Source organism: Hippopotamus amphibius, chromosome 13 (genome assembly GCF_030028045.1).
Source record: "Hippopotamus amphibius kiboko isolate mHipAmp2 chromosome 13, mHipAmp2.hap2, whole genome shotgun sequence".
Classification (NCBI taxonomy): Eukaryota; Metazoa; Chordata; class Mammalia; order Artiodactyla; family Hippopotamidae; genus Hippopotamus; species Hippopotamus amphibius.
In genome coordinates this window covers 13,728,745-13,872,923 of record NC_080198.1, presented here as the reverse complement: position 1 = coordinate 13,872,923, position 144,179 = coordinate 13,728,745, and positions in this window count along the sequence as shown.

Genomic DNA, 144,179 nt, shown 5'->3' with positions numbered 1-144,179 from the left:
AAAGCCATTTGCTATTAAGCAGTTTCAAATTTTCTTTTATTTCTGTTTTCCTTTTTAAAAAAAAAAAACACAGCTTTTTTTTTCAGTCACTATTCTCTATGGTTTGCTTGTACCTAGTTTATTATAAGGGAGGCTTTTGATCTTAAAGTTTTATTTTTCTACATTTATTCCAACATTGTTTTTGTTTTATGCCATGTAGGCAAAGCATTTCTGCTGCTGTGTTCCTAAGAGTGGTTTTAAGTGTGAAGCTCTCAATAATGCTTGTTTAACTGTTCAGTCTTCATTTAGACTCTGGATAGCAGCGTTACTGAAGGCCTGGTATAGAGCGATAGGGAATCATGCATCTGATTTAAAATTTTTAATAAAAAGTGAAAGTTAAAAGTAATTTGCCAACAAGGGAGAGTAGCAAAGGAAAGAACAACACAGTGAAATTCCTATGTTAGGGTGAATCCAGAGTTATGTGAATGAAAAGGCGTGAAGGGAGCAGGATATCTGACATCACACTCATTCCACTAGTCATGGACACCCATCAGACGAATAAGAGAATACAGTGCCTTAGATCTTCACAACAGACCCTAGGGTTGTAATGGGAAAAGCTTTTCAACACTTTGTTAAATGGAAACAGCCAACTAGGCAATTAAAGTTCAGCGTATTTTACAAATAGTTATTTAGTTTGGATTTTGGTCAGTGGGTATTTATTAAACATCATCTGTCTGAAAAAGGCTTTTTTTCCCTTCCACATACTTTTTCTCAGAGAATTCTAACCATAATAATAGGGCATATAGAGTATTACCATTTCATGTAAGAGGAACTGAAGTTCAGATATTTTAACGAATTCACAAAAATTACCCAGCTAGTAATTGTTTCAGTTGGAATTTTATTTCCAGATGGTCTGATTCTAAAACCAATGTTTTTTTCCATTTTATGCAACTTTCCCTGTTGGACCTACAGTGGCCAAAGTAAATGAAAATAGCTGGATGTCCATTGTGTGCTTCATAGAAATACTCTTGTAGATAAGAATCAGGATAAGCAGTGCTCATGAAACAAGATAAGGAAATCAACAAAGTATTTTCTTATTTCAGAAAGGAAAAGTGTATCTCAAAACAGAATTTATAAATGCCATATATATTTCTTATCTAACAAGCCCTGTTTGGTTGTCCTTGATTTAAACTTTTTGCTTATCTTCCTGGTCTCAGGTAAGAAAACAACTAGAGTCAACAGTAAATGAGAGTAAGCTCTTTTTATTTTAATAAGATTCTTTATAACACATATGGTATATACCATATACATATATACAAATACATATAGGCACACATGAAAAGCATAAATCATATATATTTTTCTGAATATAAATATGTACACAGATTTTTAAAAGAATTTTGCTGTTCAAACTCTTTCAAATATTTCATCCAAAGCAAAAGTGGGAATATACCAGAAAACAATAGGCTAGAAAGGTGCCTGTCTCTTACCATTCTAATTGTCAGTTACATTATTATTACTTCTATTAAGTATGTGAATAGAATAGATTGATCAGTGTATAATAAATATAAATCATTGAAATATGTACTTAAAATATTTATATGAAGTCCTTTGAGTTAATATTTTTAAACTTTTAATATTTTTAAACTTTAATACATCCGCATTTAGATCAAGCCAGTGTAATGAAGTGTAAATATTTTCTTTACTAAAAACAGCAATTTGGTTTCATGTTTATTCTACAGTCTCCTTAACTTTCATTCTTTTTCTTCCTCCCTCTCACATTTTCATATTTTTGAAAGGGCCATTGTGAGACAAAGATAGAAATAAACTTTTTTTTGCCCTGTTTTACTTTTCATGCATTTTGTGGACTGTATCATTATCATTGCCTCATCAATAGGAGGCAAGGCCTCCTCTTTTGCTGTCAAAATTTCACACATCCAAAATGCATTTAATCGAAAACTTTTCCCTTCTAATGTAGTTTACTCCCCCATTCAATGTCCTTACCAAATAGTTTTCTATCTATGTTCACTAAATCAAGTGTATACTGAAAAATGCATCCCTGAATCTCATCCTTGCTCTCATAGCATCTCTCTTTTGTGCAGTTACTAATGTTCTCAATGATTATCTGCACAACAGTTGAAATTTGTGATAGATTATGAGTACCTATGGACGTATGTTCTTTGTTATATTTGAGGATGGTAACCATCATTGAAATTACAAGTAGGATATGAACTATCTAGAAAGATAATATGAGTGAATAAGAACACAAATCCCGAAGTCGGGCTATTTGGGTCTGATCGTGGTTCCATCACTTAGCAGCTCTGGGGAAAATCAGCAAAGCTCTCTGTGCCTTGATTTCATCACTGTGAAATGGGCATGTGATTTATACCTATCCTTTCTGTCAATTTAGAGATCAAATGAGCAAATCTGAGTACGTGTAAATTACAACAAGGAGTACCTGACGTAAAAGTGCTCAATAATATCATTTATTATTATTTTTTGGTTTGTAAATTGATGATTTTCCTTGAATTTATGCAGTCCCAAATATTATGCTGAATTTTACCAAGTTGATGGATTTTGGAGGTGGCTTGCTAGAGTTAAAAATATAATCTGTTGCCTCCTGGGATCTTATCATAAGAGGGTGGCCTTGATCTCATTAATAAAATAAGCTAGGTTTAAGTCAGCTGGTGACCATCCTTATTAGAGTAATTATTCTGTATGATTCTGAGCTTATCTTTGGTCTAAGAGGATAAAACATTGGTGTTTAACACCAACACAGTATCATGCTACAGCTCAAATTTAAAAGATATCAATTTATTATAATTATTCTTTGAAACTTAATATATTTAGTTTCTTTTACACCACTCGTGTTATTAATCAGGCAAAATTTGACACCCTTTGTGTAAGTGGGAAAAACAACTCCATTTTTATGAATGGACAAATGAAAGAATTAATCTCAGAGGCAGACTCCTTCGCTCTTCAAACAATATGAGCAATTATTTGTTTCCTCTGTGTGTTGTTAACTGGACACCTTTTTGTTAGTGTTTTTAGTAATTGGGAGTAAAGGATGTGCTAATTCACTGTACGTTATTGAAGAAAGTCCCCTGCATATCCAACTGTGAACTGTTGATAAGTCATGATACTGGCACAAAGGAGGTATGACTGCACACGTATAATTTATACATCTATTTCTCTGTTTTCTCCTGCCATCGGTACAGTAGCAGGGAAGCTGAACCACATGCCTCAATTTATTTAACGACCATATTTAACTCCCACACTGTTCCCAGGATGCAATAAAAGTATATTAATGATTACAAGGAAAATATTAATAAGGAAACAAATCAGAAAGCTCATGGGTTCAGCTAAAATGAACTTCCTTGTCCATGCCTGCCCATGTGAATACAGATCTGATTCAGGCTAAATTTTCATTACCTTATTTCTCCATTTGCAAGGCTGCATGAATACTAATGAAAGAAAGAGGTGTCAAGATAGGTAAACATGCAGAATCTAATACTGAGAGGGTTTCAGTGGTTCCACATGGAATCATAATATTTCCAGTCAGCATAGTGGTTGGATATTAATAATAAGTATGTGAATGATTTACTCTTGAAAATAGCTATTATTCAAAGGTGAGGAGCATTTATTTAATTATTTTTGCTGAGTGAGTGGTTTGGAGAAATGCTGATTTCAGTGTTTATGTGCTCCTTGGGAATGAGGCAGGCTGGTTAAAATAAAAACAAAACAAATAACCAAACAGCACAACTGTGTGGGTTATTGAAAGTTGTTTGTTTGGTTGCATGCTGATTTACATGCCTGAGCAAAATGGAAAAAGCTGAGAGTTCAGACCCATTAGAACAGAGCCTTCCTTTTGCAGATAGGCCATGATTATAATATATAGTGATGTGGTGTTGGATATAGATTCTCTGAAATGAAATTAAGTCTCTTCGGGCTCATTTTCACTACTGAATTTTATGGAAGGAAGTGAATTCTCTAGTTGGACTGTTAAGGCCTGTATTCTAAGGAAGTAAATGAATATTTAATGAGTTTCAACCATGTGTGAGGCCTCGTGTTAGGTACTCTAGAAAATAGAAAGTAAAAGACATGGTGCTGATGCTTGGGGTACTGAAACAATTAGAGATATAAACCTGTAACATGACGTCTTAAAAACAGTGGGGTCTTTGAAGTTGGGCTTGTATTTGAATCCTGGATCCCTTAACATCTCAGTGAATTAAGCAATTTATTGAAACACTTTTGAGTTTAACTTTCCTGTCTACATAATAGGAATAATGCAACCTAACTTGCAGGATTAATATGAGTATAAACGATTATTTGCATGATGCCATAAGCCAAAAAATGTACTTGCATTTTGCACACCACCTGTAAATTTCTCCACATCTATAGGTTCATTATGTTATAGGTGAGCTTTTGAAAATTTAAGTAAACGCTAAACTGCTGTGATCAAAAGACCTAAAAATGCAGCAGCTCCAATAGGATAAAAGTTTATTTCTCTAAAGTGGTGCATTGTATCTGGCAGGTAAGCAGACTCTGCCCCAGAAAGCCATCTAAGGACAAGTGCGTCTGCTCTATTTCTCATTGCACCTAATTTCAGCCACTTTGAATGAGAAGGATGAATAAGTTCAGGGCAAGTATTATTATAAAAAAAACATAGAATTTGGCTCCATCAATTCTGTAACATTCTGTTGGTGAGGATATACTCACATGGCTATATTTAGATGTAAGAGGGTCTTTAAAGTGTAATCACTAGCTGCATGACCATATGCCCAGGAAAAGGGAAAAAATAGATTTGGAAGAGCATTAGTTTGCCATATTTGTCCACTGTTTCACAGTAATAATAGAGTTGAATTTTGAAGTTTTATTTCTGCTTGTGGTTAACTCCCAAACTTCTCTCTCTAGGCTAAAACTCTCTTCTGAGCTCCATACTGATAGTTCCCTCTGCCTTACTTAAAATCTCCTCTTATAGGTTTTAAAGACATATTTAACAAGCACATATCTTATCTCCTGATCTTCTTCATAATAAACCTGATTGTTTTTGTTGGTTCCCTACAGCAGTGGAATAGTCAGTTAGGCAAACCAGACACAAGGGCATTGCCTTGATCAATCTCCACTACCTCATCTCCCATAGCCAACTGAACTCCAAGCTCTGGAGTTTTTACCTTCTAAATATGACATAAATCTGCCCACATCCCTCTCTTACCACTGTTTCCACTCACAGGATCATCATCTCTTACCAGATTTAAGGTACTAGTTTTCTAAATAGTTTACTCAGGTCCATCTTTGCACCCTATTAGTCTATCCTCTACACCCCAGCCAGCGATGATGTGAGTTTTGTTTCGATGTATTTTACATTGAAAATATACCACTAGACCTGTACTTAAACTTCCTCAATGACTTCCTAATGCCCTTAGTCTAAGACCAAAACAGGAATCTTCAAGTGTTCTCCACAAAGTATTCCAGGTACTGGCTTCTGCCGGCATGTACAGACTCATTTCATATCTTACTTCCCTTTTTCTTTTACTTCTCCTGTACCAACCTCTTGTCTATTCCCCTTAAGTCCCATGCTATTTTTCATTACAGTGTCTTTTCATATGTGATTTTCTATTCAGTTGTTCTTTCCTCCCATTTTCAACCAATTCACTTCTCTTTATCAAGTAGATTTCAGCTCAATACTTAATTCCTAAAGGAGGCTTTCACTGGCCTTTTTGATACTGTCAAATTTCCTTCTTATGTAGACTCAAGGTACCAAGAACATGCCATCCTATTAACACGATTGAAAAACTATATTTATCTGGTTATTGTTTAATTGTCTTTTACCTGTACGTTGTACATGTGCACTAACATTTCCCCCCTCACTCTAGAATTCTAAGATCCAGTATAAGTATATGGTCCATAATTATCATTCTATAGGTATTTTAAAATTATTATTAAAATATGAGTTTTCTTTCAAAATCAAAACACCTTATTTGTTTCAAATGAGTAGTAAAAATATTAAACATCATCAAAATTCAGAGGATTTAGAAACAATATCAAATGGAAAGGACAAAGATTGGCTTCACCAAAAATGAAGTTTTTAAGCTATGTAGTAAATGACAGAAAAAGTCATTTTTAGGAAAAAGGAGAGAAAAACTTATAGAGATTTCAGATAACAAGAAGGGCAAGAATAAGTGTGTAATGTTAGTAAATTATTGGTGTTCAAGGTGATGGTGTCTGGACCAGAAGATCAGAGGGGAGAACTTTTATAGGAAAATTTTGAATGCGAAAATTTGGATCAGAATCCAAAAGATCATTTAAGTCAAGCTAATAAGTTGCAAAGCTTAATTCACTTGAGGACGTAGTGAAGAACTTATTGGGAAGTAAAGATGGAGGAGAAAGAATAGGGATGAGGAGACCTTTGGGCTGTTTTCTGTGGCATTTGTTACGAGTGGAAACAGAAGAGACAGCTGAGAAGGACTCGTTAAAAAGATTTCATTCTCAGAACGGGATCAAATTGAAGGTGTCTATGATACAACTAAAATGTAGAAGTAGAGCCCAAAACAGTGGTCATATATCATGAGTCATCTTTGTGGAGGGCTCAAACCCAAGAAATTTAAGACACCTCCAAAGAAGAAGATAGAGAATGAGAGAAGTAGAAGACAGACTGAACAGTTGCAAAGACCTGTATCAAGGATGTCAGAGAAAGCATAAGATATAACAAACTTATGTAAGAGGTATATTTTGGAATTGTGGTTCTCAAATCCTCCTTAAAGGGAGGTGCCCAGTTGTGGGGATGTAGTCAGCAGACATCTACCAAATGGGTGTCAGCTTCTTCAAGATCTGCCTCAGCATCAGAAAGCTGGTACACCCAAAGTCTTGCCATTCCAAATACAGCCCAAACACAGTGACTGAGCAAGGCAGGCATATGAATGTCTACCACCTTGACCAGACGGGGGGGCAATTCCAACAGATAATATTCATTCCAGAGCTCCCTGCACCCACACCTGATGGGCCAAGGCTATGTCAGTCAGGCCTGCATTGCAATTCAATTTCTTCTGCTCAATCCTTCTTCCTCTCCTTCCCTTCACAGCTTGTGGTTTAAAAAAATAAAATAATAGTAATAAATAAAATCATATACCCAAAACTCCATCTCAACATGTGCTTCCTAAGAACCCAATCCGTAATGAGAGTAGAAAGAGGATGTGTGGCTTCAAGAAGGTATTTCAGGGACTTCCTAGGTGGCGCAGTGGGTAAGAATCCGCCTGCCAATGCAGGGGACATGGGTTCGACCCCTGCTCCAGAAGATCCTACACGCCACGGAGCAACTAAGCCCGTGCGCCACAACTATTGAGCCTGCGCTCTAGAGCCCGTGAGCCACAACTGTTGAGCCCATGTGCCGCAACTACTGAAGCCCACGTGCCTAGAGCCCATGCCCTACAACAAGAGAGGCCACCGCAATGAGAAGCCCATGCACCACAATGAAGAGTAGCCCCCGCTCACCGCAACTAGAGAAAGCCCATGTGCAGCAACAAAGACCCAACACAGCCAATAAAATAAATAAAAAAATTTAAAAAACAAAACAAAAAAACAAACAAAAAAAGATCATCAGGTAAATGATCTCTAAGGTCTCTTGTAAAAGGTAAAAATTCTATGAATCCTGACTCCTCCTACAAAAGTTTTTGCTCAACCAAAATACGTAAAAGAACAAGTGGTGATAGTTAGCTCCCAGTAGATGTAACAACAAGGTCTTTTAGTGTCGAGGGTGTCCTAGACAAGTTCAGGAGAACTTGATTATTTCTAAATAAGTTCCTTGGCCATCTCCAAACATCTAAGCAGTAAATTTCATAATGTTTACTGGTAAGCTTTAAAGAATCAGCCCAAAGTAAAACAAGGTAATTAAAGAATGTTATACAATTGAAAAAAAGGCATTGAAAAAATTTTTTCTCAAATTGGAGGTCATTTATAATCACAGTTTCTCTGTGGCTCTGTTTGTATATATATGTGTGTATATATATATATTTTGTATATATATATATTTTGTATATATATATTTATGAGAGAGTTTAGGAGAAGATGGCATTTTTACTGCAGCAGAGAGATCTATTTTACTATTTAAATTTTTTCTACTGTAAATAATGACAGCAACAAAGAAGTACAAACTCAGATTACCTTAAAAAAATAAGGAAAGTTATCTTATATAACAGGAAATTTAAAAGTTGGGAAAGCCTCAGTGGCTAATGATACTTTCTTTGTGAATAATTTGCCGTGTTTACTCTTAGCTTCATCTTGAGACTAGTGTCTTTTGGGTTTTGAGATGCTCCCATAGCTACTGGGGCAATACGCTTCCTTGTTTGTATCCAGTGGGAGACAGATACACCCTACCAATAATCTGAGTCAACGCTTTCTTAGTTTTCCCAAAGATGATGTAGCTAATCTTATTTATATGAATAAGAGATAGTAATTTATTACATATCATTGGTGTCTTTGGTGGTTTGAATTTCTATTGCCCAACCTGGCTGAGAAGGGCTATCTGGAAGTGAAGTTAGTTGAACCTAATAGTGCTGTGTTAGGAAAGAGGGTAAAGTGTATATACTGGATAGTCAGTCAGTAGTAGCCAGTAGATACAGCTTTTGTAATTGTGCTTCTCAAAATTCCACCCTTTTTAATTTTTTTTTTTTTTTTTTTTTTTTTTTACATCTGGAAACATAGATCTTGGTTTGTCACTAGTTCATTTAAAGATTGGTCATTTATATCATTCATCTTAATTCACCCTGCTAGTCTCAGTAACCACCCTTGAACTTATTTATCTTAGTTTAATTCACATTTGCTCAGCTGTTGCCTTCTGACATGGCTCTTCCTCATTCACTTCTCATTTATTAAGCAGCAGATGTATGACATTGTTTGGTTTAGTTCTTTCCAATTCAATTCAACAGTGTTTGCCTCAGATCATCCTTCTTCATTGAGACATTTTTGTCCTATAGTATTCTCTTCCTCTCACTTGTGTACTTTAGCAATGATCATTTAATGGGATTCAATTTCTCTTATCTCCCATGCATTCAGAAGTCATCTGACATCATTTGCTTCCGTCCTCTTTGGGTCCATTCCGAGATTATTTATCTTTATTTCTTTTCTCTCATTGAGAAATTACAGAATTAATGCCACATGCTAGTCTTTTCTGTAGAACACTGTTTCTCATCAAGAAGGTGGATATTTCTTGATGAACACCATTGAGACTTCTCAGCTTCAATTGAGGCAGAGATGCATTTTCATCACATCAGATTCTACAAAAAATACTTTAATGTTAAAAAATGGAGATGAAATGAAGTGATCAAGGACATCCTTTGAGTAGATTACTTAAACTATATTTTTAAAATATGTTTTCTGGATAATTCTCTGTATGTGATTGCAGCAACATTTGTACAATCTGCTTCTTAATTCTCTACCTCCAAAAAGAAAACAAAGTTGAATGTTTTATGTGGTTCTACAAATTGTTTATATCTCAGTGATGGCTTTTGCCTTCAGTTTAAAATGTTCACAAGTACAAGGTGTAGATTTGCCCTCCACACAAGCACTGAAACTTGCCTGCCCACAAGATACACTACAAGATATTCTTTCCAATTTCAGGTGAAGTTTAATGTTGAAAGATGCATAGGCAGAGTGAGTGATAGCTTTATTACTACAAGATGGAAAACTTACATTCATTTAGCAGTGAATGTACATAGTCCTTTGTCAATTTTTACCAAAACCAGTCGCGCATCTAGTTCATCACTGTATTCAGAGACTAATGTTTCAGAGTCTGTTTGATACCATTTCAAAGGCTTTATGTACTTCTGACGAAAGAAACCATTTGCTCAAATCTTTTTCTCTACTGAAGTTTCACTTAAAATTGAGTTAGGTATTAAAATAATTTGTATATAAATGTTATCCATTAGTAATTTCCATTCGAACTTACAATGTTTCAGGAGACTCTGCCAAGCAACCTAGGTTTTCTGAAATAGATATATTCACACGTATCAACTCTAAGATTAGGTTTTCAGATTAAGTAAACTATTTGGTTTTAGATGTAAGAATTTTGGCAATTCTATTTCAGAGATTTTGATGCCATGAAACTCCTCTCCCTTAGTAATATAATGATATGATGCTTACCCAGCTAGATATGCAAATAGTGGTCATACTGATACCAGATAATTTCTTCTAGCCCTCATCAAAGTCTTTAGATAACTGGCATAGCACAGAGGTGATAAAACCTTTCCTGGTTTTAGAGAATTTCCTGATGTCATGACACATGAGAGCGCATCCTAAGCACAGAATATATCCCTCCCATAGACTGACACAAAGCATATAAATGTAGGAGTACTTGAATATTGCAGTTGCAAAATATCTTGGACAATCTGCTCCCAGTTGTATTTCTCTTATTTCTCCATTACAACATTTGTCCCATTATGTCCTTTAACAAAAAAAGGGGTTAGTGGGGAAGACAATAGCAATATTTCTGGTAGTTTTAGGGCAAAGTATCATTTTTTTTTAACAATCCATAGTCTTCTACACTGCCAATTAGGTGATATTGTCTAGATTCCAGAGTGTCCTATATTTCAAGGGGACAAAGCAAGTTGTCCAGATTCAAAATTATCATTCACACTGTATTCTTCATGCCCCCCGAGGGTGGGGGTTGTGTTGCCATAAATACGATATGAAGGTGACTCCTAGAGTTGTTTCCTTTAGTGGTGCTGATTTTAAGGTCCAGATGCATTCTCATATGCGAAAACCAGCTCGGCGACTTGAGGTGAGTGACGGGTGCCGCAAGCTTGAAGAAAACACAGACACAGACTGAAGAGAAAAGTGGGACCGGGGGGCTCAAGACCTCTCCGATCAAGAGCTCTCGGATCAAGAGCCCTCGGATCAAGAGCCCTGCTGATTCATCCCAGGTTGCTTTTATTGAGTTCTTCCACTAACATTCTCAGGTTACACCCATAAACAATCAAAGGCCTCACATGACTGAGGCAATTATCTTTGTTTGCCTCCTGGGTCCTAGTTGAGCAGGTGTGGATTTGAGCTGGGCCTGGAGAGCAAAACAGCCCTGGGGGCAGGAGACCTCTCTCAGATATTAGGGGTCTGTGCCCCACCCCTGTTGGCCCCTCTGCAACTGTGCCTGTCTTAGGTTGTTCCTCCTCTGAGGAATCTTACCCGTCTTTGGCTAACCAGCCATCCTTCAGGGCCAAACAGGGTGATATTAGTTTCCACGCCCCGCACCCTCAGCTCCTCCACTGCTCAAGCAGGACATTCTGAATCCCATCGCTCGGCCCACATACTTTAACATTTTCAAGGTTTCAGAAAGGCTCCTGAATGTCTTCCCACACTCATATTGTCTGATATTGTCTGACATTAATAAATATCTGGGTGATTGCGTGTCATAAATAAGGGAGCAACAAGCCTGGTCCTCATCAAGATGGAAACTAAAATGTGAAATATGGGAGAAAGAACTCTTAAGTAGTAGAATCTCTAAATCCAGATGCAGTGGAATCAGAGACTGGTGGCAAAAAGAAAAAGCAGGACACTTTAGTGAAAGTTTATCCATAGCACAAAATTTGTTGAATTTAAAGATGTGCCTTTAATTTTCATATTATGTCTTTACTTGACTTTTTTTTTTTTTTTTTACATGCAATAGACCCTGTCTCTGTCAGTTCAGCCTGCTGTAACAGAATACCATAGACTAGGTAGCTTATGAACAATACACATTTATTTCTCACAGTCTTGTGATCTGGGAAGTCCAAGATCAAGTTCAAAGTAAATTTAACTATTGATTAAGACCTGCTTCCTCATTCATAGAGGTCCATTCTCTTGCTGTGTCTTCACAAGGAGGAAGGGGCAAGGGTGTTCTCTGGGCTTTCATTTATAAGGGCATTACTCTCATTCATGAAGGCTCCATCTCCCAAAGGCCCCACCTCCAAATATTATCACATGGGTATTAGGTTTCAACATATGAAAACATTCAGTCTACAGAAGGCCCATTTTAAAATATTTTGTTACCTTATGAAATACAGTTTTGGAAACTGCTGTAATAAGACATTAAGATTTTAAAAAATTATCATTCCTCATGTAGATACCAGCCCACTCAATTTCGTATTTATTCCTGTTTTGACCATGGAGAAGAAGTGGCGAGAGATTTCACAAAGACTAGTGGTCATTCTAGTTCATTACAATTCTCTTTTCCTATTAGACCCTCACATGGTTGCTACTAGACTTTTAATGACAGATAGTAACGATGGTCATTAGTGATGATGATTTAATGTATTTTACTCAAATATCTTAAAGAACATTATAGCCGTAGAATCTACTGCAGATATGAACGTCTCTTTTAAAGGCTTCATAAAATAGTGTTTTGTGGAGGTAAATGCCCATTATTCTAATTCTGAAATTCATGATTATAATTTATCCTTGTTTTTTACTGAGTGATGTATGAAGTGAACCAAAAATATAATCATAATATTATTTTCAGTGTTACGTTAATAATGCTCAATTATATGTCTTATTGTTTTATATGTGTACATCTAGACTTCTAAGCAAGATTTTGAGTTCCTCAAAGGTGGAATTTTTTTTTTCTTTTGTGTCAACTAAAGAATCCATTTCAGGACTGGTGGCATAAATGGGGCTCAGGAAACACTTTTTGTCTTCTGTTTAATAATAAGGTTAACTTTGAGAGCTACTTATATTTTCAAAAGATGGGTCAGCTTTACCCTATATACAGGCAAATAAAAATAAAGTTTTGATAAGTGTGCATTTCTATCCCAGGGACTGAAATAGAGTGGAAGAAGGTCATAAATAGAGAAATCAGTTTTAGGAGTATAACTTTATAATTGTCTGTGGTGTGTTGAACATATATAAATTACAGTTTTACTTCTAAATTTTAAATTAATAAACTGTACTATTCTTATTAATGCATTTCAATGATGTTATATATATTATAATTTTATAGTTTAATAAATAAAAGCAAGCCCTGCTTTCACTGTATGTAATAACTAGCACAGTATCTAAAAACTGAAGTTTGTAGTATTTCCAACTGTATTAAAACTAAGAAAATGTATTTTTCACTGTCTTAATTTCTTTTTCAAATTCTTTCCTACAAGTCAGCCTATCCTCAGAATGTTTAATTTTTTTTTTCATATTATGAGGCTTTTATTCTTTTAACTACTACAGAATTTTCTCTTCAACCATCTGGAAACATTAAAATCCAAGCTTTGGAAAGAACTCAATGATAGTGATGAGATTTTTCTATAAATTTATTTCTTAAATGTGTTTCTTTCTTTGCTCTCTCCTTTAACTTACTTTAAGAACTTTTTTAAAGGATTCCTTACTTTAAATTTTATGTCTGATTTTGAAAAGACAACATGTATTTCCATAAGCATATTGATCCTATTCCTCTAAATGACTTCCTCACATATGGGAATAATTACTAAAATAATCCCAATGGCTGTTTTATATAGTCTGTGGGCTTGTATAGTTATGTGGTATATGTTTTATCCATTTTATTTATATAGGTACAAAATGTGTTGTTAATCAACACACAAAAGTCTGCTTATTCTATGCTCAGTAAATTTAAAGCCCTATGGAAAATAGCCATATGGTGAGTCTATAAGTATCATGAAAGTTATTATCTTTTCTGTCTGTTTATAAGTTTTCTAAAGTCATCTTCTCTGAGAACAGAAAACCAGTTATCTCAACCAATTTTTGTCTTCAATATTTATGAGTTTTTCCCCCTTCTTTGAAGTTCTCCCAAATTTGCCAATGACCTGGGTCTGCCAGAAACTCCTACTTAATGCCTCAGAGTTTCCTAGGGGCCCTTTAAGCATTCTTTCCACCCATGAAGTACAGCTCAAGTTTCTTAATGATGAGCTTGTCATACCAGTTTAGCTGAGTTTTATATTAAAATGTGACATTTCTAGCTATGTTCACAGTTACAAATTCAGTTTGTCCAATTATATCCTGGTAAGAAAATGTGTATTATTGAAACTTAAAAATAACTACATTGCCATAAAAAGTAAAGGGACCAAATGAAGGCACCTTGCATAAATCTAGCCAACATATTGAGGAATCTTATGGACAGAATCAATTAATATCTGCCATTTTATGCAAATAAGCACTTTTAATGCTTATTTACTTTTTATCAGAAAAGAAACTGTACTTTCAAAAAAGTAGAAGTTATAGAAACTTCTTTAATTTACATCTCTAGCACCTTTATCACTCCTACATCAGCATTTTTCATTCTATGATTTATTAAATCCTAAAAAACATATAACCTTTTACTAATGAAACACGTTTTTCCGTCGATTTTAATGTGTTATTTTTCCTTTTTGTTGTGAATTCTATTTTGTAAAACATTACTGTCGTCTTTACTTATAAATTTTGGTTCACTGATAATCTGAACTATTTCTTAATGTGACAAACATAAATTTACTTCTTAAAGCATAAATATTATATCTGTTTCTTCTTATGAATTTAGAATGTGCTAGTCACTTTTAGCTAGCTATTAAGCCTGCTGTCTAAGTAGGTTTGTTTCCCTGGATGGTAAGTCATTCATCTTACTACTTTATATTTTTTTTAACACTTCCAGTTTGAGCAAGTGTGCAAAATTATTGTTGTACTCTACATTAAGGAAATCCATTGGGGAAGACTTGAATGTATAAAATAAGAAAATCCATTAGAGAAAACTGGAAATAAGCTATGATTTTATTAGTAGGAAAAATGAATTTCTCTATAAATATAACAATACATAATGGAAATTCTTGGTTGATTTATTATTTCCAAGTCATAAATTCAATTGAAGAGGTATCAGGCAATAGAGAAACTGCAAGCTAGAATGACAGATCCTATGTCAGCTGAAATTTAATCAAAAATAAATATAAAACACCTCAAAAGTTATAATATATAAAAATAAATGATCAATTAAATTTTAGAAATTATTTATAGTATTTTAAAGAAAATTACCATGTTTAGGAAGCTATCCTTTGTAATTCTGTAAAATAAGTGAAATTGTAGTGACCCCAAATAATTATTTTTCCTTTGAAAAGTTATTTGTTTAGTTTTGAGAAATAATTTTAGTGTTTAGTTTTATTTTTTAAATAGTGTTTATTAAATTTGTGGGGCAGCCTTAACTTAGAACTAGACCTGCTTTTTAAAGAGTCTCATGAATTGTTCTCTCAGATCAGTGTGGTCGGACTTATTTTAACTTTTGTAGGAGGAGTCAGGATTCATAGAATTTTTACTTTTTACAAGAGACCTTAGAGATCATTTACCTGATGATCTTTTTTTGTTTGTTTTTTTGTTTTGTTTTTTTAAATTTATTTATTTTATTGGCTGTGTTGGGTCTTTGTTGCTGCACATGGGCTTTCTCTAGTTGCGGTGAGAACTTTCTCTTCATTGTGGTGTGCAGGCTTCTCATTGCGGTGGCCTCTCTTGTTGTAGGGCACAGGCTCTAGGCACGTGGGCTTCAGTAGTTGCGGCACATGGGCTCAATAGTTGTGGCTCACGGGCTCTAGAGCGCAGGCTCAATAGTTGTGGCACATGGGCTTAGTTGCTTTGTGGCGTGTAGGATCTTCCTGGAGCAGGGGTCTAACCCATGTCCCCTGCATTGGCAGGCGGATTCTTACCCACTGCACCACCTAGGAAGTCCCTGATGATCTTTTTACAGTTGCAGTCACTGTGGACCACGCAGTTTAAATGCCTTCAGTCACACAATCAATAGCAATAGTCCAGCTTTCTCATTCTTTCTAAGCACTGATTTGTTACCAAAATGTTTGCCAAAGGGTATCCTTTTAAAATTATATATTATATATAGCAATATATAAAAATTAAAGTTAATGATAGTAGGAAATTAAGGAGAAGGACAAGGGGTTTGTATAAATATACAAATATCTAATTGAGCCAAGTTTCTTATATATGTATTTAGGTTCATTTGTGTTTATGTGTGCATCAAGAATAGATCCCATACATTATTATTTAAGTTATTTCCAAACTCCTCTTCCATCCATTATAGGTACCACCTACCATCCTCTTAGTAATATAGTAGCTGTGCTACATGACTTTTACTTACCCTCATGATTCCAATTCTCAATTTATATCTTATTAACCAATATTTGGTCATAATTGGGTTGGACCAGTGGCTCATTAATCTTTTCAAAAATAGTTTATCAGTAGCCTATCACTATATAGCATACACTGTATAAAGATACACTGATGAATAAGGTACATTGGATTCCTTCCCTCACAGAGCTTATTAGGCCAACGATGCTCCATGAACTGATGGCAGTCCTTGAACTACCTAAATGCTTAACTGATTATCCCCAAAATGTAGCAGCCAAAATGTAGCAGCCTAAAACAAATATTTATTATCTCTCAGTTTCTGTAGGTTTGGGAATCTAGACATAGATTATCTGGGTCTTCTGTCTCAGAGTCTCTCATCAGGCTGCAATCAAAATGTCAGTTAGGGCAGTAGTGTCATCTGAAGGCTCAACTAGGGAAGATCTGCATCTGCTCTCATCCACATGGTTTTAAACAAGATTCAGTTCCTTGTGGGTTGTTAGACTAAGGACCTCAGCTCATTACTGGCTGTGAGATAGAGGCTACCATCAGTTCCTTGACATGTGGACCTTTCCATAGGGAATATCATAGCATAGAATCTGGCTTCAGTCATAGTGGCAAGCAAGAGAAAAAGAAGAAAAAGAAGAAGAAAGTCAAAATGGAAGCCAGAGTCTATTTGTAACCTAATCTCGAAAGTCACAGCCTATCCTTTTTGCCATATTCTGGTCATCAGAAGAAAGTTACAGCATGTAGCCCACCCTTTTAGGAGGATTACACAAGGACATTGAAAGCACAAGTTAGGTATCATTGGGAGTTATCTTAGAAGCTGCTTACCACAGGATTGTATTTTATAAATATATCAGTGTGTGACCAAATGGAAATTTTAAAATAGAAACCCATAATGTATCAAAAATTGTCATTTTACTCTGTGCTGTTTGCCATTTAATAAGTTAGCCTTCCGCAATTTCATAGATCTGGTTGGAAGACAAGAGACTCTGGGCTCAGAGACTAAGGACAGTTTATCACTTGAAGTAATGAGTATCCAAGCATCAGCTTTTTAAAATATTGTTTCATCAACCGAATTATTGCCAAAGGGTACAACCAGTGTCAGATTAGTCTTGCACATGCAGTGGATTGCATTATAAGTAAGGAACCCTGAATTTAGCAAACCTAAGTATTTTATAATGAACAGTAAGCATACCTGCTCTTTGCTCCAAAGGCAGATGATATTTCTATATTCCAGGTTGTGAGCAAACTTGTACTTTTCTCCAGAGGAAAACTCTGGCTTTATCCTCCAAAGTTGTTCACAATACAAACATCCTTGAAGATTGTGGGGAGTAAATGTCAGTGGGTATCTCTTTCACTCATAAGACATGCACACCTATGAAGATCTCATAGAGAGTTGTTTCTCAACATACTGGTTCTTTCACCACAGGTAGTTTAAGAAGCAAGATGTAGATATTTGCTCACAAAAGTTATAATCTAGAGGTTTTCGAACTCTGTTCTATATGGTTCCAGTGGCCTATGGTAGTACCTCTGAAATCATTTTAGGGATAGGCAATTTTTAAAGAAAAGAAACCTTTGCTTTGGGTATGTCTCATTCTTTTTTAAATATTGGAGTTTGAGGTAAGAATGAGATCCTGCTGAAATGTAAAAAAGAACTAGAGTAACCTAAGTTGAATGGGGTAAAGATAAGCCCTGCTTATGAGAATTAACCACAATTTCTTGAGAATTTCTTCAAGAGAAATACAGATTAGAAAAGAATGAAAGCCCCTGAAAGCATGCTCAGGAAGATTTGCAACATGGTATATGTTTACACCTTGAAAGAACCAAAAAAAATTCACCTCTTAATTTTATAGTTCATTTCATAGCTATAAACTTCTGCAGTGCTAAGTGTGAAATACTGATTAGAAAGGTAAGAAATGGAAAAAGCTGCTGTATAAGAAGATGAAAAGACATTGTGGCTAACTTCTAGAAATAAGAGAAATAAGAGAGATTGTCAGTAATTTCCAGAGAAAATATATACGCCAAAAGAAACTTATGGAGAAGTGAAAAATACAATAAGAAAACAAGTGAAGCTGTGGAATAGTTGGCATCTTTTATAATCACAAAAGTGAGAAAGACCAAGAATATAGTAGAAATCTGTCTAAGTTGAGTTAAATCTAAGTTAAGGCAGACTCTAACTCATAATAATGGAAATATATTGAGGAAAATGTCATGCAAATGAAATAAACAGTAATTAGAAGCACCGCTGCATATAGTCTGCTTAGCTCCACCTTGAGTGAAAGTCTTGAGAGGAGTTTGAAAGGGAGTTATACTCCAGAGAAACAATGATATCTCAAAGGAGAAGAATTTGAATTAGAGACTCAGGGGTGAATGTATGTCTATGCACTCAAGAGAGATTTTGGCAATTCTGTACCTGTTGCTTTCCCCCTTGACCCTGTCAAATCAGAGTAGGTAATAAAGAAGGGAGCTGAACCTTAACATTGTTTCTCCTCTTCTTTCCAATGCTGTAGGAGGCCCCATATACAAAGAAATGCTTTAAATCTTGAGTTTAGTGCTCTACATGAAGTGGACTGGGACCTGTACAGGAGTCCAGGCAGCTTGCTACTTAGAATGCTCTCCTTGTTTGTGACATCTCCAAGAGTGTTGAATGTTGATCCTTTTCGTGTGTGTGTGTGTGTGTGTGTGTAAAATATATGTAGAAATTTTAAATAATGTAGATAAAGCAATAACCCCTTGACCACCACATCCCCATTCCAATATCATTTCTGTCCCCAGATATACATACTATCAGTTTGGAATTTTTCCAGACCTATACATAGACATTTATGTCATCATATATGTATGTACAGAAATGGGATCATATGGAGCTGGGATAAGAAAACTGTCTCCTGGTGGTCAAATCTTGTCAGCCACGTGTTTGCTTATTGCCTGTGAGCTAAGGTTGGTTTTTATATTTTTTTAACTGTTACTTTTTAAATGATTATACAAGAACCCTTGTGACAACCTCAGTTTTCTCTCTTGGTCTGAAAAGCCTTAAATATTTGCTATCTGACTCTTTAAGAAGTGGTTTGTCAATCCTGAATGTAGAATAAACAGTTTTCCAGAATATCTTAATGTGTATGTAAAAACATGTCTTGAAGATCTTTCTGTGTATCTGTCTTACTCTTTTTAGCTGAAAGATTATTTTACATAGTATGGATTATTGCTGTGTAAACCATATATGTCTTGATAGATATTAATATACTGTCGCATTTTTAGTGTCACAAATAATGCTGAAATGCCCACACTTTTTGTGCACATGGCCAAGCATTTGCACATAAGTGTTTTCCGGTTGATTTTAAAAATAATTTGCTGATAATATCTTTAAAGATTTGGGGGTCATTTACCACTTGTAAGATTTTTAACAAACTTGGTTTATTACTTTATGAGAATTTTTAAATTTAAAATATAACTATCAGATAGACCACAGTCTTATGTCAGTAGGCATAATACATTTTTCCCATAAGTAACACTGTAAAGTATGACCAATTATAATCACAAAAGTATTTGGTGAACACAAAAATAATACAAGGGGCAGCAGTTATATGAATTTAGTGCTTAAAAGCTTAAACTAATTCAGCTTAATGTAACTATATCTAAAATAAGGATAGTCTTATTAATAGACCATCAGACTATAGGCTACTCCTTTTCAACAGACTCTATGGTTGTTGTTTTCAATACATAGTTTTGCCTTTGTATACTAGCACATGACAGGAACACACATAATCATTGCTGAATGCTTTAATGAATATACTGACATACCTTTGTTTTTGAGATTATTTGGTGATGCATGTTTATAGGAACACAGATTATAGAAGCATAAGTGAAATTTAATTAATTCAAATAATCGGTTTATTATGGGAAGATAATAAAGTTGTATTACCATGAATTCTTAGAAACACTTGTTTTGACCAAATTTAGAATGCTATAGGTAATATGTAGGGAGTGCAGAGTTAATCAGAGAGAGGAATATGCAAACAAATAATATACTTAAAAAGATAAACTTTGGTTTTGAAACAATATGTGTAAAATGTAGTTTTTTGACTAGCTTACAAAAGTTTTATCCACAAAATGTCAAAGAACATAAAAATTGAACATTTCTGTGTTGCTCTAAAGCAGTTGTTCTTAAATTTCAACTTGTATCAGAATCACCTAGCGGTCTTCTTAAAACTGCTAGGCCCCAGTCCCAGAGTTTCAGAATCAGTACATGTGTTTTGGTGTGTCACTTTGTCTGTGCTAAATTACACCCCCCAGAATGCCTTCCTTATGAGTTGCTGGATAGGCGGGCTACATGAGATAGTCTTGTGAAAGCTGGAGGAAGGAAGGGAAGAAGTAGCCATTTTGTACCATAAGTAACACCTTTTCCTAGTGGTTCAAACACTAACCTAGGTGCTGCTGTGAAGGCCTTTTGAAGATGTAACTAAAATCCTAATAAATTGACTTTGAATTAGGGAGATTATTTTGGATAGACCTCACAGAATCCATTGGAAGGCTTTAAAAGATTACTTAGAGAGAGAGAATATGCAAGAGATGTTTCCACCATGTATAATAGCTTCAGCCCATGTCCATGGGATTCCAGCCTCTTCATAATCTTTTCTTCCTAATTGCCTGTATATATACAATATATATATTGTATATATACACATACACATGCACACACACACACATATATATACACATATATATCTATCTGCTGGTTCTCTGCTTCAGGAACATATGTATATACATATGTGTGTGTATGTATATGCACACAAATTATATCAGAGATGCTATTAGAGAAATTATTTTATTAGGAGTGATTTGGATTAGATAACGTGGAAAAGCTTTTCAATTCTGGCACTATGATACAGAAGAAAGAGCTGACTTGACTAATGCTTTCATGTTATTCTTTCTTCTATTCTCAGAATGTACTCCTTTGACTATTTGCCTTTGTAAGCAGTCTTAGTTCTATAAACACGATTACTTAGTCCCTTGGTGGCTTGAATAAATGTTAACATTTTAATTTTTTTAATAACACGTTATGATTGTTCCTATCACGGGACAACTCAAGTGGAGAGATGATATAATCAAATAATTTAGATCTCAGTTTTATTTTTGTATTAAAATATGTGTTTTTGTAAAAACTGCCAAAAATGCATAGTTTTGCCTAAAAGTCTTTAGTATATGATAACGTTTGCAAACTTAACAAGGAGAGAGAAGAGAAAGGATTTCTAGAACCTAAAATGTTTTTAGTGAATGATATCATCCTTATCATTAATCATCATCTGTTCTGTCATGTTTGCGCTCCATCTGGTTGGGTATCAGGTGTGATGTCGAAGAGTTTCAGTATATTAATTCCCAACTAGCAACTACTGGTGGCGGGCAGATTAGGTTACTCTGTGACTATTTATTAACTCTCTTAATTGCTTGACAAATTATTATTGACTACCATTCACGCAATGACAGATGGCCAATAAGATGTTAAATAGCATTTGCTGTACTTTTTTAAATTCTTGATAGATCATACATTTGAAAATTTTTAAATTAAGAAACATTCTTTCTTTAAGGGGATGAATGAGTTATGTTGTAAAATCAAGATACAAATAATTTTATTATGGAAATGAAGTCTCATTTAAAATAGAGTAATGAAGACCAAATTAACCTTAAATGCTCACACTATTAAGGGTTGTTTTCAGAATCTTTCATGCTTCTCTGATAATGAGTGTATTAGAAGAGGGTTCTAGTAATCAGTATTATAACAGTAGGAGAGCAAACCTGGGAAAGAATCCAAAGTTAGTGGAATCGTCCATGGTACAAATACTTTCTGAATGGAATAATGACAAGGAGACAAATGTGAATTTGTGTTTTTTTTCAATGCTTTTATGCGTATGAAATTTCAGTAGGGCCTGAGCAAAAAAAAGTAATGAAACACGTTTCATTATTTTCACCTTTAAAACTTGAAAAAAGGGGATTAAACTTCAAAAATTTGCTGATTTGTAACATTTTTTAAAAAAATTTAGAAAATACAATGTGAAATACCCTGAATACTGGAAACTAATCCTAAGAAACGAAGGTGAATATTGTGTAAGAATTCGGCAACAAAACTTATTTCTGACCTTTCCTTCACCTCAGCTTTTATCTGTCTTATTCATTGGTGCTTTCCTATATTAATTAGAGTAATGCAAGCTAATGTGACAAATAAACCTCAAAATTGTATTACCACAACTGAAGCTAATTTCTTGCTTGGGTAACAGTTCTGATGCAGGTGTTCCTAGTCAGAATGTGGATCTACTCAACCTGAAGATTTAGGAATTTGGATTTTCCCACCTTGGAACTGCCTCTCTTATTCTCTAGCATGCTAGAGTCGAGGGTGCTCAGGTAGAATAAAAGGAAAAATGAAGGTGGAGAAAGCATTCACACTTATTAATCTTTTCACAACAGAAGTGACATATGCCATTTTTATATTTCATTGGCAAGAAATAGTCTTATGACTTCACTTAAATGCAAGGGAGGCTGAGAAATGTACTTTCTGCCTGGGCATCCAGTTCTCAGCCGCTACCTTTTTTCTGTGGAGGACCAGCATAAATTTTGGTGAATGGTTAAGTGTTTGACGCAACCGTCTCATAGAAAGTGTTACATTTATATTTATGAAATAAATGAATGAGATTGGCATTTGTTTGGACTGCTTTCTGGGATAGAAAATGATCATCAAGGTAAAAGGTCATCCATGACAATCATAAAGTTTTCTCTCCTCTGTAAATTGTAACAGGTAGAAGCAAGGTGCCAGCTGCCTTCAGGCTTCATCACACTGTAGGATCCCTCTTATGGTGTCTGCTTCCTTGGTCTGACAAATTCTTTCTGAAATCTGGCAGCAGGACTACAGAGTTCATATGGCATGCAACTGTGTGGAATACTTTCTATTTCAAAACCCCCAAATTCTCATCCATTCCTTTACGTTTTCTTAAACTGAAACCATTACTCTTCTAATGTTACCTTATATTTTCTTAAATATCTCATTCAAAATGCCATCTTAATTTCTCGTTGATGTATAATTAGCAGTGTCTCTGTCTGAATTACACTTACAATTTTTATTTCTGTTTTAATTCCTTCCCCACCTCACTCTGTTCATCAAATATATTTATAAGCATATTAACAAATATGTACACTTTGCAGAGAAATGGCTTCTTAAAGAGATCTTTCAGTGGATTAAGCCCATGTTTGAAAGATTGGCTATGTTAAAATATATCAAATGTTTATTGGTCCAAATAATAATACTGGGATCAACAGATGGGGATTGGAGAGAGGTAGATTTTAGTGCAATATAAGCAGACGCTTTTAGAGAGGCAATGGAGTGTAGTAGAAAGTACACTGTTCTTGGAATCCAAAACACCTTGGTTTCGAGCATACAATACCACTTAATGGCTTTGTGATTTCAGACAGATCACTTACCTTCTCTAAATCTTAATTTCCTGATGCACAAAATGAGAATTATTAATAACAACTTTGTCCTCCATATAATTTATATGACTAGGAGAAATAATATCAATGAAACTCTCTTCTTAATTTCAGTGTTCTACTCAAATGCATTATTATCACTTATTAGAACTGTCTCTTCATGGAACAAGGCATCTCTTACCAAGTAACAGGATCTGTTTAACTTGAGCTATGATGCTTATGCACAGTGAGTCTTCTATATTAGCTGCAGGTTTGGTTGAGTGCCTGCAAGGGTCTCCTCAAACTGTGAGATAATTTGGTTTTATTCAACTGAACCTCCTCATTTTGCAGATGAGGAAAGGAGAGAGGTGAAGTCACTTACACAAGTGTAATTGCACGACCACAGCACACTTACCCTATTGGCCATGTACTCTGGAATCACGTGTGCTTTGGCCTTTGCTCTGTCTGGGCTTCCTTTAGCCCTTTCAGTCAACTTATTTTGGTGGTTGTTTTCTTGCATGCTGTTGCCAGAAAATGCTCCTGACTTCATATAAGATAAAAGAGGTTTAAGTAATTCATCTGTGAATATCCTGATAACAACGGATTTTTAAAGAGGGAGAAATCATTCAAATGACTGTTTTACTTGGTACCCAGTTTCAATATGTTTTCTAGTTTTAAATTGAACCTGGTATGGTCATCAAAGAATTGAATTATCTTTGTTTCAGTACGACTTAATACATAAACTAGCTCTACAAAAAAGTAGAATATTAGAGGATGATTTTATAATAATTCAGAATGTCTGACTATATAATTTGAAATCAAGAAAAACATATCCTTACCATGTGGCATCTACAACATTAATATATTTAGAAATCTAAAGACTGATATTTCCTAGTGTCTAAGGAAATACTTTCCAATTTAAAAAGCTTCCAGCAGATATTTTTATTCTTTGATTGGTATATACTGTATAAAATAATTCAAGATGAGATGGGTTTCTTGCTCAAGTTAAGCAGTCTAATATTGTGGTGATAGAGTGAATCGGAGATTCATCCGATTATTGATGACTTGGTCTTTCATTTGTCTCTGTTGATATGTACCTTAGCATGGGTCAAGTTAATTTGTTTAAAAAAATCTTCTTTGGAGACATGGAATTACATGCTTTTCTCTGGTATTTTTTGGTTATCTTCACTGAGGTTACCGAGTCTGTTAAATGGTAAATATTCCCTTTTCTCTATATTCTCACCATTAAAATATTCTGGTCATAAAAGCCCTGATTTGGATAAATTAATTGTGTCATGTTATTCTAAATATAGAGAGGAGAATGTTACATAATTTTAATAGAACAAAAACATCATGGTGAAAATATACAGTGGAATTATAATGTATTGATCTGTTTTACCAACAAACCATAGTTGCTAGTATTGAAAAATAATATAGTTAGAATGTGCTGTAACTTGCATATTGGAAAAAATACTTCATTTCCTGTAGGCTTTTTAGCATTGTTTCTATTCCATTGAAAACTTCTTCTAAGCCTTGGAAAATGCAGGAAAGACTGTTGATAGAACCTCATGATGAGATTTATATATATATATACACACACACCAGGCAGTATTTAACTGGTTTTTTACATCTTTTACATATTTGATTAACAGGTTTATAAAAGATAGTGTTGTCTAAAATTTTATAACTGGAAATGTTTTCTTAAGGTTGCAGTTTGAATATATAATCACATGCTTGCAAATAGCTTCATGAAATCTGAGCACTTTCTGCATCCACTAAAAGTGTTCAGCATAAGCCCTAGTGTATAGCATGGCCCTAAGATGTTAGTTGTTGTTATTTTTATCTGTGAACTAGAGGGACTAGATCTGCATAACGTGTCCCAATAGGCTGTTTATTCTTTTTTTCTGAAGTCTTTGCTTAATGTATTTCAAGCTATGTATCTGATTCTAGATAAGACATGTGATGTTCTCACAGGGAAATATCAATTTTTCAAAGATTCTCTTTTTTAAAAATTCTTGAAAATGCAAACGATTGCGCCCCCCCCCAAAAAAATACAGTTTATCACTTTTCCTCAGAAAAGGTGTTTTTGTGCATGTGCATAGCTGTGAGATTAGTGACCAGCACTTTTGAGTTTTGCTCATTGGAGCTCTCTCATGCCCATAGCAGCTAAGTGCTCAGATTCTTTCAACCAATATGTAGGAAATTCCAGTCCCACTACAGAACATCAAAACCAGAATTTTAATCTCACTTTGAATTGAATTAAATTCAATTTTGCTTCCCATGAAATATATTTTAAAATTATTTTTTGAAATTTATATTTGCAGTAGGATGCTAGGCTTTGAGATACAAACAAAACGCCATCCTTAATTTTAAGGCAACAAAAGTTGGGAAGAGATACAGACTCATAATATTTATTTATATTATTTAGTAGTATCATATTATATTATTTCATAATTTGGTAATTCCTATGGGTACTGTACATGGTGATACTGATGTAGGGCATCATATCGTAAAATTGGTGAATAGGAAATTAGTTGCGACTTTATGGGTTTAAATTTAAAGAATGAGGTTAAATTTGAAGATGGAGAAAATAGAAAGAAAGTGAAAAAGATGAGATGAGGTGGAAAGGACATCTTAATCTATGTAGATAGGAGCAAAGGCAGGAAAATAAGAATTAGAAAGGATTTGTGGGACACTGGCTAGCAAACTAAAGCAGGTCAGTATAGCAGGAGTGAATTATGGACCGTCTGGAAAATATCTTATTGGTTTTAGACATATGTAGCCAAAGCTTGTAATCTACTTGAAAGCATTTGAACATCTCACAACCTAATCTACAGGGGCATTCTCCTTTTCTGAACTTTGGCAGTCACTACTACATATTTAGTTAATTTGTCAGTTATACATGAACTTCCCTGATACATTTCTAAAGTTATTTTGATTTTCTTAAACTACAAATTCTTATTGCTTTACTTTTTACATATATAAACTCTTTAAAGGGAAAGTTTAAATAAAATATGTCTGCCCTACATTGCATACATGCCTCACATTCAGTTGATATTTGGTACTATTTTTTCGTTAACCTATATATTTTGTGCTAATATTTATTTTGATTTATTTTTCGCAAGTCATCACCTCTGTTATAGGTTAACTTGTGTCCCTCCAATGAAGATATGTTGGAGTCTTAGCCCCTAGTGCTTCTGAATGTGATCTTATTTGGAGATAAGGTTTTAAAAAAGTAATCACATTAAAATAAGGTCATTAGAATGGGTCCTAATTCAACATCACTGGTGTCCTTATAAAAGGAGGGAATTTGGAAACACAGAGAAAAACACAAAGAGGGAGACAATGTAAGGACACACAATGAGGAGGTGGCCATCTACACACTAAGGAGAGAATCACAAAAGAAACTTCCTTATAGACATCAGAAGGAACCAACCCTGGCAACACCTTGATTTCAGGATGTCTAGCCTTCAGAACTGTAAGAATACATTTCTGTTCTTTAAGGCATCCAGTTTGTGGTACTTTGTTACAGCAGCCCTAGTAAACTAATGCAATCTCTAAAATGACTTTATAGTCCTGCTGAAATGTTTTCACTGCACAAAACAAAATTAAGTCTTGTAAGGCTTAAAGTTTGTTGAATGCCCTCTGAGCACACAGAAAGTTACTCAACCTCTGTTTGAATCGGTATTGGAAGACCTGGACCATGGGTGTAATGGTTGATTTATGTTTCAACTTTAATGGCCACAGAATGCCCAGATTAAACATTATTTCTGGGTGTGTCTGTGAGGGTGTTCCCACATGAGATTAACATTTGAATCAGTGGACTCTGTAAAGTAGATTTTCCTCCCCACTGTGGGCGGTCATCATTTAACCTGTTGAAGGACTGAATAGAACAAGAGGCAGAAGAAAATTATCCATTTATTCTATCCTGTTGGTTCTGTCTCTCTGGAGAACCCTGACTAATATAATGAGTGATAAACAGGGAAAGTGTCATGATGTACTTTACCATTTCAAATATATCTTATGCTCATAAGAGAAGTTTTATAAATACCTGCAAAGATTATTTGTCAGTTAATTACCAGTTGTCAATCATCTCTCAATTACCCATGTATGAATTATTCAGAGCTGGTTAATCTCAGCTGATTTCTCTTTGCCTCCCAGCACACCTCTGATATCATTCTCTGTTCCATCAATTGATTTGTGCTTAGGAAATGCAAGCTAATTTAAATATTAGCCTGAACTAACACTTAAAAGGCTAAATCCTGTTTTCTAAAAGAAGTTAATGCACTCCCAAAGACAAATATGTATCATATCTGTATTAACAGATATTTTGGATTATTTAATAAAATGACTCATTTCCTTCATAATCAAGAATACAATAATCTCTATGGTTAACACTGTTATAACTTCAGGCTGTAAAGTCTTAATCAAAAGTCAGATGTCTTTCATTTCAGTTTTCTGTAGTGTTTAGGACAGCATTACAGTGCCAGCTAAACAGGTTGGCACAAAAGGAAGAATTCCATCCGGCAGTCTTTTTTTAAAATAAATTTATTTATTTATTTACTTATTTATTAATTTATTGGCTGCATTGGGTCTTCATTGCTGCACACGGGCTTTCTCTAGTTGTGGCGAGCAGGGGCTACTCTTTGTTGCAGTGTGAAGGCTTCTCACTGAGGTGGCTTCTCTTGTTGTGCAGCAGGGGCTCTAGGTGCGTGGGCTTCAGTAGTTGTGGCATGTGGGGTCAATATTTGTGGCTTGTGGGCTCTAGAGCACAGGCTCAGTAGTTGTGGCGCACCAGCTTATTTGCTCCACAACATTTAGGATCTTCCCGGCTCAGGGCTCGAACCTGTGTCCACTGCATTGGCAGGCGGATTCTTAATCACTGCCACCAGGGAAGCACCTATTTGGCAATCTTAACTGCTGAGATTAGGAGACCTTATTTGTTCCACTCTAAGCTCTTAACAACACCTGCCTCTTTGGTGATCTTTCATACGTGAGGCACAAGTGGAATCCAAGCTGCCATTGCATACATTATATCTTCCATCTTCCAAGCCCTGGTCCTTGCTGGTCACATAGACAGTTGATTCAAATTAGATACGACTATAACCTCTTTGCTAAGAATCTGAAATGTAGACTCAGTGAAGGAATCCACCTTTGTAGGTGCTTCAGTCTTATTATGCAACTTCAGAATCTGTGAGTCACCAGGTTTTCTGGCTTACATGACCTGGGAGGCAGAAAAACGAATAAAAGAAAAAGAAAGCAAATTTTTAAATATGAGAGACTTCTTGCTGTTCTTCTCAAGCCCTCATTTAGTTTCTTTCAGAAGCCCTGTTCCAGTGTTGCCCTTGAAGTATTGTGAGACTTCTCTACGTCATTAAAATATGTTACCTGTTTGATGAAGTTAAGCTAATACAGAAATCATTAGGTCAAATCATCTTTTGTAGGTGAGGATATTGAGGTCCAGGGAAGTTAAATTGTGGGTCCAAGTTCACAAAGGATTATATTAGAACTAGGGAAAAGACACAGACCTCCAAATTCCCAGGTAATGTTTCATTTTGAGATAATTGTTCAGAGCAGTTCTCTGTCTTTGAAAGTAGCTGAGTTGGAAGCTAATAACTAATAGATATATCTACTAGTAAAATAATTATCATTCATTGGTTGGCTGTCTACAATGTGCTATTTGGCTTTCTAAACCCTAGGGACATAGCACTAGATGAAACGAATGAGGTGTCTGATCTCATGACACATAGAAATTATACTCTATCATCAACATAGTCAAGACCTTTGAATTTTTTTGGTAGTATGGATAAATTTTTACAAATGCATCTCTTTTGCTGGTCCTCCCTGAAAAGGGTTCGTGAATATACAAAGTGGCAGGCTGAAGCCACAAGTACAGGTTGGTCCTCACAGAATGTAGAGAAGCCAGCTGGTCCCCGGGAAACAACGGGAAAGGGAAGTACAACATAAGGCACTGGAGGGCATAATTACACAGCGTGTGCCCCACAGCTCTGTCCTGTCCAATATGTCAGCACACCGCGAAAGTTTAGGGAATTTTAACTCCTCAGAGAAAATACTGGTTGTAAATATATATACTAGCCTTCTTGCCCCTTTTTATTGGATTTTCATCCTGAATCTATCACTAATTGCTGTAGATTTCCTGGCCTCAATCAGCCAAGATATATGCCCCAGTATTTAGGACTCTCAGTGTTTTAAAATTTTAAATGCTACATTTGCAGGCACCATGATTTCAATTCCTTTACCTAGAATTTAAGTTCTTCCATGATCTTGCTACAGGTGCGCACGTACCTCATAATGTATTAAAAGAGCTGAGCAACTGATAATTGAAAAGAAAATCTTACTCTGCTGTGTTCCTTAAAATTTCACACAGGTTCAATCCAATCAAAATGTTTATCTTTCTGTATTCCACCACTACCACCACCTGCCTTCATGATTCCTTTCATTTATGCTTTTGCCTCTGCAATTCAATGAATCCAGAGTGCCTCCTTCCTTATCTCAGAGCTTCAATAGCCTCTCCAACAGCTGTTCTTCCACCTTTGTTCATTGAGAGTAGGGCCAGTTTCAACACACTGAAGATTCCAGGTGTGTACTTACCTTATCTTCTTTATCGCTAGTGTATGTACCTATGTGACCATCTCCTGGACAACAGGCCAGGAAGATAAACCTGCTAGGAAGAATTTCCACCATTGTAATAGTAATATGCACAGGGAAAGTCCCTTTCCCTTCCTTCCAAGTTTAGCTGTAGAACTGAGATGCAGTGATATGTATTTGCTATCACCAATTTACCACTCTGATGGGGAGATTGAGAAAACTGCAGAGAAATCCTTTCAGAGTACTGCCATTACTGAGCCACTCAAGCAATCCAGGTGCCGAGACCAGCTCGGCGACTCGAGGTGAGTGACGCAAGCTTGAAGAAGACACAGACACAGACTGAAGAGAAAAGTGGGACCAGGGGGCTCAAGACCTCTGGGATCAAGAGCCCTGCTGACTCATCCCACGTTGCTTTTATTGAGTTCTTCCGCTAACATTCTCAGGTTACACCCATAAACAATCAAAGGCCTCACATGACTGAGGCAATTGTCTTTGTTTGCTTCCTGGGTCCCAGTTGAGCAGGTGTGGATTTGAGCTGGGCCTGGAGAGCAAAACAGCCCTGGGGGCAGGAGACCTCTCTCAGATATTAGGGGTCTGTGCCTCACCCCTGTTGGCCCCTCTGCGACTGTGCCTGTCTTAGGTTGTTCCTCCTCTGAGGAATCTTACCCGTCTCTGGCTAACCAGTCATCCTCCAGGGCCAAACAGGGTGATATAAGGAAGGCTCTATGCCCCACCCCTGTTGGCCCCTCTGCGGCTGTGCTTGTCTTAGGTTGTTCCTCCTCTGAGGAATCTTACCCGTCTTTGGCTAACCAGCCATCCTTCAGGGCCAAACAGGGTGATATTAGTTTCCACGCCCCGCACCCTCAGCTCCTCCACTGCTCAAGCAGGACATTCTGAATCCCATCGCTCGGCCCACATACTTTAACATTTTCAAGGTTTCAGAAAGGCTCCCTAATGTCTTCCCACATCCAGGCTTCTTGTTACAAAGGAAAAAGAAATCTTTATTTTAAAGTCACTTTTATCTGGGTATTTTCATACTTGTGACAAACCCATGCCAACTGTTTTTAACCTACTATATCATTTTACTTGTACCTTTATGTATTTAGCCCTTTATATCTTATATTAAAATTGTTTACTTATAACTTATATGGATATTTTACTTTATGATTAAGTAAGGTGTTCTCCCCATGTTAAACAAGAACAAACTGAAGCTTGAAGCAGTGCACTGTCTGAAGGGACACAACTAGAAAAGGGCAATTCTGATTTTAAGCTCATAGCATCCTTGAGGTATGGCTTCTCTTGCATAATTAGCCATATGCTGGTGATTTTTCACAGTGCTGAATTTTCATAGGTTCCTCTTTCACAATTAGCCTTCCTACCAGAAAGCTGCGTTTATGTGAGTGTTTGTTGATTGGTGACTTCATGATTTATAGCTATACTTGGTATGGCTTCCCTGTGGGGATAATTCACACACTAAGACAGTCTTTAGTATTTCTCAGAATATGTGAGAAGTATAGCTTAGTGGTTATGTGAATGGACTTGAGTCAGAATATCATTCTCACACCTGGACTCCACATTCGTTAGCTGTGAGCCCAGGACAAGGTAACAATAGAAATTATGTTTAAAATCAGCTCTTTCTCTAAAGTCTACTATGATATCTTATGTCTGTTTTTATTGTATGAAACTGTTTAAAAATTGTCTTTGTAACCCCTGAATAAAGCATACATGACCCAGTATGTATGTGCTCAAAATGTGTTTAAATGAGTGAAATGATAGGTGAAAATCACCCAAGCCTTCTTTCATTGACATTAGTATTTAATAATAAAAGTTTCCAAAAAAAAATAATAATAGTAATAAAAGTTTCCTAGACAAAATACACAAGGGCAAATAATAGGTATGGGGTTATGGTGGGTACTAAACCAGCTTTTCTACCAATTCTCACGTTGTATTTCCCAATATCACAGGAATTATATGTGTATTTAAGGCAAACTATCTTTTGTAGCCTCAAAAATGTTACAGTGCTAAAGCTTTGGGCTCCTAATTACATAAAAATGCATAATTGCCCACAGCATGATTTCTTTTAAGTCTTAATCCCAAGGACTCTCTCTAAATTTTCTTGCCATGTTAACCTCTTATAACTCACTCCAACAGGTTTCTTTACTCTCTCTCTCTCAACATGCATTTTGTGTGTGTGTGTGTGTGGCCACAGTTCCTTTCAAAGTCTTATTTGCTCAGTGAGACACAAGAATCCACTTCTTTAAAGAAAAAAGCAAATTAAAAAGTTATTAAAGCATGTATTGCACTTGACAAGCCCCTCTGGATCCATTTGAGCTTATGACCATGGTGAGTCTTCAGGAAGGTTTTTATTTCACAAACCACTGAGCCCTTCCAAGCCACATGCTGTTTGATAATTAGGGGCTATATTATCTGTGATAGAAACCCAGTACTGAAGAAAACAGTGGAAGAGACTAATATAGACAACCAGCTGTTGTTTTTCTGCCACTGTACTGCTTGACTTAAACCATGTTGCCATCCAAATGTATTTGGAGCCAAAACCTTTTCCTCACAGTAATGCAATGGCAAACAGAACACTGTGCCATCCTGGCTGTATTGCCATAGCGATAGCTAACATCTGTGTGGGCGTTACAATTTACAGTGTCCTTTATATTATGTATCTCATTTAATCCTCACAATGTAACTGTGAAGTAGGAAAGTGGCCTTCTCTTAGAGGTGAAACAGATATGTACGAGTCTGTGTTACTTGTTCGAAGTGCAGTGGTGGAGCCAGGACCCTTTGGCTTCTCTTTGGTTCTTCACACTTGTCATCGTCATCTATCCTTATTTTGATACCTGTAGAAACTCCAACTTGTTCTTCCTCCGAGAAGAAGGAAGAATCTGTGTATCCTCTGATGTGAGCAGTCCTGGGGTTTCTATTTTTGCCTGCAGTAGGAGTCATTTGAATAACACCAGCCAGCACTCTCCCTCCAACCACTTTCGACTGGGGACCATCGGGCCATTGACCATTGACCATTGGGTCAGTCCAAGTTAATTGGCTGATTCCAATCTGCTGTCCCTGCTGAGCTAACAGGAACAGAAGCCTCTCATGGCACCAATCCCCAAGAGAAACTTCAAAAACAAGGCAACATGGCTATTTTAGAGATTTCTCCCTGGTAACTGCCTTCTCACCATAGTTTAGCAGCTTTAGATTTGGGCAATATTCAAGACCAAGTTTTACCAAATGAAAGCACATCTAGGAACTTTTTAGAAATTATCCATCTTATAGTTTCATTCTTCTTTAGGAAAGTTCCTCAGTTTCATTAATCTTTGTGTTGCTTTTGAAGTCAAACCTACTGGTCTTGCACATACTGCTTCCTGGCAGCTGGGACACATATTTATAATCATTACTTCCACTGCTTGAAGGCAACCTTTGGACTTTATTGATTGCTTTACTTTAGTTAATACTCCCCTGGCATCCTTGAGTTGCACCTTATAGAACTGGCAAACAGTTTTAGCATCCTCATCTTTCACATGACGCGTTCACAAATGAAGAATCTGTGATTATTCTAGTGAGACTAGGAGTACTGATATTTTTAGGGTTCATGATATTGATACAGAGTGTAGAGAGACTGCTGTTTTTACACTGTTGTCATTTTCTAACACTTCTTGAAAAGGTAATGACAAGGTAAATATTATAAGCAATATTAACAGATGTACTTTAAAGTAAATTTATAATTTTCATCCTATACTTGTTCCTCCTTCTCTTCTCTCCCTCCGTCCCTGTCTCCTTCCTTTCTTTTCTACCTTCTTGCCTTCTCTTTTATTCTTTCTGATATTGGTTCTGATGCTCTACCAAAATCTAAGAGTGGTACTAACTCCAGAGGAATCTTGCTTCAATGAAATAATCTTCTTTCCCAGTTTAAGTTAAGATTGTAAACCAAAGTGTGGCAAAAATGATGAAAAATAAGAACATCTCTCTTGCAACATATGCGGCTTCATTAATATTTCAAAGATTTAGAACCTTATTTCTTTTTCCATTTTTCACATAGATTTTTTTCTTACACTTGGAGTGTATGCTTTGGAAGAAATTACAAAAGGTTATTAGAGATACTGAGACTGCTCTGAGGAAGGGCTTGAGTGCACAAAATTAAAGTGAAATGATGAGCACAGAATGAGTATCCTACATGTGTCACTTCTAGAGATACAGTCATAACGACCTTCTCTCAAGTTCTGGAACAAGCCTAACTTATTCTCACTGGCAAGCCTTAATACAGTCTAGGCCTGTACCTGGAATTTTCTTTTCGAGTATCTTTGTCTGAATGACTCCTTCTCAAACATCAGGGCTCAACTCAAATGTCATCTACTCAGAGGAGCCTCCCTCTAATCACTGTAATGAATGTCCCTCTGTTATTCTGTGACACTGTACTCTGTCTGTCATTCATTGTAGTTATTTTTCTGTTTTTACTTGATTTTTGTCTTCCTTCTCCCACAAAACGTGATCTTCACAAGTCTGGAGACCTTGTTTATCATGTTTCCATTTTATTTCCAGCAACTGACTGGCACATTGCAGAAATCCATAAATATTAGTTGAAAGAATGAGTGAAGTAGTTTTTTCATAATGATTCTGAATTATTGGCACTGCTGGTTAGGGAGCTGAGGTGGGGAAATACACAGAGATGTGGAATCCTAAATCTGTTTCCCTAGCTGTTTTAAATTTTTGTTCAGGTTTATTGAGGTGTGATTAACAATATATGGATCCGTTATAAAGTACACATTTTGGTGAGTTCTGATATATGTATACAGACATAGATCATCACTGGAATCAAATGAACATAATGGTCACCCTCAGCCCACTGCCACCTTGTCATTCCCTCTGACTTCTCCCACCCACACATCATCAAATACTGCTGTGTTTTCTGTCACTAAAGATTAATTTTCATTTCTAGAACTTTACATATAAATGGGATCACAGAATATGCAGGGTTTTATGGCTTGGCTTTTTAAACTCAACATAATCATTTTGAAATCCATCCATGTTGTTGCCTGTATTAATAGTTCATTTATATTTGTTGCTGAGTAATATCCCATACCACAGTTTGTTTACTCATTCACTGTTGATGGAAATTTGGATTGTTTCCAACCCAAATAAATAGATGTTTCAATTGCCACATCATTGTATTGAATTAATTTCTTCATCATTAAACAATAACCCTCTTTATCGCAGGTAATATTCTTTGTTATGAAATCTATTTGATCAGACATCAATACAGGTCCTCCAGTTTTGTATCAATTAATGCAGGAATGGTGTCTGTCCTTCCATTCTTTTACTATTAACCAACTTGTATATATGTATTAAATGGGTTTAAAGTAATACTTCTACTTCCAGTTAGGGTATTTACCCTTCCATAAAAAACAACTAGAAAACTGTACAAACTGTGAAACGATTGTTTCCATCATTGAGATCTGTGCAGTGCAGGGCAGCACTTCCCCAAAAGAGTGAAAACAAGTGAAGTAAGTCCTACAATGTAGCAGTTTACTATGTGGAGAGTGTTTCCAGGTACCAGTAGAGGAGGAAGAAACTAAGGTAGAGCCCAGTGGATGCCTGGAGTTTAGGAAATGGAGCTGGAATGTTAAGAGATGAATAGATTGGTGAAATTGTAGACATAGTGGCAGGGCAGGAATAGAGATGCAGATGTATAGAATGGACTTGAGGACATGGGGCGGGGGAGGGGAAGCTGGGACATAGTGAGAGAGTAGCATTGACATACACATACTACCAAATGTAAAATAGATGGCTAGTGCGAAGCTACTACAGAGCACAGGGAGATCAGCTTGATGCTTTGTGAAGACCTAAAGGGGTGGGATAGGGAGGTTGGGAGGGAGGCTCAAGAGGGAAGGGGGATGTGGGGATATATGTATACATATAGCTGATGCATTTTGTTGTATGACAGAAACTAACACAATACTGTAAAGCAATTATACTCCAATAAAGATAAAATATATATATATAAAATAATAAAACAGAAAAACCTAAAATAAAGAGACCATCATTGAGTTGTGGTATAGCTTCAAGTGGCCTAATTGTGGTCCTGAAGGAGAACAGGTAGAAGGAGCAACAGAAAAAAATTTTTGAAGATTAATTTTCTTTTTATTTTATAAAAACTATAAATAGATCTAAGAATCACAACCATCCCCAAGCACACAATATATAAAGAAAATTATACCAAGGCACATCAAAATCAAATTTCTGGGAGCCAGTGATAAAGAGAATATATTATTAGCAGTCTGAGGGGAAAAAATGACACATTACATACAGAGAAGCAAAGATAAGAATGGCAGAAGAATTCTCATAGGAAACAAAGCAAGCCAGAGGACAGTGGAGCAGCATCTTCCAAGTATGCTGAAAAAGAAGTCTATCAATGCAGAAGTCTATACAGAGCAGGAATATCTTTCAGAAATGAAGACAAAATAAAGACTCGTCAGACATAAATACGCAGAAAGCATTCATCACCAGCAGACCTGCTCAAAAGAAATGTTAAAGTAAATCCTAGAGGCAGAAGGAAAATGATGTCATATGGAAAGCCAGATCTTCACAGAGGAACAAAAAGCAAAGGAAATGGGAAATTTGTATGTAAATATATAATATTTTTCCTATTTTTAAAGGGTATTCTGAAAAGCCTGTTTAAAACTAAAATAGTAACATTACATAGTGTAGTTTATAATACGTGGAAGTAAAATATAAAAAGAGTAGCACAAAAGATGGAAAAGTAGGTATACCATTGTAATTTTTTAATAATATACTGAAGTGGCATAATGTTACTTAAAATAGACTTACAATATGAAAAATGTATACTGTCAGCTCCAAAACAACCACTACAAAAGAAGTAAAATGAAATTATAAAAACCATACTTAACTGCCAAAAAAAGCAATCACAGAGAAAAAAACAGGTTATTAACAGACGTGATAAATAGAAAACAAATCACAAGGTGTTATATTGAAACCAAACTTTGTCGGTAATCACAGTAAATATAAATAGTAAAAACACTCCAATTAAAAGGCAGAGATTATTAGATTGGATTTAAAAAAAAAGAGGAGAATACAAGATCCAACCATACAATGTGTAGAGCTACTTAACTACGGTATTCCTTCTGCATCTTTGAATTGTACCAAAGTTATGCAAGTGAGTCAATATAAAACTAATGAATTAAACGGAGCATAACATTTGAGCACAATATGTAAAAATCGCCTAAAACAATAGACATGGGGTAAGGCATCATTATGACCCTCTACTTCTCCAATCTCTACCTCCTCATTCCTTCTGAATATACCCTCCAGTCTAATTAATTCACACCCAACTGTTTAATTTTCCAATTTATCCATTCTTATCACTCCTTTATGTCTTTGCACATATTCTTCTCTCTGCACGCAATCCCCTTCTAACTCTACATTTGGATAAATCATGCTGCTCCTCCAAGATCTGGTTCATATGGCATCTCCTCTGTGAAGACTTTCTGACTTTCTCAAGCTGTTTGATTTGTACATACTAAATGATGCATGGTTATTTTTTAAACAATGAATTGTTTTTTAATGACTGTTACAACTCTTGAGTCAGGCAATTACTAATGTGAAAGAAATTTGGGATGAGAGATTAGATAAATTATGCAAAGTCATCTGTATAACATATGGCAGAATCAGAACTTGAATATCAGGTTTATCACTTATCCTAGTAAATAATAATAATTATTTTTAATTCATGGTAATGGACAAGGATATATATTGTCACAGCATTCTTTCTCACTGAAGTATTTATACATTAAATAAGCTAATGGAAATCCTCTCTGAGCTTCTTACAAGGCTTATCGTGAATGTGTAAGCAATGTGTGCTTCAGACAGTCTCCATTAAATCAGATTATATAGGATAATATAGGTGACTGTATACAAACAATATAATGCCATTCAAATGCTTTTATAAGCAAATGAAATTCACTGCTTAAAGTCCTCTGTCCTATTTTTCTTATATCTAGAAAAAAAAAGAGGCAATTGCAACACTGGAGTTACAAGGCACTGGGTTAGCCAGTAACATTGTAGGAGAATAGATTTAGACACCTTAGCTTTTCATGAGAAATGATATAGCTGAATTGATTTATACAGAAGGATAGTGAACTGGACTTATCACTTTCAGTTTTCTTCTCATTAGGAGTGACACTGTTGTAGTTGAGAATTTGCTCTCCACCTGTTGTCTATTATTGTATATAAGATTATAACTCTGATACTGATTTTCCCCATTACAATAGGGTTGATATAGCTTGCTTAGGTTTAATGCAGGACATTCCAGGAACCTCAGAAAATAGCTGATGAAGACCTGGAGAGTGAATATGCCAGAACTAAGAGACACAGCTTTGCTCTAATGTTGGTCTTTCCAAAGATGCCACCAAGCAGGCTAAGTCACAATTTCCAATTGGCATACTTATGTCCAGTTTGTACTGGTGTAGATCTTCATGATGTAATGATGAAATTGGTCAGACATATCAACAGAAGATTCCAGGCACTGATAATGCTCCTAAGGATGATGGCAGTATCTTTATTTGGTTCAGATTCATATGAACTACTCTGTGATGGACCAGTTTAGCAGCCACGTGTTTGGGTTGGATGAAAGCAGGATCCTAGCCAGCAATCACAAATATGAAGAGAGGCTCTAGAAGTGTCAAGCAGTTTATCTCCAGGCATGTCATAACCTTTGATTTTAGAACCTAACTTCTTGTTAGTTTGAGCTCCTAATTTTTTTGTCGGTTTTCATTCTAATTGGGTTCAATGGAGCAGAAAGTGCTGTTTGAAGGAGTTAAGTAACTACTAGTGAGTATAGTAGAGACAGGAAGCAGTCAACTGTTGGTCTTGTTATTTATTTCTACTTTACGGCTAAAAATAATGTACGTTTTAGTCAAAAATTTTAAGTAAAGATAGTCTCTTTCTACCTTTCATCTTTCAAAACAACTGATAATAAAAAGGACAAAGGGGGAAAATCAAAAGTATAAGGGATTTTCCATAGAATAAAAAAATAATGCTGAATCACAACCAAGAAATGGATAAAAACGCTTTGAAAAATTAAAACTAAACAAGGGAAAACACTACAGTTATATTTATGAATATTTCAGATCAACTATTCAGAGTTCTCCCAAAGTATATTTCCCATTTTTAGGGGGAAAAGAAATTCCTTTCATTGAACATCAAACTACTAATTGTATTGTTAGAGCCTTCCTAACCATTGCCCTCCAAAACACTATAGTATAGGCGTGTCAAGGGCCAAGTGAGAAAGCATAGATAAGACATCAGGGCAGGAATCAGAATGTCATTGTGACAGTGTGCCAATTAAAAATGGATGGAATCAGTATAAATCAGAAGAAGGACCTTTAAGAAATTGGGTTACGCTCTGACCAAGGCCAGACTAGAGCAGTATTATGGAACATTATTTTTGAGAATGTGTTTGAAACAATAGACTAAAATCCAAGATGCTGCTCCAACTCACATTCCCACCTACTCCCTGACATTATTTGAGAATCATCTGGTCCAAGAAAATAAAAAGTATTCCCATTTAAAAATGAGTAACCACCACAACAAAAACAAAGAAACTATGTAATAAGACTCCTTACATGAAGAGCTGCCAGGAGAAAAGTAATTGGAATCATAAAATCTATGTAGCAAAGCAGATGCAAATTATGAGTTAGGAATATAAATATGACTTAAAGTATCTATGAAAATTAGAATTTCAAAGTTTCAAAGTGTTCAAAGAAGAGGGAAAAAACACAACAGAACTAGAAAATAAAAAGTAAGCTGAAAGGATTAGTGAAGAAATGAAAGCGATAAACAATAACATTATGAAAACAAAAGTCATATTGAAAAGACCAAAATGAAAAGCACTCCAAAACACAACAAAAATAAATAAGGTTACCTTCAGAAAACAGAAGGAAATGAAGTTGAAAAGAAGGCATGCATATAGTGTTAGAGAAAAAATTAGTAGAAATAGAAGATGAAGGAGAATAACATAAAAATAATTGAATCCTCTGAGAGGAATAAGCTAAATAGAAAGTAATCAGTTGTATGTATAGATAAATAAGAATAGTGACAAAACCAACCAAAATATGTGGTGTAGGTGAAGATGGGGCAGGGGGAAATGAATAAACATTGTTATCAATCAAGGAACAATCAGAGAAGTGGAATCACTGGGGGAGAGCTTTCTCTCTTTCACCTTCTCGCCACACCACCCCCACATTCAATAGGAGGTTTATTGTATGGATTCAATCTTATATTCTTCAATTGTGAGGGCTGGTTAAAAACTCTATGTAAAACTGTTGCCTCTGTGTCTGGTGCTAGGTTTTAAAATCCACAGGGCAGGCAGTTCAGGAGAAAAGAAGGACGTGATGTAGGAAAAGCATGGACAAACAGGGGACTGTAAGGATAGACTGAAACTAATATAAGGCTCTCACCACCTCCAAGCCTCCAACTTTGTAGAGAGGTGTGACCTGCAAGAGAAACTGCTGCCCTTCTTCTTAGAACTAAACACACATCTGGCCCAGGAGTCAGAAAAACTGAGGAGGCAATATGGCACTAACTAAAGGAGCTGAATCCTGCTTCTGTCCCATTCCGAAAAGTAAGACAGAAAAGATGCAATAGCCTGTGAGAGCTACAGTAATTCCTCATGCCCTGCATCAACTATTTGTGTGTAAAAAATATATGGAGGCTGGGCTTCCCTGGTGGCGCAGTGGTTAAGAATCTGCCTGCCAAAGCAGGGGACATGGGTTTGAGCCCTGATCTGGGAAGATCCCACATGCTGCAGAGCAACTAAGCCCGTGTGCCACAACTGCTGAGCCTGTGCTCTAGAGTCCATGTGCCACAACTATTGAAGCCCTTGCGCCTAGAGCCTGCGCTCCTCAACAAGAGAAGCCACCGCAATAAGAAGCTGGCGCATCACAATGAAGAGTAGCCTTCGCTCTCTGCAATTACAGAAAGCCTGCGCGCAGCAACAAAGACCCAATGCAGCCAATAAAAATAGGTAAATAAATTTAAAAAATTATTTTTTAAAAGAGCATCTTGATCATATATATATATATACACACATATATATATATATAGGCAACTTATGGAGATGGTAAAAAAAAATCAGTGGTTGCCAAGGGTTATTGGGGAGAGAGTGATGAATAAGTGAAATGTAGAGGATTTTTAGGCAGTGAAACTACTTTGTATGATACTTAATGGTCACTACATGTCACTATACTTTTATCCAAATCCATAGAATGTATAACTCAAAGAGTGAACCCTAATGTATGCTGTGAACTCTGGGTGGTAATTGTGTGTCAGTGTAGATTCATCAATTTCAATAAATGTGCCACTCCAGTGCAGGATGTTGATAGTGGAGTAGGAGGCTATGCATGTGTGAGAGTAAGGGTATTGGGGGAAATTTCTACTTTTTACTCAATTTTGCTGTGAACCTAAATCAGCTCTAAAAAATAAAGTCTTAAAATATATGTATATACATATTTACATATACACACTACAAAGATTATATCTGCTTCCTCAACTTTTGCCTTTCAAATCTCATGTAAGTCATCTCTTTTGGCCCATGTTAACCAGATTACTATATATATAGATAGTATGAGAGAATCTGGAAAACATTGTTCCAGGTTGGCAAAGTTTACAAAATATAAATCCACCACAATGTGTTAGAGTATTAATTGCCACATCTAAATAGATATCTTTGAAAGCTGATGACTCAAACATTCCAAGTATAAACACACTTTCTGAAAGTTAGATTCCATAAATCGTAAAGATAAATGTTTTTATAAAAAGTAAATTGTTCCAAACATGAGGACGAGAAAAAAATCACCTCCCCCCCCCCAGCCTCTCTTTCTCTCTCTCTCTCTCACACACACACAAATTACTTTTTTATGGCAAATAAAGTATGTTGAGGAGAGGGTAGGTATTAAAATTAGATTTACTGAGGCGGGGGTGGGGGGGTGGTTAGATTCCTGGCTGTTGCACTGATTGCTTATGTGATTTTAGGCTAGTGACTTAACTTCTCCAAAATTAGTTTGCACACACCTAAAATGATAATCACAGTACCTTCCTCAGAATGAGAGAGGGGGGTTGAACAAATACATGATGCCAAATAACTCTCAGGATTATTTTTTCCCAATAAATTGTTGGATATTTTTACCAAAATTACTGAGTTGTGCACTTTCAGGAGCAGCAGGGACAGACCTATAGCAACCTGGGGGAGGGTCTTTGCTCAGCCAGGGTTTCAGAGACTATTATGTTAATGATGCCTTTGCACAGCACTCTCTGAGTGGCAGTTGAGCTCCCAACACCTGTTTCAGACCATGAAGTTTTTAGTTGGAAAAAAAGACGTACCAAGACAGCTCACAGTTAGGAATTAGAAAACTGTGCTCACGCCAGCATCCTGTATCTCTCTCAGAAGTAGAGCAGCAGAGAGAAACAATGGTTCCCTCCAGGACCATGGGATGATCTCTACTTCCTCTTTGGAAAATTGTCCTCCTCAATCTGTATCTTAGTGCTGAGTTTTTGTTCTGATTTTAAAGCCATAAATTAATCCCTCCAATTTTGGAAACAAATAAACCTCTCCTATGCTAGCTGCAGCAATGGACATGAATGTAACAAGTTGGTGACCTAGATCCACATAGTTTCAGCCTACGGAAAAAGCATTTGAATCTGGGGAAGAGAAAATAAATATGTATATGGCTTTACTTTCAGCCATTCCCTCAAAGACTTTCTGTACTGTTGGCAGCATTTATGAAACAGACTTATTTATTTATTTTTGGAATACATATTTTTTCCCTCTCCTAGAAACAACTGTATTTCATGTAAGGGCAATCATACTTTACCATGGAAAGCCACATGATGCAGTAAGTCATCTGAGCACTCTTTTGGCTTCTGTTATAATTTACTTTATTCAGAGCTTTTGGTAAATTGTGTAGGTAGAAGCATTATAAGTTTTTTTCAATATCTCACTAAATATATTTAGAATGCTTAATTGAAGCTTAACCTTTATTTTGTTCAATACATGTTATCTCTAGCTAATAGTGACAGAGGAGGAAAGTCCCCTAGGTTAACGTCTTATATTTAGCTAGTTCTGTTTTCCTCTAAAGCTGGAAAAATGAAGGTTCTGAAATGAATTGATATAACAGGACATCAACAGGTTAAAGAATAATTTTGATGATTTCTTCTTAGCCTTGCAATTATATCCAGTACACTTAACGATGAAATAAACAAATAGTTCAAACAGAGCCATTAATTTCCTTCCTATCTACACAATTTTAATTAGAAATCTGTAATTGGACTTGGCTAAAATTTCTCAAGAAGGTTGCAGAGTGCATATTTAAGCTACTAGTACATAAGAAAATGTATTTTTCATCACTTATTAAATACAATAAATAGCTGCCGTTGTTGTAGGTACTTCATGGAGAATATTCTTGTCAAACTTTTATCAAAAAATTTACTGGAAAACAAAGTTCTCTCAGGGTTTAATAGTTATTAAGCTTTTGCTATTTTAATCGTTATAATAAATAAGATGCCTTTTTAATATATTCACTGCATTTTATATGATGTCATATATTTATGGCAAGCAATAAATGTGTTTGATGTTCTAAATACTATTTCATCAGTTTTTTTTTAAACTTTCATTATCATGAGCATTTCTGACATGAATTAAAATGACACGCAAATCTGCAAGCTCATTTAATTGAAGGAAAATTGCTAAATTGTTGAATTCATAAGCCTTTAATCTTTAGAGGCAAATGGATCATTTTCAGACAAATTTTATAGAACTCAACCAATTGTTTTAAGCAGTTCTCTTTTATTTCTCTTATTCCACAACCATTTGTGTGTCGGAAATATGCAAATATAAATTTCTTAACTTAATGTTTAAAATAATAAACATTTCTACCAGTTACTTGAATTATCTTTATTTGAAGGCACTGTACCATGTTTCCTAACTAAAGAAACTTTATATTGCCTAATTATTCCTAAGAGACATATGATTCACAAAGTATTTACTAACAAATTTTTAAGTATGGTTATTTTGAGATGTCTATATTTCCAATTGTATATAATAATAAAGATGAAATTTAAAATTTATTCTTTAATATTCAGAAATAAACAGTATGTTTTTATTCTCAAAGTCTTGGAAGAGACTTTTGGATTTAACCAGAGAAGTTATTTGGGCATTTGGAGGGTGCATGCAATTCAATTTTAATTTTTTTCTAAGTTGTTTGTTAACTGAACAGATTTCAATTTTTAAAACCAACTTTTTCTTCTGAGCTTACAAGAGCATCCAAATAATTGTTAACAATATAAATACTTCAGAAATATATAGCAGAGGGAATTTTATGCAATTCCCCGCAAAGACACAGCACTTCAAATAGTTTGATGCATATTTCTCCAGATTTTTATATGTATCTTTTATTTTTTAATGGAAATGACATGTCCATATTAGTTTGCAACTTCTCCTTTTTTTTGTCAATAATATATTTTAGGTGTGAATAAATTCAATTATATTGGATTTTAGAAAAAGCACTTGATTAGTCTGAACACAACCTGAGACTTATATGGGTATTCTAAATATGAAAAAAGTCAGCTCTACTCTGTCATTTCAGCGCTTAAATTTATCCCTGTAGACATGCAGAGAAAGCAACTCTTTTTTTTAAAAAGTATTAAATCAATATTTATTGATAGAAAGAAAAATTATGTGAATACAATGACAGAAATGTCTGAGGCTCATCACTAAGAAAAATAGTGATCAAAAGGCTTTTTCCCCCTATTTCTTTTAAAATTTTTTATTCTTACACAATTTTTAAAGGTCACTTTCTATTTATAGTTATTACAAAATATTGGCTTTATTCTCTGTGCTGTGCAATACATCCTTGAGCCTATTTTATTATATCCAATGGTTTGTACCTTCCGCTCCCCTACCCTTATATTGTCTCTCCATCCCCCCCGCCCCCCCAAAAAAACTGGTAACTACTAGTTTATTCTACAAATAAACAGCAGACCTATGAGTCTCCTTCTTTTACATTATATTCACTGTTGGGTTATTTTTGTATTTTTTAGATTCCATGTGTAAGCAATATCATATAGTATTTATCTTTCTATGTCTGACTTTTTTCACTTAGCATAATTCTCTCCAGGTCCATCCATGTTGCTGCAAATGACAAAATTTTGTTCTTTTTTATAGTTGAGTAGTATTCCATTTTGCATAGATACCACAACTTCTTTATCCATTCACCTATTGATAGACACCTAGCTTGATTCCATGTCTTCAAAATTGTAAATATTGCAGCTGTGAACATTGAGGTGCATGTATCCTTTTGAATTAGTGTTTTTGTTTTTTTCAGACAGTATACCTAGGAGTAGAATTGCTAGATCATAGGGTAGTTCTATTTTTAGTTTTTTGAGGACCCTCCATACTCTTTTCCACAGTGGCTGCACCAATTTACATTCCCACCTACAGTGTAGGAGTGTTCCCTTTTCTACACATCCTTGCCAGTGTTTGTTATTTGTGTTCTCTTGATTTATGAAACATATCTTCAGATGTGTAAGGCCAGCTAGGAACCTACTTCGCCTTTCCCTGTGTATACTTGTTGACATCTGCATTAAAAATCATCCTAGCTTTAGTTTATTGACTTTACTATGTCTGGCTAATTGTGTTGTAGACACAGTAGACTGTTGTTAGACTTCCGAATACCACAAATTTGTAATTACTACTGTCATAGAAACTTAATGACTACCTACAATATGCCAAGCGTTTTGTAGGCATTTCCTCATTTCAACTTTAAATATTCAATAAATTGAGTATTATTTTTGCCCTCATGTTACACTAAGGAATCAAAGACACAGGGTTTAAACAATTTAGCAAATGCTATACTTATACTCAGAGGAGGAGCCAAGATTTGAAAACTGGCAATTATGTTCTTGCCTCCATATTCTTAAATGCTATGGTATGTGTCACCAAAGAAAACAACTCCTTTCCACAATAATTGAGCTCTGCTGTACTTACTAGGTGAATGAACAATATCTACATCTGTGTAATCCTACCCACCTCCATGTTTAAAGCACATGATTCAACTTCTTGCTTAGAGGACTTCCCTGGTGGTGCAGTGGTTCAGAAACTGCCTGCCAATGCAGAGGACATGGATTCAGTCCCGGTCTGGGAAGATCTCACATGCCGTGGAGCAACTAAGCCAGTGTGCCACAACTACTGAGCCCTCGTCCTGCAACTACTGAAGCCTGTGCCTAGAGCCTGTGCTCAACAACAAGAGACGCTACCACAATCAGAAGCCCATGCACCACAACGAAAAATAGCCCCCACTCACCACAACTAGAGAAAATCCATGTGCAGCAACATAGACGCAACACAGCCAAAAATAAAAATAAATAAATAATAAATAAATTTTAAAGAAAACCTTCTTGCTTAGAAATGTAACAGTTTACTCAAGCCTTGAAATTTCAGTGATGCTTGCTAATGATTGACCCCCTTAAAGTTGATTCAGTAAATATTGGGTGATCATCTACCAAGTCGTTCCCAACAGTGTGTTCCTTGAATTTTCCATTGGAGTACAATAGCAGTTATTTACACAAAAGTTATTTTGCAGAGAAAAAATCTTATGAAAATATACACTGAAAATCGTCACAATCAACTGTGGAAATCAACCAAAGACTTGCAGCAATATGAGGAACATTCACTCAAGAAAAGTGGATGAATCTTAGTAATAACAGTGAGCTTTGTGTCATTTTAGCCCCCACCCCGCTGCTGTATGGTTCCCATAAAAATGAGCGGCCTTGCAATTGTAGTCAGGAAAAAACAGAAGCATAGCAACCAGTAAAAAGGGTAAACAGTTTTGAGTTTTCCCAAAGTCCCATTCCCAGAAAATTTTCATGATTTGATCTGTCTGCCATTTCCCTGGAAACTACCATTCACAGAGTTTGTCATTATTTGACCTGACTCAGAACTCACTGATTGCAACCAGCTTTTTTCCAGGGCACGTATCAAAACGATCAGTGGCATTGCAGCTGTCTGAGGTGTAACAACAGTTGGAGCAAACAAGAAGCTGACCAGATATGTAATGGAAAAGCTGGGGAGTGATGTATCCATAGAGGTCTTTGAAAAGCTCCAAAATACCTGGTGATCTAGTAGGCTAGGCACATGTATTGTGCTGTGCACGTGTGCAGAAAAGATCCAAGAATGCCTACTCTCCTATATCTGGATGATTATGAGGAATTATGAAAGTAGAAAGTGAAGACTAAGGCAGAATTGTCAACTCCCTGCCTTGTCATTGATGATATGCCCCCAACAAATACTAAGAGTACTTGGCAAAGATGGTAGACGGATTAGTTTCACACATAGAAGTAAATCTGTCCAATCACTAGTTGACCACTAGGCTATACGAACAGAGATTTCAGAGACCACACATGACAAAAATTTCAGAAAAATTAGTTCAAGAAAGTCACTAAATAAAAAACAGCAACAACAACAAACCTTGGTAAGGGGGCAGATTCTGGTATTCAGAGTTGCCACATGGCATTATTTAAAATATCCATGTTTTAACTCTAAATTATGAGGAATGCAAAGAAATGAGAAAGTATACCTGATATACAAGAAAAAAGTAATCAATAGAAACTACCCCCAAAGAGCCTATCTACTGGACTTATTACAGACTTTAAATCTGCTAATTTAAGGAAGTTAAGGAAACCATATCTAAAGAGCTAAAAGACAGTATGAGAATGATTCCTCACCAAACAGAAAATGTCAACAAAGAGACAGAACTTATTATAAAAATAAAAGAAGAACCAAATAGAAATTATGGACTTGAAAAGTACATTAACTGAGATAAAAATTCATTAGAGGGGCTCAACAGCAGATTTTTTTCTGGCCAAAGAAAGAAGAGAAAATTTTAGTAGAGATTGATTCGTATTATCTGGTCTGCAAAGCAGAAAAAATAGAAAATAAACAAGTCCTTGGAGATCTCTGCGACACAATTTAGAACACCAACGTGTATAATGGAAGTCTCAGAAGATGAGAGAAAGAGGCAGAAAGAATATATGAAGGAATAATATCTTAAAATGTGTCAAATTGATGAAAAACTTTAATCTGCACAACCAGAAGCTCATTGAACTCTAAACAGGATAAGCTCAAAGAAATCCACACCTAACCACATCATAAGCTGTTAAAAGCCATAGACAGAGAAATCTTGAAATTAGCAAGAGAAAAGTGACCATAAGGTTAACCACAGATTTTTTTCTCAGAAACCACAAAGACCAAAAGAAAGTGGGATGAGTTAAGTGCTGAAGAAAAAGATGGTGAACAAAGCATTCAATATCTTGCCCACCTCCCCCCCCCAAAAAAAATCCTTCAAAAATGCAGGAGAGGCAGTCCAGATCAAGATGGCAAAGTAGGAAAATCCTGAACTCACCTCCTCCTGTGGACACACCAAAGCTATAACTACATATAGATCACCTATCTCTGAGAATGACATAAAGACTTAGCAGAACAGATTTTCGACAACCAAGGTCATAAAGAAAATGCCACATCAAGATGGGTAGGAGGGCAGAGATGCAGCCTAATCAGAGCTCACATGCCAGTGCGGTGATCCACAGGCAGGAGGAATATCACCACTGCAGAGGTCCCCCCACATCTGGCTTCCCAGCCCGGGGGACCTGAGCTGAAAGGACAAGTTCCCATAACATCTGGCTTTAAGGAACAGTGAGGCTTACATCCAGGAGAGTCAGAAGGCTGTGAGAAACTGTGACTCTTCTCTTGAAAGACTCTACAAACGCACTTGCTCCAAATCCCAGTGTAGAGGCAGCAGCTTGAGAAGCACCTGGGTTGTATGAGGAGATTCACTGACCAATTTTAGGGCATGTGCTGGAGTGGCAGGATCCAGTGATAATTTCTCTAGTCATGAACATGCACGTGGACACTTTTTTTTTCTCACTATCCTCCCAATATACTACCTCAGCTCTGGTGGGTTCTGTTTCTGTCACTCTTCATTGATTTAGCTAACAATGTGCCCAACCCCAGTGTTCCCCTGAGGACCCAGTCCACTCAACATGCCCACCCCGCTGGCCAGTCCATCTGGCTCCTGCCCTGTCCCACCTGGTGGGCTGCTACGACCATCACCAGAACCTCTCTCAAGTGGCTCCTACACTGGGGGACAAGTCTGCACGTCACTGCACTGGCAGCACACAGAGCTGGACCTCTCATCCAGCTGGGCCAGGGGCCAGCCCTACATACCAGGATGTATCCAGAAATTGCTGCAAAGCAATACACCCAGCCATCCTGGGGACCAATCCCACAAACTAACATGCCTACAGTAATCACAGCTCAACTACGACAAGAGGAGACATACAGCCCACACAGGGGGAGACCCCTGGAGTACCTGACTCTGGTGACCAAGGAGGATTCTGCCACTAGGCCCCACAGGACACTTTCTCTACATAAGGCCACTCTTTCAAGACTGGGAGACGTAGTTCATATACTTAATACACAGAAACAAACAGAGAGTTAGGCAAAATGAGACAACAGAATACCCTCCAAATGAAAGAGTAAAACAAAACCTCAGAAAAAGAATTAAATGAAACAGAGATAAGCAATTTACCAGATTAAGAGTTCAAAGTAACAGCCATAAAGATGTTCACTAACCTAGTGAGAAGAACAGATAAAGCAAATATTAACAGACATAGAGGTAGAAATTTACAGTAATACAATAATAGTAGGGGACTTGAACATATCATTTACATTAATGGATAGACCATCCAGACAGAAAATCAATAAGGAAACAATAGCCTTAAATGACAGACTAGGCCATATTGACTTACTAGATGTATACAAACATTCTACCTCAAAACAGTAGAATACACATTGTTTTGAAGTTCACATGAAACATTCTTCAGGATAGATTACATGTTGGGACCAAACAAGTCTCAATAAAAATAAGAAGATTGAAATCATATCAAGCATCTTTTCCAACCACGATTGTATGAAACTAGAAATTAATTACAAGAAGAAAACTGGAAAAAACACAGGTATGTGCCAGATAAACAACATGCTTTTTACACCACAAATAGCTCAGTGAAGAAATCAGGGGAAATTAAAAAATACCTTGAGAAAAATGAAATTGGAAACACACTGTTCCAAAATCTGTGACATACAGCAAAAGCAATTCTAAGAGGAAAGTTTAGAGTGATACAGGACTACCTCAGGAAACAAGAAAAAAAATCTCAAATAAAAAATTTAACCTTACACCTAAAGAAAAGAGGAAAAGAACAAATAAAGCTTAATGTCAGTAGAAGGAAAGAATAAAGATTAGAGCAGAAATAAAAGAAATAGAGAATAAAAAAAAGAAAAAAACATTGAAACAGATCAATAAAATGAAGAGCTGGTTCATGAAAAGATAAGCAAAATTGAAAAACCTTTAGCCAAACTCAAGAAGAAAAAGGGAGAAAAGGCCCAAATAAATAAAATCAGAAATGAAAGAAAAGTTACAACCGACACCACCAAAATACAAAGGTTCAAAAGAGATTATTATGAGCACTTACTTATATGCCCCAAGATTGGACAGCCTTGAAGAGTGGATAAATTTCTAGAAACACATACTCTTCTAAGACTTAATTTAGAAAAAAGAAAAAAAAAAAAAACCAGAAAATCTGAACAGAATAGTCACTAGTAATTGGATTGAATCAATAATCAAAAACCTCTCAACAAAAGTAAGTTTACTAAATCAACATTAAAGATTTTGTTGAATATGAGCTTAATGGAACTTACTTTGTACATTTTTTCAATTTCCCAGACTACAAAATGGAGAAAAATAAAGCATCTCAGATTTGGAAAATCACTTGCTGTGGATCACTTTTTCCCACATTCTTTGCCATAAACACGCTGGCTGAAGATTTTTAAATGTATTGGAAAGTAATGGAAGTGAAGCCAATACCACTGGAGGCTGTTGTTGATGTTTTCCCCACTAGATTGCAAGTCACTTGAATGGATTAACCAAATCAAGTTTGTAGTATAATTGTAGGGTAATAATACTGATGGTATCAAGGATGGTTACCTCATAGAGCCTGGAAAAATTATTGGCAGCCTGAATTTATATTATTCAGTTTTATGCATATAATAGATGAAGAAAATGTAAATATTTTAAAGTGAGACATTAATACATGTTCATGGTAAGGGATCATTTTTCCTCTGTTTTTGCACCTGCATGAGATTATCAGAGAATGGAAACAAGATGAAATAAAGTTAAGTAAAGAAACTAACATTTTTAGAAGTAAATTTTTATTGTTGCATCCAGCTTGCAAGTATTGAAGACCTATAGGTTGTCTAGCTCTGCACGAAACACAGTGAATAAAAAGCACACAGCAAAGCACAAACTTTGCAGTCTATCACAAAAAGATGTATTCGTAATACCATGTGCGGAGTGTGTGCTCAATTCAAGCCACACACAAGCTTTCCCTCAGTTTCTGTGATATCAGATAAGTTCTGCTATATGTCTTGATCTACCGAGAAAGTTGTGTCACATTTTAGGCAAATACAGATTATTAAAATTTGACAGCTGGCAAATTATGCTAACATCTGGTAACAGATCATTCCTGACAGTTCAATAGTACACTTCTTATTGCATAGCTATTAATATTATAAAGAGCAAAATGCAAAAATTATAGCACTTGACTAGCATATTCCCTGAAGTGATAGAAGGAATGCACTATCTTAATGTGTAAGAAATGTCATCTTTTCATGTCTGAGGTTTGAAGTAGATTGGAACCAAGTAACTATAAACATGGATGGCATCACACAATGCCATAAGCTAAAAAGAGAATTGAAAATTTCTGAATTTGGAACGACGTGATAATATATTTACAGTATGTGGAGGGAATAGGTAAGATAGTGAAAATAGGTTGTGGCAATAATAAAAACAGTAAAATGACATTACATACCTAACCATCACTAATTTGGTGCAATATTACTTTCTTGGTTAAGTTGGCTAATTATTGTAGAGAGTGAAAGTTCTAATTGGCACTTTAACAAGAAAGCTCTAGAATGTAGCTAATAGTTAATATCTTACTCAAATGCCTGGTGTTGGGATATAAATGTTATTTACTGTCGCTGATCTTTTTAAAGGGAGAAAGATAATTTTACTTTCAGTTTTTGTTTCTACAGTCATGGTTTTAGTCACTTTCACTCTTAAGTCACTTTTATTCACTTATAAATGTTACCCCCAAAACATAGAATAAATGAAAGCAAAGTTTTAACCAAAAAATAAATTGTATCCATAAAGGTAAAAGCTGAATTGGGACATGAACGTCTGCATTGTAATTCTGACATGGTGTTATATTAACTCACTGTTCCTCCATGGGCATAATTTACATACTGTAAAACAAAAGGGTTGCAGACTATAATTTTTACAGTCATTTCTAGATCTGAAAATGCATCTGTTACTATCCAATTGAATTTTAGAAAATTTACTCAACCATGAATTAATTGATTCAACTGGCTAAATGATAAAATATGTATTTAGAGAGACTTTTGCTCATTTATATCTGTGTGGGTGTGTATGTGTCAATCATCAAGAGCGCATAATTAAGCAAAAACATTGGCATCTCTGTGTTTTAAAATAGGCCATTTTTAAAAAAGATATAGAACCAAAGTTAATGTAGATTAAAATAAGAATTTTCAATCTTGATGAGAAATCCCAAGATATAGAATAACAGTTCTGAAATAATGTGTAAAACACTACTTTATAATAGATATATTTTAGGAAGCTCCTGCGTTCTTTTTCATGGTTGTATGTTAGATTGTAGAGTTGAAGATTCTAAAAATAATCGAAGGCTGAGTATTTATTTGCTCTACTGCATTCATAGATAATTTATGGATGGATTGAGGCCTGAGCCTCAATTTGCTTTCAAATAGATGAGTGTCATTTGAAGTATACAGTGGGCTCTTAATGAAATTCTCTAGGTCTTATGTTTTAAATGTTTCAGAGATTCATATTTTAAACTTGGTTAGAATACCAGAGTAACCTTCATACATTTTCATAGTCTACAAGCTGAAATCCAACTACAGGAGTTTTTAAAAAGAGAATTTAAGTTCCAAGCCATATTGCTTTTTTACAACAGATACTGTGTCCTATATCAAATGTCTTATGAAAATATAATATTTTCAATTTTTGCAACTTTAGGAAGAGCTGTTCATTTGAGAGAAAATGTCATTTTATTAGTGGTAGTTTTGTTGTTTATACTCGTACTTCTTTTTCTTTTGTTTTTTGTTTTTTTGTTTGTTTTTTTCTTTTTGGAAGATTTAAGATCTGCAGAAGGCAGATGAAATACAAATATACTGTTTGTTTGTTAGAGAGCTAGATTAATAGAAGAGTGAACTCCCAAAGTTGACCACTACATGTTGAAAATAAATATCAGAAAATACATTTAGATTGACTGATTATTTTCTTAGAATAACAACTTGCTTTCTCTGAAAGTTTTCATCTTTGAGTTAGCAGGTCTCTAAATAAAATGTCTCACTTTTGGGAAGCCCTGATGTTTGCAATACAGGAGCAGTGGGCAAAGATCAGTGAAACAGAGAAACCTAATTATTTGCTTTAAAGAAATTAATAAGCCAGATTGAAACTTGTTCACCACCATCTTCACATAGACTTGGAATGCTCTCTTGTTTCTTTATGCTTCCATGTTTGTCCCTAGCTTGTTAGATTTTAAAAATTTGATAAAGAGGATCACTGAGGAGCAGAGATTCTATTGCCACTACCATTTCAGCAGTGGAGGTGGTATGCTATGGGAACCTGGGAGATGGACTGCTTTATTGGTTCAAATCTTCCTTTTCTATATTCAAAGACATTGCCATGTAACTTTTCAGTTTATCCAACTTAAAGATATTTATTATTTATTAGTGCCTACCCCTTGACATTGGACTTTGCCATGTGATTTGCTTAGATCAGTAAAATAGAACAGACAAGGTAGTGAACCAGCTCTGTATCTAGACCTTAAAAGACCTCTTGTGTTACCATATGCTTTGCTTCAACTCTATCATCTCCATCAGAAAAACATGCCCAGGGTAGCCTGCTGCTTGAGGAGAAGCTATGGTACAGAGCTACCCCAACTAAGCTGCTGTAGCCAAACCCAGCAGAAATGAAATATAAGCAAATGAGTATTACTGTGTGCTGCTGAGATTTTATCTTTATGCAGTGTTTCTCTTTATCTCTAGTAACATTTCTGGTTTTAAATTATATAAAGAACAAAGTATATAAAATCTATGAGTATAGTCACTCTTTTGTATTACCATGTCATGATATATATTTTCCATGCTTCCACTTTCAACCTACTTGTATCATTGAATCTAAAATATATCTACTTTAGAGAGGCTATAGATGGATCATTTTTTAACCCAAATTGAAAATCTTTGCCTTTTAATGAGATTATTTAATCCAATCATATTTAATGTTATTAATGATGTAGTTGGATTTATGTCTGCCATTTTTACTTTTTGTATTCTATATATTGCCTGTCTTTTTGTTCTTATGTTTTTCCTTTACTGTTTTCTTTTACATAAACTGAATATTTTCTAATGTAGCATTTTAATTTCTTCAATGTTTTTCACTATATTTTTAAAATTAATGATGGCTCTATGATTTACCATATACATCTAAACTTATCAGAATCAGCTTCATGTTTTATACTAGCTTACTTCTAGTGGCATATAGAAATACCACTATATACCCTTATTCCCTTCCTGCCTTTTTTGTGTGTGTTGTTACACATATTCATCCATGTGTTACAAACCCAACAATATGTTATCATTATTACTGTACTACCTGTAGTCATTTCCTTAGTCCAGTACAGCTTTGTGTACACCCTTCTACTTTGTACTGCTTTTTGTAACTATCTAATATATATATATTTCTGTATCTTATATGCACAACAATTTCTTATATATACATTATTTGAAAACTTCTTTTTAAAGCAGTTATGAAAAGAGGAACTATGCATTTATACTCTTTTATAATAGCATAATTAATAGTGTTCTTTTTCACATGGGTTTGATTTATTATCTGGCATCCCTCGCTTTCAGAGTGAAGAACTTTCTTTAGTATTGTAAGGTGGGTCTGGTAGCAACACATTTTCTCAGATTTTGTTTGTTTCATCTTCATTTTTTAAAGGATAGCTTTGCTGGATTCTGATTGACATTTTTTATCATTAAGCATTTTGAACATGTTATCCCACTTACGAATGGCCTCCATCGTTGCTGCTGAGAAGTCAGCTGTTGATCTTATTGGGGTTCCCTTGTAAGTGAGGAGTCATTTTTCCTCTTGCTGGTTTCAATATTTTCTATGTGTCTTTGACAATCAGCACACTTACTATGATGTGTTTGTTCTTGGATCTCTTTACATTTATCCTACATAGAATTTGTTGAGCTTTCCTGGGTGTGTAGTTTATTATGTTGCAATAAATTTCAGAAGTTTTTAGTCTTTATTTGAATATTTTTCTGCTTCTTTCTCTTTATCTTCTACCTTTTGTATCCCTATTATGCATTTGTTGGTGTGCTTAGTAGTATCCCACATTTCTCTGAGATTCTGTTCAATTTTCTTCGTTATTTTTTTCTCTCTGTTCTTTAGCTTGCATAATCTCTGTTGATCTGTCTTTGAGTTTACTAATATTTTCTTCTGTCAGTTCCAATCTGCTTATGAACTCCTCTAGTGACTTTTTAAAAAAATTTCAGTTATTGTACTTTTTACCTCATAATATCCATTTGATTCTTTCTCACAATTTCTGTCTCTTTATTGATATAGATTGTCAATCATATCTTCTGTTTTCTGTACTCAGGCTTTCCTTTAGTTCTGTCAACATATTTATAATGGTTGTTTTGAATACATTTTCTGTTAAACACAACATATGAATACTCTCGCAGTTTATATTGTGTATTTTTTTCTTTTTTTCTCCAATATAAAGGTTATGCTTTCCTGTTATTGTGCATATTTCATACATTTTTGTTGGAAACTGGAAGCTTTAGACAATATATTGTAGCAACTTGGTGTTGGTTCCCTCCTCCCACCTTATGCCCCCTCCCCATGCCCAGGTTCTTGGCTTGTTGTAATTTTCTTGTTTATTTTTAATGACTGCCTTGCCAATTTTAGTGACAACATCCCTGCCTCCCCCCACACACATATAATTTTAAGCCTCTGATGCAGTTTTGTGTATGCCCACAGTCATCCTGGTATAATAGTGGTTTGGGTAGTGCTCTCTTTCTGTAACTACATCCAGATATTAATCTCCACTGATTGCCAGTTGATTGATGTCTTGTTTCAACAGTTCGCTGGGAAATAAATTGTTCTACAAACAAATCCAATCAAATTGCCTCTTTTGAAGGAATAGGTGCTGAGGTCAAAGCATTGTATTTTTTCAGACAGTAGGAGAACCCCTCAACTGTCTTATTCACTGGTTCTGTCCTGCAAACTAGCCATACTACAGTCTAGGCTGTACCTATATTAAATCTACAAGTATCTTCCTCTCACTGCAAGCTTAACTGTTCTCAAATATCCCTTCAGGCTTAACCTTTTCCACACTCTGCTGCAAATGAATTCAGATCCTTTGAGAAGAGATTAGGAGCTATCTGTTTTAAGCCTGATCCTTTCCCAGGTAAAATCTCTGAGCTATGTCTCTGGAGCTGGGGTGAGGACAATAGCAAACTTCTGTCTAAAGACACCTCCACTCTAGGACATGAGCACTGGGTAGAGTGGTGGGCAGCAGTAGTTGAGGTCCTTTTGGCTTGCTTCGCTTACATGGAATCACTGTCTTCTGAGCCAGGACAAAGGGATTTGGGGTATCAGTATTCTCAGTGCACCATACCTGTGGTAGAGCCTTCACTCCATGAGTGAGGGTTAGTAGGAGGGAACCTCTCATCTCTTGTTTGAAATTACTGGGACTTAGCCTCAGCAATACCCTGGGTTCAGGGTGAGAAATGTTGAAGTTTTGCCTCTCCCAGAAAGAAAGCACTCCAGCTGGTAGCCATGAGGCAAGGCCCTTTGTTTGTGGCTGCAGCAACCTGGAGTGGAGTCCAATCTGGAGTGGAGGTGGTGGTCTTGGTCCAAATACTCCAGACTTTAAATTTTGTTATTGATGTTCATAGATTTTTCTTAAAAGATGTTTCTTCGTTTGCTGTTTGTCCTTAGGACCATATCCATAGGCTTTTCTTTTGTCCCCACTAGTTTCACTGTGGAGCAGGTCAGCTGTGCTCCCCATGCTGACTTGCCAGAAATTAATTTATCTTATTACAGACATGGATGGTTATGTCAATGAAAAATTAGTCAGTTGATCTAAGAAAGAAATGGAAAATTCTATTTGAGTCAAATTTGAGGATAACTTGGGAAGACAATCTCAGAAAGCTCTGAGATTTGTTCAGCCAGTTAGAAGTCAAGGCACAGTTAAATAAGATTTTTTGAGACAGAGGGCTGTACATCAAATAATGTGTTATTGACAGTTTACATAATCCAGATCTAAGCATCATGTTGTGGGTCATGTGGCCTCTTACAAGATCAAGAAGGAATGTTATCTTTTAAGGAGTTGTCTTGTTGATGCTGGGAGAATGTTGCACTTTATGGTTGAGCAGGTATTCCTGCCAGTGGGGGAGGTTTGGTGATGGGGGAGTTTAGGTTGGTGCATAAGCAGATTCACAACACACAGTGAGGGGAGAGAGGAGGCCAAAGGGCAGAGAAGATTTTTTGTTTAACTCTCATCTTCCCATAAAATATGACTTTTATTTCACAGTTATCTTTACAAATATTCAAATATGTGTACATACACAGGTTAATGTATTGATGTATAATTCCTTCCTTTATCAGCTGAAAAGATGCAGAAGCAGTGACTCCTCCCCGTAACAGTGAGCAGATCTAGCACCCATTTCTTGAATTTTTTTTAAGCTCTTTATTGGAATATAATTGCTTCACACTTTTGTACCAGCTTCTGAGGTACACCAAAGTGAATCAGCTGTATTTATACATATATCCCTATATCCCCTCTCTCCCGCGACTCCCTCCCACCCTCCCTGTCCTGGCCCTCTAAGGCATCGCCCATCATCGAGTTGATCTCCCTTTATTATACAGCAACTTCCCACTGGCTATCTATTTTACAGTTGGTAGTGTATATATGTCTGTGCTACTCTCTCACTTTGTCCCAGCTTCTCCTTCGCCCCCCGCCCCCCCAACCCCGTGTCCTCCAGTCCATTCTCTGAATTCTAATATGATTCTCTAATAAAAGGAACCAGAGCTCCTTAGAAAAAAATGGCTGATTCTGGGATTGTGGTAGAACATATACAAGATGAGCATGAAGTGTCTTCTAGTGCCAGAAAGTAAGGAAATACTAAAAGTACACACACACACACACACACTCAAATGGAGGATTTATAAAAGGGACATAGGATCCGACTGAAAGATCTCCCAGTGGACAAAGCTGGAACAATTTGTTCAACAAATTAAGTAAGGTAATATTGAATTATAATCCAAAGTAGAAAGTAAATATCCGTGAGTCCATACCATTATAAATAAATGATGGCATAAATAAATAAATGGGAGACAAGAGGCATATCTCCTGTGGAGAAGAATTTCCTGTGCAAAGAACTTACGTAGATACTCAACCCTCAGGGACTGGAGCCTAATTGTCCACTTATTGATGGAGGATTCTGACAGCCACTACTTCAGCAAGGTTATCAAGGTCAACATCAAGAGTGACAGGTTGTGTTGAGAACATGTACTGATGGTATGATGTGATGAAAGTGACACTTTACCTCTCTGGTCTTCCTCTCAAAAACCATAACAGAAACCAACTTATTAAAAAAAATCAGACAAACCCAAATAGAGGGGATTTAATATAAAATTCTTAAAACTGTTAAGGTCTTCAAAAACAAGTAATACTGCAAAACTGTCACAACCAATAGGAGGTTAAGTAGATGTGGCAACTACATGTAATGTGTTATTCTGGGTGAGATCCTGGAAAATGAAAAGGGCATAAGGTAAAAACTAAGAAATCTGGATAAAGTATACAGTGTATCATTATTGGTTCATTAATTGTGACCAATACACCATAAATTAGTATGATATTAACAATAGGAGAAACTGAGTGTGTGGTATATGGAAATTTTCTGTACTATCTTCACAATCTATATGTAAATATTAAACTGTTCTAAGATGTAAATTTTATTTGGAAAGTGGTGAGTAAATGAGCCTTCAATACTGTCGATATCTGTAGGAAAGATATCGCAGCTTGATGGACTACCCAGTGCTAAGATAAAAATATGTCTGGTATGCCTGAGGCATAATGAAGAGAAAAATGTGGCTGGAGTAGAATGAACGTGGGGAAGGTAATATTAGAAGAGGTTAGGAGATGTAACAGAGGGGAAAAGAAAACAGATTATTTTATGATTTAGAGGCCATTTCTAGGATTTGGATTTTAGTGTGGACGAAATAGGAGTCATTGGCATGCTAGGAAAGAGTTACTATTGTGTTTGAAATAAACTGAAAAATATGAAAGAAAGCAAGAGTGGAACCAGAGATACTGGTTATGATAATCCAGGGGAAAGTTGGTAATATTAGCAATGGGGATAGTGAGAAACGTTTGACTCAGGATATATTTTGAAAGTAGAGCCAATGCAATATTCTGAATGGCTGTGTGGTGTAAGAAAAAGACATATACCAAGAATCACTGTTAATGTTGGAGGTACCTGCAAGGATAGAAATGTCTTTAGCTGTGATATAATTGGAAAAGATTTTGGAGGAAGATTAGAGGCTCAGATTCAGGTATGTTTGGCTTAAGATATGTATTAGCATATTAGTAAGTGGTATGAAGTAAGCAAAGAAACAAAGAAATCTGGGATGCAGCAGGTCAGGAAAAAGAGAAACAGATGTAGTAAAAGCTGCCAATGAGGTAGCAGAAGAAGAGCCAGAGCCAGAGATAGAAAGGAGAGGGAGAGGGAGAGGGAAAGGGAGGGATCTAGGATGCCAAGAGAAGAAGGTAGTTCCAGGAAGAAGGAGGTCTGCTGGGGCATATGTTGCTGCTGGATCAATTAGATGACTGAGTGTTGACTTTGGGTTCAGTAATATGAAAGTCACAGCTGCCATAGCTAGATAATTTAGGGTGAGGGAGAGGGCAGTACGGGTGAACATCTCATTAAGCCAGAGAATATAAACTATTTTAACTATATATGGGAGTAAATACAATGGCAGTAAATAGAAGATGGGAAGTGTAGTCAAGAGGTTTTTCAGGAACACCAAAATATTTATACATTGATGGGTATGATTCAGTAGAGAGAGGAAAACAGTGATTGAGAGGGGAGGGATTTGCTGGAGTGGTGGTTCTGAGTAGATGAAAAGGATTCGTATCTTGTACATTTGTAGAGGATTGGTCTTAGATAGGAGTATGGAGAATGCACCTACAATAAGAGGAATGAAAGCAGAGAAAGTAGGTGCAGATGCTGCAGAGGTGGGTAGATGTGGGGGTAAAAGTTTATTCTCTTTCTATTGCTTCCATTTTCTATTACTGCTAGCACTGTTATTACTGTCACTAGTGATAACTTCCCTCCCTGTTTTAAAATTTTATTTTGATGCCCAAATGAGATGATCATTGTAAATTACAGTTGTCCTTGGTATCCTGGGGGTTTGGTTCCCAGGACCTCAGCTGATACCAATTTCCAGGAATGCTCAAGTCCCTTATTTAAAATGACTTACTATAGTCAGCCCTCTGTATCCACAGGTTCCACAAAAGCGGATACCAAGGGTCAAGGGTAGCACTGAAAAAGATTATTAAGCTTCATACCACATTCCACTTTCGACAGATGAGGCAATGAATAAACATTATGATGTCACAGACAGTAATGTCTGTCCTAAACTGAACACTTCTTAATGGCACTATTCTCTTTAAGTTAGCAATTCTTAGAATTTTTTTTCTTTCAGCAAAGTATTATAATGATTTGACAGACTCAAAGTACTCCTTCAATTGAAAAACAGATCATTAGAATCAATGGCCAGATTTACCTTTCTTTAAATGGAATATCTTAATACAATGATATCAGGGCTCTGTAGAATATAAATAAATAATTGGTTTCTTCTGGAACACGTAAGTGAAAATAAGCATAAAAGTATAAGTTTCCGTTAAGAAAGTCGTTGATCATCAGTAATGCCTAGTTGAGAATCATTATCCAGTCCCCAGCAATTGCTCAGCATACAGTGGATAATCAATAAATGCTTTGATCAATACATGAATGGATGGAATTAAATCTGCATGATACCGTGAATAGTAACCTATACTCAAGATTCTCTGATATAGTCCAGTGCAAGGGAATAGGGGGAAATGTCTATTTTCAAGAATAAATATTTTGTAAAGGATTGTTTATATGAGTCTTTTCCATCAAGGAAAGGAAGTAAAAAAGAGAAATTTCTTAATCAATACTAGGTGATAAAATAAAAAGAGGAGGGAAAAAGGGAGAGAGGAAGAAAAAATGGGAAAAAAGGATAAAGTGAAGAAACCATTCATTTCCTTGCATCTGTCACAAAATTTTCAACCCTCCCCCTTGTCTGTAACTTGACTTGCCTTTGTCTATGTGGACCCAGGGCAACACTTTACTACTAAATAATCTGTGATGCTCCCTTGGGATCTCAGCCCAGGTCTCCATCTGTAAATGTTTCTAAGGTAAGGAGCACTTTATATTAAATTCTCCTATGTGGTATCTATATATGCAGCTACAAACATACTTATCCATGTGTGCTTGATTAAACTGTCACCATTTCCTCCATATGTCCAGAGTGTGTCAACATGCATCTATAATAGAGGCCAAAACATTCTTAAATTCTGAAAAATCTAGGCGGGGGGGGAAGTATTTGAATTTTTTACTTGAATAGAGAGATGTTTAGTCCGAAGTTTTGCGCTGATCGGTACCGTTTAGCTGACCAGAATTATTTCTGGAGGAGTGTGTGACAGAATATTTTAAGTTAGGCAATCCTGAATAAAATCAACAACAACCAAATAAGTCAGAAATTTGGAGAAGGTTAATGAAGCTGTTCCTGGGCTGCAGCACATGCCATGGAGGTCCCCCGGATCTGTGCTGTGATTCTCTGCTTCTGTGGCATGTGGTGCACTTTGCTTCTGTGATTATTAGAGTGACAGTAGCAACTGGGTGAATGTTACTGTACTCACAGCTGCTTCCACTATTATCTAAAACCCCAAACCACAGAGAGATGCCTCCTAGGGATTATAGGATGAAGAACAACCATTCTGCTGGGTATAATTGAGAGCAGAATGTCCTTTCGCATTCTGTAAAATGAAGAGTTGTGATAAAAGATCCACCTTAAAATGACCTGAAAACTAGCATGTATAGATTAAGATGTGAGTGACTGGAGAGTGGGAAAAGAACTTCACTGAAAAGATTGAAAGAGACAAGGGAGGTAGCCCTGGGCCCAGGATGCATCATCCTGTCTCGGAAGGAAAGAGTGGCAGAGAGGGAAGGTGTCCCTTTTTAGAAGGAAGATATTTAGATGTTCCAAAAATAAGGCGTTTTCCTTTAAAATTTCGTGCTGAAGATGTGGCTTGGGATTGGATAGGAAATATGCAATGCACTGCACATCCAGGAGCCCTGGCTTCAGAGAGACAAAAGATGGATTGTGACCTGGTTTTGTCATTTGGTACCTGTGTAAATCCTGGAGAAGTTATTTACGTCTTTAAACCCCCATCTGTACAGTGGAGCTCAAAACCAGCTCAAGCTAACTGAACAGACATTTGGGAGGCTCACTTGAGGCAACACATGGAGAGCACTTTGTATGATGTGCTATAATACGGTCTAATGTAAGACCATGGAATTGAATCAGGCTTATTTTAAATCCCTGTTTTACGACTTACTGACAGTATAACCCTGGGCACAGTAACTTTAGCTCTCTAAGCTCTGTATTTCCAAACTAAGATGTGGAGAAGGTAATCAAACTTGCTTCAAAGGATTATTGTAAGGATTAAATGAAATAATCTATCTAAAGTGTTTACCACAATGCCTGGCATAAAACCTCAACAAATAATAGTTATTCTTACTAAATGAGAGGCATTGTTTTATTAACACTAGTGACATTTCACTTCTTACCTAAACTATGTGAAAAAACATTTTAGAATGTGGTTTGTTTGTAAAAAGAGAATGGTGCCTTCATAAAATGCCTCCTGCTGTTGCTACATCCGAATTCAGGAAACAGTTTCAGGGGTATATTACTTTATGTGTTTTTTTTCCTCCATTCCTCTCAGTCTTTATTTCTGAATCGCCAGAATCTTGCTTTCCTTGTAACCTGGCCAGTCTGGGCAAAACAACATATCTAGGGAAAACATACACATATATTTTTTAAACAGGATTTTTTAATTCATGGCAGAGACTGTTGTTTGTGTGGCAGCATTGGGTCTTAGTTGAGGCACTCGGGATCTATGTTGAGGCACGTGGGATCTTTTGTTGTGGTGTACAGGCTTCTCTTGTTGTGCTGTGCAGGTTTTCTCTTCTCTACTTGTGGTGCTCAGGCTCCAGGGAATGTGGGCTCTGTAGTTGTGGTGCTCCGGTTCCAGAGTATGTGGGCTCTATAGTTTGCGGCACGTGGGCTCTCTAGTTGAGGCACATGAGCTCAGTAGTAGTGGCACAGGCTTAGTTGCCGCATAGCATGTGGGATCTTAGTTCCCCTACCAGGGATCAAACCCACATCCCCTGCATTGCAAGGTGGATTCTTTACCACTGGACCACCAGGGAAGTGGTAAAGAAAACATATTTTTGATGTTAAGTCTGCAAGAACTTTAGTTTTCTTTCCCTAAATTGAGCTATGGTATATTCTTGGGTGAGCATATTACTTTACATTTTTTATAAGAGGTTCAGCATCTTGATTCTTGATTGAACAAATAGCTGACAAATAGAACCTGCTATGTGCCAACTACCCAGCTACCATGATGAAACAAGTATTACAAATAAAAACACATGCTTATAGCCTTTAAAATCTATAATATCTTTCGCATTTAAATTAGGAGGTAAAATGTGCAGAATATGATAGGATTAGAATAATGGCTTCTTTTGAGAAGGTAAGGTCAGTGAGAAGTTTGTAAAATGTTAAATTATGGAAAAAGATGGCTGTTTCCATCAAGAATCACTTCAAGTCTTTACCTGAGCTCTCATCTTTCCCTAGACTGATAGAGCTGTAGACAATAATCAGTAGAAAACATTTCCTGTTGCTCACTGCCTTTTATGAACAACATCCCCTTACCTTGCAAATGTTCAGTCTTTGTGCCCTGTGGACTAGCTACCCAGTGGGGCTGCTGGGTTGGCCCATTAACTCTGCTCAGTGCATGCTTTATCATTGCTAAACAGGCTCAATTCCCAATTACAGGGTAATGGCATCATTAGTTTTGCCATCGTTATTTACTCATAATGATAAGAAACAAAAAATATTGTAGAAAATTGGGGAGAATCTGTGCACTTTAGAGCTGTGATTTTTATGAACATATCATATGTGCCTGCGCACCTCAGTTCATTAACAGAGACAGAAACTCTTTTTCTAATGCTCATGGTTACTAATAAAAATCAATTGCAGTTGAAGGAGAAAGGAATAAGGAATAATCATGAAATCTTTTCCCATTTCTTGTGACTCAAATCAGAAGCCACATCTAGAAAAATTCAAAAAAATTTTTTTTCCTGACAAGATTTCTCACATGCAAGAAGCATATCCTTAAGGAAAAAAAGTATCACTTTTCAACACATTTCTCAAAAAAACTCACCTTCATCTTCCATTTACTGAAAGAATATTTTCTTAAGTTGAATAAAAAAACAAAAACATCTTTTGACATCTGGTCTTGGCTCTTAGACAAACATCAAAACCCAATCAAGTAAGAGAGCTTTTAAAATGTATTTCTCCTTGCTTTCGAAGATAGTTTATTTCTACTAAGAATGTGTTTGAGGATTTATGGCTAGTAAATATCTAAATAAAGTCACTAATTTGGCTTACATTTATACCATGATTATACCTTAAGTTTCCAGAGAGTGTTTTATTCCGTGGAGAGCCCTGCCCATCAGTGTGCCAGGTTTTCTTCTTCTTCCCCTTCCTCTTTCTCCTCTCCTTCTCCTTCTCCCTCTTCCTCCTCTTTCTCCTTCTCCTCTTCCTCTGCTCCTTCTCATTCATCATCATCACCATCACCATCATCTATATTTGCAACAGTTTGCAATTTCCAAAGCACTTTGAGGTGTCTTTATATGATCCTCCCAATCACTCTGTAGGGTAGACTGAATAGGTATTGTTTTCAGATGAAGAAATGAAGCCATTTGTCTTCTTGTATCAGATCCAATCTTTGAACTTAGTCTTTTTAATATTACTTTATCTCTCCATCTCTATATATTTGGGAATATGATTATTTTAATTTTGGAATGTTTATTTTGGATTATTTTTGTAATTTTTTCTAATGTCTTAGCATGTTCTGTTTCTATTCACCTACTAGTGCTTTTGCCAAATTCACACAGTATAGTTCCAAGATTTTTCTTTGTTGCAGTGCTTAAATATCCTCTGGCCTCATTACTTTTTTAAATTCCAACTGTCATCAATCTGTCCCTATAGCTCAATTTTGTGATGCATTTGTTCTGAGTATTCTGCTTGTTCTCATTTCTGGCTATGTGGGGCTACCTTAGATGGCAAGTGGTGGCCTTTTTTTCCTGACCACTTATTTGAGTGCTGACGGGTATACAGACAATGTTCACAGTGCCAAGAAGCAGCCTATATGATATGAATCAATAACTTCTCTTCCAGCCCTGAGATGAAGAAGGCATAATTCAAAACTTTGTTCTGAGCCTCTTTCTGCTTTTGGGAGACAGGGAGAGTGAGGAAAATCAAATCAGCCAGTTAAAATAGTTCCAAAAATATATTACCTCAAAATGAATGTTTTCAGTTATTATGATTAGTTATATGATCTTTTTCTCTTCCTTCTTGATTTTAGTCTATTGATTTGACTGCCTGTAGCAGTCGTTTTTGTCTTGCAAATTTTTGTGCATCAATACCCAAGTGTTAAAGAGATCTAAGGAGGGCCAGATAGTTTGTTGTTGTTGTTGTTGGGTTTTGTTTTGTTTTTTAGGTAGAATAAGTCAGCCTTGGTATGTAGATTGTGAGCTTACATTTTGTGTTTAATTTTTTTGTTGTTGTTACTCTAACATTTTCAGTTATATTCTTGACATTTCAGATTATTAACTACTTTTTTCATATGAAGAATTACTTTAAGTGAAGCATTACTGAATGAGTATTGTTATGTTTGGTTTCCATGCTTTTGTCATTTCTGTTTTCATTCTTTCAGTTCAGGTTTGATTCAAAAGAAAAAAACTACTTTAACATAATCCCTGCCCCTTACAGCTTATTAAAAGTTCAACAAGAACCCTCTTTAAGAAAAGAAAAAAAAACAAAACAAAACTGTAAAACTATTGCTCTCTCACTTTGCCTTTACTCTGTAAAGTTTCACAAGGCATTTTTATTGCATGACTAGCTTCATTCCCAGGAATGCAAAGAAACAACTAGTTTTGTGTAGAAGATGTAAAAACCTTTCTATATTTATGAATTATAATGAACTAGTTTCCCTTGTTGGAGAATTGTAATAAATTATTTCTGATTTTTCGTATGAGCATTGATAGCATTAAGCCGAGAAGGTAATATCTTAGGAATTGACTGTTATATCACCAAATGCCCATTTAGTTCACTTGTGAGGCTTATTTAAAACAGATCTCCACAATGTTACTGAGTGCCTTTTGAAAATTTATGAATTGCAGGTCTATACCTGGGGATATCTGAGTGGTATAACAAGTTCTCTTTCGTATAATATTGGCTTCCATGCTCCATTTATTCATGTTTCGTTTAAGGGAGCATTACAGAGCAAGGCATAACAATAGTTAAGCAAAGTGATTAAATTCAGACAAACCTGCGTTGAAATTGTAGCTCTGCTACTTACCAGCTGTATGCCTTGTCAAATCCATGAATCTCATCTACCTACCCAACAGGTTTTGGGGGATAAATGAAGAAAATGTGTGTAAAATGCTTAGTGCCTGATGTATATTTATATTTTGCTCATTATATAGTAATTTTTATTATTATTTTTGTTGCTGTGGTTATATTTTTAGTTATGATGTGTTTGGATGCCTGTGGAATAATAAAGATGAATATGCTTAACTCATGGAGATAAAATTTTTAAATTTTGAAATCTTTGGAAAATGCATATAAATTTGAAAAAAGATTCTATTTAGAGTAGAGAAGACTTTATTCCATTTAGATCATCTTAGTCTTTTGAATCTAAAATTCTTAAGAATGGTAGGGATTTTTTAGTCCTTTAGATTATTCCTCCTCCAACCTTGTTGATTTTTTATTTTGACCAGATATTTTCTGACGTGTCCAGTACTCAGCACTCCCTGACATATACCTTTTCTTCTTAAAATATCCGATAATAGAAAATGCCTCCTCTCTTAGAATCATGCTCTCTCTTGTCTCGCTTAGTTCATTCTAGGTCTATCAAGAAAGCCACACGAAATGAATTTATTCTGAGCTTTGTCTGATAAAACTTCAGATTTGATTTTGAAAACACCTATTATATCCCTCCTCCCCTTCATGTCTACCCTTCTTTGTATGACATGCTTTCTAATTTAACATGCTTTCTAGCCGATTCAGCATCTCAGTTCTTTACTGAGTGTGTTCAAGTTTTCACAGAAATGGACACAATACCTGAGTAGTTCGTGAAAGAGAATCCCATGTAGCAACCATCACTTCTTTCTTTCTTCTCCTTTCCCTCACCACAACAAAATACCAATCACATCGTGTTTCTGGCCAGTAACAGAGTTATGTTTTCTTACCCTTTTAAGTTATCCCCTACTCAAATCTTATACCCACTATGAATAAAATGGTTTAATTTTTAAATTTTATGCCCCAGACTTTATTGTTATTTATTATATATTTTCATTATTGCATTTGGTCAAATGAAAATCTTTTTCTGGAATTTGATTCTTTCATGCAAAGTGTTTGCTGTGTTGGAACAAATTAGTATATCTATAAGTGACATTTCAGTCAACACTCCTTTTGCATAATAATTCAAGCATCTGCAAACCCAGTTGATACAAGAGGAGTACAATGTACTAATGGATAAGAGTCTGGTCTCCCTTTTCCTTGACTTCAGCTCATTTTCTCACCCCACCTCCAATATAAGAGGGTTTTACTTTTGCAGGTAATCTTTACTCTTTTGTAATGCAAAGTTAGGAAAGCAGATATTGAAAGAGTGGGAAGAAAGAGAGAAGGACTAGAATTGGTGTAAGAATAAGGTGATATATAAAAGAAAAGATGAAGACTGAGGGAAGTATATATTGGAAATAGTTTTTAATTATTTATGTTGGTTACACTGAATTACTTTTTCATGACTCCTCCAGAGACCAATATATGTCTGTGCCAAGTTGTACAACTATCCTGTACATGTTGTCCCATTTTACTTTTTAAAAATCATTTAAAAAATATTTTCAAATAGTTTTTGAGGTCAGCAAAGCCCATATCAAATGTTTGTTTATCTAGTTTACAGGTCCATGAACTTTTACTAAGAAATAAAGACATTATATTGTCTGAGGAATCATGGATCATTTAGTCTGTCCCTTTAACCTTCAAACAAATGTGGATCTAAATGTGTATATAAGCTAAATTTAGTATATTTTATATCTTTGTCTTCTCATTTTAAAATGCAGAAGAATTTTAATGCATTTTAAAATAAAGTTTATAGATGTATGCGTGAAAAATTAAAACTTGACTTGAGGAGACTACTTGAATATAAAAGCACTTCATAAACGGGTGTTTGAATAAATGTTTTTTAGTGACTTACACATAACAGTTTGTTCCACCAGCTGTATAAAGACTTGAGTAAATACAAAACTGCAAAAATAAACCCATTTTCTTTTTATGCAATGCTTAAATTTAAATGTTAGTATAATTAAATAGATTTCACACGGGGGTTTTCCTCATGCAAACCAACAAGTGTGATACAGGATGTGTTTACAGGGCAGAGTGAACTAAAGACTGAAAACAATGCCTTGGGATTTAATCCTAATGAATAGTTTATTAAATATTGACCAGCACCCCCATCTTTGTTAGCCTATAGAGATATAGCACGACTATCACTACTTTTTCCTACATCAATGCATTCAATAATATATGCATATATACATATAGTATTGGAAATATACAATCAATATACATATGTATAACCTATGTTTGTATTAATACTATTTCTAATTAAGCTGATTTTCTAATTCTTACCTGAAAACACTATGAGCAGCTCAGTTCCCTAAAAGATATCATATCTGCTATCATGTCTTATGGTATGCTTTTCACTTCTAGGTTTCTATTAGTATGGCCCTGGGCAAGTTACTTCACACTTCTGTGTCTTCATCTCTCAAATAAAAGATTGGTATAAATGATCTCTTCTCACTCTAGTAGTTTACTGCTGGAAGATATCATAGTGAGTATCTCGTTCTTAGCACAGCTGGAACATAACTAAAAGAGTTCAGGTATTTAAAAAATGAAAAACTAAAGTAAAATACCATAGTTTCACTGCCACTCTTTCAAACTGACATCTTGTTCTCAGGAATGAGAATTGATGTCAATCTGGAGATAGAGAAAAACAAATCAATAGAATTCTCTGACATTAAGTGACTCATTGGATATATTAACATCATAGTTTTGTTATGGGCATTTCAGAAGAATGTCAGCATAACTGTTAAAGAGAAGGGGCCTAGGGCAGGACGTGACAGAGAAAAGAAACTGCTTTAATTGTGAAAAGATCAGCAGGTACGGAGGAAGAAAACCAAATTATTCCTAATATAAGTAAGATATAGTAGAAATAAATGAGCCATCGAAAAATAAGAGGTACTTAGAGTAAATTGCTCAAAGACCTTAGAGCCATCACAACCAGCCTAACATAATACAGAAGAAGGAATTTTGTGGTAAATCTCCTCTATTAATTTTATTGCAAGCCAATTGTAAACCTTCAGTTAAGTTTCGTAGGATGAAAATCATGTTTTGGAAATATTTCTATTCCTCATCTTCCACACTGGTATAAAAGAATAGTTTTGGTGAATAGAAATTAAGAAAAGAAAATGGGACAACATTCCTGACCTTTGAAATGTTCATGGATATGTTAGATTTATTTATAAGAACAGCTAGAGCTGATATTGGGCACAGTGTTTAAAAAGCAATGCTTTTTATTCCCCTTATATTTGTACCTCTATTTCTTTTTACTCCCACTGTTCAAGTATTTTCATGACACCCAAAACTCTATGGATTCCTTTGTCTGACTGAAGCTCTACATGCGTTGTGTGACCTTCCCTCTGCTTCCAAATTTTACAATAATGTTCAAGTAATTTCATATTATACCTCCACACCCATAATGGTAAGATTCATTCAAAAACTAATTTTTCAGAAACTATTATCCTCTGGGCAAAGATACAGGGCCTGGATACAACAGAGAACACAACAGCACATGTCCTAAAGGATCTTATAGGATTAATAGGAACTGACAGATTATAGGACTACTGACAATGTTCACGTAACTATAACTATACACCAGATAGCAGTGGTACTGTGTGGAGACATGAAGCAGCATAAGAGGAATAGAGAATAAAGTGGCAGAGGTGATGTGCTCTAACGTGAAATGGTATGTATTTGAGAGGGAACATGAATGAAAAGAGGGAACAAATCAGGGGCATGTGGAGACGGAGAAATTATATGCATAGGGATGATAATTTCAAAAGTTCTGAATGTCATGGAACAGCAAGGAAGCCAGAAAAACTAAAACAGAGTGGGTAAAGGGAGAAGGGTAGGAAGTTAAATTGGAGAGGTAGGTAAGGCTAGATCCAGCAGAACCATGTAGTTGGCTGTGAGGACTGAATTTTTTGAGTACAGCCGTCAAAGGGTATTGGACAGAATATTGATACAATTAATCACATAAGTATCTCTCCTTGCCAGCGTGATGGAGATAGAGTGCAGAGGAACCAGGGTTGAGTCAGGGAGACCAACTGGGAGACAATGACAGTGGTTCGGGAAGGAGATGATTGTGGCTTGGTTCAAGTTAATAGTGGAGTTGGCTAGAGGTGTTTGGATTTTGCATATATTTTAACAGAAGAACCAGTACTGTGGGGTCTTTGGAGGGGAGGGGAGTAGTATGAAAGAGAAATTGGGGAATCAGAGATATCTCCCAGTATTTGCCCAGAATAAGTGGAAACCAGAGTTTTCTATTTCTTGAATTTGGAAGTACTATATAGCCATAGGTAGATTTAAGCAGGAGGAGGTGGGGTGAGAAAATCATGCCTCAGGCTTGCTCTCAGGCTTTTTCCTGCCATCACTCTCTTTACTTATTTTGTTCCAAGAAAACTAGATTTCATGCAGTTATTTGACTGTAATGAACATTTTCTCTCCTTAGAGCCTACATTTGTTCAGTTTGGGAAAAATTAAGCTCAGGGTGCCTATTACACATACATGTGGAGATGTTGCTCAGACATTTGGATGTAGATGGGGGTTCAGCAGAGGGGTCTGGACTGCAGGCTCGTATTTAGGAGGAAACAGATAATGAGAATGAGATCCTTAAGGAACAACCAGTAATGTAAGAGGAGAATAAAGGAATAACAATGACCAGGAAGCAATCCCTAGATCTGTAATCCTTGTTTTCCTCCTCAGCCTCACAAAAAGAGAAAATAATTATTGGAAATCAATGACTTTGGTATGTTATTCCTTAAAAGAAACTCATATTGCTCCTAGAACATACCAAATGCCTGGTACATTTTAGGTGCTCAGTAAATAAAATTTTAGGTGAAAGGAGAAGTGAAAGAGGGAAGTAGGTTAAGAGAGAAAGAGAAAGAAGGGAACTTTCTAGAATCAAGTGCTTTTCTAGATCCTGTTATTTTTGTCAAGACATTACTAGTTGACTGATTAATACATGAAATTTGTTTAAAGTTAGACACATTCCCAATATTGGTTCATTGTATAAAGCCCTAAAGGAAATATGGCTTTTAGTGGAGAATTTTTAGAGATAAGGGTTTTGGGTTTTTTTTTTTTTTTTTCTTAACAGAAAGGACTGAAGCCATGATCTTGAAGCTAGACAGACTTTACCTTCCACCTCTTATTGTCCTTCATGAACATAGCCACTCACACATTCTGCATACATATTATTGGCCCTTCTTGCAAGAGTAGGATCCTGTGTGATTTCTAGGCCATACTCTGATAGCTGTCTGTCTCAAAAAATGTAGCTGAACAATATTACAAAACAAGAGTGTGAGGTTGATATCTTATTAGGGCATTAAACCTGAGGGTTAAACAAAGCCAACTTTAGCAGTTCAAAACATCTCTATAAAGATTAAAATAAATGAGCATTCTGACTTCTGAAACCCAGTTCACGATGACCCATTTTGACCTAAAATAAATCAGCTGAATCTCATTTTATTGGTTTAGGGAGTATTTTAAAAATTAAATTTAGATGTTGGTGGTCACAAACAGCTGCATTCCTTTTCAAAAAGAGTGGAAAGTGAACTGAAAATGATGTTTTTCACTTTACCAAGTTGTCTTGCAGAGTCTTTTGGTCCACAGAACACCTAACTTGAAGAAGGAAAAAGGATATGGTGTTTTTCAGACATATTCATGTCTGCAGTGTAAAGTAATCATTAGCATTGCCCTGTGAATGGATTAACTTTGGCCAAACTGAGTTAAATTGGTCCACATACAGTACAGTTTCCTATATTATATGCCTCTATCCAGATCGTCTTAGCATATGTAAAGCACAGTGATGCCTGCCATTCACTAAACGTTGACCAGTGAAAGTTATGCTGTGCTGTGATATTTATTATTCTATGAATACTAAGTAACCCAAGAAAGATACAGGCAGAAAGGTGAGCGGAGTTATAATATTTTAAAGATGACTAGAACTCAGGAAATGTGCTGTGAAATGATAGTGATGGGAAAGAAGTTAATGTAAAACTAGAAAAGTGAGCTGAGACCACACTCTCCTAAGGAATGTCAATGTGATTCCATAAGCCAAGGATGGCAGGCAGGTCTCATCTTTACCAGCTCTCATTGGTAGTAATCACCTGATAATCTGTGTTGAGAATATTCAACACACTAGGCTCAGGATTAAAATTTGCTGTTATTAATTAGCAAAATCTTTTGATCAGTGGCTTTATATCTGCTTGCATTTGCCAAGCTTGCCATATATAATAGTAGCCTTTAAACTTTTTTTTTTTAAGCCAGTGAAATATCAAGGGTTTGCTGTTTGGAAAACAGCCAATAACAATAAATAGGTGGAATGGAGGCAGCAGAGATTAGCAGTGGAAAAGGAGGTCGAGGCTGTGTGGAAACTCAGTTTAGAGAGACAAAGAGGACAAAAATGAAATCAGAGGGAGGTGCGATGAATTTTAAGAACTAAGTAGATTATAACAGATCTCTATTCAGGGAATTTTTAGTTCAGTCACATTGTGTTAATCTATTAGACTCTTCTGGAAAAAATCCATTGACTTTCTTAGGACTCTAAAAGAGTCATTCTTAAATTTTTCTACCTTTTTAGGTAGAACAAAAATCAGAAGACAAACGTGGGTGAGAGAATGGGAGTAAAAAGTGAGTTACACAAAGAATAGAGAGGGTTGAAGTCACAATCCAGGTGAAAATAGCATAGCAATTAAAAGCAAATGATGACTGAAGATTAATATAATGGCGATTGGAAACCATGATCAATCCAACGATCATAAGGCATGTTATCAAAAATTGTGAAAACTGCCTATGTGAGAGCATAAGTTTGCAATACTGCTAAAAATGTGTGGCAATGTAACTTCTAAAAGAAAACAGAAAAAAAGTCCCCCATAATCTCTAGTCAATCCTAAATTTTAAATAATCAATATATTTTTAAAATTCTCATAACTCACTCAAAGGCTACTAGACAGTAACCCTTAGCCGTAAGTAATTATGTAATGATAATAATATCAACAGCAACCAGCATTTATTGAGTAACTGTTACGTTTCAGACATTGGACTGTAAGTACCCTATAGTTATCTCATATAATCTTCATAAAATCTCTAAGAGATGGGTACTGTACTTTTTTTCCCCATTTTGCAGAAAAGGAAACAAATATGAAGTTAAGTACCTTTTTCAAAGTCACATGTATAAGTGTTGCTGGTACTAGTTTTCAAACCTGGTGATCTGATTCATGGCACCCTTGCCCTTCATCAGTACTCTATTTTGCATACTTTACCTAAAACAAGGTATTGCTTTTGTTGATTTTTTTTGTGGGTTTCATTGTTGTTGTTGTTTATTTATTTTTTCAATCAGCACAGCTCTCAGTTTAGGATCCACCAGGAGGAATCTAATAGCTATGCTCCCTGCTTTGGAAAGAACCACTTTAAAGTCTCATTTGCTCTCCTGTCACCGATGGCTAATCAATGGCTTTCAGAGGCTTTAAGTTCTTGCCAGAATTCTGACCTTTGCCACTGAGGGACTCCTCATTGAATTTTACCTGACAAATAATGAACCCTGCTTCATTTTTATCTAAAATACATATGAATTTCTGATAATGTATATTAAATTTTCCAAGAAGCTTAATTTTGAGGTTATTTTCTAATGCGTGGAGCTAGACTGAAAAAAATTAATCACCATATTACTGTCATTTCTTCAGCTTCCTGCAGCTGATCTCCTAGAATTCATTCAGAGGAATAAACACAGCCATTTTTATATCTATATGATGATTACTTTTATAATTTCCAGCAGGAAACAGATAAGCTATTTATTGGTCTCTAGAACTTAAACATTTAAAAGGAGTCTACTGCTATATTTATCATCCTTTACAGGAAATGCAAAGCTGTTCAAGACTGACAATGAACAGATAGGTTCATAAAAGACATTGCAAATTTAATAAGCTACACTGTCGTTTGCTGATTTCTATTTTCTCTGCATGCAAATGGGATTTGGGTGGCTTCTCTTTTTACATTTTGTAATAGGGATTTCAACAGAAGGAACAAAGAAAAAACATTGCAAGCTTTGTGTCTCAAGACATTATATTTTTAATTAATTTTTCAGCCTATTTTAGCACTGTCTTAATAAGAATCAAAACTTCTTTAGGTGTTTTGGCGAATCACCACCTTTGCAGATGAGTCAGAGAATCACTTGTGTATATGATTGTACAATAGTGAAAATAATAGTTATGCCTTGAATATACAAATGTATACATATTCATATATGTATGCCAATATACACCTTCACATATGTATGTAATTTCCTACATGTACTTTATTATATGTATGTAATACATTTTCTCAACAAAAGAGTAAAAACTACTCCCCTTCCACATAAACCTATGATTTCTGATTCAGTCTCATGCACATTGAGTCAGTCTTTTAGTACTTATATGACTCCCTGGTTTTTAGTCTCCTTTGGAACTAGGAAATGTCAGTTAGTTTTCAGAGAGAAATTTGAATGTAGTATGTCAGTAAACAATTGATACCAGTGCATATTCCTTTTCTAAATATTTTAGCACCCAGCAGTTTATTTCCTGTTTAATGTTTCTTCTTGCATGGACTTTGACACTTTTACCAGCAAGATTCCAGAAGTTATATTTTTTTGTCTTATTCATATCATGCATTTCTTATTATTTATGCATAAAATCCTGACAGATACTTATAAAACATTTTCTTTAAATTTATTTTCTTTGTAGCTTTTTCCATTTTAAACACTCAAAATTATTACAGTCATTTTTGTTGGCTTTTAAAAATCACATTTTTATGAAATAATGTTACAAAAAGAAATTAGTCGTCACTTCAAATGTTTCTAAAATTAAATTATTAACATTAAAAATGATGTTCGGATAAAAGTTTAAAAAATTTATTCTCTGATCTGTCAGTCATTTTCATATGGCTTCTGGGTTGTAAATTATTATAGTATATTGCTTTTAAATAATTTAATACCTTAAGCTTTATTCGTTATATACAGTATGTAGACTCTTTTGTGTCTGTATACAGTTTGAGGTATGAAGCTGAAAAATAAATGAGGACCATATTCATCAATATGACCAAGATGGTATTTATTTGTACATATAACAATTTAAAAATATATACTAGTATTGAACTTGGTGTACCCCCCCCCAAAAAAAAAATATATATATATATACTAGTATTAAATAAAATTTTGATGAAAAGGAAGGGAGATCACTTACAATTCCTCCAAAGTGTAAGTACAAATCACTTACAATTTCTAAATTTTAGAAATAAAGTTCAATGTGATGGACAGGCTTGGATTGTCATTTCTATTAACTTTAATGGATGACACATGGCTGAATCCCTAGTACATAAAGTTTACCTCTTCCTGGCTTAACAAGGGAGACAGTATATAATTATCATAATTACCAACTCTTTTTATTATTTTCATTTTGTTTGTGTGGCACTTTTATTGACTGGACTGCTTCAGTAAAGCAGGTCTTTTGCAAATAGATTTGAGAATCATGGCAATTCCTATTGTTAGTGATAGAGGATATTCACCAGATGGAAATAAATTAAGGATTTTGTTTAGAAAGATACTTATTTCTTGCTCCAGTGTGTTTTGTTTTGTTTTGTCTTTTATTTCCATCAAAGGGAGAGACTGCTTTAATAGATTGAATTGAGTATTTGTTAGTATCTTATACCTTCCCCATGTATTACAAATAAAGTTAAGCATTGGACCCAAGAGTGTACTTTTCAATGCCAGGAACCAGTAAGTTGAATCTCACAGAGACATGGTATTTGAGTCCTGTACAAAAACCTAGAGACCATTTACTCAAGACCTAGGAATACTTTTAAAAAACATGCTCAAAGCCATGTACCTACCAAGTAGCCAGCCCAGAATTTAGCCCCAGATTTCCTGATTCCCCAAGTTTATTCCACAACAAGATGGCCATCACCTCTTGTATTTGAAATGGTTCATTCATGAAATAATGATGTTCCAAAATGAGCATAAATCTTGAAACAGCAGCCCCAGCTCTGGTGAAATGGAAGTCTTGGTAAAGAGCAGATTTTATGCATTTGCAACTTTTAAGGCCTTCTGCACTGTTGACAATGACCCCATTCACAACAGATCAGTTAGGGTTGGGTGAGATTGAGTTTGGAGACATTCACTTTAGAAGTAAACTTCCTGTTTAAAACAGGTGTTTAGCAGGAGGGCTTTGTTATACAGCAACACTGACACCAGCTCTTAAGCATTGAGTAATACCACTCTTTAATAACATGAATTTCTTGTTATCACCGATGCTGATGGTGCACAAATCACACTGTTTAGGTACAATGAGATATTTTATGGCCGTCATTTCAAAGCTCCACCATTTTTTGCCCAAAGAGAAATGTTTCACCCCTCTGACAAAAATGTGGCAAGGATCAATGATAAATTGATGATAAAGAAGATTGATGTAAAGTATTTCCCGTAGTATAAAAGAATTATGCCTTACATATAGGAATCATTATTAGTGAGGCTGACTCTGAACTAATGTAAGTCACTCTCCATAAGATATTTAGGACTTTACAAGACAGGCAGCAGTCATTCATACAGTTCCATATTCAGTAACACCTGTTCCCTTCATTGGTGATGGAGAACAGGCTAGGAAACCTTAAAAGGCATTTTAAAAAAAATAGAAAATCAGAGTAATGGAGAAAATAGTCTTTGTACTGGAGCAGTAGTGGATGTGTTTTCTCCTATTCCATTGATACCCAGAGTCAACCTTTCTGACACTCCTGTTTTAGGCTGAAGCATCCATTTTTGGAGATTATGCCTCTCAGGGTTGGTGGAACACCTATCAAGAGGAATCCCCAACTGTTTGTGCTGCTCCCTCAAAATTCTTTCTGGCTGTGAAGTGGTGTGAATTGTCTTCCCTCTTAGGTGATGTAAAAGTCTTGTAGAGTTTGTCATCATTCTTGAAATTGTGAAGAAATCTCACAGAGAAAAATGTACAGGGGAACTGGAGATCAAGTTGGTTTTCTTTTTACTTCAAGGGTGATAGTGTTGAGTAAATCCCATCACTCATTTATTTTTTATTGTAATCTAAAGTAATGCTGCTTTGAAGGAAAAGTGGAAATCTTTTAATATTCCCACAGGAAGTGTTTACATTTCTGAAGGACTCTTTTACTTCACAGAGGTAATTTAGTTTGTATTTAGTTTGTACAGGAATAAAACAAGTTTCAAGAGTGTTGCTGTGACAATTATATGAACATCTAGAAAACAAAGCTAGGTTCTAAGCTACCTTAGAGGGGAGTGGGGATTGTATATTGAATTTGTACAAAGAAATCTGCCTTCTTAACTAGAATTTTCACATGATTTTCAAACTAAGGAAGACATAATATGGCATTGAAATGTAAATAGAAGCCATTTGGTTCTGAAGTCTAATTTTGAAAGAGTATGTCTAATAACAACCTTAAAATGCCCAAGGAATTAGAGTTTGACAGAGGAAAGCTTGGGGATGTTGATGTCTCTAAACCCTGGGGTAGTATATGGGGGATAAATATAGAATCTCCTTCTCCAAAGGGCTTCAAAAACAGCTCAAGTTATCATAGCAGTGTTTCTGCAAAAAGCAAGCAAAGCGAGCACTAATTAGAAAACCTTTCTGTCTTTCCTTGATTATTCTAGAGATCTGAAAACTTCCAAGGGTAAAAGAGGAAGTCAGAATAAATTTTAGCTCTATCTAGACATAGTGAAAGATATAAATCCTTTTGCTGTAAATAAGGAAATACAAATATAAAAGCAGTTATTGGTGGTAATATTTTTTTATTTTATTGAAGTATAGTTGATTTACAATGTTGTGTTAATTTCTTCTCTACAGCAAAGTGATTCAGTTATACAGATATATTCTTTTTCTTATTATTTTCCACTATCCTATGGTTTATCACAGGATATTGAATATAGTTCCTGTGCTACACAGTAGGACCTAGCTGTTTAGGTGCTAGTATTTCAAATAAAACAGTGTTATGTTTTGTATAGACTTTATACACGTATACTTTATAGACTTTATATGCATGCACAAGAACATATCTATATATCTGTATCTATATCTATTTACGTAGATTAGTTGCTCACAATCACCCAGTGATAGAAGTTGTTATGTTTCTATCAGCAATGAGGAAATTGGCTCAAGAATACACTGCTATCAGAGGAAGACAATGAAACATTGGAACTAGATCTTTCAATTCTTAGTTCACTGCCCTCTGTCTTGCAACATAATACTTTCTACATTTGTACTTTATTTTTTAATCTTGATGAATGTTCTTATAATGTGGTTGCTAACAGAGGTCATCCTCAGTTTTAGTAATATTGAGTAATTAGTAATGTTGAACAAAGGTCTCTCCATGTTTTCTGATAATTATGGGCCCCTTAAATTCTCATGGTTACCTCCAGTGTGGAGCTTCTGCTTTTGCTAAGCTTTCAGTCTCACTTCCTTTTCATTTCCTAGTCCTGGTTTTTCTCTTATTTTAACCCAGATATGCCAGTTTCTGTACATAGTAGCCTTTCTGAAGATTTTAGGCAACTTAAACTTGAAATTGGGTCATAGATATTAGTTGTTAGTTTTTAAAGACTTTTAGTCACTAGTTTAATGTCAGTACTTTAAAAAAAAAAGATTTATTTATTTTTGACTGCATTGGGTCTTTGTTGCTGTGCATGGGCTTTCTCTAGTTGTGGCGAGTGGGGGCTACTCTTTGTTGCAATGCACGGGTTTCTCATTGCAGTGGCTTCTCTTGTGGAGCATGGGCTCTAGGCGTGCGGGCTTCCGTAGTTGCAGTATGTGGACTCAGTAGTTGTGGCTCACGGACTCTAGAGTGCAGGCTCAGTAGTTTGGTACACAGGCTTAGTTGCTCTGCGGCATGCGGGATCTTCCCAGGCCAGGGATGGAACCCATGTCCCCTGCATTGGCAGGCTGATTCTCAACCACTGCGCCACCAGGGAAGTCCCTAATGTCAGTTCTTGACTGACCATTTCCTTTTGCAGCCTCAAATTTCCGTATTGTCTGGCTCCTTCTCTCCTCAAGAGCAAGCCCTTTTCTCTCCTCTTCATATCTCAATTTCTCTTCTTGTACATGAAACTCGATTTATCTTTTTATTTTACTGTTATTTTCCAGTCCATGACATTAAATCCATGACCTTCCATTCCCTACCATCAGTTGTATTCCTAAGCAAAAGCATCTCCTTACCTTAGAAGAATTCTTGAACCTAAAGTTAGAATATTTTTCTCTAGTTCACACTTAGGTCCATTACCTCTCTTCTTTCCGCATTCTTTTTTTAACTAGCTAGTGAACACTCCTTCACTTACTGGCAGAGGCCTGCATTTACAGTTAGCAGGTGAATGCTTGTTGAATGAATCAGCAATTGAAAAGAGTTTGTAACTTTTCCTTCCCATCTCCTTCAGCTTTGGCCTTAGCCGGAAGCCTCAACTCTAATCATTTAGGAAATTGCATTATTTGCCATTTATGTTCTCATAAGTTTCAAATAACCATTTACTCTTAGTTCCTGGCTAATTTTTCTGTCATGTCTTTAGAAAGCACCATGCCTTACTATCTAAATTCATGATTTGTTTATTGGTTTGTTTGCTTTCCAATTTTTCCTGAACACCGTGAAACTTCCCTCCTTCATTTCTCATTGCTCTTCCTTCTCAAGTACCTTAATAATGACCAGGGACTTTAAGACTGCTAATTGGTTAATTATGTAAAGATATATTCAAAAACAATAAAACAGGTGGCCCAAACGGGTCTCCATTTAAAATATATCTGTGATTCCTTGTGAGTGCAAAAATACGCTTTATTTAGAGAAAAATTTGGCAATTTTGTTTACAATATTTAAATGTATTTATTTTACTGAACAGGAATATTTCTTTGTTAAAATCTTATATGTTTATTTCACTAAGATTCTACATGATTTAGTTCATTTAGTAACACTTTATAACAAAAGTTTATCTTCAAAATGCGGTACTCTTATCCTAGGATCCCAAATATTTCATAAACTACTTCAGTCACTTTTAAGTTATGAAGCAGCAGTTCCACTTCTAGGATTTAGCTTATGAATATATATGAACAGTTATGCAAAGTTTAAGGCGATGAAACTATTTATTGAGAATTAGTTACAATGGTGAGATACTGGAAATAACAAATGTCCAGAAGTGGGGCATGTGTTTCTTGTCATACAGAGCACACCCATAAAATGAAATATTATGCAAACATATTTCAAGAAAATCCTTATCAAATTTCCTTTGATTGTCTAAACTTATGGAAATTTTTAAAATTGTGATGACCATGGTTTTCAATTAATGTTACCAAGATTGGTAGACATCATATCTCAGAAAAACAAAATAAAATTTAATGATACTAAGGCAAATATCCAGAACTTGGAAAAGGGCACAAAAATAACCATAAGTCCTTTCTCCTGCGTATTAGGGCATTTTCTTATACACCCACACCCAAAGGTCTGTCTGCTACTTCAGGAGAGTGAAATGTTGTTTACATAATAGGTTAGGACCCAGGAAACTTTTTGTTCTGTGAAACTTGTTAGATATGATTTTACCAAAAAGTTATGGTTTGTTTGTTTTTTGCCTTGTAGACATTAATCTGATGTGTATTTTTGTAGTCTTCCCTCACTGTCCCCACCAGACTATAAAAATCTCATTTCTCAGATTCTCTTTTCTTTGAACCTGTTATGTCATCCACTTCTCTCATGAATGAGTTAAGTAAAACCAGTCTCAAGTGCGGTGATAGAGCCATGGCTGGTCACTGTGATTCACAACCATCACTACAAATTGGAAACGATTCAAATCAGCTCCCATTTGTAACTAAACAACTCCCGTTTGCAATTGCAAGAAAAAATTATGTGTTCACCTCCTCATAATATGGAAAGTTTACTTACAGAAGATATTTTTTAAAAATCTCAGAATTAGTATGTAATAAAGTGAGTGTTATATAATATTTTCAGTGGGATATAAAGTTGCAAAATAATCCCTTGCAATCTCTACATGGAAAGAGAGGCAGGATGCATTGTTATATAGAAAAATATTATTTCAACAGTATTAAAATATATTTAAAATATACAGTATTTCCACTATGCACTAAATCTGGGAAAATATATATATAAGGGTAAGCCTAGAAAATACACACTTACACATACACACATTTCACATCTAATTCTGAAAAATATATACCTAACTTTTCCAGTGGTTATCTATGGCATCAAGGGTAAAATGAAATTTTTCACTTTTTACATTGTACTTATCTATGAGATATAAATTGTTTAGGGGGATGGAAGATGAAGTATTTAAAATAAATCAAGGTAAGTGATTAAAACTTTTTATTAAAAAAATCTGTAGCTATTACACAAATTGTCCATTAACCTCCAATCTTTATTTCTCTAGACACTGGAGAAAATATAGTTTTGGGTTTTTTTTAAGCTTTTTATTAGAGTATAAGTGCCAGTTGTGCCAGTTGCTGCTGTACAACAAAGTGAATCAGCTGTATTTATACATATATCCCCATGTCCCCTCCCTCCCGAGACTCCTTCCAGCCCTCCCTATCCCACCCCTCTAAGTCATCACCCATCATCGAGTTGATCTCCCTGTGTTATGCAGCAGCTTCCCACTAGCTATCTATTTTACATTTGGTAGTGTATATATGTCAGTGCTACTCTCTCACTTCATCCCAGCTTCCCCTTTGCCCCCCACCCCGTTTCCTCACGTCCGTTCTCTACATCTGCATCTTTATTCTTGCCCTGCCACTGGGTTCATCAGTACCATATTCTTAGATTCCATATATATGAGTTAGCATACGGTATTTGTTTTTCTCTTTCTGGCTTACTTCACTTTGTATGACATACTCTAGGTCCATCCACCTCACTACAAATAACTCAATTTCATTACTTTTTATGGCTGAGTAATATTCCATTGTATATATGTACCACATCTTCATCGTCTCATCTGTTGATAGGCATTTAGGTTGCTTCCATGTCCTGGCTATTGTAAATAGTGCTGCAAAGAACACTGTGGTACATGTACCTTTTTGGATTATAGTATATGCCCAGTAGTGGGATTGCTGGGTCATGTGGTTGTTCTATTTTTAGTTTCTTAGGGAACTTGCACACTGTTCTCCATAGTGGCTGTACCAATTTATATTCCCACCAACAGTGCAGGAGAGTTCCCTTTTCTCCACACCTTCTCCAGCATTTATTTTTTCTAGTTTTTTTGATGGCCATTCTGACTGCTGTGAGTTGATACCTCATTGTGGCTTTGACTTGCATTTCTCTAATGATTAGTGATGCTGAGCATCTTTTTCATGTGTTTGTTGGCCATCTGCATGTCTTCTTTGGAGAAATGTCTGTTTAGGTCTACCACGCATTTTTGGATTAGGTTTTTACTTTTTTCATATTGAGAGGCATGAGCTGTGGAATAATAGCAAGTATTACTTAATTTCTGTAAGCATTTTGTGGCTTTTGTACATTTAAAGCTAAGTGGCATACAAACAAAACATTTCACTTTTGAATAAACATTCACTTTGCATGCAAAATTGTGTTCAAATACAGTATTACTTATTTTCATGTATTGCTTTTAAACTATTACAATAAATGAAGACATAAATTATGGTAGGATTTATATTTGGCTTCACAATCAAGATAATTTTGCCACTTAATTCATAAAATGTAGATTAATAAATATGTGGGAAGAGCTATTAGCTTTCTGACACAAACAAGTCTCTGTTATTAAAAATACCTAAATCCTGACTCTTGACTCTTGTTGGTTTTACTCATAACTTCATTCTGCCTATATAATCATGTATTAATATTGTTGTTCATATTGCTGTTAATAATTTAGAGCAGTGAGTGCCATTTGCCTGAAAATCATGGGTTAAGTGGTCAATTAGAATCATCTCAGTAATCATATGGAGCAAGAATGGACTTTGACATTTTAAGTAGAGTTGTGTCTCTTTTACATTGAAGGTCTTTTATCTGATGTGTCACACTGATCTCTAAGAGAAGTTGAGGTCTGTGATCAAACATTTTGCTCTTATGCAAAGCGAATGATGAAATAATTCTTAGCAGCTAAGTACAAAATAGCCTTTTATTGTCAGATTTTATGGAAATGCACGTGAGAATAAAAAAACACCTGATGTATGCAGTAAATCCAAAGGTAAATATTTCTATTTGTCTCTCTAATAAGCCTCACAGATACAGTTGATAAATACTATAAGCATACAGTAATTATCTACAAATGATCAAGAGGAGAAGCAATGGTTTTTGGAAATAGTCGTTAGGATATCTGATTCCTGCAAACATAGTGGGCAGCATGTGGGGATTTAGGAGTAAAGAAATTACCTTTTTTTTTTAATTCTGGAAAAGCCCCAGAGTTGTCTCCTTAATGAGATCACAGAGGGATCCCAGAGTTGCTCTTGAATTTTGCCTCTCTTTCCACTCGTTCTCTGTATTGTCCCTCTGGAACCAGAATTCACTGCACAGACCAGATTGCCTCCTGGCACGCAGACATGCAGCCAACATACCGGTATATTATATGTGAGCCTGGACCATTCAGAATCCTGAAAGCCTTCTTTTTCCTGTTCCTGGAACACACACTTTTTTTGGTTGACTTTGAAGGCTGATTTGAGACTTTAACACAACAGCACTTTCTTTTTTACTCTGTAATAAGCTATTCCCTAGACTTTAACTTCAAGTATATTGTTGTGGGTTAAACTGTGTCCTAAAAAAAAAACAAACAAACAAACAAACAAAAAACCAGAGAGAGAGATGTTGATGTCCTAAATCCTAATATCTCTGAAAGTGATCTTATTTCTAGACAGGGTGGTTGCAGATGTAACTAGTCAAGTAAAAATGAAATCAGGTTGGAGTAGGGTGGGACCCTAATTCAATATGACTGATATCCTTATAAAACACACACACACAGGGAGAACACTATATGACAACAAAGGCAGGGACTGAAGTTATGCAGCTGCCTCCCAAGGAATGCTGAAGATTGCAGCAAACTATTAGAAGCTAGCAAGAGACAAAGGGAGGGTTTCCTTGTAGGTTTTAGAGAGAGCGTGGCCCTGCTGACACCTTGATTTCAGACTTCCAGCCTCCAGAACTCTGAGACAATAAATTTCTCTTGTTTTAAACCATCCAGTTTGTGATATTTTGATATAGCTGCTCTAGGAAATGAATACAGATTTGTAACATAAATGAGTCACTACCAGATTTAGCTCTTGTTATTACATCACAAAGTTGATCTGTCTGATTCTCCTCTGGGGAATTGAATCTAGATAAACTATAGATCCAAACCAATTTTATTAATCTAATTAAACTTTATATTATAAAATATAACTTTTATCCATTAGCCCTATTATCTGTTCCTTCATTTTAATCTGCCAAGCACCAGCTCTGTGCCAAGTACCAGGATATAAAGTCTTTTTTTTTTTTTTCATTTATACATTTTTATTCTATGTGTAAAGTATTCTATTAATTTTGGCAAATAATATACTATATTTTTCAGTGACTTAACCAATGCTTCCCTTAACAATATATCTATAATTTTAACATATAGACATTGTGATCTCAAAATCAGCTGTACAAGTATATTTTTGATTACTTACACATTCCTGAATGTTATAGACATGAGATAAAGAGATGACTAAACTCCAAATAAATGAGTTTTACTGGAAACTTTACTATTATATTAAATTCCTAATCCCACAATTCACGGTCTGTTACTCAAATCATGATAGGTATCAAATTATTTACAATACGATTAAGATTTTTAAATATTAAAACTGTACTGCACAAAGATCATTGTTTTGTAGAAAATGGATTGCTAGGCATTTTAAATTGATGCTTTTCAGCAACAAGTTATTTGCTGAATAGCAATCCTTTTTCTTTCTTTTTTTTAATTATTTTTTTGGGGGTACACCAAGTTCAATCATCTGTTTTTATACACATATCCCCATATTCCCTCCCTCCCTCAACTCCCCCCCCCCCCCCGTCCCAGTCCTCTAAGGCATCTTCCATCCTGGAGTTGGACTCCCTTTGTTATACAACAACTTCCCACTGGCTATTTATTTAACAGTTGGCACTATATATATATATGTCTGTGCCAAGTACCAGGATATATAGTCTTGAACAAGACTCCTGCAGCTGCCTTCGTGGAGCTTAGGCCCTGGAGAGATGGAGCAGCCAATGCCATTCATGTCACACCCATATTCTCCTCATGCTCATTATTCTCTTTTCAAAGATTTGCTTGAGCAGTTTCTCTGGCAGCTGCAAACTGCTGAAGCTCTCTTGGCTCATGTACCATTAGGGATCAACCCTCAACCAGTTTGGTGTGATTGGGTATGTAAATATCCCTGCCCCCTCACCCCACTCTGAGGCATGTCTACACTATCCCTAGACTTCTCTTTTCAGACTAAGTCTCAGCTGCCCGTAACAGTAGCCTGCTCAATAATGCACCTAAATTAGCTTCCTTCCTTTGGTTTTGTACTTTCTTACTGGTGCTTGACTTAGGATCTACTTCTGGAATATCCAAACTAAGATAAGTGGTAAATAATTTTTAAAGGATCAAAAGTGAATGAATTAAATATTTTCCAACTGTGTTGGCTGCTGTAAGGTAACAAATAATAGCTTTTAATAGGAAATGATGGTGAGAGTTTCCTTCCTTCGGGTGGAATGATCAGTCAAGCTCTCTCTAAGTTGGTAACAGTTAAGACCTGTGGAAAGAAGAGTAGTAGCCAAATGAAGGCAAGGGCAGAAGAAATTACAGGACAATCATTGTAACAGCAAGTGCAAAAACTCTTAAACCATTAATGAGCTCAGCATCTTTGAGGAGCTAAAAGAAATTTAGAGTGGCACGAGTTGGGAGAAGGGGCACAATTTAGGGCAGTAGGGCTAGGCACGAGCCATGAAAGGCAGGGGCTTGTAGACTTTTTTTCTCTCCATATGGAATGGGAAGTCATGGTATAGTTTTCCACAATGAAGAAACATAATCTAATTTATATTTTGAAATCACTCTTATCACCCAGTGGAATTGATTGCAGAATGGTCAAAGTAGAAATAAGGAGATAGAAATCAATGACGATAAAAAAAAAAAAATACTGGCTTGCCTGCAGTAAAAAGGTAGCAATCAAGATGGAAAGAAGAGAGACTGTTTACTCATGCATTCTCTCAAATGTTAATATTACACACAATATTTTGAAATTAAATGATATTTTCTTAATCATATATTTTAAACCTGTTTTATGTCAGTCTGTTAGGATCTATGTCATTCTTTTCAACAGTTTGTTGCAGATGCTTTCTGCAATCTGGAGTGAAGGTTTGAGATATAATTGTTAGAAGCCACAAGATTTTCTGATGGATTTAAATTGATGGAGAGAAAAATTAAAGAATCAAGGATTGTTACCAGATTTCTACCTTCTGTGCTAACTGTGGTCCTCTTTAGGCTGCCAGAAAAAAGCAAAGAAGTAAAAGAATAGGTACTAAGATGTAGACAAGTCACCAAATGTGAATACATAGATTTATCCACATCACCTGCAATTGTAGAGTCTTACGTTTGAAAGATAACATTTTATCTTTTAGTGAATGAACACAGAAACTGCACCCCTGAGGAGCTTAGACATGTTAATAGGTAAAATAGACATGTTTATAGTTAGCATGTGTTGAAAACTTACAATATGCCAGGTGCTCCATAGGCATTATCTTTTTTTCTTTTTTTCCTTTTTTCTTTTTTAACCACTAAACTATATGGAATACGGCTAAAATTCCTGAGGAGGACACAAAAGGGAGAACTAAGAATGCTGACTTGAAAGTGACAGAAAGTTGTACATCTGAGTGTTTAAAGATGACACAAATTTTTTTAGTAGATAAAAGGGAAGCGTATTTAAGGGAAAAGAAATCACTTCTTCAGTGGCAGAGGTGTGAATTCCATAATCAGATTTATACTTAAAGTACCACATTTTGACTTAGCATTTATTGCCATTACATAATTATTCAAGTAATGTTTGCCCCTTACTAGATGGTATGTTTCACAAGTGCCTGGATGTCACCAAAGTTGTACAACATGTAAGATAGGTAAAAGTGAACAATTGCTCATTAAATGTATATATAAATGAATGAGTAGAGATTAAGTGAATGAATGAGTGAAAAAGGAAAGAAACAAACAAATCGATGAATCAACTGTAGTGAATATATTGCAATAAACTGTAGGTGGGAGCAGAGTAGAGTATAGCAAAGTTAGTAAGAATATTAGCCCAAGAGAAGACTGTATGAATAGCTGCTCTCTTAGTTGCTCGGCAAATTTGGAAAAGTTACATAAACTTTAAACTTTAATTTCTTAAAAAATAAACTGATCATAATAGTAGTACTCTCCTCATAGGATTATGTTGATTAAAGGAAATAATGCACTTAAGGCCTTAACTACAGTGTGTGGCACATACTTGGAATCTATTAAATTTTAGTTAGTAAATATAGCAAAGTGTTATCTGGAATTGGTGACTAAATAGGAAGAATTGTAAGGGCTATGGCAAAGGCAAGGAGATGGTTTTAAGCCATCTTATATTGTTTGCCAGATGGACAAATGTGTATTTCCTGAGTAGAATCCTTTCCGCTGTTTCCCTTTGCTATTAAACCCTGAATACTTGATCTGGCTCACCAGGCCCTGTGTGAAAAGTCTCCAGGGTCACCCAGTATAAATTCCTGTTCCACTTTCCCATCACCACCAGCCCCTGAGTTCACTCGTAATGTTCCTTTTGCAGTTGGTTAAGCCAGTGGTCCTCAAATAGGTTTTACTCTACATGCTCATCAATAAAACTTCTTGAGCATGCAATCCTAATATATGTTTATTCATAACATTTATGAAAATACTAGTAAACTGATACTGCGTGCATCTTATAAAACTACATAAAAACAAACATTTTAGAGGTTGAGCTAAGTGAATATAAATAGAAGTTCTAACATTTTCTTTCCACATCCAGTGAATGTGTCATTTTAACCCTACTGAACTTCTTCCTTCCTCCCTCAAGATGCCACACGCTATTCCCTTGTACCTGAAACACTCTTGCCCTGTGAGTAGGGTTAATTCCTGCTTCTCTTTCAGCTTAAATGTGACTTTATCAGTGTGTCCGAGGCTTCTCAGAGTAGGTTAAATGCCCAACTCTGTGTTCTTCTAGCAGTTAGTAACCACCCCAGTCTCCAGCATTATTGTAATTAATATGTATGTGATCTTTGGATAATATCTGCTCCCCACTAGATTTCAAGAGCTCTTAGGTCAGGATATCTTTTGCGCTGTTGGATCTTCTACCTCTTTGGTTATTAAGTCTAACTCACTCTTTAATGAGTGTTGATGATTTGCACTAATTTCATGCCCTTCACAGCATCATTTCCCTCTATTCCATATCATCTGTTCTCCCATGAGAAGACCATCAACACTTACACAATGCAAGGAAATTATATCTAAGAAATTCTTGCAGCTTATTCCTATCAAGGCTCAGAGTTGGAAACTAGCTAAATAATAATTCTGTCCAAATGTCCTAATATAATGATTGCTTTTACAGCAGCATTGAATCTAAGGCAGTGTACCACCATAGATAAGAGCAAGGACCATGGAGTTCTGCTGTCTGGGTCAGAATCGCAGTTCTAGCATTTATTAGCTGTTGACTTTGTACAAGTCACTTAACCTCTCTCTGCTCAATTTCCTCATTTCCTCTTATATAATTTATTTACTTATTTTTGGCTGCATTGCGTCTTAGTTGTGGCATGCATGAGGGATTTTTTTGTTGTGGCATGTTGCTCTTCACTGCAGCGTGTGGGCTTCTCTCTAATTTTGGTGTACAGGCTCCCGGGTGCCTGGGCTCTGTAGTTGTGGTGCATGGGCTTAGTTGTCCTGCAGGATGTGGGATCTTAGTTTCCAATCCAGGGATGGAACCCACGACCCCTGCATTGCAGGATGGATTTTTTTACCACTGGACTACTAGGGAAGTCCCTCAGTTTCCTCATTTCTAAAGTTGGTATTGTTGGGTTGTTAGTTTTGGATAAATTTATATGTCTAAAATACTCAGGGAAGTGTCTAACAATAAAAAGTATTCAGTAAATGTTAACTAGTATTAATACATGCTAAAAGGACTTTTCCATAAGCATCTGGAGATTTCATTTAATTATATACCAACAATCCAATCACGTCACTTTGTATATATAGTCACCATCTAACTTTTCTGATCACAGAAATATAAGGCAATTTAAAGACATTCCAAAAATTAATTTAAAGAAGTCACAGTATTTACATTTCAAGAATTGGGTAGAGCATATTTGAGCTCATTCTGATTACAAGGCATTCCCTAGGCTGTGACATGGGGATGGGGACATTTTATTAAAAGAAGCAGGAACCTTTATTTATTGCTCATTTCTCTTCATGGTTCACAGCTTGTAATGATTTGAACCAACAAAGTATCTATTATCAGTAGGTATGCATAAGCATATAGTAAATATGAAAGATATATTTTCTAGTATTAAAATCTCCCTTTTCTTTCTTGCTCATAATTGATGTACTCTTTCTGAAGAGGAATTTGCAGTGGTCTGAACAAAGATCATAATATAAAAATAAATTATGGTATGTATCCCTCAGTGTCTTACTCATAAATTATTTCTCTCTGGTGATGCTCTTTTATATTCAAGGGTGGATTTAAAATTTCCTTCCTGGATATTATTCATACAGAATATTGTAGTTAAGAAGCTTGCCTTTTATAACTGACATGTTAGGAAAATCCAAGCTTCAGGTAAGGCAGGGGGGAAAAAACAGGGACCCTCTCTGCTTCTTCCCTCCCTCATTTACTATCACTCATTACTTCTTTTTGATGTGACTCTTATAAACATTGTCAAAAAGTGATCTAGGGAGAAAAAAAAGGTGGGGGGATAGACACTGAGAAAGATGAGGGAGATATCACAAGGTTGTAGCTGGTCCCTTTAAACAGGGAATCCAACTGTGCTCCTTGACTCTGCCTGTTTCATTTTTATTCTGAAGCAGTGGTCCTCAACAGAGGTTGCACATTATTATCATCCAGAGACTTTAAAAAATGTCCATGACTGTGATGCTGATATATTTATTATTTTTAATTTTTTTAAAGCTCTCCCCATAATTTTAATTTACAGCCAGGGTTGAGAACCAAAGCCTTAAATCATTAGCTCCCTTCAGTGAGTTCAATCAATTCAGTCCAATAAGACCATGGAGTAGTCAGTTATAGATATGCAGATGATTTGTAGAGTTGAAGTACACACACCTGGAACTGTAGGAATACAGTACAGACATTGAACTAGCCTGACCTGAGAGGGGTGCTCTGCGGTCCGTGCACATGATGAAGTAGTGAAGCTGGGAGTAAGGAATGTGCAGGGATTAAAACTAACCAGGTGATCTGGAGAACCCATTTTAGTATCTCATTTGAGCAAAAGTTACCAAAGTCATAAGAGTTAGGCAGGCAGGAGCACTAAGATGAAAATCAAGATGCAATAAACAGCCAAAAACTGAGATCTCAGACAGATACCAGGAAATTCAGTGGAACTGAGAAAAAAGACAAGATGGTAAGCTTAACTAATCTAGGCAGCAAGCTTTTTGAGCCAGGAAAAGACATTTTGAAGCAGAAACTGTGCCGCTGAATCACTTACCTCAGGGTTTGAGCAATGCAGAATTTGTAGATGGAAGCAGGCTAGACGAAGTCTTTTCTCAATCTGTTTTCTTAAATAATTTCGCAGTCAGACATCCACATAACTGATTATATTTTAGCCTAAACACACTAACTGACAAAACATTTGGCATTAAGTAAACAATAAACTCTTCAGTGCACTTAACTAATTCTGATTTGATTGGTTTGAGAGTCTGATTGGCAACTATTCTCCTAGTAACGTCAAGGCAGATTCATGAAGAATGGACAATTGTATCAGTTAAGAACTGGTGAGTGAAAAATAGGATATTTGTTCTTTGATGTTGTCATACAAAGAACTTAAGCTATGGTTTGACAGTTTGTAAACAATGTTTTTAATTGGTATTAAAAACATTACAGCCTTTTACAGTCATGTATAAGAGTGGTGATGTAAAGGAATCAAAAATATTTTAAGAGGAAGAGCTCACATTCAACAATTTTTGGAGGTCAGAAATATTAGATGGAGATAAAAGGAGAGTAACTGAATCGATAATAAAAATACTAATAATGCTATCTTTCTGATGAGGGGCAAAAATAAAGTCCCCTTTCATATGCTATGCATTTTCATTTAATTTTATTAAATTATTACAACAGATGACAACAGCAGACTCCTCTTTTCCCACTCCTTTCCCAACAATACCACCCTCACCTCTCACCCTCCCCACTATGTCTGAAAAGTTGTGCATCCTTAATACAACAAAATCAAGATTGTTCTGGGACCAACATGGTGACTGTGACTGTATATGACACTTTGGACTGATGCAGCCATATTGCTACAAGGCTAAGAATAAAGTTGGCAGATGGAGGACTGCGAAGCAAGAGCACCACGGAGAATTTAAGTGGAACTCTGGCTTAATAATGGCCCTGGAGCTGCCACACATGTAGGGTCTTTGTCATGTAACCAAAGAAATGCTTTCATTACAAGATATGATATAAGGAATGTGGCATTGCAAAGAAAGTATACTAAAATAGAAAATAATCTGGGTCAAGGTAATTGAAGACCCACTATTTAAATCTGGCACTTGAAGGATTATTTCAGATGGTTGCAGAACGTTTGATTAAACTGTCACATGTTTTGTACATTGGACAGCAGTGGATTACTCACTGAAGCTGTGGAATGAGGGAATAATGGTAGGAAAAATCACACTGCGGGGGTGTTTTGGCTCCTTACCGGAGTGTTCAGTAAGACTTTGAAAGAAAGAGATGAACTTAGACTGATGATGACCATTCTGAAAGCAGAAAAACAAAATGAAGAAGCTTTTGAAAGTGATATTTTTCTTCCTTTGCCTCTTCTCAAAAATTTCTGAGGTGATAATAATTTGGAGTCATACAAAGTAAAAAAGGCTGGATTTTCATTGTCTTCTCCAAGGTAAGGTCAGTACAAATGGAAATAGGCAATTGGGAGAATATGATAAAAGTAAATAAAGACTATCAACAAGTCAAATGTTACTTTCTGTGATGTATAGGATAGTAAAAAATTAGACACACCTTTTTCAAGATAAAAAAAGTACAAAAAATGATAAGAAATGAAACACTGGGCTTACGTAATTATAGGAGGAATCTAAAAACACATGACAAGGCAGTATGATCTATGACAAACACAGTACAATACTATGCATAACAAATTTGTAAACTTAAATGAAATACTTGATGGTCTGAGAATATTTGTTATTAAAAATGGCTCAAAAAATATAGATAACAAATTGATTAATAGTAAATAAAATTAAGGGATGTACTAACATTTATCCCTGAAAATAATGTCAGATCTAAATTATTTATCTAGAAGATATTTTAAGAAACAAAATAAAATCCCCATATTGCATAAACTGCTAAGATCATGGATGAAGAAGTAATTCTTCTAACTTCATTTTATAGAAATAAAAAAGGAAAAACCCACCAGTAGACAAAACTGAGCAAGGACAGCAGAACAAATAAAAATATAGGCCAGTCTCACTAATGAACACAAATGTAAATACCTAAGATATCAGCAAACAAATTCCAGCAGAACCTGAAAGTAATAATATATCATCACCAAGTTTGTGTTGTCCAAAAATACAAGGCTTATTTAGCACTAGAAAATGCACAAAGCTGTTTACTACATTAAGTGATTACAGAGGGGAAAAGATAATGTTTAAAAGCTGTTTTATTAAATAGTCCCCCAAATTCTAATTAAAAAGTTAATAAGTAAAGTTCCTAGCAAGCTAGAAATAAAAGGGAACTTCCTTGATTTAACAAAATTTATCTACCAGAAAACTATAGAACAAGCATTGGAAGCAGTCCCTTTAAAATCAGTAATAAGGAAGGAGGGTTTGCTATCTTATTGTTAATCAGCATTGTGCTAGGTCCCCTAGTTAATCCACCAAGCCAGAAAGTTTTTAAAAAAATTTTAAAAATATAAATATTGGAAAGAAAAAATGAGAAATAAAATGTATAACTATTCAAAAGGAGCAAGAAAATGTCATCGTATTAGAAATAGCAAAGATGCAATTTTCTATAGCTGTACTATATGCTAGCAATAATATAACATATAACAGATGATAAGATCTCCCTCACAATAGCCACAAAACTATAAAATGCATAAAGATAACCCTAATAAAAATAAGACCTATATGGAGAAAACTATAAAATTTTACTGAAGGACATAAAAGAAGATTTGAATAAAAGGTGAGCTAAGCCATATTCTGAATGGGATGGCTCAATATTGTAAAGATAAGACTACTCCTCCAGAGTAATCTGTAAATACACGGCAATGTAATCAAAAATCCTATTAACGTTATTCATGAAACTCAAAGTCCTCCTTATAAATTTCATTTAGAAAGGGAAATATGGCAGAATAACCAAGAGAACATTTTAAAAAGATAAAGAGGCTAAGAAAAGTGAGACTTGCCTACCGTATTTCAAAACTTATTATAAAAATTGAATAATTAAGAAAATGTAATATTGGCATGGAAATAAAGAAAGAGATTGCTGTCTGAGAACAGACCCATGAGAGTTTAATGCATGAAAGGGTGATAGTTTGAAGTGGTGGGAAAAGGATGCCCTGGCTAGAAACAGTGTTGGGTAAATTGTCTTTCAGTAGGAAGAAAAATAAATTAGATGCTTACCTTCCATAATTCACAAAACTAAATTCAGTTATTTCAGTTTCAAAATGTAGGATACAAAATTATGAATATATTAGAAGAAAATATGTCATTATTATTTAATATTAGATAGGAATAAGACTAAAATACAAACACTCACAAATAAGCAATGCAACACAAAAGCCATAAGAAATTAATTAATAAATTTAGTTGTTATATTTAATCATTCTGTGGTAAAAAATGAAACAATGTTAAAGATAACTGTAGAGAAAATAGCATTTGCAGTATAAATAAATATTTTTGTATATGTATTATTCTGTGGTTATATATAAAAAGGTATTAATATATAATTATATAAGAATACAATACACATCATGATGTATATAGTGTGCTTTTATTATTTGTATATAAATTATGTGTATTTGTACCAAGCACACACACATAAAAATAACATAAAAATCCAAGAGTAATGGGCAAAAGATTCGAACAGACAACTCAAATAGTCAAAAAAGAGAAAATAAAATGGTCACTAAAGTAAAGAAAAAGATGCTTAACTTCACTAACAAGCAGGAAAATGCAAACTAACATACAAAGGGATGCTGTGTTCATCATCTTGCCTAATGGGTAAAACTTAAAGGTTTAACATCATATTTCACCAAGGAAACAGGGACATAGTTCCCTTAGAAGACCTCCATTGGTAAGACTTATTAAAATTTTAAGTGTGTCTTATTTTGGATTCTACAGTTCCATTTCTTATAGAGTACTGCAAAGAAGCAGTTACACGGAGGAGCAAAAGAACATGTACACGTTCATGACAACACTGTTTGCAAGGGAGAGAGGCTGAACACAAAATAAATAGTGGAAAGGTTTTAAACACTGAAAGTTTTCAAAACCATAAAGTTTTCAGTTTGTAGAACAATATGTGAAGAACATTTTATTCTTCTAAAAATACATATATATGTATTGTGTATTCATATGTATTTATACATATCTAAGTATAAATACATATATATACACATTCATCTAAACTAGTACCCCTTCTTTATCCCTCTTACCATGAAATATATTCTTTATCACATTTTCTTTGAGATTTTCTTTTTATTTGGTTACTTATTCACTGACGTTCTCTTTTGATCAGAACATGGGTTTCATGAGATCATGAATTTCATCACTGGTATCCCCTCAGTACCTAGAATAGCAGCTGACTCATAGCTGACCAATAAGTATTTTTCTAACAAATGGAAAACTTATATAATATTTATTGACTAATTGATTATACAGGTGGTGGTTAATTAGGATTCGCAACACTGTAATGAGATGTCTGTGATTTTACATTCAGTATGACTAGAATATCTATTAACAAATACTTATACACTTTGCCATATGTTTATAGATCAGAATATGTTGATATAAATATATACAACAAGCTCATTGGGCATTGAAATTTGTATTAAAGAATTCCATATCTATTATATTGTATGCTTGATAAGTGCCTATTTTCCCTCAAAATAGCCTTTTGGGAAAGAACACAGAACTGAAACAAATGTTTAGAAAGATCAAAAAGCAAAGAGGTGATAATTTTTCCTAATAAGTAAAAAATTCTGGAAATATAAACTAACAATTTTTTTTTCTTTTATGTATTATCAGAACTATGCTTTTTAAAGTTTTCAGACTTGAAAGAGTCAATACCAAAGCAAGATCAAATTTGTCACTGGTCCCTACAGAAGAAGTGCAGTATGTATTAATGAGAACTACATTATAGCTTTGGACAGACTGGGGGCAAAAAAAAGATTTCTAAAAAGGATTCAAAGAATTAACACATTTTGTGTGATTCCAAGATAAGACTTTGCACATTTCTTGCTCACTCCTGTACTTGTGGATTTTGCTGATCTAAAATAAGCTACACATATACCTTTGTTGGAATGTTTTATATTTTGCTCTGTATTTGTCCTTGACTGTCCAGAATAGATGCTTTCATGTACTTTTGCATTTTTTTTTTGACTTTCTGAAAGAGACATATCTCTTAAGTTTCACAATCTAGGTACTGCTTTAGGAAAAGTATTACTTTCTATATTTCAGTTTCTCAGGAAAGCTGTTGGATACACAGCATTTACTCTGGCAATAAGTATTTATGGTCATTTAGTTATTTTTAAGGCCAGATACTCAGAATAGGTCGACATATATACCTTGCACCTTTTACTCAATTTCCTTAGAGGAATCTTAAGACTCTTTATTTTTTGAAATTAAAACTACTTAGTATAATCCCTTTGTTGCATAATCTCTAGAATTTGTCCGAAGGTTCCTGGGAGGCACTGATGTCACCTCAGATAAAGCAATCAATGAGATGGCAAATCTTGTTTGGTGATTGCTCTTTTTGTTTACTCTTCAACTAATTTTTCACTAATTAATTCACCACTCTTTTTTTTTTTTTTAATTTTTTTTTTTTATTTTTTAGGGGTACACCAGGTTCAGTCATCTGTTTTTATACACATATCCCCGTATTCCCTCCCTTCCTTGACTCCCCCCCCTCGAGTCCCCCCCACCCTCCCCGCCCCAGTCCTCTAAGGCATCTTCCATCCTTGAGTTGGACTCCCTTTGTTATACAATAACTTCCCACTGACTATTTTACAGTTGGTAGTATATATATGTCTGTACTACTCTCTCGCTTCATCTCAGTTCTTTAAAGGATAGAGTTGGATCATGTCCTTCATGAGTCAGAAAGAGAAAAACAAATATCATATATTAACACATATATGCAGAATATAGAAAAATGGTACAAATCAACCGGTTTGCAAGGGAGAAATAGAGACACAGATGTAGAGAACAAACATACGGACACCAAGTGGGGAAAGCAGGGAGTGTTGGGGGGGAATGAATTGGGAGATTGGGATTGACATATATACATTACTGATAAGAAAAAAAATACTGAATTGTACACCCTAAATATATGCAGTTTATTGTATGTTAAAAAAAATAAGCAATGTTTTTATTCTTGCTTTCATAAATAAGTACATACATACATGCATAAATACATAAATAAATGTTTTTTTATTTCCCTATCATGCCCATGTAAAATAATTATTTGGAGGCTAAGAAGAAATCAGAGAGACAATGTGGTAACATTTTTCAAACCTTAGTATCTTTTGTGATGGATGACATCCATTACTATGGCTATCAATTATTGTACAGTCACGGTGTACCAGGCATTGGGATAAAAGTTTTATTATCTTATGTTTATAGCCACCTCACCAAGAAAGCATAACCAAGTATTATTATACCTAGTTTGTAGATGAGGAAAATGAAGTACAGAGAGGTTAACTGACTCTCCTATGGAATTATACTTAGCAAGGTTTAGAATCAAAATGTCATCCAAGTGCTAACACTAAAGCTCAGGCAAGCTTTTAAATTCTCTGTTATGTAAGTTGGATGTACTTCTCTGTTATAGGATTGCAATAGTATTCCTCTAAGGAAGAGAGATTCTGTGGTATGTTAGTTTGAAGAACATGTGTTTGGGATTCTGTGGTCAGTTACGGATGTGACGAGGCTATAAACTTTCAGAGCTAGTGAGGAACTTGTCAGTTCACAGAAATCTCTGCCAATGTCCTCATATAATCAGCTGTGTCTTACCTTGTCTAACCTAGAGGTACACAAAACTTCCTGAAGACTGGTTAATCCTTTGAAATTATAGGTAGTTTCCCTCACCACCTCACCATTTAGTGTACCCTTGAACTACAGGAAATCTTGTTGTAATCACTTACAACTCATAAAGAGCCAACGATAGGATTGTGTTTTGCTTAATGTATTTTCACTTAGAGTTTATATATCACATGCCGTGTGCAGGAGATGTTGAGGAACAAATTATAGCATCTGCTCTCAAAGTAGTTTACAATCAAGTAGGGGAGTTCTACTGGTGCACAAATAATGCAGGAGAATGAATAAGGTCAAGGTGAATTTCAGCAAATGCTGTGTGTGTGTGTCTGTGTGTGTGTGTAACTGGAACAGCAGAGTATAATGAGATTAGTATGGATTCACCATTATCTCCTTTCAAATCAGAACACCAGGGATTTGTATGGGGGAAGAAAGGAGGCATTTTAATCCATTGTCCCAAGTCCTTGGCTAAGGTTAGAGCAGAGGATGACTCTGGGGGTGGGTAAGGCTTCAGCCTACCAATGTACATCTGATTTAGAAAGTTCTCTACCTGTGTGAATACATAAGTGCTACATGAAGGGGTCATATATAAATCACATTCTAATATCAGAATAATCTCATAAGGCCATATTTTAAGGTAATTTCCCAAATACTCTTTCAGTGATATTTCTTAGTGGACTGAAGCCTGAGAAGTGCAATGAATGCTCGAGGCAGGAGTGAGTCACAGGGAGGAAAATATTTGGAGATGAATGTAATATTTATTGGTTTTGATGTTTTAAATCCATTTACCACCATGCATCTGAAATTTAATAAGCTTTCTACCTGAACCTTGTCTCTGTAGAATATAATAGAAGCTTTAAAATGGAAGAAATTATTCTTTAGAAGAGGTAGAACACCACAAGACTCTGTAATGCATTTTTAAATGTTGAGAAAGTTTTTACTGTTAAGAAATCATAGAGTGCTGATATCGATACTTGGAGGCTAGGTCTGAAATTTTGACTGAACAGGCTCTTCATCTCTGTCTCAGCCATTTTTTTGATTTATATTTTGCTCATTGAAATAACAGGTGCTCTAAACTGACCGCAGCGGCTGGTGATATGGGCATTCTGTATGTGTGTGTGTATATATATATCTTCTCACGAGTATCCATTTACTATGCAAGGTAAAGTCATCTAAGAAATAGACATGGAAAAACATAAAACTTCGGGTAGTAGATATTCCTGATATATGTGCAAAAGTATGGCATTTAAAACTATGTTAGTGGATGAATCACCAATTTTGTAAAAATCAATGCCAAATGATAGGGAAAACAGCATCAGGTTTGGCAAGCAGATGGAGAGTGTACTATTAGGTCTCATCCATCTCCAATTCCTATGATTTTATGATTAAATATTAATGTCCAGAAATAAGCAAGGGAAATGCCAGCTCTTGAAATACCAAGTGTAGATCAGAAAAGACTGTGGATAAATACTTCATTGAGACAAATCCAGGAGATTAATAAGCTGGCCAAAAAATGGGATGGGCAGGCGGGGCTCCTTCCCAGGTAGCTAATTAGAAATTTCTTAGGAACTGAAATTGAACGAACAGAGAAAAAGGTTATTCAGGAAAAAGATAATTGAAATACAATTCAATAGCTAAAAGCAATTTTTTGTGAATATGTCCAATCACTTATATTTTATGTATTGCTATGCTCAGATAATGTAGACCAAAGAATAATAGATGGATAAAGAAAAAAAATTCCTTCTAAGAGACTTAATAAAGAGTATTACAAAAGCATAACCTCCATTCTACCCTTTTGCAAGAAAGTATTTATACCAGTAATTCTCAACTGAGAAGAGAGAAAGAGGATATAAGGATCCTTTGGAAGCTTTGTCAAACTGCATGTATCTTCCACTCACCTTGGTGGCGGGGAGTGTGTGTCCTTCTCTCCTTCCTTTGGAGAACCCGTATTCTAACCACATTAGTGTGCTGTACCTGTTAACAACTGCAGATTTGTGTTAATCATTTACCCTATTGGCACTATATATGCCACTTTATATTTAATGTTAATTCTAATGCTAGCATAATGATTTAGAGAATACTTTTAACCCAGCGTTACAGGTAGAATAACTGAGGTTCATAGAGCTTGCATAACTTGCCTAAATCAGAGATTAAGGAAGTTTTGGTAAACCAGAGCTAGAATCATCATTTTGACTTCAAAATCAGTGTTTTTATTATCTGTTAAGTGATATAGAGCATGTTGTGTTCATAATGAAAAAAAGGTAGAAATGTAACTGAAATTTTTGCCTAAAACATTTAGTTTATATGTATGTATATACATACACACATATATATACATTTAGGAAGAGAGAGAGGGAGAGAGAAAGAGAGAGATCCACATATATACACCCCCTTATGGACACACTTACACATATGCATACATGCATGCACATGTACTCAACATACAGGTTTATTTTTATTTGTAGGTCAGCAAGCCCTGTATGTGTATTTAGTTTTATATATTTATATATATAAATATATATAGAATTTATATTTATAATTATATTTATATATAGTTCTATATATATATAAGCTTCTTTGTATACAGCTGATGCAGAAATATAATGTTTATCCAGGGTTATTATGAAAGTAGCCTTTTTCTAACTGTTGTCTAATTATTGACATTAATGCTTATCAATATGTGCCTCCAAAATGATACTCCCTGACTACTTTGGGACTAGACCTAAAAAAAAATTTATATTTAAGACATAAAATTTTAATTATCCTAATTAAAGAAATTTTTAGAAATTTAAAAATCGTGGGGAAAAAACTGCAATACCACTACCTTAGACTGATAATGCTTTAAATGCCATTTTTATAAGGGATTAAAAAAAATTATTTTGTTTCCTTACTTGTAATGTGTTTGTCATCTCTGTCTCTAAGATTAAAAATTATTAACATTGTCATACTTTCCCCATCTTCCCTCCTACTAATTCTAAATTTGGGTGATTTTTTTTGCAATGTTAATTGCAACACAGTTCTTTGATGCTGAATTTTCTCTTTGATTCCAACAGGATTGAATTGATTGAATTTGTTGTCCAGCAGATTTGTTTTTGTTCCAAGGACTCCTGGAACACTCTTCCTTGAGCTGTTTTTTTTTTATTTAACATTTCAGAATTATATCCAAATGACATCTTAGCCAGATACACTATTCAGTATTAAAGCATTCTTCTGTCAAAATTTAGTAGACACTGTCCTTCTTTCTTCAGGTGTAAAATGGAGCAGTGAGAGGCCAGCCCCTCATTTTAGGCCATCCCCCTAATTTTTCCCCTCTAGGTGATTTATCTTTTCTACTTAGAATAAGTATCCAACATCTTTTTTTTATAAGTTGGCTGTTGATAATTTTGCCTGTTTGATTACCTATACCTGAATTTTTCTTGTATTACATATTCTTGTATTCTGTCATTATAAGGAGCATATAAAAATACTTTTGTAGATGTATACTTTTATACATAACTGAGTGTAAATTTTAGAAGTTTTATTAGTACATGCATTGTAGATACTGGCAGATATTGCAAGTTACACTCCATTTTCAAGTGCCATCATCAATGTACAATTGTCCATGTTGCCCCATACCACACCAATATAGCGTATTAGTTTTTTAAGCTTTTAAAAGATCAGATCTGATGAATGAAAAGCAGTATCTTATTTAATTTCAGTTTTTTATTGTGAGTGCAGTTTAGCCCCTGTTTTACATTTAAGAGTGTTTTACATTTTTTTCAAGGAATGAGGTTCATATGTTTACCCATTTTTATGGAATATTTTCTTTTGATATGTAGCCATTCCTTATAGATTAAGAAAATTATTTCTCTATGCTTATGATGTTTTATAAAAATATTTTTCCCCAATTCATCAATTGTCTGTTAGCTTTCTACATAGTAGTTCATCATGCAGATATTTTGTGTATTCAATTTTATCAATGATTTTTATTGCCTCTGAGATTTTTGTCGTGGCTAAGAAAGATGTTTTTATTCATATGTAATATTTTCCCTTTTTTTTTTCTTCTAAGTATTTTTATGGTTTCTTATGAAACCATGGGCAAGTTACCTTACATTTCTGTGCTTCAATTTTCTTATCTATAAAGTGGAGTTACTATACTCTATACTCTCTCACAAAGCAAAGCAGACAGTGAATTTCTCTATGCTCCAATTATATACCTCTATTATAACGCCATACATAATATTGTGTAGCTATTGTTTATTTGTCTAAATGGTTGTCATTATTTGAGAGGCAGGATTTTCTTGCCTTCTTCGAGTACCCACTACCTATAAACTTAACACAGTATGTTTAGAGTATTTTATATTTGAATTTAATTGAAGTATAACATATTTAACAGACTTCACCCAAAGATTTTAATTTTGTTGTAGTCCAGTTTATCAAATTTTCTGTTTGGTTTGTGGTTTCTGTGTCCTAAGAAATCTTTGCCTAACCAAGATCGCAGAGATTTTCTCCTTTTTTTCCTCCTTTTTTTTCCTCTGTTTTCTTCTAGAATTTTATTATTTTATCTCTTATGGTTAGATATCTGTGATACATTTTGTTATTTTTGGTATATAGCAATAAGTAAGAGCTAAGGTTCATTTTATTTTTGCATATTATTACCAATTATTACAGCACCGTTTTCCAAAGGACAATCTTTTCCCCAGTAAGTTACCTTTTAATAAATAAACTGTTCATCACTTGAATTTCTTCTTTTAGCTCTTTGTACTTTTTTGCAAAACACTTGAAAACAAATTCAAAATGAATAACTTTGAAATGGAGAAAAGTGAGTTTTTTGCTTTTTCTGGTTTTTTTTTGTTTTTGTTTTTTCATTTTTGTGCTGAACTCAGTGTTTTCTACATTTTCTCATTGTCTTTTCAGTTATTTTAGTTCAATTATTTTCACATTTGGTAATGATTCATAGGCTGTCAGATGTAATGGAGAGTGTGCACACAAATCAGAAAGACTCACGGTCAAATTCCCACTCTGCAATTGACTACCTGTCTTTGGGTTATTTATATAATAACCCCTAACCTCAGTTTCTTTAATTATAAAATATAGATAATTCCTTTTTCCTACAGTTATGTGGAAGATTACTTAAAATGGCTAACGTGGAGGCAGTTACTCATTAAGTATACTTTCTCAATTAGGCTTATGGACTACGGGATTCTCATAAAAGAAGGCCTTTTGCTATGGTTAATATGTGCTTTTCATCAAGATTAAGCACTGATCCCACCCACAATTTCCTTACCTATTTAAAGAAACTGTCAGTGGGAATCTGCATGTTCTCTATTCTTTTTTTAACTTCTTTTTTTTGTTATTTTTAAATTAATTTTTATTGAAATATAGTTGCTTTGCAATGTTGTGTTAGTTTCTGCTGTACAGTGAAGTGAATCAGTTATACATATACATACATCCCCTCTTTTTAAAGTTTCCTTCCCATTTAGGTCACCACAGAGCACTGAGTAGAGTTCCCTGTGCTATACATTCGGTTCTCATTAGTTATCTATTTTATACATAGTAGTGTATATTTGTCCATCCTAATCTCCCAATTCATTCCATCCCCCCACCCCCCCTTTAAATTGTGTGGCTTTTGCTTTTTTGATTATGACTGTTAAGGATGACTGATGTAATTTTGGTGTACATGTAGTCTAATCTGTTGCTTCTGGACATGGACAAGAGACAGCAGAGATATCCTTAGACATATGTTAATTAGAAAATGCAAATCCATTTGCAGATTTTCAGTCTGTAAGGACGGAATCATGTCAAAAAGACCAAGAGTTGAGTTACAAGGAAAAAAGAAAGATTATGTTATAATTTATTCTTTCACGTTCTGTTAGTGGTGTTCAGACCTCAGGTTTATATGTTGTTGAACTGGAAAGCATGTATCTGGTATTGGGAACTATCTTAAGATCACTACCCTGGAAGTGGAGTGGGGTGGATGCAAATCGATCAGTTGAGTGAATTTAAAAAGCTGTAAAACTTAAGCCAGAAAGAGAAAAACAAATACTGTATGCTAACTCATATATATGGAATCTAAAAAAATGGTAATGATGAACCCAGTGACAGGGCAAGAATAAAGACGCAATTGTAGAGAACGGACTTGAGGAGACAGGGTAGGGTAGGGAGCAGAAGCTGGGACAAAGTGAGAGAATAGTATTGACGTATATACACTACCAAATGTAAAACAGATAGCTAGTAGAAAACTGCTGCATAAAACAGGGAGATCAACTAGATGATGGGCGATGACTTAGAGGGATGGGATAAGGAGGGTGGGAGGGAGTCACGGGAGGGAGAGGATTGGGGATATATGTATGAATACAGCTGATTCACTTTGTTGTACAGCAAAAAGTGGCACAACAATGTAAAGCAATCATATTCCAATAAAGAGCTTTAAAATGAAAAATAAAATAAAATTTAAAAAAAGCTGTAAAACTGTGGGTTCCCTTTCATCTGATAATAACACAGAGAGAGAAGTTGTGTTCTCTTCCTCATTTTAAGATGAGACGTAAAGCACGGAAAAATTAGAATAGTGGTGGCTGCAGAAGATTTCTTTTACAAGGAGCCTAAAGTAGTGATTTTGAAATCTTACCTTAATGGGCCAATTTGAGTTTATTTTTCCCTGACAAGGAAGGAAGGTAATTAGGACTGTTTAACAGAGAAAGATGTTCATAAATTCATAACTATGGCAATTATAAGTTTTAAGGGAGGCAAAATACTGGATTGTTGCTTGGTTCTCAGTAAAAGTATCTCGTCCAAGCTCTCTAAACAGTTAGGGTTCATCATAAGAGAAAATGCCTTTTAATTAACAATCAGTACTCCTACAAAAAGTGAACTTCCATGGTTTTAAGGTTTGGGGGAATCTGGTATCAATATTTAATGTGAATTGTTCATATTGATTTTTAAGAGAGTAGAAACATTCTTATGATTAACTGTGATCCATAGTAATATCCATAAAAGAAAATGCATAGGGAGGAGATATTTGGAACTATTACTTAAAGAATTACTACTTTAATTGAAAAGTTTAGAAAATAATTATAGATTAATATGCAGTTGTAAGAGAGAACACAAAGTGATCCTATGTACCTACCCCTATGATAAAAACATTCAACAAAATAAAAATAGAAGAGAACCTCCTAAATCTGATAAAAGCCATCTCAAACACCAGCTGACATTATACTTGATGATGGAACACTGAATGTTTACCCCTTAGATTGGGATTAAGACAAGGGTGTGTGTTCTTGCCATTTTTATTCAAGATAGTACTTCTACTAGCAGATAAATTGATTTTGTAAGAAATCTAAGAAATCCTTAGGAATACACACAAACACAGAACTAATACAGGACTATAGCAAGGTTGCAAGATTCAAGATCAATATGTAAAAATCAATTGTAATTTTTTACTAGCAATGACTAATCTGAAAATAAAATTAAGAAAACAATTCCCTTCACTAGAGTATCAAAAAGAACAAAACACTTAGGAATGAATTTGACAAAATGAGTCTAAAACTTATACTCCAAAAACTACAAACGTTATTGAAAGAAATTAAAGATCTACGTAATTCTAAAAACATCCACGTTCATGGATCAGAAAACTTAAAGTTGTTAAAATGGAATATTCCCCAAACTGATCTATCAATAAATGAAATTCCTATCAGAATTCCAGCTAGTCTTCTCTTTAAGCTGACTCTAAATTCATATAGAATTTCAAGGGGTACAGAATAGTGAAAACAATCTTAAAAACTAAGAATAAAGTAGGACTCAAAAGTCTTGATGTCAAAACTATCTACAAAGCAACATTAATCAAAACAGTGTGGTGCTCACACAAGGAGAGATATACAGAGTAATGGAATATAATTGAAGGTCCAGATATAAACCCACACATCTATGGTCAATCGATTTTCAACCTGGAGGCAAAGATTGTCGAATGGAGAAAGAATAGTTTTTTCAACAAATGGTGCTGGGATAACTGGATAGCCACCTGTAAAAGAATAAAGTTGCACACTTACCTCCCATATATAAAATTAACATGAAATGGATCAAAACCCTAAATGTAACAGCTAAAAGTATAAAATACTTAGAAGTAAAAACTGGCATAAATCTTTGTGATTTCAGATTAATCAATGGTTCTCTTAGCTACACTAACAAAAGGACATGTGACAAAAAAATAGGTAAATTAGACTACATCAAAACAAAATTCTTTTGTTCATGAAAAACTTTTTTGACTCTGTTGAGAAAGGAAAAGGACAGCCCACCCAGTAGGAGAAAACATTTGCAAATCATGTCTCTGATAAAGGACATGTATACAGAATATATAAAGAATTCTTGAAAGTCAACCATGAAAGACAAATGATCCAATTATAAAACAGGAAAATAATTTGGATAAGCATTTCTCCAAAGAAGACATATGGATAACAAGCACATGAAAAGATTCTCAACATCATTAGTTATTAGGGAAATGTAAATTAAAGCAATAAAGAAATACTACTTCACACCCACTAGGATGACTATAATCAAGAAAAAAAAAAGGGGAGGAAATAACAAAGGTTGGTGAGGATGTGGAGAAATTGGAAAACTAATGCAGTGCTGGTGAAAATGTAAAATGGAGCAACTGACTTGGAAAAAACATTTTGCAGTTCCTCAAAGGTTAAACATTAACTTATCATATGACCCAGCAGTTTTACCCCCAATAGATACCAAAGAATAAATGAAAATAAATAAATGAAAATGTATGTCCACACAAAAACTTTTACATAAATGTTCCTAACAACATTTTTCTAAATAGTCAAAGTGAAAACAACCCAAATATCTATCAATTGATGAGTAAACAAAGTGTGGTATATCCATATGTACCATATCAGCCATAAGAGGAAATCAAGTACTGATACATCCCAAAACATGAGTAAATCCTAAAATACGCCAAGTGATGGAATCCAGACACAAAAGGTTACATATTGTATGATTCCCTTCATGTGAAATATCCAAAACAGGCAAATCAACAGAAGATTAGTGGTTCCTGGCCTTGGGAAGTGACAGGAGCAAGGAATTACTGCTAAGAGGTATAGGGTTTCTTTTTAGAACGCTAAAAATATTGTGAAATTGATTGTGGTGGCGATTGTACAACTGTGAATTCATTAAAGAACACTGACTTGTACCCTTTAAAAGTGTGCATTTTTATGTAAATTATACCTCAGTAAAGCTGTTAGTAAAGAAATGAAATAAGAAGAAATAACCCAATTGGATATATTGGCATGGGAAAATATATTTTCAGTAAATATGGTTTTATTTTGTCCAGTGAATTTCAGTATTTTCTTCATTCTGTACACTATTTATATATACAATAAGCATCTGTAACATTTTTCCTATTCTATTGGTTGAAAACACTGATTTAGTCTGCTTTAAAACATAAACCAAGCTAGGAAATTGCCTAGCAATTATCTTAATAATATAATGCAAAAATAGCTTTTGCTGCAAGTGGCCAGGTAATTGAAGCATATTTTTGTCCATAAATATAAAAATAATAATTTTATTTTTCTACTTGATCTTACATCTGTATTTAATGCATTTTTAAATAAAATTCTATAAATTGAGGAATTAAATAAGATGACAAAACATGATTTTGTCAAAGGGGAAAAGCTCTTTTTCTCAGATTTAACCTTTTAACACATTCAGAGATTTCTTTATGTGTATGCGTGCAACATACACATAAAGAAATTCCTCTCTGAACATAAGCAGGTTCCCAAAGTATGTGAGTATGTGTTGTCCCTAATCCCGTTAAGATACTATAAAAGTTACAGATATATGAATACCTATGAAAAATTAAATTTCCTAAAAGTTGTGTGGATTTTTCTTTTTTTTTTTTTTTATAATTTATTTATTTTATTGGCTGTCTTGGGTCTTTTTTGCTGTGCTGGGCTTTCTTTTTAGTTGCAGTGAATGGGGGCTACTCTTCGTTGTGGTGTGCAGGCTCCTCATTGCCGTGGCTTCTCTTGTTGCGGAGCACGGGCTCTAGGTGCTTGGGTTTCAGTAGTTGCAGCACATGGGCTCAATAGTTGTGGCTCATGGGCTCTAAAGCGCAGGCTCAGTAGTTGTGGTGCACAGGCTTAGTTGCTCCGTGGCATGTGGAATCTTCCTGGAGCAGGGATCAAACCCGTGTCCCCTGCATTGGCAGGCAGATTCTCAACCACTGCGCCACCTGGTAAGCCCAAAAGTTGTGTGGATTTTTATGGCATTACATTGGGCTCTGTTTTCTCCTTTTCTGTTTAAATTTTAATTGTAAACATTGGCTTATCAGAAGCTTCAGAACTCTTACTGCTTCTGCACTTATTGGGCAAGATAAGATTAGTAGTCATAAAATATTATAAATTTGGCACAAGTACCACAAACACACTGCATACTGATAAGGAGGGGGAAGGCCAAGATTAGAATGACCATACACAACTACTAACACCATCTATTGATGTGTGGACCAAAATTTCAGAAACAGAGACCTGATTGAAGTAGAGACACTTATTTGGGATGTATTAGGATTGCAGCCCAGGAGATGCAATTCAAGAGGCCCTCAAATTGTGTTCTGCCCAACTACAAAATGAAGGAAGCTTATAATGACAACTGTACAAAGCCACAGTTGGTTACATAATTGTTTCTCAAGAATTATAGTTGGAACTTGCAAGAAGTAAGGGTGCTTGTTAAACAAGAGTTGGTTGGGGTCTGAAATGGTTGCCTAGTTACAAGGAGGGGAAACTTGGGACCGTAAATTTGCAGTTGACAGATGTTCTAAATGCAGTTGGGGGTATCTTTGGGTTTGGTACAATTCAAAGAAAGTTCACATTCTCAGTGGTGCAAGGACCTGTCTGAGACCAGTTCCTCAATGGCTGCCCAAGTCTGCTTTTGTACACCTAAACTGTGACCACACCCTTATAACTTCAGTTTTTCCTCAGGTGACAAGAAGAGTTGATTTGCTTCAGCTGCAACAGTTATCATTTTTTACATTTTACATATAGATATAGCAGTTCAAAGTACAAGAAATTCTGGATAGACTTTTCATATGACAATTATATATTAGGCCAATAATGTGCTGGTGAATGAAAAAAAATACCCATCAAACTTTCTAATTGAATCATATTCTGAATTATTCTTTGTAAGTTAACATTTAAGTGACAAAATGTAGATTTATTTAGAAAGAAAAAGAATTAAATTTGCTAAAGAGATGTTTTATTTTTGTGTGCATATCTGCTGCAAGGGCCAAAGCTTAGTGTGTCTGCATTCATTGTATGACTGCCATGACAACTTGTCTTTCATTTTTTTTTAATCATTCAGTCAATTATTATACATCAGCTGATTTCGTTTTTCTGACCTGCTTCAGAAGTGGATATAACTCCTTAGTCTAATGCATGCTAGAGCATGGACTGTCACTTGGCCCTATAAATTTAATTAATTACTGTCATTGAATCCAGTTGTAAACTTGGCTATAAAAATTTTTTTATATTTGTGCTGAGGAGCACGAAATTTGACAAATTTTGGACCAGTTTTAAGAATATAGTTGGGCACGCCTACCCACAAAATGTCACTGCAGGAGTGTACTTAGAGAGCCAATTGAAACCCATGATTCGGCCTCCCTGCCTACCTACAGCCAAGGTGGCTATGGTATACACCTGATCCACGTTAAGTCAGTCAGATTCATCTGAGATGCTGAAGGACAGTGGGTAGCTGAGCTAAAAACACTGAAAATTAAGGGGCTTAGGCTGCCATTTTATGGTAAGCCATAATGGGCCATGTCCAAACAGATGAGGGAAAGTAAGAAGCAATTCCCACAGAGAGAAAAATGAAACAGGTGACAGAGAGGTCTGAATCGCATGGAAAAGAGAGAAGCTTATTTGGGAACTGGAAAACAGAAATGTGCTGTCCTGGTGCCTTTCTCCAGCAAAGGTACCTAATTTTTTGCCCTCCATAAATTTCTAGAAGTTCCCTCTGTATCCTTTATTTAATATAGCTTTGGTGGGTTTCTATCCCTTGCAACTGAATGTATTTGTTCAGAATGCTTAGTGAAATAGTGCATTAGAACCTACTGCAATTAAAAGTTCCCAGAAAGCTCTCCTGCTCAAAAAATTTGTACAGATTTTTCTTTCCCTTTTTATACCCCTGAAAACTGCAATAGAAACTTTTTATCGCAGTGGGGAAACATCTTCCCTCTCTTTAGAATTTAAGCAATAACAATTCTATGGGGCAATGATTATTCTAGGTGCATTGTACCATGTAAATTAATCTATTGCTTTGGTAGCACTGCTCCAAAAAACAGTGCTGATGCCGAGTGTACAGAATGAACAAATTAATTAGCCAGGCTGCAAAAATCAAATAAATCTTACAGCGGTGACCTCTGTGTAGTAGAATAAAAACAGTATTATATTCATGTAGTAACTTTGGTTGAAGTAAAACTAAGCTTAAATGGGGCTAAGTGTTCTCATTATTTATACTGGGCAAGTTTAGTTCAGGACCACAAGAAAGTCCCCCTGGCTGGGAGAGGTTGATCTTAAGAGTCTAGTCAATAGCGAATTATTGGTCTCTGACCAAAAGTCTGTCTGCCCCATTAATGATCCAAGAAAATACAATGCTGAGAAAGTAAATATTCTAATTCCTTCTCCTGTACAAATGACCTCCTGGTACTAAGTGAGGGCTTCAAATAAGAGGTAGTCATCAGATTGCTCACTTTGGTCACAACGAAATCCAGTTACATAAATATAAATAGAAAAATAATTGTATCATAAATACCCAGGTATAATTCATGTTACTAAAGGTAAAAATAACATCAAACTCCTGAAGGACCAAAGAATCATACCCAGGGCTTTGTTGCCTCAGCCAGAGAATGACACACTTCAGTCAATCTTATTAATAAAAATAAAGGCCTAAATTTGTTATGCCCCCCACTTAATTGCAAGAGTCTGGGACGTGTTATCTCCAATAGGCTTTGTTTCTCTGGTCAAATCTCTAAAAACAGACTGTAAGACGGAGATTTGTGTGTAGGCAACATATTGCGTTCATTCAACCACAACACATGTAAGTAAACAAGGGAAGCAGGTTCAGGCAGAAGGACAAGTAGAATAGCAGTTCGCTTACAAGGGAGGTTTCAACTGATCCAGGAGGGAGTCCTGGAGCTAGAATAACCTTTCAGAGTTGTTCCATACTAAGCAAGGGTGTCAGGTCTTTGTATCCCTGTGCCAACTAGATATTGGATGCAGATCAACCCTGGAGAGAGGTCATAACCTTTGTCAGCAGCTTCTTTAGGCTGGGGGTAAATGCTTGGAAAGAAACACATCTGTGAGCCAGCAGCAGCCAACACTCCAGATAGCTGGGCAAATGAGAGCCTCAGTCCTCAGGAGGATCTGGTCAACACACCATGGCATTCACTGCAATTTACCCTTTGTGCTTCTAGGGTGAACTTGCTTCTTATAATGAGTTCACCCTCCTTGGAAGCTGCTTTTTCAGCATTCAGTATGGTCTCCTTTCCTTGGGAAACATACCAGAGGAAAGTGAGTGGGATGAATCACAGCTCTCACTGCCTCAGCATTTCTTAAGGCTGCAGCTAATACTCCCCATCTTCCTTCTCTACTTCCCATTCTAGATCTCCCTCACTCTGCTAATTCCTCTGCTGTTCAAGAGTCTTAGCTGGTGGAGTGACACAGAACCTTTTCACTAGAGGCGTAAGACCACGGTCATCATGTACTTCCCAGACCATGGCTATTGCCCTTGTCAGTTGATGATTAAAATTGGTCAGCATGTTGCCAAGAGACACCTGAGTGCCAAACCTATTCTTCCCTGCCCCCCATTGTGTCATTGTATCCCTGCTTTATCTTGGTAATCAAGATCAATATCCCCCATCACTGTGGTGATTGCTTTCTTTCTTTGGTGGTCTCAGTACATGAAGAACTTCAAACAAACAGATGTTAGACAAAGTTGAAACCTAAATAGCATTCTAACCTTACCCCCTTGTAGAATAAACAGGACCTCTAGACCCCAGAGCCTAAAGTCGTGAAGAGGAAAGCACTTCCACCTAATCTGTGGGTTTTCAGACTCATGTATCCTACCTAATGCATACTTGGTGATAGAATCCATGGACCTTATGGCTGTGTGCCCCACTGCCAGAGCTCCATTTCTATAAAATGGGTCTATTGGTCTGAGAAAATATTATGCAAAATCCTATGTTAATGGATCAAATACTCTGTAAAGTCTTCATAGTGGTGCTGCTTGCATTCCTGCAGGCAGCAAAGGCAACCATAGTTTCAAAATCTTTCAATCCCAGTCAAAATGAATTGTTGCCCTTTCCAGAGTAAAGGGTCTTAATGTAATCAGCATTGGCACCAAAAGATTCATTGGTTTCTTGATACTCTCTGCTCACTCCATAAATCCATTTGCAGGCCTTTTCCTCAGATCTCCTTGCCCTTGGTCTTTTGATCTTTCTCCTTCCAAGTTCTAGATTAAACAGATAAGGTCCCTGCCATTGTCCATGAATTCCTGTGTATTTTTAATTTAGCTCACTTCTCTTTCCATTTAAAATGGTTGACCAGAATAAAATGAATGACCAGCCCAAAGCTCAGTCTGCTGGGAGCCTTTCTTTTATTATCATCTGTCTGTCAAGTGGGACCATAGTGCAGCGGTAGTCCATTTTGGCAGCACTCATATACTGAGCAGACTTACCATGAGCCACATTTGACCTTGTTCCTCCTCCATCAGCTTATCAGAGGGATTCCCCATGAAGGCATGGGTGTATGCTAAGGGAGAGGCATCAGTACAATAGTGGCAAATGACCTGGTGTTCTTGACAATCTACTCATAAAATTTACTTGTACCCTGTGGCACTGCTCATGCCCCATCTTGCATGTAACCATTGAACCACTGAACTGTCAGCTTTTATCTCCTACTCTCTGGAGAATATGTGTCATACTGAGACCTCCAATATATTTTCCATTTCTTGTTCACTGGCCAAACTGATAGAATGACATTGATGTAATGGGGTGGTATGCTGTTTTATGAAACAAATCCTTAAGGATTATATTAATACAGGAGAGAGCAGGAGAGTTAATATAGCTCTCCTATAAGAACTTAAAATATACTTTTGTGTGTCTCATTTGAATGAAAATTGCTTATTTTTCTTCTTGAAGGGGATGGAAAAAAACACCTTTGCTAAATTATCGGCCAGATACCATGTACCTGAGGTGGTACACATCTGCTCAACAAAGATATTGCCACTGAAAGAGCAGCTGCAGTTGGGGCTACTGCTGGCTTAAGTTTGCAGTAGTCCACTGTCATCTTCCAGGATACAACTGGTTTTGTGACGACTAAGCAGCTGAATTAAATTGGGAGATGATGAGAGTCACCAATTCTCACTCCTTTAACTGCTTAAGAATAGCACTAATCTCTGATAGTCTGACATTCCCCTGGAATATGATACTGTTTTTGATTTACAGTCTTTCCCATTATAATATGTCCTCCCTCATAGACCACATATGAGATTTTCGAGCTACTAAATATATCCATTTCAATTATATTGGAAACTGGTGAAAAGATCACTGATTAGGTCCACAGGCCCAAAGATGATCTGGACCTAAGTCAGGACTCACCGATTTATTTCATGGTCCTCATATACCATTACTCTAACCAGGGGGTCATAGTAACACATTCATTCCCTGAGTATCATTGTCAACTTGGATTTTGGGTCCAACAAAATGCCTGGTTGTTCTTTTTATCCTCACTGTATATATTTCTCACGGAAATGACTGTGGTTTGTTAGGAGAAGATATAGAAGAATTATTAGTGTATATACTTTCTATGGTGTTGAATGGTCCTTCCTCTAGGAATTGGGCCTCTCCTTCAGTTGATGGGTTCTTAATCTGAGAACTGACACAGGATCAGAAACCTTTACTAGAGTAGTTACCCTGACTCTTTAATTATACATCTTTAGTTTGACATCCTAAGAACATATTCTGTTAGCCATCTCCACAGCTCCTTAAATGTCAGGCAGTCACTCTGACCTTGTTTGACCTTGCCACTCACTAAGATAATTGCACACATCTTACTTCTACCTGAAAGCTACTAGTATGAGTTTCTATCAGCCGAACAGCTACTAGGTTAAGCAGTTCATGTCTCCTACAGCTAGCCATGGCCTTCAGAGAACATCCACCACTAAGCCTCTTATTGATGGTGGTGCCCATTAGAAATGCATCGCTTATAGTTTTATGGCTTCTTGGTCACTTTAGTAAACAGAATGTCTAAAGGGTTTGTATTGCTTTGAGGTTAGATTCTTTTGTTCAGCATGCTCTTGAGATTCATATATGCTGTTGCATACCAGTATTTCCTTCCCTTTTTTTTTTTTTTTAATTCCTGATTAGGATTCAATTCTACATATATAGCACAATTTGTTTATCCACTCACTTTTGTATGGATTGGTGGGTTATTTCCAGTTTAAGCATATTATAACTAAGCAGCTATGAATATTCCCATATACATCCTTTGTCTAGATATAAGTTTTCATTTCTCTTAAAGAAACACAAAGGAGTGTATTTGCTGGTTTATATAATAAGTAGTATATATTTAACTTTTTATAAAACTGGCAAACTTTTTTTCAAGGTGATTTTACTTTTATGCATTCACAGCAGTAACATCTGAGTATTCCAGTTACTCCATATTCTCACCAGCACTTGGCGCTGTTTTTTCAGTTTTCGTTATTTTGATGAAGTGCGTGGTATACCTTGTGATTTTAGTAAAAATTTCCTTCATAAATAGTGATATTGAACATTGCTTCTCGTGCCAATAAGCACATCTTCCTTTTTGAAATATTTGTTCAAATCTTTTTGCCAGTTGTGGTGAGGAGGATTTTTTTTGTTATGAGTTATTTTTATATTACAGATATAAGACCTTTGAGATATACATAAATATATATGTGTATATATATGTATTATACACATACATACACGCTCATACATACATGTATAGTTTGCCTTATCATTTTCTTTATGGTGCTTTTTAAGGAGCAGTAATCATTAATTTTGAGGATGTGCAGTTTATCAATTTATCTTTATCTTTTCTGGTTTGAGTCTTTTCTAAGAAAAATTTGCCTAACCTAAAGTCACAACGATTGTTTCTTAAGATTTTCTAGAAGTCCTAGAGTTTTAACTTTTATATTTAGGACTATAATCCATTTTGAGTTTATTTTTATATTCTGAGATATGTGCTAAAGTTCATTTTTTTTCCATATCTATACACAGTTGTCCTAGATTCATTTCTTAAAAAATCTATCTATTCCCCCATTGAATTAACATGCAAACTGTTTAGAAAATCAGTTGAACATATCCATGTGAATAGTTTTGGAACTATTCTGTTCCCTTAATCTACATGTCTACCCTTACATCTTGTTTTCTATAGCATGAAAGTCTTGAAATCAAGTAATGATTTGATATTTTGATCAACTTTGTTCTTTCTCAAAAAACATTAGGTTACTATAGATCCTTTGCATTCCTCAATAAATTTTAGAATTGGGATCTCAATTTCTAAAAACAAATAGTAAGATATGCTAGACTATTAAACTGAAATATGGAGTTATTTGAGGAAAACGGATATCTTAGCAATATTGTATCTTCCAATCTGTGATCATGGCATATTTCATTTACTTTTAGGTTTTATTTCATTTCCTCAGCAACTTTTGTAGTTCTCAGTGTAAAGGTCTTATATATATGATCAAATTTGTTCTTAAGTGTTTTGTATTTTTGGTGGCATTAGAAATAACATTGCTTTTAAATTTTATTTCCCAAATATGTGTTTTTAGTATATAAAAATGCAATTGTTTTTATATGTTGATCACATGTATCCTGAAACTTTTCTACATTCACTTTAGTTTTAATAGTTTGCTGTGCAGATTCCTTTTGTTCATATTCAATCATGCTGTCTATAAATAAAGTTTTATTTCTTTATTCATAGACAAATTGGAAAGCAGCTCGTTTACCCATGTCCCCTTACTCCCTGCTTTTTTACCATATGCACTAATTCATCCAGTAAAACAATAAAAATGATGGAAATGGACATCCTTTTCTTATTCGCAATCTTAGGCTTTCATGATTAATGTATAACGTCAGCCTTTATCTGGCTTAGAAGTTTTCTTCCACCTCTAGTTTATTGAAAATTTCTATTATGAATAGTTATTGAATTTTGCCAAGTAATGTGTGCCTATTGAAATGATCATTTGGCTTTGTCCTTTATTCTGTAAATATCGTTAATTGTACTGATTGATATTCAAACATTAAAACTTTGCAGTCCTGGGGTAAACCCCACTCAGTCATCACAAAATATTTTCTTTTTTACATGTTTCTGAGTATTATTGCCAAATATTTTATTAAGAGTTTTTGCATGTTTATTCTTAAGGACTATTGATCTACAACTGTCCTGTCCTTTTATGTCTTGTTTGTGTGTGTGTGTGTGTGTGTGTGTGTGTGTGTATATATGTAAAAATTCCTTGAAGATCATTCATTCATTCAATCCAAAGAAATTTTTTAAGAGAGCTTTTTTTATGCATGAGAGCAAATCCAAAAGAAATTATTTCACAGAAACATAAGCCCTAAATGTTTTGTTCCAACAAGCTTAGATTTTAAAATACATCTATACTGTATGTTTTTAATTTAGAAGTGGGAGATCAAAAATGAGGGAAACATACTGACTCTTTCCTAATTTGAATAATTTTTCAACCCAAGTGTTTAAGATATTTTTCCCTGTGTTTAAAATATATATATATTATAATATATATATTATGATAAGGGAATATATATATATATTCCCTTATTCTTCCATAGTTGAGAATGATATTCTGCAAGAGAAAATAATACCAGCTATTGTGACCAAGAGGATACAAGGGAGTTAGCTTTCTTTCCTAGACCCTTGTGACTTGTATGAAGTACAGAGAAGCCTCAAAATTGCTAACTCTCCAAAATAGACCCCTGTAACTTTCACCCATCATTGATTTCCCCTTCTCTGTTATTGCAGCTCCAAGTGGGAAACCATTCGTATACCAGTGCTCGGCAGCACAGCTGCCACAGACAGCTTACAGACTACCGAGTCCTCTGGCAGGCCCTCCTTTTTATTTTTTATTTATTTATTTATTTTTAAGCTCTTTATTGGAATATAATTGCTTTACACTCTTGTACCAGCTTTTGAGGTACACCAAAGTGAATCAGCTGTATTTATACACATATCCCCATATTCCCTCCCTCCCGCTCTCCCTGTGCTGGCCCTCTAAGTCATCGCCCATCATCGAGTTGATCTCCCTTTGTTATACAGCAACTTCCCACTCACTATCTATTTTACAGTTGGTAGTGTATATATGTCTGTGCTACTCTCTCACTTCGTCCCAGCTTCCCCTTCACCCCCCACCCCCCCAACCCCGTGTCCTCCAGTCCATTCTCTGCATCTGCATCCTTATTCTTGCCCTGTCACTGGGTTCATCAGTACCATTTTTTTTCTTTTTTTTAGATTCCGTATATATGAGTTAGCATACAGTATTTGTTTTTCTCTTTCTGGCTTACTTCACTCTGTATGACAGACTCTGGCTCTGTCCACCTCATGACATATAGCTCCATTTCATTCCTTTTTATAGCTGAGTAATATTCCATGGTATATATGTGCCACTTCTTCTTTATCCATTCATTTGTTGGCGGGCATTTAGGTTGCTTCCACGTCCTGGCTATTGTAAATAGTGCTGCAGTGAACATCATGGTACATGTTTCTTTTTGGATTATGGTTCTCTCTGGGTATATGCCCAGTAGTGGGATTACTGGATTATATGGTAGCTCCATTTTTAGTTTTTTAAGGAACCTCCAAACTGTTTTCCATAGTGGCTGTGCCAACTTACATTCCCACCAACAGTGCAGGAGAGTTCCCTTTTCTCCACACCCTCTCCAGCATTTGTTGTTTGTAGATTTTGTGATGATGGCCATGCCGACCGGTGTGAGGTGATACCTCACTGTGGCTTTGACTTGCATTTCTCTAATGATTTGTGTTGTTGAGCATCTTTTCAAGTGTTTGTTGGCCCTCTGTATGTCTTCTTTGGAGAAATGTCTATTTAGGTCTTCTGCCCATTTGTGGATTGGGTTATTTGCTCTTTTGGTATTAAGCTGCGTGAGCTGCTTGTATATTTTGGAGATTAATCCTTTGTCCGTTGCTTCGTTGGCAAGTATTTTCTCCCACTCTGACGGTTGTCTTCCTCTCTTGTTTATGGTTTCTTTCGCTGTGCAAAAGCTTTTAAGCAAGATCCTTTTTAACCCACTTCCTAGAATAATGGAAATAAAATCAAAAATAAACAAATGAGGCCCTCCTTTTAAAGGCACAAAGTGCAGGTCTAAACAGCAGGGGCACAATTTAAATAGAGTCTTCCTGGAGCAACACCTTTCCAAATCTGAAAAAGGCCCTTTTTAGGGAGTTGTGACACTCATAAGAGATAAGGCTATCATAACTGTAAGCAGGGCATACTCTAGAGGACTGACAATGCTTTTAAAAAATCCAATTACATGCTTTTATTTGTTGTTAGTACCAACTGAAAAATAACAAGCCAACTTGTTTCATCCCCACAGTGTTTTCCTCAGGGCTAATTAAAGTGCACTCTGCTGATGCCTAAGTCATTCAACCCCAGGCAATCCAAAGATTTAAAGGGACACACACCTAATCAATGCCTGGCTGTCAGTAAATTGTATTGTATTCAGAACTGGGCACAATAAAGTTCCTCATTAACTGGAATGCTGGAAAGTTCCTGTGAAAAAATTGGACTAACAAATTTATTGCCATAGATTTATAGACTGGACTTCATCTCTCTGCATAAAGAATTGATAAGTTAAGTGATCAATGATTCTCTACAATATATGGCATAATCAATATGAATTTTGGGAAGAGATAAAAAAGCATTAATAATGCACATTTTATGTATGGGTCTGTACCTAAAGATTAAAGGCTCTGTAAATTACATGGAAGCCAGTTTATAGCTAGACTATACATAAAGAAATGCTTTAGTAAATAGAGTATTTAAATTTAAAAATATGAAAAAAGTTAACATCATAGTAGGCGGCCCTAAAAAGGTTTTAAAGTATTTGTAAGGTTTTTATTTCATGGAACAGTTTGGGGGAATGTTGTTGTCTGTTTTGTTTCATAATCATTTTGCTTGTCACTTTATTAATAATTCTAAATAATTACAGATAAACATAGTTCTGTGTGTAAGTTACTCAGAACTATTTTCAGGAAAAAAAAACCCTAACCACTCCCTAGGCAAACTGTTAGGATACCATGTTTCCATTATAGGGTAGTTCTGTTTAGCCCTCTCCACTTCCACTATTAGGGATCAAAATCTATACATATGCCTTTATTTATCCACATAAAATATGTGCACTCCATGTTTTTGTCAGAGATTGTAATCTTAATCTCACAACTCTTCTCCAAATCTTGCATATGAAGAATAAGAGAACCTAATGGAATTTGCTGCGTAGCACTTTGTATTGTTACTGTTGTTCCTACATTAGACAATATCTTCATGAAGACGCAAATTCAAATTGATCTTGGGTGGCCTCGGCCCACAGCGGCTTGTAGCAGGGTTTCAACTCCTGGTCAGTGATTGAGGTCGAGTAACGGTGGTGAGAGCACCAGTCACCAGACCAGTGGTCAGTGACAAGGCTCTGGCACTACAGCTTTGCAGAAAGGAACTACCACAAAGACGGAATTTAGTCGAACAAGTAAAGTATTTATTAGGGGGGAAAAAAGGAGCAGAATATGTGTGGATAGACACACAGACAGGCTCAGAGAGAGAGTTGTGCCCTCATGGCAGTTTGAATCACTTTTATGGGGCATTTCTTCCGTGTTTCCTTTGACCAATCATTCTGATTTGCCTGGTTCAAAGTCCATATTTGGTGTATCTCAGGATTTTCCCACGTGTGCATGTGCATCTCTCAGTCAAGATGGATTCCACCGAAGAAGCCTATGGGTAGATTTGGCCACTTGGCATCATTCCCCTTTTGACCTCCAAAGAGAGTTTCTGCACATGTGTGGTTGGGGGAGGTCTGCTGACTTTGAGAATGAGGAATATGTGGTCTCCTATCTTCTCTTTGGGCAGGGCCCAGCCTCCTCTCCCAATTATCCTGTTATTCCTGTCTCAGAGCATCGGTCCATAGGGAACGAACTCAGACTGTTTGCCCTGGGAGCCCATCTGTCTCCTGCCTCAAAACTGAGTTGTTTTGCCTTTCTTGTAGATCTGCTCTTACTGAATCTGATTTGATATTATGACATTTGCTTTCAGTGAAGTATAATATGTGATGATGTTCACTACATCATACAAGGTCTTCTCTATGGAAGTCCATGGGAGAAATTTCATTTTTCCAGTAGCAATAAAAGCTAATTTTCTCTTTAGAAAATGGTTTGTATTTGTTGTAAGGACACTATGATTGTACAACAGATTACATTCATAGTTTATTGACAATAATATGCATAGGATATTATAAAGTAAATTTCTGTGTAAACTTATCCCTGGTTTTATGCTCTTTTTAGTTTGCTATAATAGATCACCAGTTGTTTTATTTTATTTTTTTAATTATATTGAATTTGTAAACATTTTCAAATTTGGAGCATTTTTTATTTCTGGAATGAGGCTACATATTACTAAATAAAAATGAGAATTTAAACATTGACTTCCAGATATAAGCTATGAGTTTTTAGAAGTGTGTTTTTACAGTTTATAATTTTTTTAAAGACATGATTCCAATATAAGTTTCATTGCTAAGGTGAATTGCTGAAATCCCTCTTTCAGAGATCCTCAGTGAGCTCTCAGACTTACTTAGAAAAATAACCCATAGTTATTAAATCAGAGCTTCTGGTTTTAAGCAACATCTGGTTAGCAATTATGAATTCACCCTCTCTGTATTTTACTAAAATATTTATGATACATGAAAATGTAAAAAAGAAATCCACACAGAAAACATGATTATTAGATATTATTATGGGAAATTTCTCACTTTTTTAGAGTTTTTGGAACTTAATTCAAAATTGCAATTGTTGCCTCACAGTTCAGACTGTTCAAACTGTTGACATCTGAAAGCTATCTGTCCACTCCCATCAGTTAACAACCGTTAAGAAGTGGTATACCTGTATCAATTAAAATACCTGGACATCTTCACTCTGGTGAATGGTCACAAATGCAAGAGACAATATAGTATTGTGTTTAAGGACACAAGATTTGGAACTGGACGAAGCTCTGTTAGAACCCTAATTATATTATATACTAACTTAATGATATGACCTTAAGCATGTAACTTAGCTTCTGTGCCTCAGCTCACAGTTTTGAAAAGCAAGATAACAATGAGTACCTCAAAATCACTTATTAGAATTTAAATAAGTGATTCAGGTAAAATGCTTCACATAGAGCTTAAATACTTGATAAACAGCCTTTAATATTTTCACTTAAAAATTTTATAAAATTGTCTTACATCTTTATAAGACGCAGAAAATATTATGCCTCTTCGAAACAAAAGTAGGAAGCAATTAGTTAAGTAGAGACAGAGATGATAAAGAGCAAAGAGTAAAAGAAATAAAACAGGTGAGATAATAAAGAAATAATCTAAAAATATAATTCTAGGACAAGTTTATATTAGACTCTTTCTCCTGATTAGAAAGTAGAAGATTGTAGGTGACCGACATCCACCATAACAAAGATAACAAGCTGTATAAGCTATAAAATTTAGTTTAAAAAATACAAAGAAGACTATAAACCCAATCTACCATGCAGAGAATTTCCACCTCCTTGCCAGCTCTTCCCATTGACCTTAAGCAAATACCCAGGGGTAGTTTGTCTGGGCTGGATCAAGGAAGAAGACCTGGGAAAGACAATGTCTTCGCCAAGGGTAGGGTAGAAAGAGCAGTTTCACTATGGCAAACTGTACCTTAATGAGTGCAGGGTGGGCCATCAAAGGCTAAGTGTAGGGCAGCAGAGGAGAAATTTCCTTCTATGGCATTCTGGACCTTCATTTTTCACCCTGCAGTCACCCAGCAAAGTCTGAGTTCAGGGCATAATAGCTAAGAGAACTTCCTTCAAGGCTCTCTGGGTCTTTACTGGGAATACTGTGGAGATTCTCCAGATGCTGAGGGTCAGGGCAGCAGAGTAACAAGAAATCTCCCAAAGCACAGAAATATGGCAACAGGACTGAAGAGCCAAAAGAAGTCCTCAGTGACTCAAAATCTGGGATCCAGGCTGGAAAGAAGTGAAATATATCCCACGATTCAGAAAGTTGTGAGCTCAGTTGTAAAGCATAAACAGAGCTCTGGGTACTTCCCTGGTGGTCCAGTGGTTTACACTCTGTGCTTCCAATTCAGGGGGTTAAGCTTTGATCCCTGGTCTGGGAACTAAGTTTCTACACGTTGCACGGTGTGGCAAAAATACATACACACATACATATATACATACATACATAGAGCTCTGAAATCCTGCCAAGCTTAGATCCCAAGCTCAACTGAAAGGAAATTTCTTCTCCTCATCAGAAAATGTTTGAAGCAAATGACGAATTGAAAATAATCGAAACTGCAACAAAGACCAGATTGAGTTCCACTATGTGCTATACTATAATTCTCTACATTGGCATCCTGAAAAAAGAAGAAGTTGCCACTAGAGGGAATAAGTATGATTTATTTAGTCTCCATATTTTTTTACATAAACTGTCCAGTACACAATAAAAATTACATGACACGTGAAAAGGGAAGAAAATATGTGACGCAAAGTTAAAAGAGAAAACTATTGAAACGGCCTGAGTATTGGCATAGAGGTTGGAATTATCAGACAAGGACATTAAAACAAATATGATATATACATTAAAGGATCTAGTGGAATGAATGGCTTGCCTGTGTACCTAGGTGGAGAATTTCATCAGAGGGATGGAAACAATATGAGAAGAAAATAAAATAAAATAATATAATCAATGAAGTAGAACAAAGAGACAAAAAAGGCAACACAGTTGAAAGTTAGCTCTTTGGGGACTTGCCTGGTGGCACAGTGGTTAAGAATCCTCCTGCCAGTGCAGGGGGCATGGGTTCCATCCCTGAGCTGGGAAGATCCCACATGCCACAGAGCAACTAAGCCTGTGTGCCACAACTACTGAGCCTTCACTCTAGAGTCCATGAGCCACAACTACTGAGCCTGCATGCTGCAACTACTGAAGCCCACATACCTAGAGCCCGTGCTCCACAACAAGAGAAGCCACTGCAGTGAAAAACCCGCACACTGCAATGAAGAGTAGTCCCCACTCCCCGCAACTAGAGAAAGCCCGCAAGCAGCAGCAAAGACCCAACACAGCCCAAAAAAAAAAAAAAAAAAAAGTTAACTCTTTGGAAAAAAGCTAAAAACATTATAAAAGCATAGCAAGACTCATGAAGAAAACATGAGAGTAAACACAAAATACCAATATCAGGAAAGAAATAAAAGAACATTATTTTGTGGCCTTTAGACACTAAAAGAGTAGGGAAAGTAATGAATGTCTTTATGGCAATAATTATAACTTTGATGAAATACACAAATCTTTGAAAAACACAAATTCCCCAAAATGACAAAAGAGTAAATAAAATTCTGAATATTTCCAATATGAAAAGGAAAATTATTTCTTCACAAAAACTTTCACGTAAGGTAAATTCTTGCAAAGACTTCACCAGTAAATTCTACCAAACAATTAAGTAAGAAATAATTCTTATACAATGTCTTTCAGAAAATAATGGAGGAGGTTAACTTTCTCATTTTAGTAGGCCAGCATTATTCTAATATCAAAAGCCGACAGTTATTATAAAAAAAGGAAAACTATATATCAATATCCCTCATGTACATATATGCAAAAATCTTTAACAAATTTTTTAAAAGTACAAAAAGTTAATACATCATGATTAAGTGGATTTTATTCCGGGAATATAAGCATGTTTTAATATTCAAAAGTTAATTACTAAAATACACAAGAGAATTAAAGAAATGATAGTCCAAATACATGTAGGAAAAGCATTTGACAAAATTAAACATCCACTCATAATAGAAACTCCTAGCAAACTAGTAATAAAATGATGTTTTATCAAACTGTTAGAGGCCATCTGCAAAATATCTACCGTTAACATGATACTTGGTAGGAAAAGTTAGAATGATTTTCTCCTAAAATTGCTGTACTTTGTGTCCTAGGCTTTGTAATATTAAAGAGGAAGAAAAAAGCATAAAGAATGGAAAAGTAAAATAAACTTGCATTTAGTTAGTGAAAACATTATTGTATTAGTAAGGAATCTAAGGGAATGTACACGCAAACTAAAAGTAACATGCAAATTTAGTTGTTACAAGGTAAAAGTTAATATGTAAAAATTAATTGTATTCCTACAGATAAACAATGAAATATTCCAAATAATGTTTGAACACAATGCTATTTACAGAGCACTATCATTAAATGCCTATCACTATATCTTAAAAAAAAGATAAAATAGACCCCTATACTTATACAATTAATTGATAGAATTAAAGATGATCTTAATAAATGCAGAGGTCTAATATGGATTGAAAGAATCAATATTGTTAAGACATATATTCTCCATAAATAGACATAGATGCACTAGAAGCCATATCAAAATTTTCACAGTACATTTTGGAAAAAAGAAGAAATTAATCCTAAATTTCTCTCTCATTGTGGCGTATGGGTTTTCTCTTCTCTAGTTGTGGCACGCAGGCTCCAGAGAGCATGAGCTCTATGGTTTACAGCACACAGGCTCTCTAGTTGAGACAAGCAGGCTCAGTAGTTGTGGCACATGGGGGCACGGGCTTAGTTGCCATGCGGCATGTGGGATCTTAGTTCCCGAACCAGGGATTGAACCCACATCCCCTGCATTGCAGGACAAATCAGTATCACTGGAACACCAGAGAAGTCCCTCCTTCTAGCAATTCTTGATGGGAGATCCTAGGTATGCCAGCTGGCAAAGCAGAAGCGTGGTCTCAAAGTCCCAGGATCAACATCACAGCAGAACATGAAAGGATGGGTCTGAAGCTGTGACACAATAGCTTAATACCCAGCACAGATATACATAAAATAATGGTGCATCCTACATGTGATAACATCTTAGTTTCCATGAAAAAAAAATCTTAGTTTCAGTGAAAAAACAAAAGCCATTATGTACTATATTGTTATAGTTACAGTATAAACTGAATATAATTATATTACCATTTTTATAGAGTGTACATATAATCTTTTAAAATAATTATAAATAAGGAAAACACTCGTAGCTTAAAAATTACTCAATATAATATAAAATGCATATTTTTACCTACCACTTCAGAAATTGAGTATGTTTTCGTGCAGTAACTGAAACAGGGCATTACAAGATAAGTAAGCTCATGACCTGGTTATCTATTTTTATTAACCCATGAAACAATGCCCATATTTTCACTTTTGGGTGAACAACAAGCATTACTACCTGTCCAGCCATCTCTCCTTCTTCATATCCCATTCACTTTCCCATCCTCATGTGCTTGTACTTTGTCCTCAGAGATGGAACAGAGGATGAACCAAAAGGGGTCCTTGTAAGCTATGGGTCAGTCTTTTGTCTAAATGTCTTTTTTTCCCCCAGTACAAACACTGTGCAGAATTCTAAAAGATAACCCATCCATGCACATATAATTGTGAAACATTAAAACCAGTCATGATGAAAGGTATAAACATCATTGGCTGAACATTAAAATCTATCAATAAAAAGAAAAGAAACTTAAAACATTCCTGGGAAAAAGCAAGGATAAGATAATCCCTCTTTCCATTTTCTCTTGTCATTCTAGTCAATGTGCACCCATGTGCCTGACTCTAGTTTTGGCAGCTGATTAATAGAACTGTAGAAATATTGGAGATAATCCAGAAATAACAATGGAAGTATTTATTAGAGAGACAAGGGTAAAGATGCTTAAAAATACTGATTTCAATAATAATTTAAGATGAAAAACAGACAACCCAAGATGCAAGGCAGAGAATGGTATGAATCTTATTAGTAGAATAGAAATGATAGTATCAGAAAGATTTAGCTGAGTACACATCACATTGAGTTAGGAATGCAGGGACTTCCCTGGTGGTGCAGTGGTTAAGACTCTGAGCTCCCAATGCAGGGGGCCGGGGTTCAATCCCTGGTTATGCCACAACTAAGAGTCTGCATGCCACAACTAAGAAGCCCACCTGCCACAAGTAAGGAGCCCACCGGCTGCAACTAAGGAGCCCACCAACCGCAATAAAGGAGCACATGTGCGGCTTAGGAGCAGGCGAACCACAGCTAAGGAGCCTGCCTGCCACAAGGAAGACCCGGCACAACCAAATAAATTAAATAAATAAATAAATAAAAATGTTTTTAAGAGTTAGCAATTCATGGTGCCTCCTTACTACCAGTAGCAACATAAATATATACATATACGATGAAAATATAAATGCAAGTGCCGTGTATCCACATATATCAAACTTACCTCATTCCTTATTCATTTTCTGCCTAATAATTGAGGTGACATTAGAAATTGCATCAATATTTAATGTATTTTGATAACAGAAAGACTGCAGCCAAGAAAGAGAATTGATCTGGCATAAAAAGCCTCTGCTCCCACTACAAACTTATACGACTGATAAAGTATACCTTTTTTCAAAATATGTAAATGTAGATTTAAATTCAAAACTATAATATGGAATGTCTATACACTAGAAAAAAAAGGGTGTTCCTTCCATCACAAGGAAAATTGCATCAGATGGATGCCACTGTGCTAGGCTGTTAAGGTCTGCCTATGTAAGCCTGGGAAATAAGACCTTGCATCTTACAGTCAGAGGAAGACAGAGAAGTGTGTTTTCTGCATAAATGGTCCTCAGGATATGAATGAAAAGAAGCATCCATGAAAAGGCAGAAGCCCCGGACTGCACCTTTCTACATGTGGAAAGTCACATTCTTGCACTGTACAATCAGCACCTTACAAAAAAACCTGCAGGAGACTCCTAGCTAAGAATAAATAATAGACTTAAGACATACATATTTTTATTTCTATTCCCTCCATAAAAATTCATTAAAGTGACTGGAAGCATGTGCATGTGCACATCCGCATGTGTATTCCTTCATTGTGCCTATAAGGCATAGAATCACAAAAACAAAGAAAGAGAAAGGGAATGATAATTAATGAATGAATTCATAGTTTGAAGGAGTGATCAATGGTTCTGCTTGTGGAAGGAGGGGAGGAAGAAAGGAAAGAAGGAAGGGTGTAAGTGAGGAAGGAAGGGAGAGAGAGAAAGAGAGGGAGGGAAGGAGAGAGAGGAAGATGACTCTCAAATTAGTTTTAGGGACAGGGTCACAATACGGTTTGTAACACAAATCCTCAAACATGTTCAAATTTGCAGCAGCAGTTTCCTACTTCTTCTATTCCCGAACAATATATTGGAGGTCTCTAAAAGTATTTCTACATCATGAATGTTTGTAATCACACCACCTTCAATTCCTAGAATGCTGTAAATCAGACAGGAGACTAGAAGATTGTTCTCTTGGGAATCTGATGAATCCAAAGAATACACAGAGGGTAAAATATATTTTGAGATCTCCAACAAAATGGTTCAGCCAGATGATCATCTATATAGATGCCCAAAGTGGGCAACGGTAAATTCCCTGCAGATTTTCCAAAGACCTTGTAAGTGCATCATCTCAAATATGACTACACAAACAAGAATTGTCAGATCCTTAAGGAAAACCACTAACACTGAAAGACAAATTAGACAAGCAGAAAACTGAAACTAGGGAAAAAATGTAATAAAAAGCAGATGGAAAATTGCAAATACTATAATTAATATGCTTATAAAGATGGAATAAAATAATATATCCATGAACCAAAAAAAGGATGTTTAAATGTTATATACTTAAGAACCAAGAACCTAATTGAGCAGGTTATATGATACAATGCAGTGTAAACAGAATATGACATCAAGGAAATCCCAAAAGAGACAGGGCTATTGACATAGTTAAGAATTTGTCCTTACAGGTAAACAAGATAGTTGTGGCAGTAAACAAGTTTTTTTTCAGAAAATTTACATTGCTGAGGGACCACCAAGAATAGGCTAAAAACTGGATATTCCTATAGACTCTATGAACAACCTTTACACTGTAGTTGTGTTTCTATTTATAAATTACTTCATAAAGTGTTATTTTGAATCTTTTATTGACTTACATGATTAGTAATAATTTGAGTATCTGAAACTATGCCACAAACACAAAACTTTTGAAACTTCGAGAGTTAATTGAGGGTTCTCGTTACCTGCCAAACAGTATCCTAACTTTAAACTTTGAACTTCACAGTTATTCCATGTCTTATTCACAGTGTAAATTTTGTGCATAAATCCTGACTTTTATCCAACCTAATTCATGGTAAACTCACTGAGTTACCGATTGCTCCTCATTTATCTTTGTATTAACCCCATATTACTGTAGTACTTAAGTATTTTATGTAATGTAGATATGTATTTGTATAAATGAATAAATGAATGAAAAATATTAATTTAACTTAATATGAGTCCTTAAGTTCCTATTGTTAGCTGTATAAAGGGTTGACTAAAATCAAACTGACCAATGAATCTCTATTTTATGCAAGACATTATTTGTATTACCCATGCTATATCAGTTCAATTGTGGGGCTATTCAGAGTAGTGCTTAACTTGGGTTTTGAATGGAGGAGAAGATCAATAGAGCAATATCACCCAGTATCAGGGGCATAAAAATATGTAAAATGTGTTTCTAAGGAGGAGTGTCATTAAAGGAATTTAAAATATAAGCCTAGTGCTCAAAACTCTTGCCTGATTCTGAAACAAAAACAAAGCACTGTTGTAAGCTTAAAATATTGACTCATGCATTTACGAAAGCAGAAATAAAAAGCAAAGGATTAAACCAGAGCATGGAATCTGAGTATATTAACACCCTTTTGTATAAATGAATACGGTAAATATCATTAAAAATGCTTTACTTTAAAACAGTTCAAAGCCTCATGTGTATCATGAAATAATCACTTTTGAAACTGTGGACAGAAGATGTCATCTGGAATAAAATGCTTTGTTAAAATTGATTTCACTCATCTTTAGAACTAGGGGGAAAAGGGGCTATCTAAGATGATTCCCATCAAAATTCAACCTACGGAGATTAGAGATATTCAGTTGTCTGTAAAGTGAGGCTATTCATGAAAATGGAAATTCTAAGTATCTTAAACCCTTAGGAATTTTGATGCTATCAAGTTTTGTTGAAATAAACACAGAGATTTATTCCAAGTATTTAAATATATTCATTAAAGTGCTCAGTAGGATAAAAAGAATACTGGAACTCTCCTGTGGTTTCTGTTTTCTCTAAATGTTGATACTTATCACAGTTTATATCCTGACTACCATAAATATTAAGGTTTTCAATCATTCCTTGGAATATCACATACCAGTGGATTCAAGCATTCTTATTACTTTTAGCAGAATGTAATTGTCAGTGTTTTGTCAGTATTATAATAATAGTATATTACTAGTTATAAAATAATTAGATTAAAAATAGCTATCATTTGTTGATTTCTTTTTAAAAATTTTTCTTTATTATTATTTTTTTTCATTTGTTGATTTCTGGCCCTGCACAAAGCATTGGGCTAAACACTTCGCATACACCATGTCATTTAACCTTCGTAAGAACCATATTTTTTTTTTTCTTGGTCTAGTTTTTTTTTTTTAATTAAAGTATACTTGATGTACACTATTATATAAGTTACATGTGTACAGTATATAATTCATAATTTTTAATGGTTATACTCCATTTATAGATATTATAAAAGATTGGCTATATTCCCTGTGTTACACAATATATCTGTGTAGCTTATTTTATACATAATAGTTTGTACCTGTTAAGCCCCTACCCCTATACACCCTTCCCTTCCCCCCTCCCCTTCTCCCTCCCCACTGGTAAGCACTAGTTCATTCTCTGTATCTGTGAGTCTGCTTCTTTTTTGTTATATTCACTAGTTAGTCTTATTTTTCACATTCCAAATATAAGTGATATCATACAGTATTTGTCTTTCTCTGACTTATTTCACTTACCATAATGCCCTCCAAGTCCATCCATGTTGCTGCAAATGACAACATTTAGTTCTTTTTTATGGCTGAGTAGTATCCCATTGTATATATACACCACATCTTCTTTATCTATTCATCTGTTGATGGACACTTAGGTTGCTTCCCTATCTTGGTAACTGAATAATGATGCTATCAGCATTACAACCATACTCTTAATATGCTGAATTGGCTGATGCACTGGTTATGTATCACTCTGTAATGAGTTACCACAAACTTAGTGGCTTACAACAAAACAAATTTGGCTTACAGTTCTGTAGGCCAGAAGTCTGAAATGAGTCTCATTTGTCTAAAACCAAGGTGTCAACAGGGCCTTTTTGGAGACTCTTGAGGAGAATCCGTTTCTTTGCCTTTTCAGCATCTAGAGGTTGCCCACATTCTTTGGCTTGTGGCATCTCTTGCTCCATCTTGAAAGCCAGTAATATCCATCTGAGTCCTCCTCAAGCTGCTAACTATTTGGTTCCCCACAGTCACATCTTCCTATAACTCTTTTAGGGATCCTTGTGATTGCATTGGGTCTGCCTAGTTCATCCAGGACAGTCTCTGTAGCTCATCATCAGCAAATTAGCAATGATCGGGTGTGGAACTTAGAAATGGAATAACGGTGTTGGAAGTTCTTTTTACTGTTAAGTACTGACAGAGGAAGTGGAAACTGAGATGTGTGAAGAGAGAAGGGGAAAGGGGAAAATAAGAAAGTACAAAGCTCTGAGGGTGATGTGTGTAAAGGTTTGAATCTGAAAAGTTAATATTTCATTTTGTTAACCCTGAAGAAATCACAAAAATCTTTTTTTTAGGTAACTACTTAATTCTCCTTTTTTATGATAAAATATTTAAAGCTACTTATTTTCCTCAAAGGAGAGCTTTTTCTACCTCTATAGATTTTGATATGATATTTTATTTCTGAGTTTGCTTAGAGCACTACTTGCATTTTTATTTGTTCTTTGAAATGAGGGTTAATTCCATTTTAGATTGCTAATGTTGTATAAGGCATATGAGCAGAATTTTTCGTATAAAATTACTACTTCGGGGAGTTTTCTTTGCAGCTACATACATGACATATTTTCATTATTGCTTTTTCTTCCATTGTTTGACGGGCATAAGTGAGGAATATATATCCTTCAGGGAATAACAGCATTAGTGTGTATTTGTATGTGTGTTCATGGATATAACATGAAGGTTGATTCTGTAATCCAAATCATTATATAATCATTTATTTTCATGTATGTGTTTCATATATATTATATGTGTGTATTCTTGCTTTTTTATCTATTTGCTCTTTGTTTCTGAAAGACATGAATAAAAAACATCCTCTATACTTGTATTTTATTAAGTGAAAAACAAAACAAATACCTATCAGTGGATGATTGCTTAAATAAATCATGATTAAATAATTGTAGATCATAATAAATAGCATAATATGTATTATTGTAAAATATGTTGTATATAGTATATATTTTAATCATTATAAATAATTATATAAATTATATAAATAATCACACACATCTATAATGTAATATAAAGCAGCTAATTGAAAATTTGACATAGATCCTTTATTGATGTAGAGTATGCCCAAAATAAAAAGGTTAAAAAATAGAGTACAAAGCCACAGTGTTATACAATCCCATCGTTGTTAAAGTAAATGTATATTATATGCATGTATATGTTTGCACAGTTATGCATAGAATTGTTTGGAAGGGTATGCCCCAGAATGTTGATATTAGTGGTGATCTCTGAATTATGGAATACAAATGGTTGTCACATTTTCCTTTATACTTCTCTGAGTTGGTCTGACTTCTATAAGCATATTGTCTTTTATGATAGAACAAAAAGAACAATGCTACTTTTATTTTGAAAATAAATCACTAGGTAAAGTGGCTTTCATGAATCATAGCCCAAAGAAAATAACTATTCTTCATAAATATACTCTTCGGTATCTGAAGTTTCAAACATTAAAACTAAAAAGAAGGCTCATATTCATGTTCTCTTGAAGGCTGTTCAATAGCCAAATGCAAAAGTGACTGCAAGCAAGACTCTGTGAAGTACTCTGGCAAGTTCTGCTATGTTTATTGAAAAGTGCATGGGTTTTTTAGTTCAGTAATCCAACATGCATAGTCTCAAGCTGTAGCTTTGTTTATATTTTCTCAAAAGATGTGCTCCCAAGGAATAAAGTATATTCACAGTTATATTTGCCAACTTGATCTTTAGAAATAATTTTTCCTTTTTGCTTTCCTAAAATCTGTTCGACTATAGATTATTAAAAGGTAACTTATATTCAGCTTATATGAGTATTATGTGATTCAATAAATTACTCTTTTCACAGAGGAGTTTTAGTTCTACAGATTGTTTACTTTAGGGTAAAGATTCATTAAGTCATGTAAGTATATATAAGCTTTACTGTAGCATTTGTGATGACAAATCATATAATAAATTGTATTATTTCTGTGATTTTTATTTTCATACAGTGAGGAATTTAAATGGAAATCTGTTCATGGACTTTGTTTCACTACTGAGGCTTATATTATCTACTAGAATGAGGATAAAATATATGATTTTAATTTAATTTTCTGAGCTTTTGATGGAGAATGCTCTATAACTTTTACATGACATATGTCAGATAAAAATTTACTATTCCCATTGCATTTATTAAAAGTGCTCAAGCCATATGTTTTCTGTGTGCTAGTCTGACTGCCATGTGATATGCTCTTTTTTTTTTTTTTCTTCTTTAGCACTAAAAACAAATATACAGAAATTTTACAGTAAGGGCATTTCTGATCCTGCATGTTAAAGGGGCCACTCCTTTTTTTTTTTTTTTTTTAATTTTTAAATCAGTCTTAGAAAATACATTTCCAAGCAACAGAGAAATCAAAAAAATAGTCATATCAGGTATAAAATGTCAATACTCATGTTTCCTCAAGAAGAAAAGACTGGAGGACTATTGTAGTGAATTTAGTTGATTTACAAATGACTTGTACTGACTCATGTACAAAACATTTTAATAGGAGCAAGGCTTTTATCATGAAAACTGTGCCAAAGTCCTAAGTCCAATATCTATCATAAGGGGATTAAAGCCTTAAGTATTACAGTGTCCTCTAAATTAAGGAAGTTGTCTAGTCTCTATTTCCAGCAGTTTCTGAATGTGATTTAACTGGATATGCAGTGATTAAATATCTTGTTGCTATCCATTTCTGGGAGGATTAACTCTGTTTAAATGAATTCTCTTTTCTCAATATTTATTTCAAATAATTCCCTAGACTGTCTTGGCTTATGTTTAAATAACTCAGGAAATTATTTCATGTGGAAAATCGAGAAACTTAAACTTCACATTTCAGTGTTATTAAGCTTTTCTTCTTGAGCAATCTAATGATAGGGTGTCAGCACTAAGATATTACCAACAACGTGGAGAACACTTAATGAATCTGTGAATATGCTAGATAGTAGAGAGAGAGCTGATTTAGAAACCCTGTGACTCTGCCTGATCTGCTTTACTGTAATTTCATTCCACAACAATTTCTGCAATACCTATTTGTAAAATAATCTCATCAAAGATGTATATTGGAAAAATTTTATTAATAAGTTGATCGTTTCATTATTATTTATTATGTTGCTAGCATGCAGAGAATCCAGCCAGTTCAGTACGAGGGATGGATACCTGCAGGTACCTTCCTTCAAATAGCCTTAGTGAATTGAGAATGCTGAAATTTTAGTTATACCCTATTTATTATTATTGTCCTCACACGATATATTTTTTAAACTTTTTAATTGTGGTGAAATATACATAACAAATTTTACCATTTTAACAATTTGTAAGTGTACACCTTCAGCACAGTCAGGTTATTGGGCAACTGTCACTGGCATTCAACTCCAAAGGTTTTTCATGTTTCCAAAGTGAAATTCTGTACCCATTAAATAATAATTTCCCATTTCCCCTTCCCTCTTACCTGTGGCAATCACTATTCTAATTTCTGTCCCTGTGAATCTGACTACTAGGTAATCCTTATAAGTAGAATCATATAATACTTGTCCTTTTGTAATCAGCTCATTTTGTTTAGCATAATGGCCTCAAGGTTCATCCATGTTGTACCACGTGTCAGAATTTCCTTCCTTTTCAGGGCTAGATAATTTTGTTGTTGTTGTTTTTATAATAGCCATACTAGTAGGTGTGGAGTAGTGTTATTGTCATTTTAAGAATAGACCTCTGGAGAAGCTACGTTGACACATAAGTAAAAAACAGTTTCTCCAGATTTTATCATATGTAGCAGAGAAAATACTACATAGGAATTGCAGAAGCATTTTCCAATTTTTCTGAACCTCAGACCAGTTCTTCCTCATTTCAACAAGTTGTACTTAGTGCTTACTATTTTCTAATAGTTATTCCAGTCTCTAGGAAGATTGCTTACAATATGGTAGAAAAGATAGACAATTATATAAACAGTTAAAAATGCCATTATAAGAAAAGCCCTTATGTTAGGGGGGCATGAGAGCAAGGTAAGTAGCCCCATCTTGGGATATCAGGGACAACTTTCACCAAGAAGTGGTGACTGAGTCTAAACTTGAGTGGATAGAAATCAGCAAGAAGGAGAGATTAGAAAATATTCCACATGTTAGAAGAAACTTCAAAAGTGCATACAGCCTTTCCTGGTAGATTCAAGTAGCTCAGTGTTTATTTACCACCTGGACAATAAAGCCGGTAGCAAGCAGGAAAAATGCCTAACTGGTTGCCTCGAAAATTCACTGTTACTAATAAAGGAGATTCAGAGAAATGTGCCCATTGAGTTGGGCATCCAACTGTTCTTCTAGAATTTTACTGTATGAGTGTCATATGCTCATGTACAGAAATTACCTGCTATCTCCCAACACATGTTTGGCTAGAGTTTTCAGTGAAAGAGGCAAGTGTGGTACAAGAAAAGTTACCCTATATTTCCCTTCTTCCTTCAGCCTAGAAATGCGGGGATCATGGAAGCTTCTGAACAGAGACATGCAGACATTACAGAGATAGAGCCAGGTAAGTCTACAGAAAGGTGCCCCTGAAAGGTAAATGCTGGTTATCACACAGAACACAGAATAAGCGCAAGGTATCACAAAAGGTTCCCATACAAGTACCAGACCCTAAGGAAACAGCCTGTGCAAAATCCTTTCATTTTGAAATGAAAGATGGTCTAACCTACAAAGTGACACAGAGACATGTTCACCCTCTGCCTTCCTAAAGCCAGTGGACCAAAAAAGGATTTTTCTACCCAGGCCCAATAACAAAAATAGTCTATATTTATTTAGTCTCTTTTTTTTAGTAATACTGTAGTAAACACCTATCACAGGTCAATCATTATGCTAGACATTGAGGATACACTGGTGAGAAAAAAATAGACTTGGTCTTATAGTCAAATGTGTATACAGTAATGTAAATCAAATAATTACAAAATTAGATGTGTAATTACAGAGACAAGAGCTATGAAGAAAGTGTATGAAGTACTTATTAGCAAATATAAAATGCAAATAGGTTACTCTGTGTGGTTGGTGGCATTGTCTTAAATGGGATATTGAACAAGAAGTTTTGATCTGGGTTTTTGCAGGTGTAGTAGGCAGAATTCTAGACATGGTTTTCCAAGGCTCTCATTCAATGATTATTCAGAAAAACACTAGTAATCTAGTATTGCTGTGGGGGATTTTGAATATTTAATTAAAGGCCCACTTCAGCTAATTTTAAGATTATCCAGGTGGTCCTAATCCAGTCAGCCTTTTAGAACAAGGGAGTTTTCTCTGGTTAGCACCAGAAAAGGAAATCATAGATATCAGAAGCATGGATTTGCACCCGGTTGCTGGCTTTGAAGATGGAGGGGGCCATGTGATGAGAAATGTAGCAGTGTCTAGAAGATAAAAACAGCTGCAGGCCAAGACCCAGTAAATTGGGACCTCAGTCCTACAACCTCTAGGAGATGAATCCTGCTGACAGCCTGAATAAGCCTGAAAGTGGCTTCTTCTACCAACCCTCCAGATAAGAACCCAGCTAGATGCCTCCTTGATTTTGACCTTATTAGACCCTAAGCAGAGAACTCAGTTACACCAAGCTGGACCTCTAACCTATGGAAGCTGTGAGATAATAAATATCTTTTAAGCCACAAAGTTTATGATTATTTGTTATGCAACAATTGAAAAGTAATGAAGTAGGTGATTGGGGAAGGAAGTGAATTACAGGTAACTAATCTAAAGATTTAATGTATTGGGATATATTAGGAACTGATTTACAGCAAAGCCCTCAGTAAGATCCCCACAAAAAGGTCTTGATTTTTGCTTCTTTCTTAGAAACTCACTACAAACCACAGCTTACTGATTTTAAGATGACACAACTGCACATTTCTTTCTTAGCGTGAGTAGACATCTATCTCCCTGTAGTTTTCAGCTCTGCATTCTTGTTCTAAGCTGGAGGATACTGAAGGATATAATGCTCAAAGAAGCTATGGGGCCGAAGTTAATGACTTCTAGCAAGAAATAGGTTTAATTCCATCTGTAAACCATGGTGGGATGATTATGGAACTAGCATTTGCTAAACTACTTTGTGCAAGTCACTTTTTACAAAGAGTCGTTTAGTGCCCAGAATGTAAGGCTGTCCATTTTATATATGAGGAAGTCATATATAAACCTGAGAAGGATTAAGTAAGCTACCCAACATCAAACTGCTATTAATTGATAGAAACAGAATGTAATGTTCAGTGTTGCAATGTTTGAATTGCCTTTTGCTATACTTGTCCTTCTAAAAAAGGTTAGAGCTTCCTGGTTGAATAGTCTTCAGGGAATTAGAGTGGTCCATTTAATCATTGATTAGGACTCATATAGAGAGATCAATGTTTAAAATGGTTTTCTTATTTTTTATTAGTATTCTCATCCAGTTAAAATTTTTATTATTATCTTAGGAGGTTATGTATATTTCAGCAAAGGTTATGTCATGTTCTTGAGGTCTGCTGTACAGAAGAACATTTCCCAGTCATAGGATGTCGGCAATTCCAAAGTAGAAGATATCTAGGAGTCATTAATAAATTGATTTTGTCAAGTGAAAAAGATAATAATGTGTTCAATCTTATACATAGGGCTAATGCCTAATTACTGTCTAAATTGCTCAAGCATCTGAAATAAAAACCTGACTGAATCTTTTGATATTTGGGAGCCATATTTCTGGCAGTTTCTTTATACTCCTTCATAACTATTATTATTTCCTCTTCTACCTTTTTTAAACTGCCGTGTAGCATACGCTGTGTTTTGTCAGTTCCATCTGGCCTAGACACTGTTGGCATTCTTCCGTGTTTTCTGTTTTTTTAATTCCATAGGTATAAGAGTTTGGCCATTTGTAAACCATCTTTAAGAATTGTTATTTACCTGAGGATTGGGCATTTTGAAACACTAAAATTAACTTCTCGTATGGAGTGATTTTAGTCACCTTCTCAATGTATTTAAGCAGATATAAGATGGACAGTCATTTACTTGAAATGTGTTCATATGATGTATGCATGTGATATGTTAATTTGATTGGTTACAGTGGAGCAAAAGGAGAGTAAGCATCAGTTTTGCTGAAATTATAGGATCCTTTGCCCCTTCAAAAATAAAGCTTATATTTATTCAGAGCTTCCAGTGATGGTCAAGTCTATAATAAAGAGCAGAATCAGGCATCTGAAACTTAGCGTACCTTTAGAATGAAATGTATTACATGTTTAAACACATTCCTCTGCAGATGTTTTTCTCCATTCCTCTATCTAGCCAAAGGATGGGAAATAGATTTTATTCAGCATGCTAACTCCAATCAATTGATTAGTGGTGGCTCCATGAATGCAAATATGAGAGTAATTCTAAGATGAAGGTCCTATTTAGAGGTAAGGAATGAATATCATGAACACAGAGGAAACTGTATACATAATGTGTACCCACAACCTTGTTTTGTCTTTTCTTCTTTTCGTTTTCTGTTTTTTCATCTCACTTCCTGGAAGGAGGAAGTTAAGTGAGGATGTTGTGAAAAAAAATGGCCCATATCATGATTTCTAAGTGTCCTAGGCTGAACTGAAGAGGTCCCAACCCCATTAAAATCTTCAAATTAACAAGCAATATACTGAGCACTTTATATATGCTAGTACTGAGTCCTGTACCCTCAATCACACCACTAAACTGAAAGCATTCAGTTTTTCAATAAATATGCAAAATCTTATCATTAAAAGACATAAAAATAGGTCACTGTGGTTTACAATGCAGTGTTGATGAGAACGTGGTTTAAATGTATGTTGTTATCTCGTTTCAAAACAATAGCAAACATTTTATAGACCATTTCATTTCAGTATAGCCACAGTGCTCAAGCCCCTACATAGCTTTGGTCTGCCTATTGATGTCAGCATTACACTAGTGTTATCATGAAGAGTTAATTTCATGTTATGCCACTATGTGGTCAATCCTTCACCCCCATCCTAGTCGGTATCTTTCTCATGATAAGAACTATTACTTTACTTTGGCTTATACTATATAGTTTTATGATTATCACCAAATATTGCTTATTAAAGTCCTCTTATTCTTGATATCTTCCTAAAATGAGCAAGGGAAGAAGGCAAATTCTTATCTTTTTTGAACCATGGATGCTTTGGTATATTTAAGTTTTACTTGAAATTCTATAAAGGGCCATTCAAAAATATATTAGAATATAATGAAGTTTTCTTTCCTTAATTTGAGAAATCTGTCCAAAAATAGTGGCAGCTGTGTGTTCCATTGGACTGGGGTTTATGATTCACTGCACCTACTGTTGCTTGTCATTTTAACTATTCCCTCAGATCTCTACCCAAAAATGCTACTAAAGCTTTATCATAGTCCAGGTGGGGTGATAGAACTGGGTTCTCCAGCCTTTTAATTTCAGCAATCCTTGCTGGATTTATTCCTACACTGCAATTCCTGTTAGGTAAAGCAGATCAAAAGTGGGCTCTGCCTTATTACTCAACTCCCAACTTCTATTGACTTTATGACTTGGGTAGACTGTCACACCTCCCATTCATAAGTCTATCCAGACACCAAAAGGATAAACACAAAATAATCCTTATTTCCTTCTTTCTTCATTCTCTCAATGAAAAAATAGGGGCCAATTCTAGGCTTTGGGACATTTGTGAACCTAAGCATGTCATACTTACTGGATTATGGGTTTAGATATCTGCTCCCAAAATATAAGTGTGAGCAATCATTTCCAAGATAATAAGTCTGTATAGCACATGTTGGAAATGGGGAGAGGTTTCACAAAAGCAAACATATCACTCCAGAATGCTTAGAAAATGAAATATGCTGCTCCTAAGTTGAAAAAGAGTTGGTTTCAATGTTTCAATGTTTTAAATTTAATATATGCTGATTATTTCCAGCACTATTTTAATCCTGCATTTCTAAAGCAAATGTCATCTTTATGAAAACATAGGTGGAAATAAATAATGCAGAAAATCCATATTTGAAAGTTGATAAATATTAATAGTCACCACCAGGAGAATCCATGCATGTCATCTTCTCCATCAGAGACAGCTTCGTAGATGTTCTTGGACATTGTTGGGAATACGTGTTCCTTAGAGGAACTGAGAAGTTCATTTTGGAAAGTACTTAATGCAGCTGCTACTATCACCTCTATTGCTAATAACATCAATACTAATTTATTGAGTAGCTCCAGTGTGCCAAGGATTTTATAATAGTGATATTAGAGCCAAGCTTTAGATACACTTATTCAAAATGTCAAACAGCAACTATTCTATATTCTCTCTTTACCTCCATACTTTATTTCTAAAGGGTTGAGTAAAATTTGGAATCACCCATAAAATGAGGAAGATGTGGGGAAAAAAGTTAAGAGCTCTGTTTTATCTCTGAGTAGATCTTTTCAACCGTGGCTAGGTGATGACTTACAAATATTTAGAAAGAATTACGCACAATGGATGGCCATGGCTTCAGGATATAAAATAGACCTTATTCTGCCCATGAAGTTTTTCATCCAAACTTTTCTTTCCAATCAGGAAACTGCCCTCTTAAGAAGAGTTTCTTAATCAGGCTTCTTAATGATCTGTTGTTTTGCTGGATTTGTGTTCTGCTTTCAGCTTTTTCTACTTTATTCTTTGCCTGATTTTAATTTTCATAGTACCTTATAGAGAAACAAACTTAAAACCAGAAAAAAAAAATGCATGCAGTAAAATAAAAATTTCATTAAATATTTGCTGAAATATTTCCTTCCCTATCATATTTGGTAAAATTTGAAAAAAGTATATATTGGGAATATAATAGTTTTCATTACAAATGGTAACATTTTGCATATAAGTACATATTTACACATAATATTTTATATATAGCATCTACTATTTTAGCATTAGATAAAATATATCTAACTCATTATTTGTGTTAGACATTAAGACACCGAGCTAATTTCCAGTAGATTTCTTGACATAGTGTTAACTAATTTTTAGGAAAATCAAATCATTCTGGAACTGGCTTTTTTCACTCTCCAGCACATTTATCCATGTACTGTTTTTAATTGCTGTTTTTATGTGGATTTATAAAGTGCTGAGCATTGTATAAAGACTCAGTATTTGAATAGTTTATGATCATACATTCAGGATAAACATAACTTCAGACTCTTTGAGGGAAGATTCCTGTTACTATAACTGTCAATAGCCTAGCATAAACTTGAAAAGAAAATTTAGTACTGGGTAAGAAAGAGACGGAAATAGAGAGAGAGAGAGCCTAATATTATACATCTCTTTCAGAATGCGGTTAATTAATATAAGCAGTTTACTCAAGTGTTTCTCTACTTTAAAAAAAAAAGTTTATAACAGACATTGTAGTTCATTTAAAAATTGAATCCACAAGAAGGAGAAAAGTGAGGAATAAAAATGTCACAAGGGAAAGAAAATGGAAAAGTCATTTATTAGGAAGATTATAATGGCTCCCGCTTTTACGGTGCTTTACACCTGGGAATTTCAAAGTTCTTCATTAAGTGTTAGCTCAAAGGACTTCACACATGTTGATTCCTTTAGTCCTTTTCTTCTGGGACAATTAGAGGCTACAGAAGCATAAAATGCGATAGAAATCACCACTGCAGGGGACAAAACCACTGTGGGTATATTATTTGCCAGGCCATATTCCCCCAAAGCAGGGTTTAATTATGAGATACATATACCAGGTTGGCACTCCTTAGGGGTTAGCCAAGCAGTGATGATCACCCTAGTAAATCTGAGGTTGAAGATGGGAAGAAATGCAATGACCAAGAAAAAAAAAATCACAGCCAAGCACTTAAGGATAATAGATATATGGGTCTGTTGGGAGCATTACTTCCCACTGTACATCAATTAAATACGAATGTGGTAGGGCAACGTGGTTTAGAGCAGCCCCTTTTGAATTCTTTCTCTGAATACAGGCACAAAAGAGGAGCAGAGGGAGGGTACTTCTCAGACTGAGGTCATTAACTCTCTCTTCAGATGCTGGGAGAAAAGAGGATTTAGATTGGGACTCCAAAGTGAATTTAAAAGTACCTCCAATTTCCAACTCCTTGTGGGGTGGTTTTGAGTGGTGAAAAACTAGTTTTACAATGCCAATAAGTATTAATAAGCTTAAATGCTTACTGAACTAAAAAAATAAATAAAAGCAAAAGGAAATATTAGAGCTTTACAGAGTAAAGCTTAGACCAGGTCACTTGGAGTACATACTACAATTCACTTAGAAAGTTCACCAACAGATGAAGAAAACACAGGACTAACAAACAAGTACTGTATGCTAACCAAGATAATTTAGGAACAAGCGTAAAATTTTCATGGTAGTACCATCTCTGGGGCAGTGCTGACAAGGAACTTATACTTTAAAAGCTTCAACTCCTAATTTTTGATTAAATCCATCAGCCATATAAAAGAAGGAAATCCTGCCATTTGTGACAACATAGATGGACCTTGAGGCCATTATGCTAAGTGAAATAAGTCAGGGAAAGACAAATACTGTTTGATCTTACTAGTATGTAGAATCTAAAAATAAAAGAATGAGAGAAGGGGGTCAAAAGATAAAAACTTCTGGTTATAAGATAAATAAGTTCTGGGGATGTAACATATAGCTTGGTGACTATAGTTAACCATACTGTATTATATATTTGAGAGTTGCTTTAAGAGAGTAAATTTAAAAAGTCCTCATCACAAGAAAAAAAATTATAAATATGTGAGCTGATGGATGTTAATTAGGCTTATCGTGGTAACCATTTTGCAGTTATATACATATATTAAATCATATTGTATACCTTAAACTAATACAGTACTATGTGTCAGTATTATCTCAATAAAACTGAATGGGGGACATTTGAAACCTTGAAATTGACTGTTTTCATAATCAGTCTCCACTTAACTCCTCCCTGAAGCCAAAGCATCTTCCATGCCCTTAATTCATTTTTAAGTGTGAAGCCTCCTCATGTTTAGATGAAGAACAGGGTCTTCTATGTCATTGACAGTAACTTAAAATCTTTTTTGTATCAGTTGGCAGAATGTAATCATTTTATGCTTTTTATGAAAAGTGGTTAAAGGTTTTTAGGTGGTAGTTAAAGTTTATTGCAATAACCTCAGATTTCCTCACTTTTTACCCTTGTTCCTCTATAATTCTGTTCTCAGTCCAGCTGCCCAGGTTACTTTTCTAAATGATGTCATATTACTTCCCACTTCTGCTCAAAACCTTTCAATGGCACATCATTTCATTCAATATCAGAATCAAAATCCTTATCAATGGTCTACAAAGTGCCATTCAATCAGGCCCCCAAATTTAGAGTTATGAGAATTATGGAAATCTTCTTATAACGAATTTATCAAGATACCATTTATTAAATATCTTTTCATTGCTTCTATTTCTGATGATAAAGGGACCAAGTGATCAGAAAATTCCTGTGAACGATAATATTTTTTACGTTTGTTAATGATTGAGTTACTTTACTTGGCCATCTCATGGTTACTTCTATCTCAGCATGTACAAAGCCAGGCGCAGGTTTTTTAGTAGCAAAACTGCCTGCCCATTGTGTGCTCAGGCTCTGTGAAAGTCTTCCCAGGTAAAAACTAAATCCAGTGATCCCCTAATCTTTTCTTTTCCCATTTTATAATAGCTAATTTCTCCCTAACTCCTGTGGAGTTGAATCTTCTGCCTACTTCTATTCTCCCAGTCTTAGTTCAGCTTCATGCCACTAATCTGATTTTTACAAGTCACTCCCATCCCCAGCCTCATTCCTTGTCAGTCCAACCACCACATTATCATGGAAGTTATCTTTGCAAAGCTCAAACGTGAGCATGTCCTACTCTAGAAACTAGACACAAATTTATTTTGCGTCATAAATTTATTCTCAGAACCCAATTTTTCTTTTCCACTCCCTCAAATTCCCTTTTTCTAT